Below are 138512 nucleotides of genomic sequence, written 5' to 3' on the forward strand. Positions count from 1 at the left end.
TACACAATACATTTATTTTGTTTATTTATATTTAAGTGGTGTGAGGATGGAACCCAGTGCCTCACACATGCTAGGCAAATACTCTTCCACTGAGCCCCAGCCCCAGCCCCAGCCCCTCATTCATCTATTGATGGGCATCCGGGTTGATTCCACAATTTGGCTATTGTAAATTGTGCTGCTATAAACATTGAAGCGGCTATATCGCTACAGTCATGCTGACTTTAGTTCTTCTGGATAATACCAAGGAGTGGAATAGCTGGGCCACATGGTGGTTCCATTCTTAGTTTTTGGAGGAATCTCCACACTGCTTTCCAGAGTGGCTATACTAATCTGCAGTCCTCCAATGTTCAGTGTACTTTTTCCCCCACACCCTCGCCAGCATTTACTATTATTCCACGTACTCTTGATAACTGCCGTTCTGACTGGAGTGAGATGACATCTTAGTGTAGTTTTGATTTGCATTTCCCTGATTGTGAGAGACGCTGAACATTTTTTTCATATATTTGTTGGCCACCTGCGTCTGAGAAGAGGGAATTCTACCTCAAGAGGGCAACATAGGCCAGTGGCAGTGGTGTGTACCTGTGATTCCAGTGACTCAGGAGGCTGAAGCAGGAGGATCACAAGTTTGAGGACAGACTAGCAAGACCCTGTGTCAAGATAAAAAATAGAAAGGACTGGGGATGTAGCTCAGTGGCAAAGCAAAGCATCCTTGGGTTCAATCCCCAACACCAGAAAAACAAAAAAAAAGAGGGCAACAGAAATCCTGACTGAGTGTCCAGCCAGCTGGCCTACCCTGTGGATTTCAGACTTCAAACTTCAAACTCTGGTCTGCTTTTTCTGTCTACCCTCTATATTTTTATATACACTTTATATCATCTTTATATAGAAGTCCCCCTTTGTCCTCCATTTCACTTTACCACCGTCAACCACAGTCTGCAAATATTAAATTGAAAATTCATATTCTGAGGAAAAAAGAGCATATTCATACTTTTTTTTTTTTTTTGGTGCCAAGATTGAGCCCAGGGGTGCTTAACTACCAAGCCACATCCCTAGCCTTTTTAAAATTTTATTAGAGATAGGGTCTTGCTGAGTTGCTCAGGGCCCCTTGTTAAATTGCTGATACTAGTTTTGAACTCAAGATCTTCCTGCTTCAGCCTCCCGAGTCGCTGGGATTACAGGCGTGCACTACCACACCCAGCATGTTGACAGAATTTTAACACATTATTATAGTTATCCTATTTTATTATTGTTGTTAATCTGTTTGTATTTGTGTGTGTGTGTGTGCGTATGTATAAACCAAGGGCCTTATGCATGCTATACAAGCACTCTATCTCTGAGAAACAGCCCCAGCCCCACTTTTTGTTAAATATATATTTTTTTAGTTGTACATGGATACAATGCCTTTATTTATTTATTTATTTATTTTTAATTTTTTTTAGTTGTAGATATACACAATATCTTTCATTTTATTTATTTATTTTTATATAGTGCTGAGGATCAAACCCAGGGTTTCGTATGTGCTAGGCAAGTGCTCTACTACTGAGCTATGACTCAACCCCTGTTTATTTATCTTTATGTGGTGCTGAGGATTGAACCCAGGTCCTCATATATGCTAGGCGAGCGCTATACCACTGAGCCATAACCCAATCCCCCCCAGCCCTTTTTTGAAATTTCATTTTGAGACCAAGTGTTACTAAATTGCCCAAACTGGCTTCAAACTCTCCATCCTCCTGCCTCAGCCTCTTTAGCAACTGGCATTACAGGTGTGCGCCACCATGCCTGGCTTGTTGTTAATCTCTTATTGCTCCTAATTTATAAATTAAACTTTTTGTCATAGGTATATATGTGTAGGAAAAAATAGTGAGTAAAGCATTCCAAAAAGATGGTTTGGGGCATCTACTGGGGTTCTCTGGAGAATCCTCACGAATACAGGGAGTTCCAGGAAGGATAACACTAGAGAGAAAAATGGAGCTAACAGATTGTGAGTTTGACAATAATCTTAGAAATATAAGTTTTGGCAGAGAGCTTGCAGATAAATCAGTGATAGACATTTAGAAACAAAACTAGGGCCAGGCATAGTGGCATTCTTCTATAATACCAGAGATTTGGGAGGCTGAGGCAGGAGGATTACAAATTTAAGGCCAGCCTCAGCAATTTAGTGAGCCCTAAACAACTTAGTTTGACCCTGTCTCAAAATAAAAAAATTTTAAAAAAGGACTAGGTATGTAGCTTAGTGGTAAAGCACCCCTGGATTCAATCCCCAGTACCTACCACAAAAACACCCCCCCCAAAAAAAAAAAACTAGGAAAGGAAAAAAATGAGGCAATTATTAATTCCAGGGAAAACAAAAAATGGTACAAGAAAGTAAGTTGGCTCCATTGTAAAAACTGAATATTGATTTAAAAGGGGTGGCAACAAGGAAATTTAAAAAGATCTAAAATAAAAATTTAAGAAATAGGTCTCTAGTGTTAATTAGAAACAAGGAGGTGAACAGTAGCAGAAACAACCATAAGTACTGAAAGCTTCTGCTAAGTAAATCTAGTGGGAGCCAGCAGGGCAGGAAATTGCTGTTTACCATACGTCTTGAAGATCACCCGAACTCTTCAAGTCTGTACAAGTATTACTCTGATAATTATAAAAATGGAATCAAAAGGTCATGTGGAATCCATGTGGAAAATCTGAAAAGTATAAGAAAGAAAATAACTTCATAATCTCTATACTCAGAGAAAGTGTGCATTTTTTTTTTGAAGAACAGAATTATTATTTTGTGGGCTGGGGATGTGGCTCAAGTGGTAGTGCGCTCCCCTGGCGTGCGTGCGGCCCAGGTTCGATCCTCAGCACCACATACCAACAAAGATGTTGTGTCCGCCGAAAAATAAATAAATAAATGTAAAAAAAAAAAAAAAAAAAGAATTATTATTTTGTGACATTAAATGGTCAAACTTTTGGGGCTGGGGATGTGGCTCAAGCGGTAGCGCGCTCGCCTGGCATGCGTACGGCCTGGGTTCAATCCTCCAGCACCACATACAAACAAAGATGTTGTGTCCGCCAATAACTAATAAATAAATAAATATTTTTAAAAAATGGTCAAACTTTGAGGATTTAAAACAGCACAATTAGATGTATGTGAATAAGTGAGAACAGTATGATTCCGTAACCACATACAGAATAATCCCATATGTGATATTTGTATTAGAAAGTGGTCTGGACCCATGCACGGTGCCACACACCTCTAATCCTAGTTACTTTGGAGGCTGAAGCAGGAAGCCTACAAACTCAAGATCAGCATCAGCAATTTAGTAAGTCCCTGTCTCAAAATAAAAAATAAAAAGGGCTGGGAGGGGTTGTGGGTTGGATCCCCAGCACAATTAAAAAGAAAAACAGGGCTGGGGATGTAGCTCAGTGGTAAAGTGCCCCTGGGTTCAGTACCCAGTACCCAAACAAAACAAACATAAAAATGAAAACAAAGAAAGTCCTCTGGAGGTGCAGACTAGTAATGTAGTTCAGTGGTTGAGCATGTGCTTGGCAAGCATGAGGCTGTGGGTTCAATCCCCAGGATGAGCACAGGTGAAAAGAGATACCCACCAAAATGTTACTCCTTGATGGGTATGTTACCAATGGGTAGGCGAACAAGGGTCCTTGGATGTCCAACATAAATATCAGATCAGGCGAGGTGGGCAGTGACCAGAGGAGGCAGATTTAAAAAGGCCACCCAATGAGGCTTTATTGAGATATCACTCCCGGGTGGACAGACAAGAGTGGACAGAAGAAGGGTCTGAGAAGAAACCGCGCGGGAGCTTGACTGGACTGGACTTTTATGGGGCTTACAGCAGGAAGGGAAGAGCTTGGGACAGGAAAAGGTGTTTTTAGAGTCCCTTGTCTGATCGGAGTTGGTCAGGGGATCTGGCTGAACTCCAGGATTGGCCAGGGGGTCCTGCTGATTGACAGGCTTTAGTCAGGAGATCCCGCTGATTGACAGGCATTTTCGCAGGCACCCGATTCATGTTTCTTTCCCCTGCAGGCTGCTTTGTTCTAAGTCACCACCACTGACCTAACAATAAGGATGCCCTCATTCTCAGGGTTGTATATGAGTGCAGGGGTGGCCTCGAAGAGAGTTTCCTTAAATGTGCCCTAAAATCTCACAGCATCACCCTACAGGATCATGGGCACATTCCCCTTATTTTTCACCAAAATACATGTTCAAGTTCCTTGCTACGCCAAGCATGGAACTTGCACCAGCGGCATTAGCGTCACTCAAGGGCTTGTTCGGAATGCAGAATCTTGGCTCTGCCCCAGACCATTTGAACTGGAATCTGCATTTGGTGTTGTGGTGGTGGTGGTATTGGGGATCAAATCCAAGACCTCATGCCTTCTGGGCTAAGCTACATCCCTAGTTTTAGAATCTGCATTTTCACCAAATTTCAAGGGATTTGTGTGCACTTCTAGTGTGTACCCAGACCAATTCCTGTCCTCCTATGGAAGGAACATGCATATTCAACTGCTGCCATTTCCCCCAGTGGGTGGTGCACACACTGCAATGGGCTAAAACAACCTGTCAGTCTGAGAGCTGTGGTTCTTCCCAAGAGGCTGAGATACCGCTGGTCACATAAGTGAATCCCTTAGGACAAAGAACGATTTGGGACAAAGTTTAAAGAGAAAGGAAAGGCTACTGGGTCAGCAACTGAGGAAAACAGCAAGATAAAAATTTCTCACCAAATAACTGAAGTCCCATGTGGAAGAATGATTTAGTACGCTAGAACATTGTATTTTTTCCCCCAGTAGTTTTTGAGAAACCTGTTATAAAACTGAGAAAAGCCTGGGGCTGGGGATATAGTTCAATTGGTAGAGTGCTTGTCTTGTATGCACAAGGCCCTGGGTTCAATCCCCAGCAGTGCCAAAAACAAAGAAAACCTGAGAAGCCTTGCTCAAGTGAATGATATTGAAGGCAGAGACAATGTAGAATAGGAATATATAGGTACTATCTCTGGTCAGCGGTCTCATTAACCAGAAGACCATAAGGGTGGTTCTGTTGTATGTCAATTCTTCAAATAGATTAGTTATATGAAAAGAGAAGAGCAAAATAATATATACTATTATAGTAGAAATTATTAGCTGGATAACTGAACAGAGGTTGGTTTATTCCCAACCTCTGTCTTCCTGCCTAACTCCATTGCAGAATAAAAAAGCACTTTTTATGAAAGTTATTATTCTCTTGATTAAAGTGAAAGGTCCAGTTGTAAATACACAAGTTGTGTATCTTTATATATACATATATTTAGTTGTAATTGGACACAATACTTTATTTTTATTTATTTTATTTTTTATGTGGTGCTGGTATTATTTATTCAAATAATACCAAGGTTTTCTCTGATATTTTGTGGCAATCTTTTTTTTTTTTTTTTTTTTTGATACTAGGGATTGAACCCAGGGGGCGGTCTACCACTGAGCTACATACCTAATCTTTTTATTTATTTATTTATTTTGAGACAGGGTCTCACCAAGTTATCCAAGTTGGCCTTAAACTTGTGATCCTCCTCCCGCAGCCTCCTGAGTCACTGGGGCCCCAGGCATGTGTGATTGCATCAGACTTTTGTGTTGTCATACTGGGGATTCTACTCAGGGCCTTGTACATGCTATCCAGTGCCCTACCACTGAGCTACATCTTCAGCTCTTTTGTGACAATTATATTGATTAGTTAATTGTGCTACTAGGGATTGAACCCAGGGGTTACCAATGAGCTACATCCTCATCCTTTTTATTTTCTTATTTTGAGACAGGGTTTCATTATGTCACCCAGACTGGCCTCAAACTTGCTATCCTCCTGCTTCAGCCTCTTGAGTTATAGGCTTGGCTACAGTACCTGGCTTTTGCAGCAAATTTAAAATGGTGAGAGTCTATCTGTAGTCTTTTGGGTCTATGGCTTTAACCCCTGGTACTTTAAATGATGTTACGAAGTACAGGTGACTTTGCCACACAATCTGTACAATGAATAAAATTACAGCAATGTTACACATTTTTATTTTCAGAAGCCCTTGGACAAGGATAACTGGAGGCTATTGCATTGGTTAGAGTTATTAAGTGCAAATTAAACAAACTAACTCTGGCCAATTGATACAAAAAAGGACTTTTTTTTTTTTTTTTAAAGAGAGAGTGAAAGAGAGAGAGAATTTTTAATATTTATTTTTTAGTTCTCGGCGGACACAACATCTTTGTTGGTATGTGGTGCTAAGGATCGAACCCGGGCCGCACGCATGCCAGGTGAGCGCGCTACCGCTTGAGCCACATCCCCAGCCCCCAAAAAAGGACTTTTAAACAAAGATATTGAAGCCACGCATGGTGGCCCTTCCCTGTAATTCCAGCTACTCAGGAGGCTGAGGCAGGACAACAAGTTAGTGGGCAGGCTAGGCAACTTACAGAGACCATCTCAAAATTAAAAAGGGGAGGGATATAGCTCAATGGTGGAGTACCCTTTGGTTCAATCTCTAGTACTGATTATATATATATATATATATATATATAAAGGAAGACATTGAAAAAGGAAAAATAAAGGGTACTAAGTTGTGTGCAGAATTCCAGGGACAACAAGAGAGTCAGGCCTACTGCTAAAGCATGCAAGAACAGGCCTAAAGGCGCTGGGGTTGATGTGTTGGTTGCCAGGTATCCTCAGCACCACATAAAAATAAATAAATAAAATAAACTTATTGAAAAAAAAAAAAGAATAGGCCTAAAATCACACTGACGATTTAGTCCAATGAAGAAACTGCTGTCTCCTCTCCTTGGCCCAGATCTTGAAGGTGATATGGCTGATACTGATGGTTGACATGTTGGTTGCCAGGTACACATCAACTTCAAAATCTATATGAAGTATCCACCACCCTCACCAGAATGAACTGAGTGATCTTTCCAGAACCTGGGCAGGGATGAGATGAACAGGTAAGCAAAACATTGTTCTTTGGGTACAAGATTTAAGAATGGGGGGTTGGAAAGCTCGGTGTAATCAAGATAAGTAATATTTCAATGCAATATTAAAAAAATAAAAATGAAAAACATTTTATGATGAACAAAATATCAAAATTAAAAATAAAGGCAAGGGCTGGGGTTATGGCTCAGGGTAAAGTACTGGGTTCAATCCTCAGCACCATATAAAAAATAATTAAAGGTTTTATGTCCATCTACAACTAAAAAAGGTATTAAATAAAGGCAAGATCTCACAATATTAGGATGAGAGAGAGGCAAGCGCAGGTTAGATCATCTTAGTTTCCAATTCATTGTCTGGGGCGGATGTAAGCAATTAGTAGCATCTAGGTTCCATGTCCTCTCTCTATCTGCCAGGGAGACTAGAAGACAGGATATATCGAATTTTCAGTTTTGATGATGAGAAGAGGGGTACTCTACCATTGGGCTACATCCTAACTCCTTGATAATAAGAAAGGAGTTCAGTTGCTTGGGTGGCAAAAAGAACAAAAATGATTCCCACCAACTCGAGAGGCTGAGGCTGGAGGATTGCAAGTTCAGGTTTAGCCTCTGCAGTTTAGCTGAGACTCTGTTTCAAAAAAGGGCTGGGGATGTAGTTCAGTGGCTGAGTAACCCTGGATTCAATTCCCAGTACCGAAAACAACAATGACACCACCTACTATAATTTTTGGAGCCTTGATAAAATTTCATCTCTTGGGTTCATGAAAGGAGATCAGCAAGAATATTCCTGCTATTTTAGGGAAAACTTTAATGTTTATTAGAGTTGGGGTACAGACAAATTGATATAAGATAACTGAGAACAGAGAATGAAATTCTCTGAAACTGGGAAGTTTCAAGGAGAAGGTAAGGTTTGAGCTGGATTTCAGAAGAATGAAAAACAGGGGAAGAAGAGCATTGGATCTGCAGTCAGGAAATAGGGTTTTAGTAGCTATGAGAATTCAAGCAGATCACTTAGCTTCTCTATAGTTTATCTGTAAAAACTCACCCTATGCGACCTGCTTAAGAATTGTGATGATCAACTGAGACTGAATGAGTACAAGCTATTCCTAAACTGTAAAGTATTAAGTAAACGTTTGACTGTTATTCAGTAGCTAATTAAGGATGGATAAGATTTTGAAAGGTGGCTTTGAGGAAGAGATACCTCTGGGCAGAGAATGAAAGGTAGAGTGATTTTCTCTGAGGCTAGAGAAAAGGAAACAGGGCTTTGACAAAGACAGCAGTCAACTCAAGGCCTGTCTTTTTCACATCATTAAGAGGAACCCTGGGACCAACACATCCACGAAGGAGAAAACCAAGTCCCAGGGTCTCATCACAGTTGTAGGAGAATGGGGAACCATAATACCACAAAATGTGGGAGAATGACTGAGAGCACATACTTTGTCACTTCCTAGATTGCAGGGACAAGGTCTAACTCATCTTTGTTTTCAGAAGTCTGACACTGTGCTCAATTCACAGGGACTGAATCAGTGTTTAAATGCTAGTGAACTTTGGACCTACCTTGGTAGTCGGGTAGCATTGAAAAGTAGTTTGTGTGTGTGTGTGTGTGTGTGTGTGTGTGTGTGCACAGTGGGCCACTCTCCCAGCAGCCATAGCCTAAACCTATGAAGCTCACCTGATCCCAGGTAGAGCACGTTAACTTTTACTTTAAGGAAGAGTAGGTGGGGTGAAGAGTTCCAGCCAACTTACTGCTTGCTACAATGATAGGAAATCAAGGAGGGTGGAGAAAACTATACGATGATTATATTTCATAGAATTACGCGCGCGCACACACACACACACACACACACACCCGCACAGAAATACATACCAAACTGGCTAAATCCGAGTAATGTTTGTCATACAGTTAATGGTATTTTGCCAATGTCAATTTCCTGGATTTGATAATGCTGCACCTTATGTAAGATGTTGAGAGAGGCTGGGTGGGTGTTGGGTATACGGAACTTCTCTGTATTAATTTTGTAACTTCTTGTGCGCCTACAATTATTTCAAAACAAAAAGTAAAAATCCAAAACAAAACAAGGGGAACTTCCCCAGTCCAGCCCAACGCAGCCCAGCCCAGCCCACCCCGAGACCGCCCCAAACCGCACACCAGAACCTCGCAAGCGGGAGAAACCTGGCGAGGGCTGAGGGGCGAAGGTGGGTGGGGCGGAACCGCACACGCGCAGTTCGGCAACCCCGCCTCGGGGCCAGCGACTCGCGCACGCGCAGTTTCGGTCCCGGGCCGCCGCGGCAGCCCCTATCAGCGGCCGGGGACCGGTTGCCTTGGCCCCTCTGTGCCGCCGTCTTTTCCGGCAGTTGGGGCGCTTCCTGTTGTCCTTCTCCCGCAACCGCTGCACCGCGCCTACCTCAGAGCCGCTCGAGAGTCCCATCCCTTCTTCTGGCCGGCCGGCTGCTGCCACTGAGGCTTCTCCGGTTCGCGCGTCTAGACCGCTGGCCGGCCGGGTGCCTGCGGCTGTCCGCCGCCAGCCCTGCCTCCCCGGGGCTCTGGTGAGTGTCTGGCTGTCGCCGTCTCCGCGCCATCCCGGGCTTTCCCTTCATCTCGCCCTCTTCTCTATTCCTTCTGGGCTCTCCCTTCCCTCTGACGCCCTCTTTCTAGCCCTGTCCTTTGAGCCCCTCGGCCCCCTCCTCAGCCTCCTGGTGGTCCTCTCCACAGTTCCCAGTCTCAGGCTCCCCACCCTGGCCTTTCTCTTTCTCTGTGTGCAGTCGGGGCGGGGAGCCAGGCTCTCCTTTCCATGTTGCCAGCTTTGTCTGCTCGCTGCCAACTATCAGTTCCCCCTGGGATCTCGGTCATCACCATTTTTCACCTCCTTTTCCTTTATCTGGGGTTTAAGAACCCGGGAACCGTTGTTCCAGATAGAGAAGTCGAAACCTACTTTGGAGTGGTTTGGTTAGTTTTAGGATACTGGGTTTCTGATAGTTTTAAAATCACCGAAAATGTAGGGAAGGCATTTAAGGAAGAGGTGGAAAAGGAACGGAGCCGAAAGAAAGGAAAAAAGTCAATAAGAAGTTAGAGGAAATTCTGTGTTGGAAAATGTGCATAATGGCTAATAGACCAGATTTCCCTTTGCACTCTGAGATACCTAAAAGACATGACAGGGAACTTATCTTTCTGTAAAACATATAAAGGAAGGTCGGAGTGAAGTAGACCTAATGCTGCCTCTTCCTTTCAGCTCACTTGGCTGTGAATTAGCTGACTGGTACATATGGTTCCCCAAACACAAAACCACCACCACCACAAGAACAGATTGCCCTCTGCACCCCAAACATAGGTAGCAGCTCTCTCCTATGAGGACAATTCCATCCTCCAACTCTGCATACAAAGTCAGCTCTATCCCAACCCTCCCCCATCATACATACATACCCTCATCTCCTAGGAATGGACATCAAAAATGAATATTTTTCCTAGTCAATGGTTTTTAAAGGTGCTTATTAAGTGCACAGCACTATGTATGAGATGGGGCAAGAATATTAAAACAAGTATAGGCGGGCTGGGGCTGTAACTGAGAGGCGAAGCACTTGCCTAGTGTGTGTGAGGCACTGGGTTTGATCCTTAACACCATATAAAATTAAAAAAAAAATAAAGGCATGCTGTCCATTTACAACAACAACAAAAAAAATGTAAGAAAAAAAAAAACGAGTATAGGATACAGTGTTTGCTTTCGTTCAGGATAGATCAGACATAGATGTGACTCTTAAGGAAGTCTTAGCCCCAAGGTTGAATTATCCAAATGAGAGATAATGAATTGTTAGTCACAAAGAAGTAAAGTATTGGTGAAAGAAAGGTTATTTATGGAAGTATCAGTAGCATTATAAAATCAGCCAGCCAAACTACTGTCTAGTTTGAATAAAACTGTGGTTTTTATTTGACCACCTTTTAAGTGCTTCTGACTTTTATGAGGATCACATGCTTTCACAGATTTTTAAAAACTCTGAAGGATTTCTCACCTTCCTATTACTCCCTAATTCTTCAGGGTTGAAGGAAAATGGAATACATAGGACAAGGAGTCCAGTGGCTTGTGGGTTAGGGCAGGAAAATGCGACTTATGGAAAGCACGAGGTAAAGCCCCTTCATATAAAAAGTGCTTGGTTAGCCTAGTCAACCTATAAATCACTATTGGGCAATATTAATTGAATTTTTGATTACAAGTTATTGGAATTAGGCTAAATCTTATATGTGTGGAAGAAGAGAAGGAAGAGGAAGATTTGTAGGCAAATCAAAAGAAACAACTTTCACCTTTACATTAGAGACTGTATGTGAAGATTGAAATGTGACTGTATATGAGGATGTATGCTAAAGAATTTGTTGGCCTGATGTATGAGTATATTTGAGTACACTTAATATCCTGTTGACCTTTTTTTTTTTTTTTTTTTAACGTGTGTGGTCCTAGGAAGTGAACCCAGAGATGCTTTACTACTGAGTTATATCTCCAGCTGTTTTTGTTTTTTGAGACAGGGCCTTGCTAAATTGCTGAGGCTGGCCTCAAATTTGCAATCATCCTACTTCAGCCTCCAGAGTTGCTGGGATTGCAAGCTTGTGTCACCAAGCCTGACTCCTATTGATCTTTTTAAGTTTAGCATACTAACAGTGACTTAAATGAGTCAAAACTTTTTGGGGCTGGAGTAGTGGCTCAGGGGTAGAGCACTTGCCTGGCATGTGTGAGGTCCTGGGTTCGATCCTAAGCACCACATATAAATAAAATAATAAATAAAGTAAAAAAAATCTATTAAAACAAAACAAAAACTTTTTTTTATGTACTTATTAGTGTAAATATACTTTGTTCTTTTAGCTTTGTTGACAATGGAAAATCATTTACATGCTCATTTCACATTTATTAATTGCATTGTTTGTCTTAGACTTAAATACTCTCAGGTTGTCATATTTTCTTGTTGGAAATAATTTCAGTTGTTAAAATGTAACTACATTTATGTAAAGTGTCTCCAGAAATTTTTGAACAAGGAATAGTCCTCAGCTCTCTCTTGCTTTTGACTTCGTTTTTAGATCTGGTTTTAACTTTCTTTCCAAATGCACTGTAGAGTGCATGTGGTTTTCATTGTGGGTGGAGGGTTCACAGACTGACAAATAAGGAACCACACCCAAGCTTCATAAACCAGAGGTTTTATAAAATTCCTCTACTGATACTCAAAAAGCATTTGAATTTGCTCTGGTATTAGTAGAAACTTTCCCATTTTAAAAATACAGTAAAGTAGCTCTGAACATAATATCTTTTTAAAATATTAGTGCATTTTAATTATTCAGAATAATGAGTTTCATTGTGGCATATTCTTACATGCAAATAACTTCCTTTGATCATATCCAATCTCTATTCTCTTCTTTATTCTCCCTCTCCCTGCAATGCCTTGAATTTATTATTACTGGTTTTTTTTTTGTTTTTTTTTTTTTAAGTATTGGGAATTGAACCCAGGGCACTCTACACTGTACTCCTAGTCCTTTTTATTTTTTATTTTGAGACAAGGTCTTGCTAAGTTGCTGAGGGTTTCAAAAAGTTGCTGAGACTATCTTCCTGATGCAGCTTCCCAAGTTGCTGGAATTACAGGGTCATGTCACCATGCCTGGCTTACTGATCATTTTTGCACCTCATGAATCAAAATGTTTGACACTGCCAGGTGTGGTGGTGCACACCCATAATCCCATTGACTCCTGAGGATCACAAGTGCAAGGCCAGCCTCAGTAATTTAGCAAGACCCTATCTCAAGATAAAAATAAAACAGCTGGAGATATAGTTCAGTGGTAAAGCACCCCTGGGTTCAATCCCAGTAAAAAGGAGCTACATTCCCAGCCCACCCCCACTTTTATTTATTTATTTATTTAAAAAATATTTATTCTTAAGTTTTAGGTGGACACAGTATCTTTACATTTATATTGTGCTGAGGATCGAACCCAGGGCCTTGTGCATGCTAGGTGAGCACTCTACCATGAGCCACAACCCCCAGCCCCTTTTATTTATTTTTTTACTTTTTTGAGAGAGGGTCTTGTTAAGTTACTCAGGCTGACCTTGAACTTGTGATCATCTTGTATCAGTCTTCCAAGCTGCTTGGCAGGCATGTGTCACTGTGACTGGTGGGATTTTTTATTTATTTATTTATTTATTTTTTAAAGAGAGAGTGAGAGAGAGAGAGAGAGAGAGAGAGAGAATTTTTAATATTTATTTTTTAGTTCTTGGCGGACACAACATCTTTGTTGGTATGTGGTGCTTAGGATCGAACCCGGGCCGCACGCATGCCAGGCGAGCGCGCTACCGCTTGAGCCACATCCCCAGCCCATGGTGGGATTTTTTAAAACATGATTTTCACCTTAGTATCTTGTTTAAATACTGCTAATGTTAAGCCTTTTTTTTTTTTTTTTTAGTAATAGCAAGTGTTTGCATAATCCTTATATGCTTTAATTTAATCCATGAAACAATTTAAAAATCCGCTAAGTATTAAGAGGCAAAACCTTGAGTTCTCAGTGGCTCATGCTTCTAATCCCAGCTACAGGAGAGACTGAGGCAGGAGGATGGACATTCAAGGCCAACCTTCGAAACTTAGAGAAACCCTGTCTCAAATAAGATTTAAGGGGAAAAAAAAAAGGCTGGGGATTTAACTTAGAATTTAATCCCTTGTACCACAAATTAGAATATATATATATATATATATTTAAACTCTTTTTTTTAATATTTATTTTTTATGTATAGACACAACACAATGCCTTTATTTTTATGTGTTGCTGAGAATCGAACCTGGGTCCTGCTCATGCTAGGCAAGCACTCTACCGCTGAGCCACAATCTCAGCCCAAGAATATATTTTAATTGTCTTATTATTTCATTTTAGGCTTTTTCATACTTCCAGTTATGTTATATATTCACATTATTTCTGGTTTTTCTTTGTCATTGTAATGCTGCATTGAACCCCATTACTTGTGAATCTTTATGGATCTATTTTAATTTCTTCAAGATTTCCAATTTCTACAGTAAAACAAATCTGTGATTAAAATGATTATTTGTACATATATATGTGCTCTGACATAGCCTTAAGGTATTTAATAAATATTTGTTGATTATTTGAATTTATAAGTTAAAGATCTATAAATGAAGCAATATTACAAAGAGTATTACAAATATATTTTACGTCTTTTTTCTTTTGTGGTCCTTGGGATTAAACTCAGGCCTGTTACCACTTAGCAACACCCCCCAGCCGTTTTTATTTTATTTTGGGACAGAGTCTCACTAGGTTTCCCAGGTTAGCCTTGACCTTTCCACCCTCCTGCCTCAGCCTCCTGAGAGAATCACTGGCATTACAGGAGTGCACCACCACACCTGGTTTACTGTATATAATTAATTTATATATGTCGTATTGTATCTTCTTTTTCTTTCTGAAAATGTAATACTGTGTTGTAAAGATATGTTCATGTGGCTTGTAAGTACAAGTAGAGTTGCTTCTGTGTTGCATGGTATTTCTTAGTATGCATTCACTGCATTTTATTTAATTATTTCCTTACTGAATTGCTTCCAACCTCTCTTAATACAAATGATGGCATAATGAACATCCTTTCTGTAAAGCACATCCTGTGTATGTCCCCTCAAGAGCCTGTGTGGTCGTTTCTCTAGTCCTTATACCCTAAAGATGGAGTTTTTCAGTCACAGAACTTTAATATATATTTATTTTCATCAAATATTCTGTTTGGGGCTGGGATTGTAGCTCAGTGGTACAGCGCGCTTACCTGGCATTGCGTGAGGCCCTGGGTTCTATTCTCAGCATCACATTAAAAAAATAAATAAATAAAAACAAAGATATTGTGTCCATCTACAACTAAAAAAAATATTTTAAAAAATTCTGTTTGACTTGTTACATGTTATCTTCTTGTCCTCTGGAAAACTTATGCCAATTTACATTTTTACCAGTGAGGTAGGAGAGAGGATTCTAACTCTAAAAGTAAAACCTCTTTTTTGTTTCTAGAAGCCATGGCAATGACAGGCTCAACACCTTGCTCTTCCATGAGTAATCATACAAAGGAAAGGGTGACAATGACCAAAGTGACATTGGAGAATTTTTATAGCAACCTTATCGCTCAACATGAAGAACGAGAAATGAGGTAAAGAATTCTGTTTGAAAAAATTGTATCATGGTTGTTGCATTCATGTCTAATATCATAAAACACACTTGATATTGTTGAAAGGAGACCAGATTAGCACAGCCGTTTTATAGCCTCTCTCACTATAATGGAATGACAGTGTAAAGGATTTCCAAATTTGCCATTAACCCACTTATTTCTACATTTCAATTACATAATATTCTATTGCATTATAAAGAAAAAATAATTAGGCCAGATCATTGGAGTTCATTGTTATGGTAGTGTGATGTGATGGATAGAACAGCCTCTTGGAGTCAAACCCCAGTTAAGAGTCCTGAATCTATATCATTTAGTTGCTATCTGCTGTTGAAACTAGTTCCTTAGTCTTTCTATATGTCAGTTTCCCCATCAAGAAATGGGAATAATTCTGCCTGTCTTATAGAATTGCTGTGGGGTTGTTTTGAATACCCATCATAGTAATCACCTAGTTAGTGGTAATAGTTTCAGTTATTGTTGACTAATCTGGTATACACTATCCATGTGGTAATTCATAATTAAAAATATTTTCTGGGGGCTGGGGTTGTGGCTCAGCAGTAGAGCACTCGCCTAGCATGTGCAAGGCCCTGGGTTCAATCTTCAGCAACATAATAAAGGTTTTGTGTCCAACTACAACTAAAAAATAAATAAAAAATTTTTTTTCTGCAATGTTTTATTATAAAGTATTCAGAAGTACAGAAAGGTTGAAAGAATTGTATGATGAATACATGTATTTGTATCAATCATCTAGAGTCCATGATTATCATTTATTATATTTGCTTTATCACATATCTGTCTTTCCATCTCTCTCTCTATTCATTATCCATACTTCAAAGTATGTTGCAAACATCAATATTTTTTAGTTCTGAATATTTGTGCTTGGATAACATTAACTAGAGTTTAATATTTATATGTATATATTTGGGGGTGAATGCAGTGAAAGGCATAAGTCGAAGGGTACCATGTGATAAGGTTTTACAAATGTATACACCTGTGAAACTTAAAATCCTTACCAAGATACAGAACATTACCATCCTCCTAGAAAGTTATTTCATGCCTTTTGCTCCTTGGGCAGCCACTGTTGTGATTATACAAATGGAATATGTAAATGAACTCACATACAAAGTACTCATCTAAGTGAGACATCTTTCATTCAGCATAATTTTTTTTTTTGTGTGTGTGTGTAACTGGGGATGGAACCCAAGGGCGCTGTACTACTGAGCTGCATCCCATCTCTTTTTTTTTTTTTTTTAAATAATTTTTTTAAGTTGTTGATGGACCTTTATTTTATTTATTTGTTTATATGCAGTGCTGAGAATTGAATCCAGTGCCTCACACATACCAGGCAAGTGCTGTACCACTGAGCCACAACCCCAGCCTTATCTCCATCTCTTTTTATTTTTCACTTTGAGACCAGATCTCACTAAGTTGCTGAGACTGGCCTTGAATTTGTGATCCTTCTGCCTCAACCTCCATAGTTGCTGGGATTTACAGGCATGAGCCACCACTCTGGCTTTCACTGTGATTTTAATTTGCATTTCTCTGTTAATTAATGATGTTAAAACATTTTATTTATTTTTTTTATCATTTGGATATCTTCCTATGTGAAGTGAAGTGTTTGTTGATTTTTATTTTTATTTTTTTTAATCACTTAAAAAAAATTGCCAGGTGTGGTGGCACATGCCTGTAATCCTGTCAAAACTCAGGTGGCTGAGGCAGAAGATTGAAGTTCAATGCCAGCCTTAGCAATTTAGTGAGGCTAACCTTCCGCCTCAGCCTTCTGAGTTGCTGGGATTATAGGCATGTACCATCATGCCTGACTGTCATTTAAAACATTTTAAAAAATTAATTAATTTATTTTTTAATTGTAGTTGGACACAATATTTTTAATTAATTTATTTATTTTTATGTGGTGCTGAGGATCCAACCCAGGGCCTCACACGTGTTAGGCGAACGCTCTTCCGCTGAGCCATAACCCCAGCCCTGTCATTTAAAATTTTGATGAAATAAAATATGGCATTTTTTTCTTTTATGGTAATTGTTTCCTGTGATCCCTTAAGAAACCTTTGCCTATGCCCAAGTAATAAAAATATTCTGTTTTCTTCTGAACATTTTTAGATTTAGCTTTTTCATTTAGTTCTATGATCCATCTTACATAATTGTGTGTAGAGTTGAGATTTAACTTTTTTTCTTAATGGGTATCCCGTTATTTTAGCATGTTTGTTGAAAAAATTTTTTCCTCTTAAACTGCTTTGGCACTTTTCTTGAAAATCAAATGACTGTATATAAAGGTGAATCTCTTTCTTGGGCTCTCTATACCAGTATCACACCATTTTGATTACTGTAGCTTTGTAATAAGTTTTGAAGTAAGGTAGTCCTCCTAGTTTTTATGTTTTTCTTTTTTTCTGAGATTTCTTTGGACATTGTAGGCTCTTCACATTTTCATGTTAATTTTAGAATCAGTTTGTCAGTTTCTACAGAAAAGCCTAATGGAATTGTGATTGGAGTAATATAGAATCTATAGATTAATTTGGGGAGGATTGACATGTTAACAATATTGAACATGGTCATGGTATATATTTCCATTTTTTAGGTCTCCCTTAATTTTTCTCAACAGTGTGTTATAATTTTCATGTGTAAATTATATTCACCTATTGCTAGCATTTTTAAAAAAATTTTTATTTTATTTATTTATTTTTTGGGGTGCTGAGGATTGAACCTCACACATGCTAGGCAAGTGCTCTACCGCTGATTCACAATCCCAGCCCCTAGCATTTCTTTTTTTAAAAAATATTTTTAGTCATGGATGGACACAATATCTTTATTTATTTATTTATTTACTTATGTGAATATTTATTTTTTAGTTTTTGGTGGACACAACATCTTTGTGTTTGTATGTGGTGCTGAGGATCGAACTCAGGCCGCACGCATGCCAGGCAAGCGCGATACCGCTTGAGCCACATCCCCAGCACCATCTTTATTTATTTTTATGTGGTGTTGAGAATAGAACCCAGTGCCTCATGTGTGCCAAGCAAGCACTCTACCACTGAGCTACAACCCCAGCCCTTCTAGTACTTTTTATTCTATTGTACATAAATATTTGAAATTTTCTTTGTCCAGAAAATTTGCTAGTACATAGAAATATAATGTTTTTTATATTGACCTTGTATCCTGCAAGTTTCTAACTTACTTATTCTAGTTTTATTTTTGTTTTTTAAAGATTCCTTAGGATTTTCTGTGTAAACAATCATGTCATATTCAAATGTAGAAGTTTTATTGTTTTTCCCCCACTGTATTTACTTTTTCTTGCTTTATGGTACTGACTGGCACTTCTAGTGCAACCATTTTTTAATAGAAATGGTGAGAGTGAACACCTTTGTTCTACTACTAGTTTAAGCGGTAACACACTATTTTACTGTTAGTTATGTTAATTGTAGGTTTTTCAGAGATGTTCTTTATAAGTTGAGGAAGTTTCCTTGTTTTTATTTGGCTGTGAGTTTTTATTATGAGTGTTATATTTTGTCAAATGTCGTTTCTGTATCTTTGAAATGATCATACTGTTTTACTCCTTTTTTAATTTAATTTTGTATTATTATTAGTATTATTATGGTACTGGGAATTGAACTCAGGAGTTCAGGGGTACTTTATCACTGATCTGCATCTCTAGATCTTTAAAAAAAAATTCCTCCCCATTTTTTTTTTGGTACCAGAGATTGAACCCAGGGGCTTTTTACCACTGGTCACATCCCAGTGGTAAAAATAATATAGAATCTGTAGATCAATTTGGGGAGGATTGACATGTTAACAATATTGAACATGGACATGGTATATATTTCCATTTTTTTAGGTCTATAACAATGTTATATTGTAACTTATCCTAAGAATATACCCCTTTTTTACTTTTGAGATAGGGTCTTGCTAAATTGCTTGAGGCCTCAGTAAGTTGCTGAGGCTGCCTTTGAACTTGTGATCCTCCTGCCTCAGCCTCCCAAGTTGCTGGTGCACAGGTGTGCACCACTATGCCTGGCCTTTCTTTCTTTTTTTTTTTCCCCTTAAACATTTTAAATAAGATATTTAAAATTTTTTATTTTTTTTAACCTTTATTTCATTTATTTGTTTTTATGTGGTGCTGAGGGTCGAGCTCAGTGCCTCACACATGTCAGGCAAGCACTTACCACTGTGCCCCAAACCCAGCCTTTATTTGTTCTTTTTAGTTATATATTATTAGGATTCTTTTGAACATAACTATAAAAGATTTAAATTTTTTTCTTTTGCCACAGAGTCTCACTAAATTGTAAGGCTGGCCTCAAATGGCCTCTTGAGTTGTTGGGATTACAGGCATGCACCACTGTACCCAGAACCTTTATTCTATTAATATGGAGAATTACATAGACATTTATTGAAAGATAAATTTTTTCATTTAGTATATCTTCAGGTGTGTGAAAATTGTTGGAGATAGTTACTGTCAAATATAACACTCTTGAAACCAGAGTTTCAGGGATCATAATTATAATGCAAATGCTTATGAAATCTGATTTAGTTACTGTTTTATTATATTTTAATCAGCTGTTTTTTAATCCTATTGGCTCTACTTTAACTATGGTTTATCTTGATATACATCTCATTCCCCAGGAACAAGGTGATATTTTGTTTTTTTACATTATTAATAAATGTTATATTGTAATTTATCCTAAGAATATACCCCCAAATGGGCAGTCGTCAGTGATTTTTTTTCTTTTTGGGAGTCCTAAGATGAAAAGACTGGTCAAAAGCTTTGGTGGTTTTGCTTTTTTTTTTTTTAAAGACAAAATTAATCAAAAGGATGGTGCTGAACTTGGCGTACTCCCAGCTGTTTGGGAGGCTGTGGCATAAGGATTCCAAGTTTGAGGCCAGCTTGGGCAAATTAGCAAGACCTTGTCTCAAAATTCAAAATAACAAAAGTTGGGGATGTAGCTCAGTGGTAGAGCACCCTTGAGTTTAATTCCTAGTACTAGGAAATTTAATTCCTAGTTAAAAAAAAAAAAAAAGGAGAGAGAGAGAGAGAGAGAGAGAGAAAGAGGGAGATGATAAGAAAAGAATGTTAGACATTTAAAAGAATTAGAAAATGTGATAATTTGTAATTATTAAATCACATTTTTTCATTTAGAAAAAGCATTTTTTTATTTTAAAAAAAGCAGTAGATGCTTGCTTGCTTCCTTCCTTCCTGCCTTCCTTTCTTTCTTGACGATGCTGGGGATTGAACTCGGGGACTGGTACGTGCTAGGTAAGGTTTTCCACTGAGATATATCCCCAGTCACCAATATTTTGAGTCTTTAAAAAATTAATGCTCCTTGTAGATCTTTTCATTTTGTACCCTCCTTTTTGAATATGAGTTGGATTTGTGTTAATTTATACAGTTTAATAAATTTTGGGTTTATTGATAGAATATTAAAAAATAGCAACAATAGCTATTAGCAAAAGTTATCTCAGTAGTAAGTAAACCAAAGTTATACTGTCAGAAATGAGTTTTCAAGCTTTTTGATGTTATAGGGAAATACAGAACCTTGTTAGACATAATATATAATGAGGCTAATATATAATGAGGGTTTGAAATTAGGTTTAGGCACTTCTAAAAAATATTTAAATAAATTTTGGCAGAATTTTATTTCCAATAAATGGGACTCAAATTATATGTTCATTTTTTAAAAATTGAATGCAAAATTAACTGGGTTACAGTATTCAATGATAAATTATAATAGAATAAGATTTATATTATAAGAAGTTGACATACTACAAACAGAAGACACACTGTGTGATTTCATTCCTAGTGAAAAGGAAGTCTTGAATATGGTAAGCATTCACTATTTGTTCACCTGGACATAAAATTTACATGATTCTATGAATATTTAAATAAAATGGAACTCATAATCTGTATTAAAAAAGGTTTGCAAATACGTTTATATATACTCAAAGTGCCATCTTTATAATCTGAGAACACTAAGGCAAACCCACTTACCCATCTCCTTTTTTAAGAATACATTGAATATTTTAATGTTTTCCATCAAAGAGTATGCATGTCTAAGTCAGACTAGTTCATCTTTTTTTTTTTTTTTGGTGGTGCTGGGTATTGAACCCAGGGCCTTGTGCATATGAGGCAAGCACTCATATTAACTGTAGTTCACCTTTTTAATATACATGGGTGTAAGCAAAGTCAAAACTTACTGAAGAAAGTCCCTTTAGCAACAATGGGTATTATCCATCATCCAAACTCTTGTTTCATTTTTGGCTGTGCTGGGGAACACAGGGCCTCAGAAGCACCTTAGCACTGAGCTACACCACCAGCCATTATCCACAGTTTTATAAAGAATTCTGCTTAGATTTTTAAATATGTGCACAAAATGTTACATGGGCAGATTAATAATTATATTTTTGATAATTTAAGTTCTCAGATTTAACTTAAAAATAATAATGTCCATAACTTTTTTTAAGAGACCTCTGATACTAACAATTAGAATTGATGTCCTAAAAAGGCACTGTTTAAACATTTCATCATGTAGTAATCTGGACACATTTTTGAGAGTTAGAATTTCCTCTGTCAAATAAATTATCCCCCAAAAGAAAGCGTATTTTATTGAAATATTTCAATTAACCTGACCTTTACACATTTAACAATCCTATTTTCAGAAATTCATACTTTTGAACATAACTTACACAATTGGGGTGGTATATTTTAAGATGAGGCTGTAATACAAATTTTCTTGTGCCTTATCTGGGTACTTTTTAGAACTCTGTAATATTTGACATATATGTAACTTTTGCACTGTTCCATATTAGGAGAGCACTAGGTTATATTTTAAATAAAGAACTTTTGCATGGGGGAGATGTGCAAAGTCTAAAGATAGAAGAAAGAATAAAATTCATTTGGGAATCATTTCCTGTATACAAGTAAAATATGAGAACTTAGAGCAGTTTTACAGAAACACTATGGCAAATTTAACTCCCTGAATGTAGTGTCCTTCATGCAGTGCTGAGGAAGGCTGCTCGATGGCCTGGTAGTGCCACTGGTACACTGTAAGCATTCAGTAGTGCAAGATCAGCTCTGCTTCCTCAGCTTGTGTTCTGCCTTTTACAGCAGCCTCTGTTGTCATCTTCTCGGGGAACAGCAACTCTTCTATTCTTGTTGGTATGTGATCCTGTGTGCCAAATAGATATTGATAATTGCCAAGTTTTTCATGAAAAATGACAGATATAATACATAGCAGTCTGTGATTGAAACTGAGGAAACAGGCATTTCTTCTGACAAAATATCCTGGATTGTTTCTTTTTTTCATGAAGACTATTTTGGTGGATTAATTTAAAAATCACAGAAATATAAACCTAACTTAACAGAGAATAATGGTATGCCTCCCCTACCCCTCAATCAAATAAAGACTTTTATGCAGTTTACTCTCTGAGAACCTGCATAGTCTATAACTTCTCTTAGATATTCTTGCTCAGGGGTTGGGGATGTAGCTCAGTGACAGAGTGCCTCCCTAGCATACACCAGGCTCTGTGTTTAGTCCTTAGCTCTGATAAAGTAAAGAAAAAAAGTATTTTCATTCAAATTTTCTTAACTATGCCTGTGTTTGGGATGATCTGATACTGAATAGAAATGTGATTAATATTAGTGGCCCAGTGTCAGTTTTATTTAAGCCCCAAAGATGGGTAAATCCAGATGATGATGATGATGATGATGATGATGATGATGATTTGTGATGCTGGGGATTGTAACAGGGCCTCATATATGTTAGGCAAGTACCCTTTCACTGAGCTGCATCCCCGATCTCAAATCCAGACCTTCAGGTGGTTTTCATTAATCAAATATCATTCAGGTGAGATATCAGTAGTACCAGAGTATGGAGCTGAAGTTCTGTAACTTGTTGAGATTTTAAAAATCTATATAGATTGGGGACTGGGGTTGTGGCTTAGGTAGAGTGCTTGCCTGGCATGGGAGAGGCACTGAGTTCAATCCTCAGCACCACATTAAAAAAAGATATTGTGTCCACCTATAACTAAAAAATAAATATTAAAAAAAATTTATGATTGGTCTGGGCTTGTGGCTCAGTGTCAGAGCGCATGCCTAGCATGTGTGAGGCACTGGGTTTGATCCTTAACACCACATAAAGTTAAACATATAAAATAAAGGCAAGCTGTCCATCTACAACTAAAAAATTAAAAATCTATATGATTAGTTTTGAGTGTTTATAAATAGAAATTAGAATAAATTAGTTTTAGAAAAGGGAGCTCATTATAAGTAGTAGTCAGGAATGTGTCCACACATTTTGACACATTCTGATCTTTATTTCAAGACAAAACCTTGGTTGCAGTGGTGCATTTCTGTAATTCCAGCAACTTGAGAAGATGAGGCAGGAAGGATGGCAAATTTGAGGCCAGCCTGGGCAATTTAGTGAGACCTCATCTTAAAATAAAAAGAGCTGGAACTGTCAGTGGTAGAGTCCTTCTGTGTTCAACTCCCAGTAAATCAGTGACAAAATAAAAATTAGAAATATATGGTTAAAAAAGTAGATTGAACAAAGCTCTATTCATGTGGAAATCAGGGATTCAAATGTGGTCCTGCCCTTCAAATAACCTAACTATCTCATATGGGAAATGAGCACACATGCAAATAAATGGGGCACATAAAAGGCATTGCTAGGGTGAGGTTGGATGTGACTCTCCCTGTGAAAGTGACCTGGGGTCTCTTCCAAGATTCTGATTTGGAATGTTTTAGATGAGTAGCAGAGTGTCTCCACCAAAGGCCGGAGTGGTAGCTAGCCAGTGCTGCCACCGTGAGCAATCCCGTAGAAGGACCTACTTTTATTTTTCTTTATGAACAATTTAAAACAAACACAGAATAATACAGTTAGCATCTTGGCAATATATTCATCCCTCAGGTTCAATAATTATTAATACGTTGCTATATTTATGTCCATTATCTCAGTTTTTCTTTTTTCTTTTTTTTTTTTTTTTAATATTTATTATTTTTTAGTTCTCGGCGGACACAACATCTTTGTTGGTATGTTGTGCTGAGGATCGAACCCGGGCCGCACGCATGCCAGGCGAGCACGCTACCACTTGAGCCACATCCCCAGCCCATCTCAGTTTTTCTTGCTAATTGTGCTTTTTCGCTTGTTTTGGTACCAGGGATTGAACCCAGGGGTACTTAACCACAGAGCCTCATCCCCAGCCCCCCACCTCACCCCCCTTTTTAATATTTATTTTTTTATTGTAGTTGGACACAATATCTTTATTTATTTATTTATTTATTTTTATGTGGTGCTGTGGATCTAACCCAGGACCTCACCTGTGCTAGGCAGGCACTCTACCACTGAGCCACAACCCCAGCCCCTCATCCCCAGCCCTTTTTATTTTTTATTTTGAGATGGGGTCTTTCTAAGTTACTTAAGGCTTTGTAAATTGCTGAGGCTAGCTTTGAATTTACGATTTTCCTGCCTCAGTCTCCCAAGTCACTGGGAGGCATGTGCCACTGCACCTGGCTCTTTCTAATTGTTTTGTTTGTTGGTTTTTTTTTTTTGGGGGGGGTACTGGGGATTGAACTCAGCGGTACCTAATCGCTGAGCCCCATCCCCAGCTCTATTTTATATATTATTTAGAGACAGGATCTCACTGAATTGCTTATCACCTTGCTTTTGCTGAGGCTGGCTTTGAACTTGAGATCCTCCTGCTTCAGCCTCCAGAGCCACTGAGATTACAGGTGTGTGCCACCATGCCCAGCTTTCTAATTGTTTTAAAGTAAATTCTAAATATCATTCAAATATCATTTCTTTCCAATGTATATCTTCAGAAAATATGGTCATTGTTTTGCGTAATCATGAATCTAACCAAGTTAACAATAGTTCCTTAGTATCATCCCACAGAAAATGCTTTTTTTTTTTTTTTTTTTTGTGGTGCTGGGGATTATACTGGGGGCCTTATACATGCGAGGCAAGTACTCTACCAACTGAGCTGTATCCCAGCCAGAAGATGCCATTTTTAAGCCTTCTTTTAGATTATGCTTGCTGTTTTTTATGTTGTCAGGGTCTTTGTGGCGCAGGAACCAATAAATCATTGCCATGGTACTTTTTTTTTTTTTTTCCTGGATACTTTCTCTAATGGAATAATCTCATTGTGTTCAAGGAGGGAATTCTGTTATTTTATTCCCAGGCAGGCGTTCTACTGAAATCAACTTAATTACACTTGAGGGAGGTAAGATTGTGGAAAACTTCCAAGTTTGTATTTAGATTTTAAATATAGTCAGAAGGAATCTGTTCTGTGACATAGTGGATAATGCACTAGACTTATGGATCAGTCTGGTATGGTTGGTCTTTCAACAAAAATATAGTCATGAGGTATGATGGTGTTTGGTACTCCAGGCACAAAAAGAACTGACCATATTGAGTTACTATTTAAGCTTTGTGTCTTTTTTTTTTTTAACTTTATTTTATTGTTTTTTATGTGGTGCTGAGGATCGAACTCAGTGCATCGCATGTGCTAGGTGAGCACTCTACTACTGAGCCCCAAGCCCAGCCTCAGAGCTTTTTTTTTTTTTTTTTAATATTTATTTTTTAGTTCTCAGCGGACACAACATCTTTGTTGGTATGTGGTGCTGAGGATCGAACCCGGGCCGCACGCATGCCAGGCGAGCGTGCTACCGCTTGAGCCTCAAAGCTTTGTGTCTTACTTTTCCTTATTTTAACTATCTAACCACAGAAATGGAATTAACTTATACTCCTGAAATTATTAGAAGTATAGCCTTTTCCCTCAAATACACATGCACACAGAGATTCATATCCCAAAATATTCTGGGAACTGTGTGAAGAGAGTGGTGAGACTGAGGGGGGAGCCATGTACTGGGATCTTTTTTTTCCATCAGAATTAGAGTAGATCTCTCTTGAGAGTTTGGTGAAAAATTCTTACTCATTGTTTGATCTTGTAGATTTGTAAAATGATTTTTAACAAAATATTCATATTAAATAAATAGAATTATTATAATAAGTTGTCTTTGGCCAAAATTAGAATCATTTTCTTTCTATATTCTTTTTTTTAAAAGAGAGAGTGATAGAGGGGGAGAGAGAGAGAATTTTTTTAATATTTATTTTTCAGTTATTGGCGGACACAACATCGTTGTTTGTATGTGGTGCTGAGGATCAAACCCGGGCTGCATGCATGCTGGGCGAGCGCGCTACCGCCTGAGCCACATCCCCAGCCCCCTCTATATTCTTCTGTTTCCTATTTTGGTCAGGGGCATCATTATCTCCCAGACAAGAAATTTTTAAGACTTTTTCTGTGATTCCTACTGCAGTTGATCTTTATAATAAATTCTTTCACTTCATTCTAGTTTTCCAGCCCTAGTACCAGAACTTCAATGTGTATTTGAATTAGTTAGCCTTAGGTCTTTCTCAGTCACTTGCAGTTCCTGCCTGCCAGTCCATCAGATCTTCATTACTGCCAGTTAGTATTCTAAGATAGAAATCTTATCACATTTTACATACAACCTGTTAGCTCTTAGTTGTCTTCAGAGTAAGAGCCAACATTGATGTGGCATTGGAAGTGCTGTGTGTGTCAGCCACACTTGGCTACATGCTTTGCTTCACCTACTCTAGACTTTTATTCGTCCCCACCTCATATTGCCTTTTTATCTGGATTGCTGATAAGTGGTGAGGAGAGATTCCAGCCCTTGAACTTTTTAAAAAAAATTATGTTGAATAAATGAAGATTGGATCTATAGAATTGGTTGTAAGGAAGTTTTGCATGTGTTTCCTACGTTTTATCAAATCACTGTGAAACTATAGATCAAAAATATTCTCGAGGGCTCAGAATGTAGTTTAGTGGTAAACTGCTTATGTAGTGTACACAAAGCCCTGGGTTCAATCCTTAGTACCACAAAGAAAAACAAAATTCTCCCATGAGGCTAGGGGTGTGAAGGAGGCCCTGAGTTCAATCTCTTGCACTACTTCCCCACCCCCATTATTTAGTACTCCAAAAATTTGGAATCTAAAGTTTTGATAGTGGTGTCAGTCACCTTTTTGGATTAGCCCTCCCTCCTCATCTTTAAATTCTGCCTTTAACTTTGTTATTTATTTATTTATTTTTTTGTGGTGCTGAGGATTGAACCCAGGGCCTTATGCACGCAAGGCAAGCACTCTATCAACTGAGCTATATCCCCAGCCCTATTATTATTTTTTTTAAATATTTTTTTCTAGTTGTTGATGGACCTTTATTTTATTTATTTATATGTGGGGCCAAGAATCAAACCCAGTGCCTCACACATGCTAGGCAAGTGCTCTACCACTGAGCTACAACTCCAGCCCTACCTTTGTTATTTATTACTCTTCACTCATGGCAGGAAGGGGGAAGAAGGTGTGAAATAAAGGAAGTAGATTTCAGTTACAGAGAGAGAAAGAAGCACTCTGATACAAGAAGTTATCAAATACCAGCTGTTTTGTGGTTTGGTAAGGAGGAAATAACTGAGAAAGAAAAAAAGAACATTTGGTTTCAAAACAAGATTCTCTATTGCATTAACACATTATACAGGTTTTTTTTTTTAAATCAACCCAGGGGCATTTTACTATTGAACTATATTTCCTTTATTTATTTGTTTATTGGTACTAGGGATTGAACCCAGGAGTGCTTTACTCACAAGCTATATATTTATTATTTTTTTATTATTATTTCTTTGCATTACAATTTTTAATACATCTTTATACCACAATTTATCATGTCTCTGATTGTATATAAGGTAGTTGACACCAAATTCACATGTTCATACATGTATTTTGTATAACGATGAGGGTCTCCTTTCACCATCCATGCTATTCCCCTTCTCCCTTTTCCTCCCACCCTTATTCCCTATCTAGAGGTGATCTTCCAACCTTGTTCTCCCTCCCAACCCCATTTTGACTCACCCCCCTTATATCAGAGAAGACATTTGGCATTTGTTTTTTTGGGATTGGCTAACTTCACTTAGCATAATATTCTTTAATGCTATCCATTTCCCTGCAAATGCCATGATCTTATTTTTTATTGCTGAGTAATATTCCATTGTGTATAAATGCCACATTTTTTATCCATTCATCCATTGAAGGACATTTAGGTTGGCTCCACTTTAGCTATTGTGAATTGTGCTGCTATAAACATCGATGTGCATACTTATCCCTTTTTATTTTTATTTTTGAGATGGGGTGTTGTTAAGTTGTTGAGGCTGTCCTTGAATTTTGAATCTTTATGCCTTAGTCTCCCAAGTCACTGGAATTAAAGGCATGCGCTTCTGAGTGTGACCCTTTTTATTTCTTATTTTGTATAGAATTTCCAGAAAATCATTCAAATATTGTTTCATATATTTTTTGTTGTTATTATTGTTTGTTTTAGACAAAAGAAGTTAGAAAAAGTGATGGAAGAGGAAGGCCTAAAAGATGAAGAGGTAATTAATACTGGAAAAAACTTCCTTGAAATCCAGCATGGAAAGTTGTCTCATGTCGCTCAAGTTAGCCTTGGTGCCTGGGGAGGAAGGGTTTGGGCTGAGTTACAAAGGAACTTGAGGATTGGCATGCTTCTGGATTTGGGTATTCTTGAAGAGGGAGAAGTTAATTATTAGATACCCTGGAAAGGAAGACTTCTTTAGGTACCCTTGTGCCTAGATTAGAATTCCAAGAAAAAGGATGAAGTCAATGAGATCAAATTAAAATTTAGCAAGATACAGCATTCTTATGAGTTTAGTGAAAAGACTCCATGGAAATGAGGCAAATTACCTATCTCAAATTAGCCCTCTGCCCACTGCCTACAAATTCGGTAGGAGAAAATACAGTTATTAAAGGACTATGCAGAGTAACTCAATGGCAGTGGGAATGCCTTCAAAAATAGAAACAAATCATAGAACCCAAGATGGTTGTGAAAAATATGCAATATTTGTAAGAATAATAGAAAATTCAAGCACACAATGAACCATATGTAGCATTTATGCAAACCTAGAGGAGCTGGGCACAGTGGCTCATGCTTATAATCTAAGCAACTCAGGAGGCTGAGGCGGGATTGAAAGTTGAAGGCCAGCCTCAGTGTGACTTAGTTGTGAGACCCTGTCTTAAAACTAAAAAGGGCAGGGAAGGTACTTGGGTAAAGTGCTCCCCAGGTTCCATCCTCAGAACTGCAAAACAACAACTATCACAAAACAAACAATAGCAACAAAAATCCAGAGAAAAATAGAAAAACATAACTTTTATTATATATATAAAAAAGGTTAAAAGAAAGCATTGTTTATTCTCCTCCATTAGAAATGTTAGAATAGTCATTGCTGGAGTAGATTAGTCAGAGCTTTCAGAGGAGGCAGCCATCTAGTCAATGTGGCTTACTTCTTGTGTCTGAAGGCCAGGGAAAGGACAGATGATCTCTTAAGGATCCTTTTATTGTACTGTCATGTGAGATTGTCCAGTCTGGTGTGGCTCTGTTCTCAAGCGGAGCAAGACACACATATGACTTAATAGTAAAGTTTCATAATTTCAACTCCTTATTTTTCCTCTTCTTTCTTAAACACTAGAAAAGACTCAGGAGATCAGCACATGCTCGGAAGGAGACAGAGTTTCTTCGTTTGAAGAGAACAAGACTTGGATTGGAAGATTTTGAGTCCTTAAAAGTCATAGGCAGAGGAGCATTTGGTGAGGTAAAAACTATAGCTGCTTGAAAAGTACCAAAAACCCCAAAGTAATCCCAAAATTTCTAACATATCATTATTGAAATGAAATATGTGGGGATTGGTGGGTCAGGCATGCACGCCCATGTCCTACCTGATCTGTCTAGACTCTTTCTCTCATTCATCCCTTCTTCACTGACCCCGATCTCTATTCTTTTTTTTTGCCAGAGATAATGTTGCTATTTTAAATATTGATCAAGAGGGAGATTTGAAAGGTAGAAGGAAATCAATTTGTTATTTACTCAGTTTTTCCTCCTATAATCATGACAAAAACTCATTTTATAGATTAAAGTTAATACCCTGAGGAGGTATGTAAAGACTCAATGTCACAGCAGTTGAACACCAGGACCAGAAATTGGGCCTAAGTCTGATCTTACGGCTTTTGTTTTTCCCGGTACCACTCTACTTCTCCAGGAGCAGACTAATAATATATCTCCGCCCTTTATTCATATATCTCTTAAAAGATAGCCTTAAGATAGAGAATTTACAGAAAGGAGTTATATAGGTAGTGGTAGAGAACTAGAAGCATTTGCAACTTTGGACCACCTCCTTTTTTTTTTTTTTTTTTTTTTAAATAATTTTACATAATAGTCCTGGGGATTGAACCCAGGGCTTCATGCAAGGTAGGTACTCAAGCATTGAGTTCTGTCCCCAGACCCTGGCCCAGATACTCCTTTTTTCTTTCTTTTTTTTTTTTTTTTTTTTTGTGGTGGTGCTGGAGATTAGACTCAGGGCCTCACACATGTTAGGCAAGTGCTTTACCATTGAGCTACATTCCTAGCCCCTTTGCCCAGCTAAGCTTATAAATGAATTCTGCTTGATCACCAGATCAAGCTGTTGCAGGAGTTTGACTGGGCCCATGAAAGAACATTCTTATTAATGGGAAACACCCTAAGTGGGTGACTTGCTCATATAATAGTTAAATTAGCTTTGTATAGAAGAAGTAGCATATTATTAAAAACCAGTACTCAGGGGACATGTAATATTTCAAAGGCATGAGTGAAACATAAAATTGATCCCTTAGTATTCAGAATCACTTTTGAGACCCCTTGAGAGAAGGAAAAAAAAAATCTTAGAATGGTTTTCTGCTCAGGGAGAAAGGGACATGGGACTCAGGAAAAACTTGAAGCAAGGGAGAGAGAACTTTGTTTTGGGAGAGAAGGGGAGGATATGCAGTAACGGGCCAATAAGTTTTTCTTTTGGTTTGTAGACTATTAATTTTCTTTTCATCATAAAATTATCTGTTCTCTTTTAAAACCTTGGAAAATATAAAAGAGAAAAAAAAACTGCATGAAACTTTAACATTTTACTTCCAGACATTTTTCCTGTGTGAGTTTTTACTTTTATTTGTAAATGTTGTTATAATCATTTGCTTAGGTTTTCAGTTGTGATGAGATAACATGCCAGGGATTTAACTCATCCTTAAGTTTGGAATTGAGAAGGTTTTAAACTAGGTTGGTTTGCTCAACTGGGAAGCCAAAGCTGTTCAAGTATAGAGATGTTTGAGAATGTTACCAACAGTGACATTACTACTAAGTTGAGATGCTGAAAGCATTTTCTTCTGCTTCTTTAACTACTACTTGCTTATTTCAAATTATGATACTGTTTCAATTTAACTTTTTGGGCCCTACTAAAACCCCAAACAAACAAACAAACAAAACATCCTTGTCTTTGTCATAACACATGAAAGCATGAACTTGGTAGCATGGACTTTTGACTTGGCATTTCTTTTGACTTTTTAAGGTGCGGCTTGTTCAGAAGAAAGATACAGGGCATGTATATGCAATGAAAATCCTCCGTAAAGCAGATATGCTTGAAAAAGAGCAGGTAAAGCATAGTTGGAACAGTGCTTTTGGTTATCCTCTGAATTTTTTGTCTCTAAAACTATTTTCTTAGTTGCAATGTATATTTTATTATAGTTTTCTTTAGCTCTGTTACGTACAACTATACATAGGATAACTACTTTTTTACCCTTACAAAGAAGTGGTTACATATTTAAAATTGCAAATCATGCCTATGGGTAGTCATTTTAATGTTGAAAACCTGTTATAGAAGCAGCTGTTATATGAGTCTCCCACTTGATTAGGAGATAGTCTTGTCATGAGAACCTCATTTTGAGGTCATACTTGGTGCGGTATGCTTATCAAATGCTGAGAAATAGGAAGTGTTTTTACACCTTGGAACAGAGGACTAGGAGAGTTTAGAATTGACATTGTAAAGTGTATCTCAATGTGCTTCATTTTGTAAGTTCATTCATTCCCACTTAAACCAAAGTTAGGTCTTTTAGGTAGCTCATCATTACCTGAGAGAGACTGATCTTCCAATATCTGAATAAATTTTTAAAAATATAATGCAAATGGAAGAGCAGTGCAATTTTTCCTTTAATGATTAAGAACATTTCCTAAGGACTGGGGATGTAGCTCAGTGGTAGAGTGTTTACTTAACATGACTGACGCCCTAGCACGTCAGCCCCCAAAAAACCTCAGTGCTTTCTAAAACCTGAATCCACTTTGCAAATAGGTCTATGAGATACATAAATTCTGTATGCAACATAAGTGAGGTACAAATATTGAAAGGTATATTTTAAAAAAGTGAAACAGACTTTTTATAAATCTAGTTTAGTTAGCTGCTTTCTTAAGAATGGATTGTTGTGAGTGATTCCTCAACTGTCCTGTAAAAGGTCCAGTGTTATAGGATCCAATGGCAGGGAGAGTTTCTCTATAGAGCCCAAGGTTCAGGATGGAGGTGGGCCCTACATCCAGTCCTGTCTACCACTTGAGAGGTAGTATAATGATGGAGTCTTCTCTGCCTTCATTCAAGTGCCACCTCCAAAATTTGGAAGTTTTAGTTTCTCTTTAATTTTCATGTGTTACCCAGAAGCTTTAGATTCCAAGGAATTTTGGAGTTTCAGATTCTCAGGCAATAAATCTTCAGATGCTATATTTTAAGCTAACATGAATCTTATGCAAAAGGCAGTGTAAGCCAGGCACAGTAGCACATGCCTGTAATCCCAGGTTGAGATGGGAGGATCACAAGTTTCAGACTGACCTTGCCAACTTAGCCAGACTCTATGTCAAAAAAAATAAAAAGGGTTAGAGTAGAGCTTAATAGTAGAATAAAGAATGCTCCTGGGATCAACCCCTAATACTGAAAATAAATAAATAAATAAATAATGCAGTATAACCCTGTTTATGTATTATCTAGAAATTAGTGTATTTTATGAGTGCATAGGTATTGAAAGTATGCCAGTTAATCTTGAGAAGGAAAATATAACATTTCTATTATTGACTAGTCATTATTATTTACATTTCATAAATAAGGTTTATTTTTATAAGACATGCTTTCTATAGTTTTAATGAAAGCTTAAAACTTATCAAATAATTAACAGAAGAAAATTGTAAAGTATAGTAATAATTTTATGACTTTCAGAGTTATTAATTCCACATAGCATGTGCCATGTGCTCAACATGGTATCTAATGATCCAAACCTTTTGTCAAATGTCCTACCTTTTTAGAAATGAATTCCTTAGATTTTTCTCAATGAAAATAAAAGACATATCTAAATAGAATTAGGATTTTAAACATTGCATTAATTTATGCATTAAATGGAACATTAACTTAATTGTTTAGCTCACCTTAAGTGATGGACCAGTTACCTTGATTTGATCTTGGTATAGTACAGTTAAAGTCTATGACCACAGACTCTATGTAGGTCTATCATCTCGAAGGAGCACAGGTGAAAATTAGTTGCCCAGTGCAAATCCGTTATCATTTTTGAGTAGAACTGACAAAGTTTAGATTCAAAGCCTAACTTTTTATATTTGCAGGTGCCTGTCCAGAGGAAAATTTATTTATTTTTTTGGTGACTTTATTGAACTGAGATGAATTAAGAGAGTTCAGCTTGTTATTTTGCTCTATAAGATGGAAATTTATTCTACTTGGAAAAATTTTAAAGGATAAGACATTAGTATTTAGTTGGTGTCAGATGTTTCTAGAGCAAAGAAAAACCTTTACTTGTGATTCCAATGTACTGTTAACGACAGGACAAAGCCTAGTTTTATCTCTGCTTTCTTAGTGCCCCAGGTAGCAGTTTGCACCCCACCCTATTAAATATTTACAGAATGGAGGAAAGAGAACTTTTTGGCGCTTCCCTTCTTCTCCGCTATTCAACTGATTCTACTTCTAGATCTCGAGACTCCTGGCTATCATTTCAGCCTCAGGAGAGAATGGCAAGGTGTGCTTGCAATGACTAGCTCTCCCCTTAACAAACAGGAAATGCCGAAGTCACCATTTTGACTTCCGAGGTGAGTGTAGTAATGGTAGTGCCCCCCTTTTCTCTGCTCCCTGCAGTAGATAGGGGCCTTAAAGGAAACAGGCACATGAAGGCCACTTTGTATAGTTTTTAATGTCTGAATGGGGCCATAGCTGTGGTTGCAGAGCTACAGGTCAGCAAGCAGCATTAATTTCCCAAAAGCTTTATTTTTATAGTAAGGTTGAATAAATGCAGATGCTTTATTTGATTATTCCTTATCACCCTTATTGTACCTTTTTTCACCCCATACCATAAATACAGAAGTAAAAATGTAAAAATTGAAGCTGTTGTTCCCCAAAGACCAATTTTAGTAGAGTCTGAAAACTCAAATATGTAAATAAAATGCCTCCAGGGCCCTGAGAATTAGCTTGGAAAAATAAAGCAGGTTAAATGTAAATGTAATATAGGACAGAGACTGGGCTGTGTTCAAATGGAAGAGTACCAGGTCTTGTTGAAGACACCTCAGTAAAACAAGTGTGTAAAGCACTATATTAATCAAAACAAAATCATTGGGCTGATTTGCCAACGAAAGTGTCAGTTTATGAATCTTGGTGCATCTTTTACTTTGGAACATAAAAACTCAAGACTAGTAACAAGCTAGGTGCAGAAGCTCAGGAAGCCGAGATAGGAGGATGGCAAGTTCAGAACCAGCTTCAGCAACTTAGCAAGACCCTGTCTCAAAAAATAGAAAATAGAAAGGGCTGAGGATGTGGCTCAGTGGTTAAGCATCCCTGAGTTCAATTCCTATTACCAAAAAAAAGAGAGAGAGAGAGAGAGACTTATAGCATAGATTAAGACACAAATCTCTATAAAGATCTGGATTGTATACAAATAAAACTTTTAGACTCGATAAAACCCAACTTTGGATCTTGTGACATTTTAAAGGAGAGGAGGCTAAGGCAGAAAAATTTCACACTTGAGGCCCGCAGCCTCCACAACATAGCAAGATCTTGCACAACCAAAAAAAAAAAAAAAAAGGAAGGATGGGATTTCATAATAGGTAGCAATGTTTTGCTATTATATATTTAAAGTCAATATGACAAGTTTCATATTATAAAACATTATTTTAGCAAAATAATTCTAGCAATTCTCTCTAACTTTTTGCACCCTGCTCTCAGCTAGATATTTTAGTAAAAGAAAACTAGAAATGTCATTAATTTTAATTCATAACTTTTCTTAGTTGGTCCCTCTCTCTTTTTTTTCTTTCAGTACTGGGAATTAAATGCAGGGGCACCCTACCACTGAGCTTTTATTTTTTACCCAGCCCTTTTAATTTTTTTATTTTGAGACAGGGTCTCACTAAGTGTCCAAGGCTAACCTCAAACTTGCCTTCTTCCTGTCTTAACCTCCAGAGAAACTGGGATTACAGGTGTGTGCCACCATGCCCAGCAGATGTTCTCATGTTTTAATGTAGTAAGAATTAACTGAGCACATATTCTTTGCACCACGGTAAACTAAATGCTGTGGTATCATGTGTAAGGTATTCAAGACAATTCTTGAATTGTCACTGTCATTTTAGATATCATTTCAGACCTGAGGGAGGACTTGTTTGGAGAGTCTCACTTTAGGGACTTATTTTTATCATAAGGGATTATTAGAACAAAAATATGGGGACTGGGGCTGTAGCTCAGTGGTAAAGCACTTGAATTACATGTGGGAGGCACTGGGTTGGATCCTCAGCACCACATAAAATTAAATAAAGACATTGTGTGTCCATCTACAACTAAAAAAAAAAATTAAAAAAGAAAACAAAAATATGTGCGAAAGAGTGGTAATTTTAACTAATCAGAGGTTTAATTTATAGCATGTTAAAGTCGCCATTTGTATTGTAGCCATTCATTTTGCCTTTTTTTTTTAAAGACTTTCATCACTCAAGTTTTCATCACCAAATATTTTCAAATCAAATGTCAATTTTGAGTTAGTAGGTTTGCGTAAATAGATCTTTTACATCATCACAATTAAATACTCAAAACAGTATTTAAATTGTTTTAAGCAAATATGCAGTCTAATAAAGCAGAGCAAGGCTTGTCATTAATCAAATGCGTATACCTCCAGGTTGGCCACATTCGTGCGGAGCGTGACATTCTAGTGGAGGCAGACAGTTTGTGGGTTGTGAAAATGTTCTATAGTTTTCAGGATAAGCTAAACCTCTACCTAATCATGGAGTTCCTGCCTGGAGGTAATTACTTAACGATGAAAGGTCATTTTTCCTTTTTGTTCTGTGGTTTCTCTTTCTCACATCAACAATTAACCCTCCTTTCTACTTTTAATTGTGCTCACAAAGTTCTTTCTGTATCTTCTTTTAGGTCTATAAAGGAGGTCAATAGCCTGTCTTGTGCTGGGGTGCCTTTCTATAATCTTAGTAACCTTTTTATTCATTCTCATGATTTCAGATGGACAGTTCTTTCTTTTCCCTTTTCTTTTGAATATGTGTAGGAATAAATTAGGCAGCTCTGCTTTCTTTCCTCCTATCAATGGGAATCATGTGTAAGGTATTCAAGTGACAAAATTGAAGCTATAATATTCTTTGCTTCAACTTTTTAAATTTCATTTTCTATTACTTATTAATAAGGAGTAACTTTCTCATTGTCTATATTAGTAGCTAGAATTAATTTCTCACTTTGGAGATTTCCAGTTTTGCATATCTCTGCATGTGCCCCTCCTAAGGCTGCACAAAGTAAACTCAGAGCAGAACATACCATCTATTTTTGGGAACACAGTCTGTTTCTCAGTGAGCAGATGAATTCTAAGCAAACTCTGGTGGAGGAAAAACAAAAGATAACTGTTTCCTTTTTGGTTCTTGGCAAGGCAAACACAATTGTGGCATGATAATGATCTTGTGACAACCCTTAGTTTAGATACAGGGTTACTGATACTTTTTATTAACAACTGATCAAGATTAGAAAAGAGTCTGTCTGGCAGAATGAGGAGAAACTTTTTAATATTTACATGGTAGTATTTAAATAGAACTACAATCCAGCTTGGTCACCAGCTCCTTGATGTGTGTCTCCTCAGACCTTATCTGCACCATCTTCTGTAGCTTCTCATGCCTCCTGGTCCCTGTCCTTTGCACTTGGTGGAGCTGGCCTACAAAGCCTTAGATCATCTAGATTGAGCTCTCTGGTCACCTGGGCAGGCTCACACAGGTGCTGTGTGAAGCTGTTGGCTGCTGTCCTGTGCCACAAGTGGAGGCCACTTAATGTTGGTCTGCATGCACTTCCCTGGTCTTTGGTGTGCCTCCTGATTGAATGTTGCCAGGAGTAATTAGGAATGCATTTTTCAAGTCTTGGACCAAAAAGAAGATGTAATTTTTGCCTGAGTGAAAAATGTCTACTTTTCTCCCAAGAATACAAAGAATAAAATTATGAATGAAATGAAATTTAAAAAGCAGCATGATGCTGTATTGAAACAAAGGCTCTTTCTCTTTTCCTTGTTTTCTAACATTACATGGCTTTATATGAGGTTTAAACTGAATCTTTCTTATTCTTTTATCTTTAAACTACTTATGCATATTTTCTTTGCTTTTGTCTAACTGTTGAGTTTTAGGATCTGAATCTTTTTTCTGCTATTTTATGTTGCTTGTATTAAGCAGAAATAACTAAATATTGACTTTGCAGAAAACTAAAGAGGTTGCTAAAATTGATATTGTTTTAAAAGTGATGGAAAGGATATAGGTATACATTTGTTGTACCTGTATAACAAGACACTAGGAAAAAAAAAAAAACACTGATCTCAAGAAGTGTGCAGTGTGCACTTCTGTGAGGCAGTTATTATGCATTCCAGTCTACAACATTTTCAGCTTTTGTTGACTGATGCTTGGCTGTAGAAGTCCTGCCTTTTTATTGGTTTATCTTCCAGTGTTTTGTGAATAGAAGATGGAAAGCTTGTTTTTAGCCTTCCCAGATATTTACATTTTTGTTTGACATTTCAGTTTCTCTACCAATAGCAGCACAACCTATGTGAAGTGCCATTTGCTTCTAGAGGCAGAGAGGTTTTCAGGTATTTGTGCAAAATAAAAGCAAAGTAGTTTTCCCTTTAGTCCAAATAATTATCCTAAGCAAATATGCTTTTTTTAAAAAAATGTTAAGTTTAGGAGAAATTTTCTTTCCTCTCAAAAGCAAAATGCAAATCACAGCAAAGTGGTCAGTATCCCATAGCTTAATTATGAAAATGTTTTGCTTTCTGTGGCTGTGATTTATTTATTTATTTCCCTTTAAGTATTATCAGCTATTACTTGTCTTCCCTGCACAGCCATATTGGCAGTGTGGGTCATTCTCTGGTGCACAGCAGGGTTCTGTTTATGTGCCTTATGTTGGCAGATAGAGAATACATATTTGAAAACCAATACTTACTTATGTGTTGCTTGTGTGTGTGTGTCTGTGTGTCTGTGTCTGTGTGTGGATGTGTGGTGGTGGCTTTGTATTTTTCCACCTCCAGGGGACATGATGACTTTGTTGATGAAAAAAGACACTCTGACTGAAGAGGAAACTCAGTTTTATATAGCAGAAACAGTATTAGCCATAGACTCTATTCACCAACTTGGATTCATCCATAGAGACATCAAACCAGACAACCTTCTCTTGGACAGCAAGGTATGTGTTGGGGTATCAGCAGGCAGTGTGTGCTGCTCTGAGCAGCCTTTGCCATAACACCTGAACCACCTGTGACATAGGGGCCATGTGATTGACCTTGTATGTTTTTCTTCTTCTTTTTTTTTTTTTTTTTTGATAGCTGTTTGCTGTTACTTCTACTCTCTGAAAGGCTCATGATTCTGCAGTTTGATTGAACATTCCTCTTAAAAGACATCCTTGAAAATGCTCAAGAATAAAATTAATTTAGAGGGTTAGTTTGCAATAAAGTCAAAGATAGTAATTTTCTCTTAGCATATAATTAACTATACTGATAATACACTACCTATCCAAACCTCTGTGTTGGGCAACTTCATCAGTTAATGAGGAACCAGGCCAAGAACCAGGAAGTAAGGCAACAACAAAAAACCTGGCACAAGTACAGGTTTTTAATTATATCCCCTGCTCAGCTTCTGTTGTACTGGCCTGTTTATATTTATTTTGAGATAAATATAAATATGCAAATAAGCATAGTTGCTTAGTTTCTAAACTCACAGTAAATTAGAAGAGACTCTCTATACTGCTAACTGAATTTTGGATAAGTTTTGCAAATCTCTCTTTTTAAAAATGTATTCTCTCTCTCTGTCTCTCTGTTTTTCTGCATATATATATATATATATATATATATATATATAATTTTTTTGTTGTTGTGGATGGACATAATACCTTTATTCTATTTTTATGTGATGTTGAGGATCAAACCCAGTGCTTCACACATAGTAGGCAAGTTCTCTACCACTGAGCTACAACCCCAACCTTAGCAAATCTCTTATTATCTAGACCTCACTGTTTTCATCTAGATAGTGAAAATACTGATCTAGAGAAGCTCTAAAGTCTCTTTAGCTCTAAAATTTTAGAATGTTGTTTTATGTTATGCAGAATTTTTATCTTAACTGAATTTTTCTTCTAAGTATGAAAGTAAATTTTATGCCTAGTGTATTTTTCTTCCTTGCTGTCTTTTTATATTTTTTTTTGCCTTTGAAAGTCCTGAAGATTTCTATCTTTCTTTGAAACCCTTTGTTTTTCTGTTTTAAGAGATCAAGAGACTTGTCAAATAATTTCTTCTGGTTAGTAGTTTTTTTCTCATTATGAAAATAATCATATAAATGAAAATTTGAATAATATAAAGAAGAAAAATAATGTATAATCTCGCCACTGAAAGGTTACCACTGTTTTAATAGCTTTGATATCTTTCTCTTTGTGTTAGTAACTTATATAAAGTTAGCATCCATGTAAATAGCTTAGAATTCTGCTTTTAAAATATTAATGCTATGGAGATATTTTCCTATGTCATTAAGTTGAGATATCCATATACAAATATGTATATAATTTAAAATATTTTTTTAGTTGTCAATGGACCTTTATTTTATTTATTTATATGTGGTGCTGAGAATTGAACCCACATGCTAGGCAAGTGTACTACCACTGAGCTATAACCCCAACCCCAGATACATACATGCATATATGTATATGTGAATAAATGAATAAAATAAAAGTCCGTTAACATCTACATATATGTTGATGGACCTTTATTTTATTCATTTATTTATATGTGGTACTGAGAATTGAACCCAGTGCCTCACAGATGGTAGGCAAGCACTCTACACTGAGCCATAGCCCCAGCCCCCCAAGATATATATATATATATTTTTTTCTTCCTAAGATAAATTTTTAATAAAGTACTGGCATACCTCTTGTGGTTTTGAGTTCACATGTCCTGGTCCTATACTGCAGGCACATTAATGCTTAGTCCATAGTCATGTCCAGCAAACATGTTGAAGGCCAAGAACTTGGGGACTTCATTTAGCTGAAGAGAAGTGGGGGATTCTGGAAGGTATTGATTTGCCCCCTATTATGCTAGCTCAGACTTGTCATAAAATGTTCTCATAAGCAAGTTCATTTATGTGTTCAGCTACATTGATTATAGGAGTGAAAATGCAGAAGTCCTGAGTTTCTGCTGTGTGCCCACAATAGCTATAGCATTTTCTAAAAGTCTGGGCTTGAATAGCATTTGCTCCATGTACTGATCTTTTTGTTAGACATCTTCTTTCTTAGAGGTGTCCAGGCAAAACATGTAATTTAGAGAACTGCATATTAAACTGTGTTCTTGGCTTGTAGAACAAGTTATTTGCAGATCTGTAAAAAGAAATACCAAGTTAGCAAGCTCAAAGCTGTCCTTGTTTGGCAGTTCATTTTTTTATACACACACACACACACACACACACACACACATACACGCACGTGCGCACATACACATACACACGGAATTCCTTTTAAAATAAAACAATAAAACCTGATCTATCTGAGCAGGGCTCCTGTGGCTTTGTCCTCTGAGAAATTTTTATGTTAAAGCCTGAGAATGTCCTTAAAGAAGGTGGTATCATGGAAAAACCACAGACAATAAAGTCATTGGGGCTCAAACCTTGGCCATACCATTTCTGATTTTGTGACCTTGAGTAGGGACCTGAGCATTTTTTTTTCCTGTGTTTGGTTTCACTTCCCCATTTATTTATTTAAAATTTTAAAAGGTTGCCTGATGGTGCATGTCTGTAATCCCAGCTACAAAGGAGGCTAAGGCAAGAAGATTGCAAGTTCAAGGCCAGCCTGGGCGATTTAATGAGACCCTGTTTGAAAATAAAAAATAAAAAGGACTGGGGATATACATCAGTGGTGGAGTGCTTGAGTAGAACGTATAAGGCTCTGAGTTCACTCCCCAGTAAAGGGGGAAGAGAAATTCACCACCTCAGGAATACCTGCTTTTTCCTTAGGGCTGATGGTGTGCCAGGTGTTGTGTTTTGAGCCTTATGTACATCACTTCTCATTTCTGCCAGAAAGATATCATTATCCCATTTTTCAGATGAGATAAGGGATGTTGGGAGAGGTAATCCTGGTCTGGCAGGAAAGAGCACCAGCTAATTTTTGGTTTTGGTTTTGCTGTTGTACAAGCAAGCTATGTAATAATGACTGAGTCAGTGAGAATTATAAATGAGACAACACAATTAAAGCACTGATCATGGTGTTTCACTCATAGGAGTGTGAGTTTCCTTGATAAGCATTATCAGAAGTCAGAGGCTTCTGATTAGAATATGGTATGGCTGGGCTAGGGTTGTGGCTCAGTGGTAGAGTGCTTGCCCAGCATGTGTGAGGCACTGGGTTCGAACCTCAGCACCACATAAAAATAAATAAATAAAATAAAGGTATTGTGTCCATCTACAATTAAAAAAAATTATTTAAAAAAAAATATTGGCTGGGGATATGGCTCAAGCAGTAGCATGCTCACCTGGCATGCGCGGGGTGCTGGGTTCTATCCTCAGCACCACATAAAAATAAAGATGTTGTGTCCACTGAAAACTAAAAAAAAAATTAAATAAATGAATACTAAAAAATTATCTCTCTCTCTCTCTTTAAAAAAAATATGGTATGGCAACATTTATTAAGAACTGTGCAATAATATTTATTCCCTTTATCTTTTAAGTAATTTACTTCTTAAAATTTGTCCCAGTGAAATAATTCAAGAGGAGAAAAAGCTATATGAACAAATATTTGTTTATTTACTCATTTAACAACTGTTTTGTTAAGGTTGTGCTCTGTGTTGTGTATGGTTAGGGCTGGGGATACAGAACTCTCCATCATAGGGTACTTAAAATCCATATTACCTGAGAGCTAAGAATTGGGATGGTTAAGTATTAGGATGGTTAGGTAATAATTAGGCACTGTGCCAATTGACGTTAGACATTAGTAATAGCCACTGTGTTCATTAAAGAAGTAGTAAAAATGTTTCCAGATGCTATGGAGGGTTCAACTGTTTAAAAAACCTATATTTATTTGGACAAAACCAAAGATAATATGAAAAAATAAAGACTTTTTTATTTATATAGTAGAATTCAAGGTGCTCTTTTTAGTGTTATTACAGAATTTTCTTTGTAATAGAAAAGGGGAAAAAAAGCAGTATACTTTAGCCATAGAGATGTAATAAATACTAGAAGGTGCAGAAGATAATGTTCTATTCTATAATTAAGAATTGTTCATCCCCATCACTTTTTTTCTTCTCTCCATAGGGCCATGTGAAACTTTCGGACTTTGGCCTTTGCACAGGACTGAAAAAAGCTCATAGGACAGAATTTTATAGGAATCTGAACCATAGCCTCCCCAGCGATTTCAGTAAGTGTTAACAATGATATTGGTGTTTTTGTTCCTTATGGAATTGCTGTTTTCCCTGGCAACCAGATTCATCAGGAAAGATAGGAGAGCATTTTCTAGTGAGGCAAGATGATGCTAACAGGTACGTTAAGACAGATGTTGAAAAGAGTTTTCTTTGAGCTCTACTGGGCAAGTTCTGGGGATGAATTTGGAGCAGGCAAGCAAAGGTAGTAAAGGAAAAGGTCCTGGGAATAGCTCCAGACTGGATTTATTCTAAGGTCTTCTTTCTGTCATGGCAGGGGAAAAAAAGTTACCTTAATGAGAACTACTTCTTGAACATTTGATTGCTATCAAGTCACTGAAGATTACATAGTTAAATTATAATTCATCCTAGAAAAGCTTATGTCAAATAATGTATCCTAAACATAGAAATTCTTGCATATATAACAATTGCTCCTCTTGGGAATTTGATGATAATTTTGAGAAACAGTGAATGTTTTAAGTCTACTTCAGGACCTTTGTTTCTGAGGCTAAGTTCCCTGTAATTCGGAGTAAGACCTAGTGTGTTCTCTCTGACTAGATGATCCACCTATAAGTGCTGTTTAGAGCTTTTGTTATGTGATTCTTTGAGTTAGTAATGCTTGAGAACCTCTGATTTGGGCTTACAGACCTAGTGGGAAATGTGTCATCTGAAGTTGTTATATAAAGGTAGAAAAAAACAAAACTTAGGGTCTCATATGACTTGAACCAGAGTATATACTCCAATAGTAACCATTTTTTTATAAACTTTGATTAGAACTGGTTTTCTATTTGTAGCTTTCCAGAACATGAATTCCAAAAGGAAAGCAGAAACCTGGAAAAGAAACAGACGTCAGCTAGTAAGTAATAGCTATGGCTTTTGAAATGCTACAGACCAAGTGTGAATAAGTTTAAAAAATATACACATGGATTTTCACATGATAAATATTTGTAGAATATCCCTTGCTTTTATGATTACCTTATAGAGTGCTATGATTATATTGGTAGCACCAAAAGGAATCTTGAAGGAGAGCAGATAATATTGGGTTGTTTTGATTGTGATATTTTCTTTTTTTTTTTAAAGACAGAGTGAGAGAAGGAGAGAGAGAGAATTTTAATATTTATTTTTTAGTTATTGGCGGACATAACATTTTGTTTTGTATGTGGTGTTGAGGATTGAACTCGGGCCGCATGCATGCCAGGTGAGCATGCTACCGCTTGAGCCACATCCCCAGCCCGATTGTGACATTTTCAGTGGGTCACCTCATTCTGACTTTTTAGGTGGTTGACAATACTTTTCCTTCCTATCCCACTTTTCCCTGGGAAGGGGGTTATATTTAAGCTGGAGATTTCGCAATGAAAGTTAAGTGCATATATCTACCTTGAATTTTTAGGCATTGGTTCTCAACTTGTTAAAATTTTAATTCACTTAGGCAAGTTAAGACTCCTCAATTTATAGGCCTCATGTTTTCTTACTTTGTGTTGGAAAAAAAGTACTTGGTAATCAAAATTGGAGAGAACTAGAAGAGAAATTTTTATTATTTTATGTTTGAGTATATACACATGTAAAATTATGCCCCACAAGCTTAAAAATAGGTAACCTTATTGCATTTACCTTGATAGTATAACCTTATTCCATTTACATTAATAGTTGGAAATTATTTACATAGTTTAATTTCACTAGTGAAATGTTATCTAGGCAAAATTTATTATTATTATTTTATTTCATTTATTTTTAGTTGTAGATGGACACAGTACCTTTATTTTGTTTATTTAGTTTTGTTTTTATGTGGTCCTGGGATTGAACCCAGTGCCTTACGCATGCTAGGCAAGTGCTCTACCACTGAGCCACAACCCCAGCCCCAAATTTATTATTAACAATAGCTAATTAATTGGTTCATGTTTGAAGTACAACATATGTGTTGTACTTTGGGATAATGATCATATGTGTATTTTATCTAATAAATGGTAGAACTTCTGCTTGTCCGCATATATAATAGTAATTTAGCAGGTTTGCCAAATACTTTGTGTTTCAGCCAGACTTAGTAAAATGCTGACTTAGATTTCTCTGTAATACCTTTATTAACTCACTTAGTAGGTCACCTAGTAAGTAGATGTCAGTCACTTGTGAAAATGGAAGCCTGGGGGATTAAGAAAGAATCAGAGGAAGGGCTTGCATTTATTTTGATTTTTTGAAGCTTATCAGTGGGCTTTAGACTATGATGATTTTGTTACTCTTTTGAAGATGGAGTAACTTAAATTAATCCTTTCTTTTCTTCTTCTTCTTTTTTTTTTTTTTGCTGGGAATCAAATCTTGAGGCACTTTACCACTAAGGTACATCCTTAGCCCTTTTTTATGATTTTGTTTGAAATAGAGTCTTGCTGAGGCTGGCCTGGAATTTGCAATCCTTCTGCCTTAGTCTCGTTGAGTTGCTGAAATTATAGGCATTTGCCACCATCCCCTGCTAGCCCTTTAAATTTTAAATTTTGAGACAGGGTCTCTCACTAAGTTACAGAGGATCTTGAACAAAGATCCTCCTGCCTCAGCTTCCTGAGGAGCTGGAATTACAGGCATATTTTACCACCCAACTTGAAATGAATCTTTGATGTCTTTTATCTAACATTAACCTGGGAATACTTTAGTACAATTAGTTGCAACACTGTCTCCTTTCCTTAGAAACTGTGATACTCTAAACTTCTAAATTCTATCTGTAGTAGAAACCTGTTTCCATAGTTTGTTCAGGTTTAGGGAGTATCAGGAATAGATTGGTCAAATGCTTCCATTATGTCTATATAAAGCAGTGACCATCTCTCACCCACACCACTGGTACTGGGAATTGAACCAAGGGCTCTTTACTACTGAGCTATATCCCCAGCATTTTTTTGGGAAGGGAACAGGGGGGTGCTGTGCTGGAGATTGAACCCAGGGCCTGTGTATGCGAGGCAAGCACTCTACCTACTGAACTATATCCCCAGCTCCCCCAGCTCTTTTTTTTTTTTTTTTTTTTTGAGACAGGGTCTCTGAGTTGCTGAGGGTCTTGCTAAGATACTGAGACTGGCTGGCCTTGGACTTTTGATCCTTCTGTCTCAACTTCCTAAATTGCTAGGATTATATATAGTGTGCGCCACTCAGACCTTCAAAACAGTGATTCTTAACATTGGCTGTTCATAGGAGTCACTTGGGAAGCTTCAAAACCTATTGATGTCTTTGTTGTCCTACCCACAGAAATGCTGACTCATTTGGTCTGTGATATATAACCCTGGGTGAATCTGCTAGGTAGTTAATGTTGCGATCTTCCACTGAAAAGATGATCTGAAATGATAGCTTTGCCTTTTTGGAGGACTGATATTTATATTTTAGAAACTAACAAAAAGTAAGGAATCCTTTGTGATTTTTTTTTTTCTTTCTAGTTACTGCTGAATATCTAACATGGGGCTTCAAGCCTGTTAGGCAACTACTTTACCACTGAGCTTTACCCCCAGTCCTTTCAGGTTAGGATTTAACCTTTGTTTACTCTGCTTACATTTATATTGGGAGTGATTAAGTTGAAGTGCCTTAAACTGTACTTATATTCCAGACAAGCTTTATGCTCCTTGACAGATACCAAATGGTCATATCAGATTCACTAGTGACCACTTAAAATTCTATAAGAAAGAGATTTCATAGTTTCCATATTTGGAGTTAAATTTCACTTTAAAAAGAGTTTTGAGGGGCTGGGACTGCAGCTCAGTGGGAGAGTGCTTGCCTAGCCTGTGTGAGGCACTGGGTTCGATTCTCAGCACCACATAAAAGTAAACAAATAAAATAAAGGCATTCTGTTCATCTACAACTACAAAAAAAATTTAAAAAAAAAGATTTTCGAAAGTCTGAATAAACTTTAAATTTGTACTCTATTCACAATAGAAATGAGAAAGTATAAGTTAAGGTAATCCTCATATTACCCCTTTGCATAATTTAAAATAAAGCCTTCTCCCAGTCTCCCAGTCTTCCAGATGTTAATTAATGACATTTCTAAACGATCCTATTCAGCTATTACCAAGCTGAAGGTTGATATTAACTAATGCTTAATATAAATTTGCCTGGTGTGGTGGTGCACGCCTGTAATCCCTGCAGCTTAGGAGGGTAAAACAGGAGGATCACAAGTTCAAAGCCAGCTTCAGCTACTTAGCAAGATTTTATCTCAAAAAATAACTGATTAGTAAACATTAGGTAACATTAAAAAGGCTAAGGATATAGCTCAATTGTTAAGGGCCCCAGGGTTCAATCCCTGCTCCCTAAATAAACAAACTGCCTCCAGGTTGAGCCTAATGTGTGTAATTGTTTCCCCAAGACTATTGCTTTTTACTCCATTGGGAATCACAAAGTAGAGGCTTGTGCTGGGCATGGTGGGCACATGCTTGTAATCCCAGCAACTCAGGAGCCTGAGGCAGGAGGATCACAAATTGGAGGCCAGCCTTAGCAATTTAGAGAGGCCCTGAGTAAATTGGTGAGCTCCTGTCTCAAAATAAAAAGTTAAAAGGGGGGCTGGGGATGTGGGTCAAGCGGTAGCGCGCTCGCCTGGCATGCGTGCGGCCTGGGTTCAATCCTCAGCACCACATACCAACAAAGATGTTGTGTCCACCGAGAACTAAAAAATAAATATTAAAAATTCTCTCTCTCTCCCCTCTCTCACTCTCTCTCTTAAAAAAAAAAAAAAAGTTAAAAGGACATGGGGATGTAGCTTAGTGTTAAACCATTCCGGGATTCAACCCCCAATACCAAATAGATAGAGAGATAGAGAGATAGATAGTAGAGGTTTCAGCTTCCTTCCTTGGCTGCTTACTGTAATGTTTTAAATTGTGACATGGTCCTGAGTAACCTTAGGCCTCAGTAACTGATTAGGTAACAGGTATGAATCAGTTTGAAGTTATTAAACCACCAAGGTAAGAGATGATGCATATGTAGATATTTAATCCTGGTCAGTTTTTTTTAGTGTGAAGTTTATAGGAGTGATTAGGAAATGAAGTTGCCTTGTTACTTCTAAAACTCTGAAATGAAAGTCATAAGGTTTAGGACACATGGTGTGATTGAAATGACTGTTAAGCAGCAATAGTGCTGTTCTAGATGACCACTCTCATTGACATTATAAATACTCAGACAACAAATGAAAAAGGGTACAGATTGAAGAGGTTGGAGTTGGAGGGTACCCCCACATGGAAAACAGACAAAGATTTGGGATGGGTGTAGTCCTCAGATTGGAAAGGCTCCATCTGATGCATACAGTGCAGGAAGTAAGTATAGGAAAATGAGAGAGTCCCCATGGCAGGGCTCTGCTCCCAGAGGGACAGAATCACTCTTCCTGTCACAGGTTTGAGCTATCAGTCGGCTATATTTTATAATTCTAAGAGTTGTTTTTAACACCTTCGTATCTTAAAGGAATTCTTTTCTTGTGGCAATAGACCTCTGGTTTTATGATCTTTGATCAAATAAGATTTACTTACATTCATCTTTGCTAGAATAAATCTAGTATTTAAAGAGTATCTATAGTTTCTTACTTTTATAATTGGAATGAAAATACTTTGATTTTGGGGGAGGACACAATCCATGTTTCAGACTTTAAAGCTAAAACCAGGTGGGAGCGAAACCAACGCCTGGCTCGGAGCAGCCGTTGCTGAGGTCTCTGGCCAGTGTCGCTTCCAACCACCCACAAGGATGGGGAATATCTTTGCAAACCTCTTCAAGGGCCTTTTTGGCAAAAAAAGAAATGCGCATCCTCATGGTGGGCCTGGATGCTGCAGGGAAGACGACGATTCTCTACAAACTGAAGCTGGGTGAAATTGTGACCACTATTCCCACCATAGGTTTTAATGTGGAAACCGTTGAGTACAAGAATATCAGCTTCACTGTGTGGGACGTGGGTGGCCAAGACAAGATCCGGCCACTATGGCGCCACTACTTCCAGAACAGCCAAGGCTTGATCTTTGTGGTGGACAGCAATGACAGAGAGCGTGTGAATGAGGCCTGCGAGGAGCTCATGAGGATGCTGGCTGAGGACGAGCTGTGGGACGCTGTCCTCCTGGTGTTTGCCAACAAGCAGGACCTCCCAAATGCCATGAATGCAGCCAAAATCACAGACAAGCTGGGGCTGCACTCGCTACGTCACAGGAATTGGTACATTCAGGCCACCTGTGCCACCAGCGGGGACGGGCTCTATGAAGGACTGGACTGGCTGTCCAATCAGCTCCGGAACCAGAAGTGAACCCGAACCCCCCCACCCCCTCACTTTCTCCTCTCTGCCCTCGCTTTCCTCTCATGTGGCAAACGTGCGACTCTGTGGTCCTGAGTGCCAGAAGCTGTCTCCATGGGTTGGTCAGTGTGCATCGCACCGTGCTGTACATGTGCAGACGCAGCCTGCAGCCAGGTTTTTATTTAATGTAAATAGTTTCTGTTTCCACTGAGGCAGTTTCTGATACTCCTATGCAATATTACTCAGCTTTTTTATTGTAAAAAGAGAATCAACTCACTGTCAGAACTGAGGAGGGATTCGTTTTATTATTTTTAAAGGAAAACAAATCTCTGTATATCAAAAGACACAAATGAAAAGATAAGCCAGATGTACAGAAGTCCTGCACTTCTACCACTGTCACATGCCCTGGAGATAATGCATGTGTACACCAGGAGACATACAGAAGAATGTTTATTGCTTTTTCTCTAACAGCAAAACACTGAAAATAATCCAGGGAAATGGTTACATCTGGAACAGAATATTTTATAGCAGTGAAAATAACTGAACTACTGTTACCTGTGATAGCATGGATCAATTTTAAAAACAACATTGAGTTAGGCAGGCGGTGCATACCTGTAATCTCAGCTGCTTAGGAGACTGAGGTAGGAAGATGGCAAGTTCAAGACCAGCTTGGGCAATTTTTCAAGACCCTGTCTTAAAATAAAATGTAAAAATGGCTGAGGTTGTGTGCCCCAGAGTTCAATCCCTAGCATCAAAACAGAGAGAGAAAGAAAGAAACAAACAACATCAGGAGGAGAAATCAAATAGCAGAAGCCTTCATATACAATGATACCATTTTTATAAAGCTCAAAACCAAAACTAAAGAAGATCTCATTTATAGACGTAACAAAATTCAGTTTCTTTTGAAAAGCAGAGGAAGGATAAACATTAATAGAGGTAGGTAGGAGGTGATACAGGATGGTATGGGGTGCCGTGTAGGTTTGGCTTTAATGATACTGGCATTGGTTTATTAGTTGAACTCATGGGTGTTCATTACATTGTTATGCCTCATAATTCAATAATTACACATGTATGTACCATATGTATGGATATGACATAATGTTTATTTTTTGTATGTAGCAAATATTACTTCATTTATAAAACCATTATAAAAGCAATAAGATTCATAGTAGGAGATTATATTAAGGATTAGTGTCCTGAATTCATAAAAATTCCTGTGAATCAATAAGAAAAAGAACTACTAATGGGCTGGGGATGTGGCTCAAGTGGTAGCGCACTCGCCTGGCATGCGTGCGGCCCAGGTTCGATCCTCAGCACCACATACAAACAAAGATGTTGTGTCCGCCGAAAACTAAAAAATAAATATTAAAAACATTTCTCTCTCTCTCTAAAATAAAATAAAAAGAACTACTAAAAAAACTAATGGGCAAAATATATGAAAGGAAATTCACAAAATGACCATAAGATAGTTAATTATCATATAAATCTGTGCTCAGCCTTACTAGAAATAAGGGAAATACAAATTAAAACGTCTTATTTCATATTCATTAAATTGGTAACATTTTAACAATTTGACCAAGCCAAGTGTTGGTAAGGTGCATAGCACCAACTTATCCCCTTGCCTAAGTTTCAATAGGAATAACCACTTTCGAGGACAGTTGGCAGTTAGCTCTTTAAGTTGAAATGTTTGTAACCCAAGACCCAGCAAAACTACTATAATATACAATCTCTAGTATATGATAGAGAGAAATTCTTGCACAGTGCTCAAGGAGATATTGAGAGAATGTTTACTCAGGTGTTGTCAAAGTGAAACATTAGAAACAATGTAGGTGTCCATGTATAGAAGAATGGATAAAAACAATTTTGATTTATTTCTGTAACAGAAAATAATACCCAGAGAAAAGAATGAACTAGAACTACATGAATAGGTCTCAAAACCATAATGTTGAGTAAAAAAGGCAAGTTGTAATACTGAAGAATAACTCAGTACTTAGTATGAAACCACTTATTGAATGTTTATACAAGAAATCATGTGTAATTTATGAGCACATTCACACAAGTACAGCACAGAAACTTCTGGGTAGTTTCTGCCTCATTGAGGAGAGAGAGTTGGGTTTTTAAGGCAGAGCTTTAATTGTTTCTGTAGTTCCATTTATTTAAAAAAGACAAATGACTGCAACAAATAGAGTAGATTATTAACCTCTACTATGGGATGTGTATTGCATTGTCTGCTTTTTTTCTGTATGTTTGTAATATTTCATAATAAAATTTTAAAAAATATTTAGTTTTTGTAGTTGTAGTTGGACACAATAACTTTATTTTATTTATTTATAAGTGGTGCTGAGAATCGAACCCAGAGCCTCGCACGTGCTAGGTGAGCGCTCTACCACTGAGCCATAACCCCAGCCCCATCATAATAAATATTTTAAAAAGACAACACAGCTGTTATTTTTTTTATTTTAAAGCTTATATAGTATTTAAAGCACTTGGACTAGAGCCTTACTCACAGTAGACTCTCACATGCTAAGCACTTCAGAAGACTTTGACTGTACTTCCTCCTAGTATTTTGCATTCCTGGTATATTATACCAGAATACTGGACTCTAGAAAATATTCCTCTAGCCAGGTGTGGTGGTGCATGCCTATAATCCCAGAGACTCAGGAGGCTGAGGCAGGAGAATCACAAATTTGAGGCCAGCCACAAATTATGTCTCACAATTTAGTGAGACCATCAACAACTTGGTGAGACCCTGTCTTAAGATTAAAAAGGGGATATAATTTGGTGGTAAAGTGCTCCTAGGTTTAATCCCAAGTACTCCCCCACCAAAAAAAAAAGTAAAGAAAATATTTCTCTAATAATTATTTCTAGAAATGATTAAGTTTGGTAAGGAGACATTTATAAACTTTTGATCTGTAGTGTATAATGTTAGCTTTTAATAATAAAGCTTTCCTTTATGGTTTTCTCAAATCAAACAATATGTATGATAGAAAGAGGGATAATTGGAATTGGAGCAAGATATGTAATTTCTGGACAGCACTCTACCATATAACCTATTTTAAGTTTGAGGCCTTAGGCGAATCTATCTTGAATTTCAATGTTCATATCTGCAACACTGCACTAATAAGGTCCTTCTTTGTAGAGGTTTTGTCAGGATTTAAATAGCTGAATACACATATTAAGTACAGAGCTTTGTATTTAATCATAGTAAATTATGGTACTAATTGTTATGAAAGAGATACGTGTGACCTAGTGAACTACAGGCTTTGGATATATTTAGGAAGGGTCTTTTGCCTCATTAACAAAGCTTTATTATTCATCATGGGAAGCACCCTAGCAACTCAGGCTTGCTTTAAGCTCCTAGACTCTCCTGCTTATTTAGTTTCAGGGCAGCTCCTATTGGTGCTTTTGTAGCCTTTGGTCTCTAGAGCAGAACTCTGCATACCCCCTTCCCTGGCTTGGCCTCCCTGATGTGTGGTATGTATTTCAGGCCTTCTCCACAGTAGGCACTCCTGACTACATTGCTCCTGAGGTGTTCATGCAGACTGGGTACAACAAGCTATGTGATTGGTGGTCACTTGGGGTGATCATGTATGAGATGCTCATTGGTAAGTTGCATGCTTCCAGAGAATATTTTCTGTGCATCCAGAAAACACTTCTAGTTTGATATTAGATTCTGTTTTATTTGGGGGTGATCTAGGTGCCCCCCTCTACCCGTTTTTCTTTCAAAGTGAAGTTTCTTAGATTGAGAACTCTCAGTCAAATGTGTTTCACTATGTTCTTAGACTTCCTGTCATCCTGTGGTTGCTTTGCTGATCATTTATTTTTTTCTTCTGTGCTTTCATCCTCTCCATCTAGCATCTCTAGCACTGTATTTATTAAACACTTAATGTGTGCAGAGTTCTAACTGGGCACTGCCTCACTCTTCACTTGGAATTTGCTATGTCCCCTTCCTCTCTCAAAGCCTTCGAAGCAGGAAGGTCTCTGACCTCTCTACTTCTTTGGATATATATCTGTATAGAGGGGACACATCTGTGGGGATGGCCATGTGCCATTGAACATAGGAGAGTGAGTGTGTGGATAGCTGGGTGTGGAGTCATCGGGCTGCATTGTCTGTGGGACATGGAGGGATGGCTGTGCAGGGGAAGGCACCCTACATCAAGGAGGGCCAGTGGGGCACAGGGTATGTGAGTGCTTATCTTCTTGCCCGCACTTCTCAAAAAAAGAGGCGTGGTGGTCACTTTCAAAGCCCATGCTTTTTTCTTATTCAGCTGTTTTGGCACTGTATCCATACAAGTGTATTCCTAGAATGGGTAATTTTTTAATGGTGATATTTCATCCTGTCAGCAGGGTGATTCCCACTTTTTTCTTTTCCCAGCAACTATTTACTGGCTTCCTAGTGGTACCAAAAGTATAACTTCACTTCAGACTTCGTGAAGCTTTTGTGGGGGGGAGGGGAGGATGAAAAATTGGTCTAGATGTCTCTGGGATAAGTGGAAACCCTGACTATTATAGAGGAATGGACATACAGAGGTGTCAGGTAGTCCTCAACGATATGTGCAACTGTGTCAAAGAGGATAATTTCAGTCAGATTCAAAGTTCTGGGATGTAAAAGCTCCAAAGTTCCTTTTTTATTACAGGCTACCCACCTTTCTGTTCTGAGACCCCTCAGGAGACATACAAGAAGGTGATGAACTGGAAAGAAACTCTGACTTTTCCTCCAGAAGTTCCCATCTCTGAGAAAGCCAAGGATCTAATTTTGAGGTATCAGAGAACATTCCCCCACCTCCTTCTGCTCAGGCTTTTTTTCATTATCTTTGGGTCTGATCCCTGCTTTCCCCCATTCTTCTCTTGAAAACAAACAAATAAAAAAAGAAGAAGAAGAGGAGAGTTTATGTTTTTCTTTGCCTGAAGAAACTCCTTAAGGTGTGCTGAAAGTCCTCTTTCTTTTCCAGGTTCTGCTGTGAATGGGAACATAGAATTGGAGCCCCCGGAGTTGAGGAAATCAAAAGTAATTCTTTTTTTGAAGGTGTTGACTGGGAACATATCAGGTATACTCATATTCAGGATTATTTTTGAAAGTTCATAATTAGTATTGATTAGGAAGAATCATCTTTGGCAAGCTATATAAAGGAAGAGAGCTGCTTAGAAACGTAGTCTTTTCTGGATTTTTATTCATGGTGAAGATGGGGAGTTGGGCCTCATCAGCCATGTGCTATGGAATATATTGAATCCAGAATTATTTATAAAGCCCAGTGAACTTTGGGTCCCTTGGTGAAGGGAGCCATTTTGAAATATGTTGTCTTTGCTCTTATGTAACCTCTCTGGTGTTAAGGGTCACCAGCAAGACTGTCCCTGCCCACAGGCTAGTGGCTAATCCTGGGAGATGGAGAAAGGAAATAGAGGCAAAAGCAGAGCGGGAGTGTGTGCCAGTGGGAAGGAGAGGGAGGCTGTGGAGGGCAGGGTGCTGCCAGTGGCCTTGAGAACACCGGCCTGCAATAGCCACAGACCTTCTCACTCAGCACTTGCAGCTTGCTAAACAGAAGGTGAAGAACTTGTCATTTTATTCAATACATGTGTTCTGGTTGCATTCTTGTGATTTTCATTTTGCCTTTCTTTTGCTATATCTTTTAACCACTCACTGGTTGGCACCATTATTAAAGTTATCTTGTTGCTGGCTATAGTGGCACATGTCTGTCATCCCAGCCGCTCGGGAGATGAGGCTGGGATGACAGGCATGGGGATCACAAGTACAAAGCCAGACTCTGCAATTTAGTGAGGCCCTAAGCAACTTAGAGAGAACCTGTCTCTAAGATATTTAAAAAGTGCTGCAGATGTGGCTCAGTGGTTAAGCACCCCTGGGTTCAATCCCCAGAACCCAAAAAATAAAAATAATGATTTTGTTTGAATGCAGTCATTTGGTCAGCATTCATGAGCTTTTCAGAGAAAATAAATGCTTTCTGACAGTGAATAGTCTTCCCTGTCAGACCATGAGTCTTTGGGGGAAAAGGTTTGATCAATATCCATGTAAACGCTAACCATAGTAACTTTTGGCTTGTCTGTTCCTGGCAGGGAGAGACCGGCTGCCATATCTATTGAAATCAAAAGCATTGATGATACCTCAAACTTTGATGAGTTTCCAGAATCTGATATTCTTAAGCCAACAGGTAATTCCACCAGCATTACCTCTGCTGCCTTAAAATCACATTATCCTCCCCATCCCCAATTTTGGGACAATGTTTATAAATCAGGGTAGAAAACGTGGACAGGAACTTCAGTGCTTCAGTTCCTTTGTAAGGATTTTTCCAATACTAATGCTGGGTAGTGGTGAGACCTTGTTAAAAGGAAATGAATACAAAATTCCCATGTTTAGACTGTTCAAGTCGGCGGGCAAGTCATAAACCATTCTTTTGTTATTAAAGATTAGGTAGATTAATATGACAGAAATGGGAAAATAAATCTTCAAAAATATTTTTGCAGAAATATGGGTTCAAAGAACAAATAAGCAAATGTAGAACATTTGCAGAGTGAAAAACAACATTTTCCAAGTAGAAATTGCAGTGTGTTCAGGATGACACACCTTCAGTACTGAATAGTCCGTTGGGGTAAGACTGATTCAACTCTCACCTCTGTTTCTTTCCCAGTGGCCACGAGTAATCACCCTGAGACTGACTACAAGAACAAAGACTGGGTCTTCATCAATTACACCTACAAGCGCTTCGAAGGCCTGACTGCAAGGGGGGCGATACCTTCCTATATGAAAGCAGCAAAATAGGACCCTACTCATAGAATCCTGAGTGGAGCAGGGTTCTTTGTACAACATCAGAGTTTTCTTCTTACACTTTTCTGAAAGAGCTTCCAAAGAGTTTATGGAAGCCTACAATATGTCATAGTCAAATTTCCTGAAATGTGATAGTAAGTGGATTTTCTTCCATAATGCATCTGAAATCTGAAAGAACAGTAACAGCCATTTCTACTGCATTGGCCATAAACAGTTGTCTTGCTTCTTGAGAAGCATCATGAGCCAATTTGATAGGTGTTTTAAAAAGAATTTTGTATTTTCCTGAATTCATCAGAATGAAGGGGAAAAACAGCCATCATCCAACATTATTGAGATTCTTATGGACACTCCCTAAATATCAGCCAATTGCTGTGATATGGTGATACACCATCTGCCAAGCCCACCAAGTATTTCTTTTTCTTTACAGTAAAAAGTTCTGTAGTACTAAGAAAATAAAGCAATAATGACAGTCTCAGCGGCCAACATTTTGGCTGAGGGAAATGACCCACCATCCCACTGGACAGCGATGGTAGTTTCTCCCCATACTTCAGCCTCGGACAAGTGGCTTTTCATAGCCTCCATTCATGGTGCACTTTATGGTACTAGGTTAAAGACCCTCAGACCACTGATTTATCTCCCTTTTCCCACCCATCTAAAAGATTCATGCTGCTCTTCTGAGTGTTGATGGGAGAACAACAGCTTGATCCGTTGTTGCTCATAGAAGGCCCCAAAAGCCATTGGGCATTGCCAAGGAGTTCTGGATCAAGTGGAAACCCTCACATTGTCTTCAGGCTGTATCAGAAAATCCCTAAGACGGATATTGTTATGAACCAGCAATATCTGTAAATGCTGCCAGCAGGGACTCAGTGTATTCTGGGATCACAGCAAGGAGGGCGCTTAGCTTTTGGCTAAGATTCTGCTCCTGTGAAGTCTGCAGAACCTCCTGGAAGTGCTGAAGATACCAGCTCAATACAAGTGCACAGCTGGCTGACAAGTCCTTGTAAGGTTCACTCCTCGATCCCTGGTGCAATCGTTTTGTCTTCTCTCTTGGTCTTTTCCTCTCCTAACTTTAAGTAGCCATTTTGCCTTGGAATCATGATTACAAATTTTTCCTTTGCAGATGCCTTTCTGGGGGATACTCCCCCCACACCCTAAAGGGTCACCTGCAGCTCAGGCTGACTGGGCCTCTGCTGTGGCATTCTCTCACAAGAGACCCTCTGAATTTTAGCACCAAGTGCCTTCTCTGTCACAGCACTGCCACCTTCAGAGGACTTTTGCTGCGTCAGAAAAATGTGGAGGTTCCGTATTAATGCATTACTCATTTCTGGTTTTAAGTTTTGATAACTATTAAAGCATCATTTGCACCTGTGTGGTAACTTTGCCTGTTGTGGAGCATCATGGCTAAGCTGCAGCTGGAAACTGCTTTCTTCCGTCTCGAGGTTGAGAAGGTCAGCTTTGAAAGGGAAGTGCCCAGCTTAGACATTCAGAAGAGAAGAGTAGAGGATCAGAGTTAGAGTTGTAAGTGAAACCGCCTGGGTTTTAACATCTTAGATGAAGAAAAAAAGAATGCTAGAAGTCTTTACTCGGGATGGAGGTAGTGTGTTCACCCTTAATCTTTCATTCATAGCCTGTTTGTGAAAGGAAGAAAATGAGATTCTTTTGTGTAACATTGTAGTTCTTTGTATTACCAAATAGTTGGGGTCCTGACCCACAGTGTGTTTTGCAAGAGTGTTTGGGAAGCAGGGTAAGGAGAAGTAGCAGGAGTGCCAGTAGCATATGTGTGCTGGGGAGTGGTAGGGGGTGATTTGTTTTAGGGGGAAATACCCACGTTTTAATATTTAAACTTCTGAATAAACTGTGTGAAAACAATAGTGGAAATCTGTGATGTGTTTTAAAGCAAAAGTGGCTTATAATTCAGAACAGTACTGGTGGCTTCTTTTAAGCCCTTAGTTGTTGAACATCACAACAGTATGCTGTGGTCCTCTATGCAAAGTGCGGTCCTGTCTCAGGGAAGCTAGGGTCAGATTTGGTTTCCAGGGAGCCAGCCTTCTGAATTGGTGTCCCTCTAAAGACTTCTGTCAGCCCCTACACATATTCTTTCCACCTCATTCAAGGTTACCGGGAGTGGGCCCTCCCCTTGCAACAAGGTCACAGACACCTGCTGGCAAAAGTGCTGCACCTGTGCAAAAGTGGGGCCTTGGGGCTGGGGATACAGCTCAGCTGTGCTCTCCTCCCATGCACAAGGGCCTGGGTTCAACCCCCAGCGCCACAAAAACAAAACAAGTGAGCCCTTTGCACAGCTATTTACAACCCAGCCCTTTGTTTTCCCCTCACAAGATTACAGGATGGGACTTAGCCTTCCATTTCCTTTAGAGCAGGGTCAGCCTCTGAGAGGCCGTCTGCTGTAGCAGTGCTGTTCTGTTTCACTCCTTAGACCCTTTCTGGGGAAAGGAACCTCAGAAATAGGTAAGAAGGGGCAAAGACTTAGTAGCCAGAATTAGTAGTTTTTCCAAGGCTTTTGGGTCCCAAGAAACACCTTAGGAAATGCTGGTTCAGTTGATCTTGTTCACAGTTAATTCTCTTTCTTACTTTCACTGGGGAAGTTGGAAAATAAAATTGTTACACTAGTAAAGCTTTAGTGCATACTAAAATGAAACAATATTGATGGTCCTGAGTCTGTCTTTGATTCAGGAATGCATCAGAAGTTTTAATACCTGTTTCTTTTTAGAATTACTTTCAAAAATAAAATTCAGATGAATTCACTCAGGATTAATCAGCACATTGCTGATTTCAAAACTCATAACAGGAGACCCATGCCATTGATCGTTGATGCTTTTTCTCATTTGCTTCGAAGGCACATTTCCTGGATCACTTCATTCGTTTTCTCTCTGGGACTAGGTGTGTAACCCAAATGGTATTTTATATATCTATTTATTTATTTGTTGGTTGATTATAGTTGGACACACCTTTATTTTTTTGTGGTGCTGAGGCTTGAACCCAGTGCCTCACATATGCTAGGTGAGCGCTCTACTGCTGAGCCACAACCCCAGTCCCTCAAATGGTACTTTTAATTGAACTCAAAGGATTCAGAGTGGTACTTTTCATATCCTACTTGGCATACATTTCCCTAGAATGATCTATCAAAACCACTGACTTGAAAAACAGGCTTCTTAGTGGGCAAGGTGGGGCACACTGTAATCCCAGTGACTTGAGACGCAGAAGCAGGAGGATCGTGTTTGACAACAACCTAACAAGACCCCTGACAACTTAGCAAGACTCTGCCCCCCCCCAAAAAAAAAACCAGACTCCTTGATACTTTTTAAAATTTCTATTTTTCTATTTCCGGAGAGAAATATCTTGCTCAAACAATGTTTAAGGTCCATGATATACTGGGCGCTATGGGGACATAATAGGGAGCTCATCATGTTTTTGAACTGCAGATGTGTGGGAGGCGAGGATTCCCACACTAAGGGGCTTCACCAGCTGTAGCATCAACAGTGAAGTTATTAAATTGGTGTCGAGGTGACAGTGCCGATAAGCCAATTCAGTTGAGTGGCATAGGGAAGCTTCCCAGAGATGTTTTATTCTAAGTAGTTATGATTTGACGGGAAAGAAGTGCACAGTCCAGGATTCTGGGGCTTGGCAGCGTGGCCCTGTGTGGTTGAGGCACTTTTGTTCACTTCCTCAATTCCCTCTCCCACTCAGCTCACTTCAGTCGGATTTCTTTTCTCCTGAGACAGGGTCTTGCTAAGTTGCCTAGGATGGTCTCAAACTTGCTATCTACCTGCCTCAGTTTCCCAGGTTGCTGGGATTATAGGCATGTGTTACCATGCCAGCTCACAGTCTGGTTTCTGTCCCATGTGTGAAACGTTAGTCATCCCTAGCATTAAGGTTTAGAAATCCCCTGGTCCTTGGTGTTCACTTACAATGCCCCCCCCCTTCTCCTCTGTCCTGCTGTACTTGCACTGTTGAATTTTTTTTTAAGTTTTCCTCCCCACCCTTCCTTCTCTAGTCCCTTTCCCCACCACTTAAATGCTGTGTGCTCTCTCCTTGCTGTGGCTTTAGCTACCACTTTTTAATTGAGGTCTTATCTTCTAACCCAACCTACCTAGGTCCCTTCTCAGAACTCTGCCAGAAACAGCCCCTGCAAGGCGTCATGTAGGCTCAGACACAAGAGCTCCTCTTGCTCCCATATACACTTCTAGTTTTGTCTACCCAGATGTCCAAGCAAGAAAGTTTAGAGCCTCCAAATAAGGCTGTCTTCAGTAAGTGCCTGAGTTCAGGGCATGGCCATCCATTCTGCCAGTGCCTCTCCTTGTTCCTTACGTGGTTCATCACAAGCATGTGTCTGGTCCTCCCCTCTCTAATGTGTTCTCCCTGCTGCCAAAGAAATTCCAAGTCTGGTTCATCATTCTGCCTAAAAACCCTTTAGGGCTCCTATTAATGGAGTCCAACTTTGAGCTAGAGTCTCTCCTTACTCTGCCCACATCTCTGTACCATTCCATCCTTTTCCCTGATGACAAGCTATTATTTTACCTCCAAGCATGTATCTGAGCTAGCCTAGAATACTTCCTCCCCTCATGCAGTTCTCCACAATTTGGTTCACAAGTGACTTCCGGAAGTCTTTTTTGTATTCCTCTGAGTAAAAACTGACACCTCCATTCTTTTGGACTTCCTAAGTGACCTGAACTATTTGCAGGTCTGCTCCACATGACAATAAAAGCCCCTTGAAGGGAGAAACTGTGTCCAGTCGGTGTATGGCTGCGGTCAGGCACAAAACACACTCAATTGGCCGTCTTCAAGGTGCATTCTTTTGTTATGTGACTATGGGGGTTGAACCCAGGGACACTCTACCACTGAGCTACACCCCCAACGCTTTTTAAAAATTTTTATTTTGGGATATGATCTCTATATTGCTCAGGCTGACCTTGCCCTTGCAACCCTCCTGCCTCAGCCTCCTGAGGAGCTGGCATTACAAGTGTGAACCACTGAGCCCAGGAGGACATGTTCTTAAACTCCTGGGCCATCTGGTAAAATAGTAGCCTGCTGCGGGGTGCACAGCTTGCTTTTCCTTTAGGTTATTAGCGCCAATAAGCTCCAGGCCAAGTAGGGCTGAATGAGCACTTTTGACTAGAGTGGGGCCAAATCACAGAAAGAAAAAGAGGGTCAGGATTTGAGTGCCCAGAGGTCTTGAGTGCAAATTAACCAGCAAAGAGAGGCAGACCGAGAGGGCTCACGGAGATCCAAGGGAGGCCAGGGTCGGAGGAAAGCAGGCTCTGCTCGCTCATCCCAGTGCCATCCTTTCCTATTCTGCTGGTGTCTTGCTCTGTGATTTTATTTTTTCCAAAAAAAAACAAAACAGGCACACAAATGATAATATTTTATTATAGAAAAAGCATCCCAAATATAGGATTTCGTAAACACTGGTAGGTGAACAAGTGCAACTTGAGAAGTAAATACAAAGTAAAGAGGCAAAACCTACAAGCATTTTGCCATTAGGAGAAAGTGTGATTCTCCCCAGAGGTGATCCCTTCCAGAAGACAAACGTGGCTCCATCTCCCATGAAAGCATCAGATTTGCTTCAAGCTCACTCTGCCCATTTTAAGTTTCAAAGTGATGGCAAGAAGTGGCATTGAATGCGTTACTTACAAATACTTGATTTTCAAGGACTCCACATCACACTTTATGACAGTTTGAGTTAAAGCCGGTGCTCTGAATATTTGTTTTGATGACAGACACTTTGTTACACTATTTGAAAATAGATCTCTCTGCCCCTGGGCCTACTCCACAGTATTTTCAGACCTGAATTCATTAGATATCATGCTGTCCTCTTGAGATTTAATTTTAAATAATTCTAGCCACTGGATACTGCGCAATAAATCCAGCTACTTGTCTTCCTTACCCTTTTTGCTGTCACTCCTTCAACACTTTTCTTCTACTCTGGAGAAACCACGAACTCCTCTAACACATTTTAACATCAGCTCTTGGCTCCCTCTCCAGATCCTCAGTGGCTCTGCTTTCTCACCAGCTACACAAGGTATGATGCAGACAGGAACCCAGGAGTCTAAACTCAGACCCAGGTTCACCTTGGCTTGCTGAGATGCTCTGAAACTGTGGGTCAAACCATTTTGCTTATGAAAATCTTTCTGTGTAAACAGCCTGGCTTACTTATTTAGGCACTTAGAAAAGACACCAAACCCAACTTCCACCTTTTCTATTAGGGAGAAACACCTCTGGCCTGATGGCCAGTAACTGACTCAAGGGGATGATGGCAACCCAGCCTTTGTTCTCAAGAGGACTGAGAAGTCCTGCTGTCGCAGAATGTCCCAACCCTGAGACAGGCACAACTAAGGGGAGCCACCAAATGACAATGATGCTGCCATCTAAGTTGGGGTTGAGAAAGATGCAGGAAAAAAACTCCCCCTTCACCAGCAGGGATCTGTGGTTCCAGTTTTTCCCTTAGTGACCACCACCTGGTGACACTAACAGATTAATCCTCACAGATTTCCACTTCCTCAAACCCCACTGGTTGGGGCCAAATGCACGTTAACCTGCAATTCTGGGAGTGGAGCGATCTGCCTCTCAAAAGCTTGAGGGAATGAACAACACAGAACAAAGTACCAAGTACATGTTGTACTCTGATCACCTTTTTCACCTAAGCATGAACTAATTAGGTGTTAGCTGGGGTGTGTTTACACTCAGATAACAATACATGAGCTGTAACAGGAGAAGTTACATCACAAATACACAAATGTCAGAAAATTGATATCTGCTTTGAAATGGCATGTAAGTCTGCTGGGAAGCACCCTTCAACACTTCCCTGAGCTGCTCAGCTGCTAGTGGATGTGAATGTGGTGCCAGTAAGGTGACTTCAAATATGAGCCAATTAGTTTCACAGAAACACTAATTTCTGGCTACAAAGAACCCTAACCTTTCCCTTATCCCTGACCATTCGTCTTACAAAAATAGACACCAATGGTTATCAGAGCTCCAGGTGAGGGACAGCTCAGTTTAACCCCTCACTACTGCTTTTTCCAAGTGAGAAACAGCACTCATTCCCCCATGAAGCTGGTTGCCTCAGAACATTCTTGTTCTTCAATCCTGGAGACAGGGGAGCTCAACACCCGACTTGGTGTGTGGAGGACTGTGACTTGGGTAGTCAAATGGAATCGAGGAGCCTGCTCTATAGAGCTGCATGGGAATGGAATTTAAGAAAACGAGTCATGTTCTTACCTTAAACAACTTGAAGGTACCTGCCTGTGCAAAATAAGTGATGGGAAAACGCCCAGGGCGGAAAATGGAAAGTCAACTTCTAACAGAAAATGGAAGATAATTCCCAAACACTTCCAGCTGGTGCTGGACTCTTGAATTCAGGCCTGCTTTTACTAGCCACAGAGGTGCCAGAGGCAGGTGGGGGCTGGGGAGAGCAATCTGCATTGTCAACCACCATAGAGCTGAGAAATCCAACAAAGCAGCCAGGCCTGACTTGCCTTCCACTGGGAACATTAGTATCGTTTTCTTACCCAGTGTGTGAGCAACTAATGGGCTATTTCAGAAACTGAACTTTACTGATACACCAAAATTCCATGGTACAAGAACAAATTTGGAAAATCCCGCACGTGAGTTTTCCCACCCCGCTTTATCACAAATGCCTTCTCTATGGAGCTCTTATAAATCTTTCTATTATGACACTAAGCACTGCCAGGAGAAGAGGCACACGCCTATAATCCCAGTGACCTGGGAGGCTGAGGCAGGAGGACTCCAAATTCATGGCCAGCTTCGGCAATTCAGCGAGACCTTGTCTCAAAGTAAAACTTAAAAAGAAAGGACTAGAGATACAGCTTAGTGGTGGAGGGCCTCTGGGTTCAGTCCCCAGTATCTCTCTCTCTCTCTCTCACACACACACACAAGATACCAAGCACTTAAGAGAAATTTCTGGCCTCATCTTGAAGGCCTTTAAACCATAGCTCAGGTTCCCCTGGCACACCCACAGCAAAGGGCTGCCCTAGGGCACCAAGACCTGTGACTTCACACAGAATCCGCTCCAGGATAATCTGACTGGTCTGATTTGGAGAGGAGCTTCTACTTGTTTTTGAGTTTCATTCCAAATGAATTATCCATTTATCTAGGTTCATAAATGCTGAAGCTAAAAAGGTTTCTTATACCTTTGTCATTATTATTCTTTCTGCCAAAGAACCTGTCTTGTGTGGCTTTGGATTGTTCATTGCATTAGTACGACACAAAAATTAACTTTAGCTCTTAAGAATTTCTTTTAGACATTCTGAGTGAGCCTAGCTTTCCTAGTTGCAATCTGGGTATAGAGGGCCCCAGGAATGGCATTTCATTAACCTCTAGTGAGCATCTCACGAGTGCCCATGTTTACAAGATAAGAGATTGTCTCATTTTAGGTTTGGTCCCTTTGCTGCTAAGCAATTTACCTAATATAAAAACAAAACAAAAACCACAGAGCACAAAGGACGAGGACTTCTTTGCTTAATATGAGGCAACAGGTCTTGTCTTCCTTTCCTGCTTTTGCAGTTGTGCAAAAACTCAGTGAACAGCACCAGACCAAAATTTTTCAAGTTACCAGGGCTGCTGCAAAACTGGTAGCCTAATTACCAAAGCGTGCTTCTTCATTCCTTGCCAGAAGCACAGACTTACTGCAGAGGACATGTTAATTATGGGGGAAAGGAAATAATGGGGGAGAAGCATGTCTCCTACTCAGAATGAGACAGATGACGGGGAGGACAGGGAGGCCTAGCTGAGGACATTCCAGGCAGAGAAGAGCTCTGGTGAGGGGTGGGCTCACAGCAGACCCTAATCTTGAAAGTCATTAGAAGCCATCTGAGAAAGTGGGGCATTTAGCCGGTCAAGTTCATCCACTTGGGGTGGGTGGTGCATTAATATCTCCTGGTCCTCCAAGACATCCTCCCCAGCAGCTACCAGATTAGTGAGAGATTTGCTTCGAACACACTGGAAATCCACATGACGACTCTTTCCTTCTTCCTTTTCCCAGGACATCTGTATAAAGGGGCGCTGCACATAATTATAGATAACTTCAGACCGACCACCAGGTCTTCTCTTAATTTTTTCTTTACAGGTAGGGTACCCTGAAACAGAGAAAAAAGTCCTTATCATTGATTCTGGCAAATTATGTGTAGCTTGTGTCCATATTTCCTCCTTCCTCCCAAATCCAGACAGCAAGAAAAACTACATGGGAAGTGACCAGTCCCTGTGCCTCATGCCCTTCTTGCTCTTTGGTTAGTAGGACTTGTCCCTAGAAAGGGACTAATTTAAGAGAAGTAACTAGAATTCTACCTCTTCTAATGAAAGGGGAAGAGAACCTCTTATTAATTCCAGGAGACTTTAATTGCTGGCAACAATACCACAGAAGAAAAACCCTGCTAGGGCCTGGGTACTTATGTCCTCTTATTCTGTTGCTTAGAGTGCAGAATACATGAGGACCGGCAAAGGAGACGCAGACTGTTTAGCCTAATGGACAAACAGGAATGCTGCTTAAAATACCCAAAAGGCTTTCACATGGAAATGGAAAAAGTCCAAGCAACTTCAGAGGCCACAACTGCAGGCAGGCAGGAAAGGGAGGCAGCCATCTCTTAAGATGCCTGGAAGAATGTTCTCATGCTTTGATGGGCTGCTCTGGGAAACAGGGTGTTCTTATCCTTTTCCTAGGGTCTCCCAAGAGACATGGAAAACGCAATGGAAAAGAGTTTAATAGATAAATCTCAAAATTTCTTCCAATTTTAAATTCCAAAATCAGATACAACGAAGGCTTGATGGGTTCTGAGGGCAAAATTGAGGCAGGAAAAGCAGCCAAGCATGTAAGTCAAAGATCCATGACAGGGAGACCAGGATGGCTTCAGCATACTACAAGAAGCAGTGTCTGAGACCTTTCCAAGAGGGACAAGGATAGAGCCACTGCTCCAGATCATTTAAAGTAGTTCTGTCAATATATCCAGACATTCTTCAGAGGTATGGAATAGTCATAAATTCTGAATGCCCAAACTGTATTTTTCAGAAGGACCCTTCCAGTTCCCACAAACATCTTCACCAAGACTACTAATGAGCAGGGCGCGGTGGCACACACCTGTAATCCCAGAAGCTCAAGAGGCTGAGGCAGGAGGATTGAGAGTTCAAAGCCAGCCTCAGCAAAATCCAGGCACTAAGCAACTCAGTGAGACCCTGTCTCTAAATAAAATGCAAAATAGGGCTGGGATGTGGCTCAGTAGTCAAGTGCCCCCCCCCAGTTCAATCCCTGGTACCCAACCCCCGCAAAAAAATACTGCTGAACAATCCTCTCCCTGGGGAGCCCACAGTCCTGCTGTAGTCCCCACCATTGTCCTTTGCCCCTACTGATCTTCAGACCTATTCCTATAGCTGTTTTAAAGCATCTTCAATGGAGAAAAAGTAGAAAGGAAACATAAGGACAAACAAAATCCCAAACAGGAGACCTTCATACTGAAGTACAAATGCCGCTTTCATGTGTGCCTCCCCCAGATCCAATCTACTCCCTAAGTAACAACCCCAATGCTAACTGAGATTTTTCTTACCTTCAATCCCAATGCGAATGTTTTTCAGGCCCCGTTCCTTCAACACTGTCTTAGCAACATCTCGATTCTCAATATATTTGAAGAATCTGTAGAGCTTGGAGCTATAAAGAACTGAAACAAAACAACAAAACCCCTGGGGTTAGTCATGGAAATGAAGCCCTCTATAAGAAGAAGTAGATGAGTTAACAAACTATGAACTGTGCACTTGACCACTGATACCAAAAGAAACCAGATAGGTCAAAGGTTAAACAACACATGAATCATAAGAAAAACTTTTTTATATTCTCAGGGTAGGGAAGGTCTTTCTGAGTGACTCCTAGAAGCCATAAAAGGAAACAATATAGCATGTCGGCATAAGCAAAATCACCATTAACAAAGCTCAAATGATATCCAAATGGGGAAAATATTTGTAATTCATATCACAACCAACTTCCTTAATACACAGCTGCCATATATAGAGTATTCACAAACCACTAAGTGAAAGAATAAATCCAATCATGTAACAAGTGAAGGACTGGAAGTTGTTAAACAGAAAAGGAAATTAGAATTGACTTAAAAATTAAAAAGCCTCACTCATGAAATAAGAAATGCAAATTAAAACTCATGCTGATTACGAGATGCCTTTTTTAAAAAAACCTATTAAGAAAGTGGCAAAGATAAAAGTTTTAAAAGTAGTATTTTGGTGAGGGTGTGGGAAACCAATCTATCATGTTTTGTAAGTGTAAATTGGCATCCCCTATTTTATGAGGGATAATTTGGCAATATCAGGATTATAAAAGCACAAGCTTTTGAATTTCCATTTCTGGAAATATTCTATGGTGAAATGAATATATGAAAAGACTATTTAGAAGGATAATCACTGCACATAATTCATCATTTATAGCCTAGACAATCACGGTACATTCACGTAATGGCATATAATGCAACCATAAAGAATGTGAAGCTTTTTATGTTAGACATGGTAGAAAACAGTGTGTAAGAAAGGGGGTTAAGAAATAAAGGAGGAAAACAAGTATATAATTGTTTATGTGTACTAAATATACTTGGACAGATATAAAAGAAATAAGAAGAAAACTAGGTAGATGAGGCAGAATGGAATATGACTTTTAAAGGTAGATCTTTTTATACCTAAGTTTTAAATTATTACCAATTCAAAAGGACTTAAAAATGTCATGATCAGCAGTGGTGAGGAGCCAAGCAACTCAGTGAGACCCTGTCTCTAAATAAAATAGTGCTGGGGATGTGGCTCAGTGGTCAAGTGCCCCTGAGTTCAATCCCTGGTACCCCTCACCCAAAAAGATAAAAAATAAGTGAAAGAACAATGACACTACTATGCAATCTGTGGCCTCAGATCTGACACAGTACCAGACAGCAAGAACAGGAGTGAGAAGAATGACATTCACTGTATTCCCAACACCGAGCTCAGACCTGCAGCACTAGAGGTTCACTGTGCAGGTGAGCGTGCGCACCACTGGCTCGACCATGACAGCTACCCTGGCTCTGGGATCGAGCTGCTCTGAACAGTATTTTTCTTGCTGAAATCATTTACACCCTGCAGGGGCTCCTACTTTGGGAATATTCTTCCCCCATTGGTGGGGGGTGGTCCTCATCCCAGTCCACAGAATCTTCATCAGTCAGAACAACAATGTGGCACTCCCGCTCCCCTTTCTTGGCACAGCCCACCATGATGGGCAGAATCAATTCTTCGAGGTAGTGATCAAACTGCTTGTGAGCACCATCATTAGACAGTTCATGCAGCAAAGCACCTGGGGAGAGAAAACACAGCTGAACATGCTTTCTGTCTAAATGCACTTATACCTGGAATGAAAAAGACTACTCGGTTGCAGCTGTTATCACTGATCAGGTTCAGAGAAGTCTTATATTTTAAAGCAAAGAGACTGTTTCCTACTCCAAGATGATAATTAAGCTGACTTTGTTAGATGTGCTTCATAGTCTGCCATGCTTTGATTTGCTCATGTTTAATAATCCCTGAGCATCCTGAACAACTAAGATTTTGCTGGACTCACAGTGTCACCAGGAACATTAATTTTACAAGAAATGGAACCCATTCTGTTGGGATGATTCTTTGTAGTACCCCTTTTGAAGATGCTCTGGACCCTGATTTCATGGAGTTGGAGTACCAGAGTAGAGTGATAATCTGATATTTGGTGACACTGAAAGACTTACTCTATGTGTGTATTAGACTCAGTAGAAAAACCACAAGTTTAAAGCCCTTCATGCAAACGGCAGAGAAATATATTATGTATTATTATTAAGTTCAAAGAATAATTCTTTAAATAATTCAGGAAGCCTAGGTAATAAGAGCAATATGAATTCTAATCATAGATTTAATGATTAGAACTTTGAACAAGCAGATTTTTCAGTTTCATCATTTGTTAAAATTTAGTTAGCACCCATCTTTTAGAGTTGTTTTAAGATTTTTTTTTAAAGTTTTTTGTAGTTAAATGTCTTCATTTTATATACTTATGTGATGCTAAGGATCGAACCCAGTGCCTCACACATGCTAGGCAAGTGCTGTACCACTGAGCTACAGCCCCAGCCCTGTTTTAAGATTCTGCAAGTCTATATCTACAAAGCATTAAGCCAACGGTAGGTTAAGAATGACTAAAATAATGTTAAGAAGAATGCAGCCAATTTTTGCTGTTTGACCTTATTAGTGAGCCTTTCCTCATAGACAGTCATTTTCTTTGTTACTGGAGATGATCATGCTATGTAAAATAAGCTAGTCCTCCAAAACCCAAAGGCCAAATGTTCTCTCAGATATGTGAATGCTAACTCACATTGGGGGGGTGGTGCGCACAGAAGTTCATTGGATTAGCAAAGGGGAATGAAGGGAGGCAGGGGATAGGGATAGGAAAGATAGTAGAATGACTTGGATGTAACTTTCCTGTGTGCCTGTATGATTACATGACCAATGAAATTGTACATTGTGGGGCTGGGATTGTGGCTCAGCAGTAGAGCGCTCACCTAGCACATGTGAGGTCCTGGATTCGATCCTCAGCACCACATAAAAATAAATAAAGATATTAAAAAATATATTAAAAAAAGAAATTGTACAGTATGTACAACTGGAAGAATAAGAAGTTTCATGTATAACTAATCAGAATAGATAAATAAGCAAACAAAGAAAAGAGTTGACACCAAAGTCCTTCCCAAGAGGGAAGCAATTAGCTTTGTGACTCGCAGTCAAGCTAGACTTAAACCCACTGTGTGAGTGGTTTGATTTTCTTTGTTTACTCTACTTCCTCAAAATACTTCAAAGCAGAAGGGAACAAGTTAGTAGGACACTGTGCCTCTACAGATGATCTCAACCTACAATGGAAACTCCTTTGCCCTAGAGTTCAGCTGCTCAATACAACTGGCAGGTGTTCCTGTACTTACTCAGATCTTGACATCGAATAGTGTTGAAGTCAAAGTTAATACAGAGATAATCGCATGTATCTCTAAGGTCTGGAATAGAGATGCCATCAGGACAATTGATGATACCAGTTTTATAATAATCCTGTAAATACATTAGAAAGAAGAAATATGGCAAAGAACAACATGAAGATGACTTCTGCAATTCTATTCATTCATTCATTCATGCATTACATTTGCTAAAGTAACGGGTTCTTGGAATTATCATCAAGCTGGTTGATTCATTAAATGATAGAGTGGCTCCTGGCTATCCTGATTATGTTTAACTGAGCTCAGATAATTAAGATGGACAAGAATAGAAAATAAGAAAAGGCAACAACTGGGAAACAAACCATAAAGTCAAGAACATGGTTGATGGAACTCTCTTTTCTTTTCCTGTAGCAGTGAGGATTTAACCCAGGGCCTTTTAGATGCTGGACTAGTACTCTTATCACTGAGCTACATCCTTGGCCCTTTTTACAATTTTTTTTTTATTTAAGACAGGGTCTCCCTAGGTTGCCCAGGCTGGCCTCACACTCCTGCCCTCTTGTTTCAGCCTCCTGAATAATTAATGGAATTCTTAGGGGCACATGTATTTCCCGGGGGAGAAGATATTTATAAAAAAAAAACCAAAGTTACCACATACCAGCACTGTGCGAAATACAGTTGCACTGATTCCTTCAGCAATCTCATATTCTCCCTTCTCATTGGGCCGAGTGAAGTTGTATTCTCTTCCTGGTCCAAACATCCTGCAAGACACCCAGGCAATGTTACCTTCTCCAGCAGGACTCTTTCTCTTCAGATGAGACTTCTTCCTTATTTACCTCATTTTGTAAGACTACTGCTTTTCCCACAGTGTAAGTTAAAAACACAGCCCTGGGTCCCAAGACTCATGTCTTAGGAAACTCCCTTCAGACAGGAAGAGAGCAATTGCTTCAAAAATGGGTATGTAAGATAGAATGAAGCACCAAATCCTGAAGGTTCATCTATAGTGAGCTTCTTTAGCAACAAGTGCAATAAAATATCAACCACAAACATGGCCCTTAGAAAATCTCTGAAGCGTGTGATGGTTGCCTTTCATATCCTCCCCAGTGCCTAAGAACCTGTCTATATGTTTTGAAAGCTCAGAAAGACAGCTTCTCCACTCCCCACCTTCCCTCTTCCTTTGCCCTCCTCTATCAGCATTAACCTATCCAGCATGCACTCCTCAATATTTCTAGGTTTTGCTTTCGACATGGAGTCTGCTGTTAGCAGGCATGTTAGCAGGTGCAGCTATGTTAAATTAGTGCTTTCCCTTTCCTGGTACATCTTAAGAGTGGAGCTCTGGAAAAAGCGCCCTTACAACCCAAGGAGCTGCTCTCTGATGGAACTCCGAGGTGAAGTATAAAAGGAGGCCAGGTATGAGGTTCAGCAGCAGTTTGGCATATTTCAGAGGCAGGCCTGCTCCCGGCATCTCAGAAATTATGGGGGTATGGGGGGAAGGCTAGCTTTTTTTACCCATCTTCCCCAGCCTGCCTGCCTTCTCTCAGGTCCCTCCAGCCATGGACCCCTGGCTTCTCCTGCTGTATGCCTGTTTCTAAGGGGGAATGGAAGGCAGCACAAAGGGCTGGACAGGCAGGCTCCAGCTTCAGCCAGCCTGATTTGATTTCCCAGTGGGGATTTGCTGCCATTTCCTTCCTTAGCCTGTGGCAAGAGCTACAGTGAACTAACTGTTCACAACTGTTCTAATCTGAATTGGCTGCTTTTTCAAAGATCTGAAAATGATTCCATGTTACACCCTTTCCAAATCACAGCACCATGAATAAGAAATCTATCTTGATAAATGTCATTTCCAAAGAACGCTGATATTTGCCTGGCACATTCTGGCTGAAGTCTAGCTGAGAGAACTTTGAATCAAAATAGTGAACAACATGCTGCGACTATGATCCCTGCCTCTGTCCTCGGCGGGACTGAAGTGCAGTGTTGTTCACCTCATGCTGCGGGCATGGATCTGCTTTAGTTCATTCTTATTCTCGCAGTTCATTCCCTATGACAAGGGACTTGCATCTGTAGGCTGGCTGGAGAGGTACAAGTATGTGCGCAGCCAAGGACAGAGAGCCCTAAGACAGAACAAAACTGGGTAACTCACAGAATTCCTGACCCTAGCTACTCAGCTGAATGGACCACCTAAGTACAGAGCCAAACTCTCCTGTCCATGGGGAAACCAAGCCATCCCCAGATTCAAAGAACCAAGAATCTGTTACCCAGAAAATGCTTGCCTTCTTTCTCTTGATAACTACTTTCAGAGGCAATATATCTAAAACAGTCAGCCTGCACTGAGGAATACTTTTGTGAGGGAGAGGACAATAGTGGTGATACTAAACTGAGAACAGGAAGTCAAATCTGATTAACATGTGGCCAAGTTGGAGAAGTTTTAATTTCATCTTAATTCAAAATACAGAGATAGATTTGGTTTTGTTTAAAATAGTAGTTCACTGTGAATTTTTATGTTCAAATATACACATCTGAATAACTGGATTCCATTTGGCATAAGAATTCAGCATATGAGTAAAATCCATTCTGATTCCTAATGAGCTCAAATTAGTTCCAAGTATTGAGTGAGGCTTTATCTTTAAACAAAATAAAATCTACTTCTGAGTAGATAAAAATCACCCAAAGTCAAATCTACATATACTACCACAGTCTTTCATTCTTATGCAAATTTGTTCTTCCTTAATATGACTATGGCTAGCCAAAAAGATGATCTCCCACCTCCATGGCCAGGTTCCAAGAGTACTTCCTTCATTCCCTACAGCTCTGAAGAGCCAAGGCAGGAGATGGTGCAAGGAGGACTTGACAAAGTCTGAATGCAGCAGCACAGGGAGCGGAACATGGAGACTAAAGACAGCGATCACGGAAGAACAAAATGACTAGGTATAAAGACTCCATTTCAAAAAACTGTGAATAGTAATGAAGGCCTAGAACATGACAGCACAGCATATGTAACAACAACAAAACTGTCCATAAATAGGAAGTCAAATTTTTTCAATAAAATAGCTTTGTTCTTTTGTCAATGTATTTTTTCTTAGGGGGAAAAAGACAGCTTAGGTTTCAATTTAACAAACGTCTTTGACCTATGTAAACTCAGAGAACTTAACTTTATGTTGAGTTTACATGGAATGGGTTTACAGGAAATGAGGTAAATCAGGTTATTTTCTGTGGTTCCTATTAGATTTTACTCCCTTTTGTGAAGCTTCCCTGCTGCTAGATATGTGTGTGTGTGTGTGTGTGTGTGTGTGTGTGTGTGTGTTTTGGCAGTATTGGGAACGGAACTCAGGGGGCCTTGTTCGCGCTCAGACTGAGCATGAGCTCCATCCTCAGTCTTCCTGAACTGGTTTTGTAAATGAACTATATCACCTCTTTCATATCACCAACACACAAACTTTGTACCAGCTTGCCCTCCTTTTTCACAAAGGTAAGAATGTACAAAATTAAGAATGCAATGCTTTTTAGTTTCACATTGGATGCAAGATAAATAGCATGTATTTCTATTTGTAGAGAAGAGTGAATCTGGAAGGAAATGATCATCAGTTACCTTCCCAACATGGTATCCGGATGAGCAGTGAAAATTTGTGGATTCACAACAAAACGTGTGCCATCTACAAGAAGGGTCACTTTCTCTGGTGCCTGGGAATGAGGGTTACTGCCAAAGCCCATACTGCTGTTTCCAAATCTTTCTGGAGCAATAAAGGGTTCATGGTTCCGTTTATTCCCACTTTGGAAGCAAGAGCCTTTAATGTCTTCGGGAAGCGGCATTATGTGAGGAAAAGGAAGATTTGCTGGCTGAGAGGCATAATCAAGTGAAAGGTCTAAAAGATCATACAAACAAACCAAATAATTTGAGAACAAAAGCCTTGGGAGAAAAATAAAGCCTGTCTTCTTTAAAATAACAACAGTTAAATAAACAAAACCCCAAATTCTTAGGTGATCACAGGCAAAAGCTCGACTAGAGTGTTAAAAACAAAACTAGAGACCAAATTGAATATCTCCTTGAACTTATTTTTCCATATACTGGTGGGGTGGGGATTGGCAGGGAATGAAAGCAGAAATACTCACATTGAAAAGTAGAATGATTTAAAAAATGTGAACCATGTCTATGTTAAAAAAGCAAACAGTAGAGAAGAATTTATGAGGAGACACAGCTGTCCCCTGCCAGCCCCTTCTCAGGGCAATCACTCTTCTGTTTTCACTTCTATCGCAAAATAATACTCTTACATTTCCCATGTTTTATTTAGGAAACCCTTACTGCTGTGTGTTAAAACAATTAATTTTCACACTCTTCATTTTTTTTATTTTTAATTTTATTTTCTAGTTGGGAATGGTGGTGCACACCTGTAATCCCAACTACTCAGGAGGCTGAAGCAGGAGGATCACAAGCTCAAAGGCCAGGGATGGCAACTTGGCAAGACCATGTCTCAAAATAAAATTTAAAAAGGGCAGGGGGTATTGCTCAGTGGTAGAGTGCTTTTTAGCACGCAGGAAGCCCTGGGTTCAATCCTTAGTATGCCCCGCCCCGCTCCCCCTCCCCCCCGCCAAAAAAAATCATTTTCCAGAAAGGATGATTTTCTAATATATCACTTTTCCTAGAAATTCATAGAAAAATATATTTCACTATATACAGGAGATTCCTAACATCATCTATACCATTTATTAAATAAGTAGGTCTTACTCTCAATGGAACAGTTCCAGGGCAAATAGCACTAGAATTCATTCATGGAACTTTGTTTTCATCCTAATATCATAAAAAGCCATTTAAAAAGTTATTTAATTTTTCTAAACCTGGTCTATCTGTAAAATGAGGACAATAATATTCATTCTATTTGATTATGAACTGGAAGTATGAGAATACTTAAAAACGTACAATACCACATGATACACAACAGGCTTAAAAATAAATATATGAAATATGGATTATATAGAAGAGAATCAGAAGTATATACAGACACATTATCAAGACAATTTTTTTAAATAGGCACTCTCCTTGTGTATTTTTTTCTAACATAAAAGAAATATTTTTAAAAGAAAAATTTCAAATACACAGAAGCACAGACTTAAAAAAACACATATATCCAATCACCTACATTTGACAAGCTTAGTTTTTAATATTTTCCTACCTTTTTACAAACTTTTTTTTGAAAACAAGAAATAAAATGTTTCAGATACAAGTGAATTGTCTCACTTCCACCCTCTCATATATTGTAAACATATATTCAATTATTCATGAACCTGATTACTGCCCATGACCTCTCTGATTTCTTGCACTTATAACCAAATATATTTTTAACTACTTGTTTGAAGACAAAGAGAAATCAATATATAGACCAAAAACCTATTTAAAGTTCCATCCTACAGCTTCAACAATCTTCAATATGGCCCCATGTTTGCACACCAAGAGCTAAGGAGCCACATGATGAATAGGCTACCTCATAGGAAGAACACTTGGGTCACCAAGACAGATTTTCACACTTGAAGTGCTGTTCTTAAAAATGAAATACGGAGTGGGGCTGGGATTGTGGCTCAGCAGTAGAGCGCTCACCTAGCACAGGCAGGACCCGGGTTCGATCCTCAGCACCACATAAAAAAAAAATAAAGGCATTGTGTTGTGTTCATTTACACCTAAAAAATAAATATTAAAAAAAAAAATGAAATACGGAGGGGATGGGGTTGTGGCTCAGTGGTAGGATTTGTGTATGTGTGTGTGTGTGTGTGTGTGTGTGCGTGTATGTTGGCAGTACTGGGAACGTGTGTGAAGCACTGGGTTTGATTCTCAGCGCCGCATATACCTAAATAAAATAAAGGTCCACTAACAACTAAAAAATATTAAAAATTGAAAAAAAAAAAAAAGAAATAGATACCTGAATTGCTAATTCAGTTCTTTAGAATGCATGATTTCACAACAATGAAGCAATTAAATTGTGTTGATTCCTGAACCCAAGGAAGAAGCCTCAACTTCTGCCCTACTTAAATGGGAGGGTAGGAAAAGACTCCTTACACAAATTCCCCTAATGGCCTTCTGCAGGGTGCAGTCACACACTGTTCTGTCAGCTGACACATGTAGCAGAATCTGGTCAGAAAGAGAATCAAATCCCAGTTCCCTGCCTCCTAGCAGTGTGAACCTGGGAAAGTTAGCTAAGCTTTCTAAGGCTGTTTTCTCATTTGCAAAACAAGGATAATAATTGTAAAGATTAATCTAGAAAAAGTGTGGGCAAACTTTCTATAAAGTACAGAAGTATTCTGGGTTGTGCAGAGCAAAGTCTCTGCCACTGAAGCAGGATGTGATGTAAACAAATGGACTTGAGGCTGTGTATCAAAATTTTATTTACAAAAACAAGCAGCAGCCAGATTTAACCAGTTTGCGACCCCTGATCTAAAGAATGTACTGTATGTACAATTCCTAGTACAGTGTGTGCTCCATAAATGGCAGTTGCTATTATTGTTAATTTTATTGCAATTTTAAAAAGTATGCTTAAGTGGCTGGGGTTTTGGTTCAGTAGTAGAGCACTCGCCTATCATGTGTAAGGCACTGGGTTTGATCCTCAGCACCACATAAAGATAAATAAAGATATTGTGTCCATCTACAACTGAAAATGTATTTTTGAAAAAGTTTGCTTAAAAAGTACAGCTAGTAAATGTGTGAATATCTTTTTGTTATAAGTGATAAAAAAAAGATGCATCTTGGGCATGGAATTGTTAAACCACCTTTGAATAATATATATCAGAACTTGATCATTAGGATGGCAACAGAGGGAAGGAAGAAAGCTTAAAGGAAGAGACACCTGCAGATGTGTTCCCACTACTATCTGACGATAGTCACTGACACACGAGCGTCCTTTTGCTGTACTACAGGAACACATTAAGTAGTTCAATGAAAACAAACCTTCTTGCTAATATTTTAACAGTAGAGAATTGATAATAAATTATCTTAGAAATATTATACCTAAGGTGCTCTGTTGCCTTGTCTCATTTTATACTGAGCATTAAGGGAATGCAGCATTTTAATCATAATTCTACTAATACTTTTACACAGAAACCTGTTGCCATTTTTGTCTTTTATAAAATTTTTGTTGCCAAGAAAGTCAAGATTAGATTTTTTTTTCTAAATCAAATTTGTGTAGTATATCCTTGGTTATCAAAATGCTCATATACTTTTGAAATTTTGAATTGGTAAATATTTACAATGTGTGAAAAAGCACAATATACACCATGATCTCAATCATATAAAATGAGATGTTTCATACACACACACACACACACACACACACACATACACACACAAGCAGGACCTAGGAGGACACCTCTAACTGGACTCTTGTGATTGTGAATGATTTTGCTTGGATTCTTGTGCTATTCTACTTCCTATAATGCACATATTACTTTTTAAAAAATTAAGATTATTTTAAAAATGTGTTAAAAAAATAAAAGTAAAGAACCTAACAGGTTATCAAGAGCTTTCACATCATTAACATTAATCCACCAGACTTATGAGGAAGGAGGCATATTAATATCCTTGTGTTCTAGATTAAGAAAGCAGGAACCATAGAGATTAATTCTCTCATCCATGGTCATAGCTAATGCACTGCTGAGCTAGAATTTCAATCTGTCTTCTGACTCCAAATTTGCGGCTGTTTGACTTACACCATTATCTTCAAGTTAGATGTGCTAGACTAATTAAATAAGTGGACATTTTCTGTGACAGCATGATAGAATTATAATAGGCAAGCTAAGTCGATTAAGTGGAGAACATTTATATAAGGATATTCAGGCCTTCTTGGCAGAATAAGATGCTCAAGGGTCAGAAAACTCCCCCATCCCACAAATTAAGCCAAGAACTAATCACTGTACCTTCATTCCTGGGACCTAGGGGATAAGTAAGATTGTGAAGACCAGGTGAAGCCAGGCTATTTGTTTCTTTTTCCTGAGCTGCATCTGAGGTTTCATCCACTAGGCAGCTGGCCTCTGGCCGCAACAACCTGTCGCCGTCACTACCACGATGAACATTCATTCTCAGACCCTGTATCCTCAACTGTCTGCTTAATCAGAGAGGAATCCTAGAAGACAAGAATAAGCATGATTTAGAACTCACAAAACAGGCTTCCAAGGTGTGAAAGCCAAACTAAAGGATAGACAGCTCCAATTCTTGTTCTTAGGAGACAGGGGCATCTAAACAATGTTTGTGATTTTATGTTACAAGGAATCAAACTGATTTAAATGATTTGCTGTTTTTTACCAAATCACTAAAAGCAATGATAAACTTGTTAACAGGGGATAATTTTAAGCTTTATCCATAAATGCACATCGAATCAACTAATTTTGGTATACACATGATCAATTCTGCATATTAAATAGTACAATAGTAATTTGGTATTGCTTATACCACAAACACAAAGGGTGGAGGGATTGTTTAAAGAAAAATTGTTTAAAGAAAACCTGTTTTAAAAAAATGACACATATACTCTTGTGACAAGGAAAATTACAATTACAAACCATAACAAGGAAATTAACAATCACAACCATAATGAGGTAGAAAAGCTGGAATGAAAACTCACCGGAGCTAAACAAGCAAGCAAACAAACAAAAAGTGAATTTTGATTTGCAGTACTCAAATTCTCCTTTTCATTATGCTCAACCCAAATGCCATCTCAAAATCACTGGCTATAAAGCTAACCATGCCACTTCTCCCCCTGCAGCCTACAATTCCAATGAACAACACATACTGAGTGACGGTCATGTGCAAGACCCTCACTAATCAGGTGGAGAAAGGAGCACAGGAGCCACACCTGGGCGTCAGGCCTCTGCTGGTTAACTGCACCCTGCAACACTTCCATGTGCCGTGGCTGCCCAACTACTGAACATATCCCTGCAGTTCACTCTACTCAGCACTTTCACACCTGATACGACACTATTTCCACTTGATTTTCTGGTGGGAGAATCATTTAAAAATATCGAGCAATTCGTATGCTCATGGATCACATACTTAATATTTCAGGAAGGAGGAAGCCCACCAAGGACAGTATCATGTTTTAATACTCTGAATTTCCAGACAGACCAAGCATGTAGAAGGTGCCAATAAACACCTGTAATTTAAATTAAATTTTGAATCCCTTCATAATCTGTATTAAAATAATTTGAGCATAAAGTTGATCAGTTAAGTTCCTGTTTTAACTTGGATGAAATATAAATGACCACCTTGAATAGATGAATCAATGTATGTGCCTGAAAAATAAGTCATTTTAAAGAAGAGTTATTTTCATTTGAGGTATTCTTCATTCTCAGACAATGGCTCTTTTATAGCAAATTGAAGGAATAAAGTAAATGCACTGATAAAAAAAAAACATCAATATGCGGCTACAGCTTTTTCAGAATTATTCTTTAAAAAAAAAAAAGCACACATTTACATTACAAAAATGGTGGCCACTTAAAATTGATTGCTAAAGTCAAATAGAATCATCAATGCCCTCAAGTTTGACTTGGAAGATGTCAAAATCAGGTCTAGAGAACACTGTAAAAAAGCAGGGCTGGGGAGATAGCTCAGTGGTGAAGCGCTTCTCTAGCATAAGTGAGGCCCTGGGTTCCATCGCCAGCACTGCAAAAGAAAAAGGGAGGAAGAGGAAGCCCATGAACTTTTAAAGAACAGTGCCAACACAAAGTGGGTCTGCTGCTTGACACTTAAGCAGCTTTGAACCTATGGCTGCTGCCCCTCCAATCTTCATTAGCTCTTCAAGAACCAAGTTCAACTTTCTCTTTGTTGCTCTCCAAAAGATCTCTTGAACCACTCCAATAAGCTTTAGCTAAGCCTATTTATTGAGGACTTGCATGAACCAGACTATATAAATTACTTCACGAGGGGTTGGGCTGCGGCTCAGTGGTAGTGCACTTGCCTGGCATGTGTAAGGCACTGGGTTCAATTCTCAGCACCACGTATAAATAAATAAAGGCCTTTCAACAACTAAATAAAATATTTAAAAAATGAACCAAACAATTTGAAAATAAGATCATCTCAAAGATTAAATTACTTCATATAATCTTACAATGTAAGGAAAATAATAGGTTTTGTGTTGTGTTTTTTGGATTGAATCCAGGAGCACTTTACCACTAAGCTACATCCCTAGCCCTTTTTATTCTTTATTTTGAGATAGGGCCTCACGAAGTTGCTGAGGCTGGCCTCAAACCTGCAATCCTCCTGCCTCAGCTTCCCAGGTCACTGGAATTATAGGCATGTGCCACTGCATCTGGCTGTAGAAAAAATAATTTTGTCATAATGGAATACAGTGAAAACATTTCTTTACTAATTTATAGTATCAGGGCTCAGAACTCAGTTTAATCTGTATATAGCCAGTCAATAAACAGCTGTAATTTAGCAGAGAAAGTATATCCAATAAAGGAAAAGAAAGTAAACTTCTAGGCATGTAAAAGCCATTTGCATTGAATTTTCATTATAAATAATACTTAAATATATTCCCTTCTAAGAAAATTCAGCCCTAATAAGATAAAATAACTCTTTGATCATCATTCCCAAATCCAGTTAATTCTCTAAATAAATGTCACTACTTACTTGGTAGGAATCCTTTCAGGCTTCATAAGAATGCATTTTACTACACAGATATAGTTATTAAAAAAAAACCAACCACAAACCATATAGTACTATTCTGCATCATTCTCATTCTGAGAAACACATTAGAAAATGGAGATCTAGCTCCTACCTTTTTAACTGCTATGTAATATTCTATGATTCTACTTTACTATGAACATTTAAATTGTTTCTAACTACTACAAACAATGCTTCAATGAACAAGATCAGATCATACCATAAACTCCAAGAGAAGGTCTAGTTTGCAAAGTTTTCCCAAATGGATATGGTCTCAGCACTCCTTTTTTCAAGAAACCCATCAGGATTAATGTTTAATTGCACATCTTTTAAGAAATCACCTGGCTGGTGTGGTGGTGCACACCTGTAATTCCAGCGGCTGAAGAGGCTGAGGCAAGAGGATCACAAATTCAAAAATCAGCCTCACAATTTAGTGAGGCTTTAAGCAACTTAGTGAGACCCTGTCTCAAAATAAAAATAGAAAAGGCTGGGGATGTAGCCTGGTTAAGTACCACTGCATTCAATCCCTGGTACAAAAAAAAAAAAAAAAAAATCACCTATTCCAGCATTTCCAAAAATTCCTTATAATCTCTAACTCCTCTATAATCCCAGAATAACAGAACAAAAAAATCCCTTGACGTATGAGACCTAAGACGTAAATTGATTGACAAATGAATTCTTCAATACACACCTGAGTGGCCAGTTTAAACATAACAGCAAGGATGTATACCCCCTGCAGGTGGATGTTTTAGTCAGACTTTTTTTTTTTTTATAGTGTAAAAATAGTTTCCAGATCCACATTGTGTACAAGAACTGCCTTAGCAATTTGTTTTAGCCAAGCAGAGTGGCACACACTTGTAATCCCACTACTTTGAAGGCTGAGGCAGGAAGATGGCAAAATCAAAGCCAGCTTGGATAACTTAGTGAGACCCTGTTTCAAAGTAAAAAAAAAAATAAAAAGGGCTAGAAATATAGCTCAGTGGTAGAACATCTGGGTTCAATCCCAAGTACTGCAAAAATAACAAAAACCCCCAAACCCCCTTTTTTACTGGCAGTGCCAGTAATCGAACCCAGGATTTCATGCAAGCACTATGCCACTGAGCTACATACCAGCATCTGCCCCAAAAATAGAAAAAAAATAAAATTATATTCTTAAAATTATTTTATTTTAAGAGGCTGTAGATCAATGGCAGAGCGCTTGCCTAGCATGTGTGGGGTACTGGGTTTGATTCTCAGGACTGCATATAAATAAATAGATAAGTAAATAAATATAAAGATCCTCAACAACAAAAAAGAAAAAAAAATTCTTATTAGAAAATCACTTATAGCTAGTGTAGTTGATAAAGGAAGTCTTCGTAAAAGAGATAAAAATCTGATCTAGGGTTCTGAAATATGAGTAATATTTTCTCCCCAACTTTTAATCTTGAAACTTTTCAAATCTATTGGAAAATTATACCCTTACTCATATTAACCAGTGATCACCCTGACTCATTAATGCCCTGCTCACACTATTTATATATGTACTTTCCAAATAACTTGAAAATTACAAACACAAATGCACTTCATCCTCCATAGTTCAGCATGCTCTGCAAAACTCAGAAGTACTATTTTCACACTTAAGAAAATGAACAATTCCATGTTATCAATATATAACCCATAATCAGGTCTAGCCAACTGGCTTCATACTTCATTTAAAGGCTTTTGGGGGAGGTATTTGAGCACTAGGTATCCTACTACTGGGGTGGTATTACCTCTAGGCCATGTAAGTAATAAAGTAGGGATTTTCTTATTAAAAACACACAACTTACACTAATATTTGTAACTTAAACCCATTATTATAGCTCTTCTTTATACTAGTGCACCTTTTCTTTCACAATTAAAGATCTTGGTCCAGGAGCTGTGCTGGGGCTCAGCAGTAGAGCATTCACCTAGCACATTCGAGGCCCTGGGTTCGATCCTCAGCACCATATAAAAATAAATAAATAAAATAAAGGTATTGTGTCCAGCTAAAAAAATAAATATTAAAAAAACTTGGTCTATAAACTAGTTTCAGAATAATAATGTCAACATTAACCCTATCAACAAACTAAGTAGGTTTAACGGTTTTGTAGGATACCGTCTTTTTGTCCTTAAAGAATATCCCGCTAAGGATGTACAGGCAATGTGCTGTGTACCAAAGTTATTTTATTTTTTTCTATGTATGTTCTATAACTTAGGTTCATTGTTTCTCTTTATAGCATATTTTTATTAGTTTTCAAATTTATTTTTTAATATATAAAACATTTACATGCTTTTGAAAACTAATGAAATAAAAAAAGTTATCAAAAAGAACAAGCTGGGCATAGTGGTACATGCCTGTAATTCCCCAGCAGCTTGGGAGGCTGAGGCAGGAGGATCACAAATTCAAAGCCAGCCTCAGCAACTTAGCAAGGCCCTAAGCAACTCACCAAGACTCTGTCTCTTAAATAAAATATTAAAAAGGGCTGGGGATGTGGCTGGGTGATTGAGTACCCCTGGGTTCTACCCCACCTCCTCCAAAACAGAACAACCAAAATTTAGTCACATTAGAAAAGGAATGCTCAGGAGACTCTCTCCTTCCCATTTCCCTCCAGTCTGTTCCCACTTATTCCCTAAGATAACCAGCTATCTTAGTATACTTGTATTGCTATAACAAATACCTAATGCTGGGTAATTTATAGAGAACAGAAATTTATTTTCTCAGTTTTGGAGTCTGAGAAGTTCAAGATCAAGGCATGATTGGGTATCTGTGAGGGCCTGTCCCTCAAAGATGGTGCCATCTATGTGTTCTCATATGATGGAAAAAACAGAAAAGCTACCTAGTTTCCTTTGATTTTATTTTATAAGGTTCAAGAGTACAGCCCTTATTGCTTAATCGCCTCCCAAAGGCCCACCTCCTAACACCACCACCCTAAGATTGAAATTCCAATGCATGAATTTTGGAGAGACACATAATCAAATCACAGCATTGGATTATTCCTTTCTCCTTATCCTTCATGGTTCTATTTGCTGTAATAAGCAAATATGTGTATATGTTTTTGTTTTATTTGGTAGTACTGGGGACTGAACATGGGTGCTCTACCACTGAGCTACATCCCCAGTACTTTATTATTTTTCTTAAAATGTTCCTATTAGTGCATATAGCCACGCACAGCAGTGAGGTTCATTTTGACATATTCACATATACATGGAATATAATTTGTTCCATTCCAGTTTCCAGACCTCCTCCTTCCTTCCCCTCCCCCATCTCCCCTACTCCACCTCACTGGCCTCCCCACCCCCATCTGTTCTTTTTCTAAACTGGTACCATATTATAGGTACACAGGTGGCCCCCAGTTCTTTTTATTTTTTATATTTGAGATAGAGTCTCACTAAGTTACTGAGTGTCTTGTTAAGTTACCAGGCTGGCCTAAAACTTGTAATCCTCCTGCCTCAGCCTCTTGAGATGTTGAGATTATACATGTGTATCAACGTACTACCACATCCAGAAACAATACAATAACTCTTGAAAAAATCAAACTACATTAATAATTTTAATGTTCTCTTTTCTTGTTTTAGTATTTCAATTGTCTACCAATTTTATTTATTTATTTAATTTTTTTTTTGCAGTGCGGGGGTTGCTGGGGATTGAACCTAAGGCCTTGTGTACACTAGGCAAGAGTTCTACTACTAACATACGCTACCAGCTGAGAAATTTATTTAGATCACAATTCTGAAGGTTCAAGAATGATGCTGGTATCCGCTCAGCTGTGGTGAAGACTTATGGCAGACGGAAGGAGCAAGTACAAGAGGGAGAGATCACACTGGAAGTCAATGTCCCTTCTGAGGGCATGCCCCCAACAACCTAAGGACCTCCCACAGTCCCCACTTCTTAAAGATGCCACTTTCATCTCCACACCGAGAACCAAGTTTCCAACATGCAAACCTCTGGGAGCCACATTTCAACCATATTTGAACCACAGCACATCTATATAATGCAACTTCCATAAAAGTACAAAAAAAAAAAAACAGTATAGATGAGCTCTAGGGAGCAGAACTCCTGGAGGTTTTTAGAGGGTAGCACACCCAGGGAAGCAAGGCCCCTCCTCAACTCTGCCCCATACCTCTGTATCCTTTGAAATATCCTTGCCTGAGTTCTGTGAACCACTCTAGGAAATTAATCAAACCCAAGGAGGGGGTTGCTGGAACCCTGACAGGTAGCTAGTTGGTCAGAAGCACAGGTAGAACCACAGGTGGGCTGTAATTAGCCTCTTCCAAGGGAAAGTGCTAGAGACTGAGCCCTCCACCTAAAGGCCAGATACTATGTCCAGACAGACTACATTAGAACTGAACTGAATGAGAGGGTACCTAGTGGGGTCCTCCACTGAAGAAGTGCTTGTTGGTGTGTGGGGACAACACACACATATTTTGGTCACAGAAGTGTAGACTGTGTCTTGGTGTGTAGAGAACAGGAAGAACACTTAGGGATTTTTCTGTCTGTAGTTCTACATGGGGAAATGGAAAAAAACTAAATTATGTAAAGCTCAATTGTTGAATTTCTATGCAACTATTAAAAATGTTTTAGAACATTCTTATAAAACACTGGGACTTGTGTTTCTTGTTATGACTTACAAGTTTCTATCAGACTATCTGCTAAGAACAATCACAAAATCTAGGCAAACGGGCTGGGGTTGTGGCTCAGCAGTAGTGTTCGCCTAGTGTTAGACCAACGACACAAAGAAAAGACCACCAACTCCAACTGAAATCAAATTAAAGCAAGCTTATAATTCCGACTGGCCAGGCTGCCTCTCCCTGCGGGAACAGCACAGCTTTATAGCCCAGAAAGTTACACAAAGCGGGGTTTGAGAACTTACAGATAACAAAACTCTGACAAGCACAATACAAAGGCAGGTTCATATTTGTGCTGGTCCCGACATCAGAATTTATGAAGGTCATTAGAGTCTCAGAGAGGGTCGTTATCTGGCCAGGGAAGGCCAAGATTTATGAGGCACCACTAAAGTTTCAGAGAAGGATGCTATCTGGTCAGGGAAAGCCGGGCATGGGTGAGTTCAAGGCACGGGCAGGCATTCCAACCAAGTTTAGAAATTGCAGTAATTTATAGTAAAGCTGAAATTAGCTTGTCATGCCTTTGTTGCGATATGGCCCCCAATCTTTTTTTTTTTTTAATATTTATTTATTTTTAGTTTTTCAGCGGACACAACATCTTTGTATGTGGTGCTGAGGATCGAACCCGGGCCACATGCATGCCAGGCAAGCGTGCTACCACTTGAGCCACATCTCCAGCCCCATGGCCCCCAATCTTAAGAGGGAATTAGGCTGGGTTTATCACTAGTACATTCGAGGCGCTGGGTTCAATCCTCAGCACCACATAAAAATAAATAAAACAAAATATTGTGTCCAACTTAAAAAAAATTTAGGCAAAATGGAAAAAAAAACATGTTTGAAGGCATCAGAAATTAGTAAGGTGGTCAGTTCCTAGAGAGGAAGTGTATTGGGCAGTTTTACATGTCACCTTGGCTAGGCTACAGTTCCCAGTTACTCAAACTAGGTACTAGATTAGTATCTAGGTGTTACGGTACTTGGTAGATGTGATTGAGTCTGTAATCACTTTAAGTAAGGATTATTCTAGATAATCTAAGTGGGCCTGAAGCAATCAATGGAAAGGTTTGAAGGACAGAGATGAAACTTCTCTGCTGAATGAGAAATTCCACCTGTGGACCGTGGCTTCTGTTCCTGCCCAAGAGTTCTAGCCTGCCCCTTGTGATGGTAACCTGCCCGATAGATTTCAGACTAGCCAGTAGATTTCAGACTAGCCAGTTTCTGAGACTGAGTAAGCCGACTGCCCGCAATGAACATCTCAATGTGCAAGGATGGATGTGACACACACACACATCCACAGTTCTGCGTCTCCAGACAGAAACCTGACTGGTAGAGAAGGGAAGTAAACTGAGGTAAGCCTGAAACTTTCCCCCTTCCACAGATTTGTCAATTTGGAAGCAGCTGCCAAGAGGCTGTAAAGCCGAGCAGCTTAAACAGAAGTTAAAAGTTGAGGTAAGCAGGGCTTCTGTTGAGGAGGCAAAAACCAGAAAAAGCTTACGACCAAGCAGGAGGAGCCAACAAAATATCTTCGGTTGGGAGCCTGGCAGTAAAAATTTAGAACAAAACTGGTGAACTTTTCTGGCAAAAAGTTGACAGTAAATATTTCAGGTATTGTGGGTAACACTATTATAGTGTAAAAACAGTCAGTGTTAGTCGTAACTGAGTAAGTGTGGTTGGGTTCTAATAAAACTTTATAAAAACAGGCAGTCAGTAGTATTTGGAAACTCCTGATATAGAGTTGAATAACACCATTCATAAATTTGACCTAATTGGCACCCAACAATTGTAGCATAGCATTCTTTTCTAAGTATACCTGGAAAATGAGACAGAAATGACCATATTCTGGCAATGAAGTTTCAATACCTTTAAAAAGACTGAAATTATACAGTTCTGTTCTCTGAATACAATGGAATAAACTTAGAGATCAAGAACAAATTAAGAATATTCCTGAGAGGTGGAAAATTGAGGAACACACTTTTGAAAAGAAGAAATCACACCGGGTGTGGTAGAGCACACCTGTAATCCCAGCAACTCGGGGGCTGAGTCAGAAATATTTCAAGTTTGGGGGGACTGGGGTTGTGGCTCAGTGGTAGCATGCTCACCTAACATTCATGAGGCATTGGGTTCAATCCTCAGCACCATATAAATGTAAAATAAAGATATTGTGTCCACCTATAACTAAAAAATAAATAGTTTTTTAAAAATAAATATTCCAAATTCAAGGCCATCCTTCTAAACTTAGTGAGACCCTGTCTCAAAACAAAACATAGAAAGGGCTGGGGATGTGGCTATATGGTAAAGCACCGCTGGAAGTTTAAATTCCCAGTACTGGAGGGACATGGGGGAAAGACAATGGGATATGGAAAGTTGTTTGTTTTTTTTTTTTTGTACCGGGGATTGAACTCAGGGCACTCGACCACTGAGCCACATCCCCAGTCCCATTTTGAATTTTATTTACAGACAGCGTCTCACTGAGTTATTTAGTGCCTCACTTTTGCTGAGGCTGGCTTTGAGCTTGTGATCTTCCTGCCTCAGCCTCTCCAGCCACTGAGATTACAGGAGTGTGTCAGTGTGTCTGGCTTATAGAAAGTAATTTTAACTGAATAACAATTAAAATACAATATATAAGAACTTGCTAAGTCAAGCAAAGGGAAATCTATAGCTTTAAAGACTATATTAGAAAAGAATGAAAAACAATGACCTTCTCAGCAATATACTGCGGCATTATGGACCAAGCCTTCAACACATGAGCATTTGGGGACATTCCTGATCCAATCCATAGCAAGGACATTCCAAGGCAGGCCACTCTTATAAACATAAACACAAAAATCCTAAAGGGTGGGCTGGGGATATAGCCCAGCGATAGAGCTCACTCTATCATTGAGTTTTGATTCCCAGTACCACCTTAAAAAATAAATAAATGATTAGAAAATCAAATCTGATACATAAAAAAGGATAATACATAATGACAAAGGTTGGTTTAACATTCAAAAATCAATATAAGTCACCAATTAAAAAAATAAAAAGGGGCTGGGGTTGTGGCTCAGTGGTAGAGCGCTTGCTTTGCACACGTGAGGCACTGGGTTTGATTCTCAGCACTACATAAAAATAAATAAATAAAGATACTGTGTCCATCTACAACTAAAAAATATTAAAAAATAAAAAAATACAACACATGTTTTAGAATAATAACCAAAACATGCAAATGGTATTGATACGTTAGGGTTTTCAAGCAGGATGAAATTATAAATATCTTTACAGAAAAAAGAATGAAAATATTAATTATTCTCCCTTAATTTAGGGCCATATAATTTTTTTATATTTAATTTTTAGTTGTCGCTAGACACAATACCTTTATTTTATTTATTTTTATGTGGTGCTGAAGATCAAACCCAGGGCCTCCCATGTGCTAAGTGAGCCACAAACCCAGCCCCATATAATTAAAAAAAATTTTTTTTGAATTGTTGATGGAATTTTATTTAAAATGAATATTATTGGGCTGGGGATGTGGCTTAAGCGGTAGCGCGCTCGCCTGTGCTCGCCTGGCATGCATGCGACCCGGGTTCAATCCTCAGCACCACATACAAACAAAAATGTTGTGTCTGTCGAAAGCTAAAAAAAATAAATAAATATTTTTTAAAAATGAATGTTATTATTTTTAAATAAGAAAACTGTATCTCTAAAATGGGAACTCCCCAAGAAAATGGTGGAATCACCATAATGAATTTTTTTAAGAGACAATTTTATGAGCTGAAATAGAAAACAATACATTATCACATAAGGAAGTCTGACATTTTTTCAATCTAAAGAAGAAATATGATTAAGAGATGAATTAGGAATTTAGGTTATATATATGAAATTGATTCTAAAGCAGATTATTCAGTAGGATAAAAGGATAATTTTGATATCTTTAAATATAACACAGTGATTTATGTAGAGGTATGATGTGCTTCTTAGGATACTCAATAGCAAGGAGGTTCTAAATAACAGGTACAGATAGGATAGTTGGCAGGCACATGAAAAAGGATGCTGGCTGCCCGGGGCCCAGTGCAGAGGGTGCTCCCTCATAAGGGAATGGAGCATTCAGATTACCCAGCATGTAGACAGTTAAGGAGGGCTGTGAGACTGAGCCCTCAACCTGTGGGGCCAGATACTATGTCCAGGTGGTTAGTATCAGAATTGAAGGTTATGTCCCCTGCAGAATTTATTTGTTGAAGTCCTCACCCCCAATACCTCAGAATGTGACTATATTTGGAGAGGTAATTAAAGTAAAATGAAGTATTAAGGCAAGCCCTAATTCACTATGATTAGTGTCCTTTTAAGAAGAGATAAGGAGGCCGGTTCTTGGTGCACACCTGTAATCCCAGGGGTTTGGGAGGTGGAGGCAGAGGGATGAGACTTCAAAGCCAGCCTCAGCAATTTAGGGAGGCACTAAGCAACTCAGTGAGACCCTGTCTCTAATAAAATACAAAATAGGGCTAGAGATGTGGCTCAATGGTCAAGTGCCCCTGAGTTCAATCCCTAGTTACCACCCTGTGCGCCCCCCTCAAAAAAAATGAAGAGATAAGGATAAAGAGAAGCAACCATGTGAAACCAGGGAGGAGATGATCTTCTACACTCTAAGAATAGGCCTCAGAAGAAAAAGACCCTGCTGACACCTTGATCTTGGACTTGTATTCCCCAGGACTTCGAGGAAATAAATTTCCAATGTTTGAGTCACAATCTGTGGTCCTTTATTTTGGCAGCCCAAGCAAACTAATACAAAGATATAACTGCAAAAATTAAATTTTTCTTCCACCAAAAAAAAAAAAAACCCTATTTGAGATAAACATATTTGTGTGATCTTCATATATAGGTATAAATCACTAGCAGTTTTTATTCTAAGAAAGTTGAACTTTCACCTAACAATTATTCATTGTAACATCCCTCCATGATTTTTTTTTTTTTTTCCATACTGGGGATTGAACTCAGGGGTGCTTTACCACTGAGCCACATCCCCAGTCCACATCCCCCATCCTCTCACTAAGTTGCTTAGGGCTTCACTAAGTTACTGAGGCTGGCTTTGAACTTGCAATCTTCCTTCCTCAGTCTCCCAAATCAGTGGGATTACAGGCGTGCGCCACACCATGCCCTGCCCTCACAATTTTAATAACTGAATTTTACATTTGTATAGTACATCAAATTCAAATTTCATTCATATTTGCTAGTTCATCTGATACCCTCATCTTTTCTATGAAAGGCAGAGACAACAAGAAGCAAATCCCATGGCCTGGGTCATGGAGCTTTCCATTAAATCCCAATGCTTTCCAAAATTTTAGTAAGGTGCCCCATTTCAGTAAAAACAGAATTAAAATTTACTTTGTATCTATACTTACAAAAAACCTAGTATTTCAAATAATGGAAAAGACATGCTTAATCTAAATAAAATAGTACATTGAAATAAATTAATTTTTAAAAAATAAACAGCCATTATTTTCTGAGAATTTACAATTTGTCAGGCACAGTTTTAAGGCAAGTTACATGAATTAATTCAATCCCTCAAAACTTGAGGTAGGTACTAACTGTATTTCTAAGACACAGAAACTGATGAGTACTTTATCCAAGCTAGTAAATGGAGAAGTCAGGATTTGAACCCAGGAAAGATTGACTCCAGAGCCCATGATCTTAACCACACAACAAAGTGAACCAGGACACTATCCAGCATAAGTTATCATAGTTTTGAAGTCAGATGGGCTTAAATTTTTTTTAAAATATTTATTTTTTTAGTTTTCGTTGGACACAAATCTTTATTTTATTTGTATGTGGTGCTGAGGATCGAACCCAGCCCCGTGATGGGCTTAAATTTAACACAGGCTCAGCTACTTCCTAAGTGTTATCTAGACAAGCCTAATCTCTCTCAGATTTCTCATTTAAAAATAGAAATAATTAAATGGAACAATGATGTAAAACCATTAATTAATACAGTGTCTGGTACTTAAGGTATACTAATTGTTAAGCCCTCACTGTTACTATTGCTATTACTTTGAAAGATGTACAAAAACAATACATTGTTTAATTTGGGAATTCCAAGCAAAAAATGTCAAAATGTCCTCTTCTTTCATTGAATTTCTTTACTTCTTATTATTCTAGAAGTGCACATATGATTCCAATAATCTCATTTCCCATAAGGAGTTAGGAAACAATAAATCAGATTCAAAGTTCTATAAGTCTTAATTAATTAACAGAAATGCCTAATAACTTTGGAATGGACATAGCATAATTAAGACTTCAAGAGATTCTGGACAAGGGCTGGGGTTGTAGCTCAGCAGTAGAGTGCTCACTTAGCACATGTGAGGCCCTGAGTTCGATCCTCAGCACCACATAAAAATAAATAAAGATATTGTGTCCAACTACAACCAAAAAATAAATATTTAGGGGAAAAAAAGATTCTGGACATAGCTTAAGCATCCAACATCTAAAAAAATCACCAAAATATTTAACTTTTATTGAATCTTTAAAAAAAAACTAAGTTCATAACTTCTCTGGGATTTTACAAGATGGTCATCTTCTTGCTTATTTATCATTTTACCCCTTATTTCAATCTTTAAAGATTTTTTTTATTATTCTCACTCTTCCTGATTTCTGATTTGATCATATTTTCCTTCAATCTCCATTTTCCAGATAATACTTCTTTTGTAATCATAAGGAAGTCAGTTCTCTTTTCATCTACTTCTAATTTCTCTGGATCTTTCTAATTTTTTGGTACTGGAGATTGAATATGGGGCACTCGACCACTGAGCCACATCCCTAGCCCTATTTTGTTTAGATACAGGGTCTCACTGAGTTGCTTAGAACCTCACTTTTGCTGAGGCTGGCTTGAACCTGCCTGAGCCTCCTGAATTGCTGGGATTAAGGCATACACCACCACGCCAGGCTCTTTTTCACTTTTGAAGCTTTGTTTTTTTTGAGATGAGCCAAGAGTCCTCACTAACATCTCATCTCTTAGATCCTTCATCTGAAAGATGAGAAGACTGCACTAGATAAGTTTGTAATAGGGTCCCTTTTATCCATAAGCCTCATATTTCCCTGGTCTTCCAAATAACTAGAAATCATTCAGTAATCTTACCATGCATGGTGGTACATGCATACAATCCCAGCAACTCAGGAGTTTTAGGCAGGAAGATCCCAAGTTCAAGACCCTGTCTCAAAAATTTTAAAAAATGTATAAAGGGCTGGGACATTTATTAGCTCAGTGGTAAAGTGTCTCTGGATCCAATTCCAGTACTAAGGAAAGAATAGAATAGAATGAATCATTCAATAACCCAATAATTCCCCTAAACTTTTACTGTCAGTTAGCCAAAGGAGTCATAATGTTTAAGGCTAACAAAGGAAAAGCATGACATTTTGTGAATCACCAGAAAAAAGATGGATTAATAAGAGAAATCAAACACCCAAAAAGATGCCAAAGACAGGGAAAAAGTCAGAAGCACATAGCCTAACTTTAACCTCTTCTCCTTACAAAGATTCAAAAGGGCAGTAAGAAACAGAAAAAGCTTTTAGCAGAGTACAGGTCATCCAGGCCTCAATTCTGACTTAACAGAGGGATGCAACTCTGTGCCACATATGCAACATTGTTGATGAAATGACCTACTACAGTGTGGTGCACAAAATTGGCATTACCTGGATTAATGTCCAGCTGTACTGAAAGACTTTATGAATGCTACTAGTACTCCTATATACCAGAGAAAGTGAGCACTCAAGACTATGGAAAGTACATGGGATTGGCTGCCCTGGTTCTGAGGGGAGGAAGACTGAGCAAGCTGGGAGAAGGGAGATTTGGCCTTCAAGTATAGCTTAAACTCTGAGGATATGCAGTCCCCAGAAGGAAAAGGACATATTAACTAGGCACAGAGAATCTTTATACCACCAAAACAACGAGAATGTAAAAGTCATTTCCTGCCCTAACAACAGGATTAAAAAAAGCCCTATCTTTTCTCATACTGCCTTCCAGAGAGTCAGGAGAGGAGTAAGTCAATAAAAGGATAAAGTTTGCTAGACCTGGTGGCACATGCCTGGAATCCATGCGGCTTGGGAGGCTGAGGCAGGAGGATCACTTTCGTGTTCAAAGCCAGCCTCAGCAAAAGCAAGACACTGAGCAACTTAGTGAGACCCTGTCTCTAAAATAAAATACAAAATAGGGCTGGGGATGTGGCTCAGTGGTCAAGTGCCCCCAAGTTCAATCCTAAGTATAATAATAATAATAATAATAATAATAATAATAATAATAATAATAATAATAATAATGTTTTTAATATGCCCAGCCCAATTCAATGGTGGTTTTTCAAGGTGTGGTCCCTAGATCACCAACAACAGACCAAGAGAAAGTGTCTGCTTAAAATGCAGACTCAGAGACCTACAACAGAACTCTAAAATCAAACTTCTGAGAGTGGTGCTAGGGTACTGTAACCTTAACAGAGAGCAACCTTGTTTTCAGAACGACTGCCTGGATTTTAAGAGTGGAGTAATGGGGGGTGGGGTGGGTCCTGAAGGTGAAGCTCTGCTTCAGAATTCATCATATCTGATTGATATTCCAACACTGCTTGCGGGACCGTTAAAAACTCCATTTCCCAGGCACCAGATGCAGCTAATGGTTTAACACGAACAAGGACAAAATTAAAGGACTTGGAAATGTATTTCCCTAAGCTTTACATTTCCTTCAAAGGATGATCTTGTTAGTTTGTTTACTGGATCCTTCTTTTAAAATCGATCTAATCCAAGAATTTTCACAAAGAATCACAAATTCCAAAACAGGAGAGGTTTTCTGATAACGCCTAACTGGGCTCGTAAATCCGAAAACAGTGTGTGCTATGAAAAGTGGGGTTTCGTTTAAAAGAAAATTACAGGTTAAAGCGCTCTCCAGTTCTTCAACCCGAAGAGCCTCGGAAGACGGCGAGTCATTTGTGTGGCAGGAAAAGAGACTTCGGAGCAGGGGTGAAAGGACCGAGCAAAATGCACTCCACTCCAGGCAGAGTTCAGAGGGAAGTCCGACCAACTACATTATTTTTAATGGCTCAATTAATTGCCAAGGCAAATTAATCGCGCCTGCAAACGCGCTGTCCGTGAACACTCCGGGGTCCCCGTCTTTCCTCGGGCGGGATAACCCACCGAGGCCTGCGGCAGGCAAGTTGTACTTCGGCCGTCCCCGGACGGTGTGGACCTCCTGGCCCCAATGCGAACCCCCGACGACGCCCGACCCTCAGACTTTACCCTGCGGACCGCGACAGCGCCCGTCACCCATCTGCCGCCGCTTCTCGGCGCCGACCGAGTCCGCGGCCTTGCCGTCCAGGGTCAGGGCCGCCGCTGGAGTCGGCCTGCGCGGCGTCCAGAGGAGAGGGCCCCCGACACAAAGGCAACCCTGGGCCACGCCCGACCCGTCCGGCCCGCCAGCCACTCACTCGTAGCTCCCCACCGCGCTCCCGCGCTCGGGGCCGGAATCCGCCCGGGAGGCGCGCGCAGGCCGCGCCTCCACCAGCCGCCGCCGGGACCGGCAGTGCCGCAGCGGCGCGCCCCCCGCCCTGGCCCGCGCGGCCACGCGGCTGAGTCACCGGGCGCTTCAAGTTAAGAGTCCCCTCTGCGCGGGGCACTCTGGGAAGGCCGCGCCGGAGCCTCCCGGTCCCCGCCGCCCCGCGGTTCCCTAGTGTTCGACTCCAGTCTACCCCGAGCCGGAGGAGGACGCGCCCACCCTACTCCGCAGGGTTGGATTCGGTGTCTGCGCTGCGGAGACCCTCCTTCAATTATGGCAGGTCTAAGATGGGAAAGTTAGTCGTTTTCTGAACTGTAACACCGGCTCCCTCAGCCCTCGGACTGCTGACGCTGACCGGAAGATGCGGAGCTGCCACCTCCCTGTGCATTCGCGGGGCGGGGGTGGAGAGGTAGTAAAATTGAGCTCCTTAAACACATTTGGCTTGAAAGCACCTTCTGGATATGCATTCTGGTCAAAAGAAAGACAATATATATTATTTTCTCAAAATAAGAGTTTCATGAAACTACCAGCGATAGACAAGTTGATATTCAAATCAACTGAAGCGCTTACCTTGAAATGTTGTTGAGGGCAGGACATCCCTTCCTCTCCCACCCATATGCCAAGACAATCTCAAAACTGTCTTTTTAAAGTACACAGAATGCTCAGTTTGAGATTCCAGAATCAAATTAAATTCTGAAAATAGAAGACCGTAAGACGCTGGAATGGGGTAACCAGGAAATGTAGAAGTGTGTTCCCCTGGGCTCCTGCGGAGGCTGAGCGTAAGCTGATAACATGTTTATCTCACTATCCCCTTACTGGTTTGCAAACAGACTCTGATGGCCCTATCCCACACGCCAGCCCTGATGGCTCACGTTGCCACTTGTTTGTGAACACACAGGTCTCATTCTTGAACCCAATTCTGAGAATGCCGGGAAGGTTTTTGTAACTTTATATGAGTTTTAAATAAACGTCATTTGAAAGGAAAATACATACACAAGCTCCAAAGCACATTTGTCATATTAGGATTTGAACAGTGAACTTTAGGCTTACAAAGACTTGGGATGCCCACAGGCCACCACAAAAAAACACAAAACTAGCTAACCAACCTTCCTAGCTTCCTTCTTTTTCTTCTTCCCTCCCTCCCTCCCCCTCTCTCTTTTCCCTCCCTCCCTCCCCCTCTCTCTTTTCCCTCCCTCCCTCCCCCTCTCTCTTTTCCCTCTTTCCTTCCTGTTTTCTTTTTTTGAGTGCTGGGAATGGAACCTAGGGCCCCATCCTAGGCAAGTTCTCTACACTGAGCTTCATATCCCCAGACCCATTAAGTTCTTTTACTTTGATCCATAACTGAAAACTTGCAAAGTCTGTTTACAAAGCCTGTGTCCTGGTTTCCAACCTTCACTAATAAACTTCAGAATGAAAAACAAAAGATAACTAGGTGGGTTCAAAAAGCTTCCTTTGCTTCTTAACCAGGAGCCTAAATAAAACTTACTCCTAGTTTATGCAGAATTGTGATGCCCACCTGGAAATAAATTAGTGTTTCTGAAAGTACAGATGAAACAAACAAAAAAGCATGAAGTGATATTCATATTCATAAAGAATTTTTTTGTACTGGGAATTGAACCCGGGCACTAGACCCCTGAGCCACAACCCCAGCCCTGTTTTGTATTTTATTTAGAGATAAGGTCTCATTGAGTTGCTTAGCTCCTCTCTTTTGCTGAGACTGGCTTTGAATTTGTAATCTTTCTGTTTCAGCCTACCTAGCCACTGGGATTACAGGAGTGCGCTACCACGCCCCCCTCATAAGGAATTATTGATAGAGTAAATAAAATATTGGCAAAAAGAGCCAGATGACCTCGAACTGAGGCCATTCCATCTCTGACTAAACAGATCACATGGAAGCTTAGGTTTCCTAATCTGTAAGATGGTAACTAACCTACATTTGCCATCAGGTTGTTAAGAAGAAGAAAAAGTGATCAAAATGTATGCAGAAGTATTTTATACCCTGAAAACATTAGAGAAACTTAAGATACTATTAGTGTCAATACTATACACACATCCCATTCAAACTAACATTATCTCTGAAAGGAACACCCAAGAACTCTTTTGTTGGGTAAAATCATCTTCCCTTATGCCAACCTTAAATTTTTTTATGTCAAAATATACTGGTTTCCGGGTTGGGGATATAGCTCAGTTGGTAGAGTGCTTGCCTCACATGCACAAGGCCTTGGGTTCAATCCCCAGCACCACCAAAAAAATACACACACACACACACACACACACACACACACACACACTGGTTTCATGAAACCTGGCTCAATGGTGCACACCTATATTCCCAGCGACTCAGGAGGCCGAAGCAGGAGGATCATGAATTCAAAGCCAGCCTTCAAAATTTAGCAAGGCCCTAAACAACAATCCTGTCTCTCAAAATAGAAATAAAGAGAGCTGGGGATGTGGCTCAGTGGTTGAGCACCCCTGGGTTCAGTTCCTGGTACCAAAATAATAATAATATTTAAAAACATATATGTATTTATACTGCCTTCCTTAACAAATGTCATGATGCAGATTGGTAGAGTGCTTGCCTCACATGCACAAGGCCTTGGGTTCAATCCCAAGATTGAATGAAAATAAAAATATGTTATAATTGTAAACGAAAGCTCAGTCCTTGTCCCTAATACCAATCCAATAATGAGGACTTGATTTTAAGAAAAAAGGAAAAAGAAGGTCTATTGCTTTTTTAGCAAAGGAGAATCAGGGGATTCCTGTCCCAAAGGATGTGATTTTCCTCATCAGGAGGGACAAGGGGTTTTTAGAGGAACTCTTGAAGGGTTACATTCCAGGTGTGCTCTGAAAAGGGGTCCCAGTTCATGTTAATTTGGGAGATAATTCACTTCCCAGATCCTCGGCAGGCATCTCATTCCTGTAGTAGGTATGTTCAAAGGCAATTAACTAGGGGAAGGAAAAGTAAACACTATCTCCTTAATCTTGTTAGGGAGGAGGAGAGTGGAGAAGAGAGAACAAAAACAACAACAACAAAAAAAACCATGTTCTTTTAAAAAATAAGCCTTAGAGCAATGAGGGCTACCATCAGAGAAGATGAAGAGACCACTGTTAAATTTCCTCACTGTTAATTTCTATCCTCCAGTTCTATGGAAAAGTGGGTAAGGACATCTTCAAGGTACTTCCTGCTGAGAATGAGCAACCAGAGGGGTCTTTATAATGGAAGGTTTTTACTTGTTGTTGTCACTCTTTCTTCTGTCTTTGGTTGCATAGTTGCAAAGGGAGGAGCCACAACAAAAAAATAAACAGAAAACTAGTACATAGAGGCACTGAGGTGGAGGAGGCCTAGTAAAATAGACTTAATCCCTCTTGGTATCCAGGAAGAGGCCAGAGAACCAATCAGATACGCCTAATTTCATCCCAGCCAAAAGGGATGTGTGGTGGTCAAGGGTTTTTTTGCAGCCAGGTTGCTTGTTGCCTGATCTGTTCAATACTAGTCTCTTGTGAAGTGGTGTTAATATAAACAAAGCAGGATCTATTAGCCTTAGCACAAACTCCCCTTTGCTCTGCTAACAGATGGTCTAAAGCCATTCTGTTATCCAAAACTACTTTGACCAAAGCATTCAGAGAGGCTTGTGAATTTGAAAGGGACAAGGCTGTTCATTGGCCAGAATGATCAAAGTTTTGGACACATTTCAGAGGACCCAATCATGGGCCCCATCTCCCCACCAGGGTAATAAAGTGTAGCCAAATGAAAATACTCATTGCCATCAGGGATTCCCCCCATGGGAGGTCCCTAGCCCATCAAATAAGTAGCTTTATCAAGCTTGTTCAATGAGCAGATTCACTTAAAGAGTGAATTGAGAATGGTGTCACTAAATTTCCTAGAAAACATTGGGTGGGAGTTGTGAAGTTTCTGAGGCATTCAGTAGCCCACAGATAATTATTCATCTTTCAGCTAAACACATGTCCTGCAGGGGCACAGAAGACCATTGTTTCTTTAAAGGAATCCAGTTGGGCTCCAATGAGGAAGGAATCCCTGACTTAAATCCTACGCATTTGATCCAGGAATAATGTGGGAAGGAAAAATCAGATACTGCTATAATTTTCTTTGTATAAAATTGGGTAACCTTGTGTACACACAGAGGTAGTTGCTCTTGCTCAGGAGAGGGTCTCATTTCAAGATACTCTGGATTTTGTATTCCCCTATGGACCAGGTAAGTGATATTAGAGGCAACAAGAGGAAGAGGGAGATGGGAATTTTAGAAACAGCTTCAGCTGGTAATGCATTACTTGAACACAATACATAATGGTGTGGGCTCTGAGGTCCCATGTTGGTGTCCAGTCTCCATCTGGGATCTGAATGAAGTTTGTAACTGGATGTGCAAAGGGGTCACCATGGTCCACAGAGGATCTGGCCCTGGGAAGACAGAGCCAGCAATAGCTGCATGAGTCGAGGTAGTCAAGGTCTCTGCTATTCTGACCAAACTGTTGTCCTCCAAGCCTAGATAGGGGAAAACAACTGAGTTAATGAAAACATAAAATCTCTCATTGTGTTTTTTCCTGAACAGGTATTTTAAGTCCCCTAAGGGTCATAATGTCCATGTGGGAGAAGGAGCTTCTGCCAAGTCTCTTGGGCTGTTCTTCTCTCTAGTGTGGTGTGGACCCAGGGTTTCATTCCAGAGAGCTTCAGAGATGTGTGAGTTGTCTGAAGCATGTCATAGGCCCTGGCCATTTTGCTCCCAGTTGGTGCTATGGCCCCTGTTCTTTCCAAATCTTGAGTAGCACCTGGTCCCCAGACTGCAAGGGATGCAGAGGTAATTCTGAATTTGGAGGGGACCTGGTTGAAGTATACTCATGCACAGTGGTTCATATTTGACTGATCTGTTGCACATGCTGCTTTAGTCTAGTTTCTCCTGTTATCACCATATCCTCCCCTTTCCTTTGGGCCAGGAAGGGTCTCCCATACACTATTTCATCTAGGCTTAATTTGAGCCCACTTCTGGGGACCATTTGTTTGCAGAGGAGAGCAATTGGCAACATCTTACTCCCATGCAGTTTCCATTGGATATCCAATGCTTTGCTCACCTGTTGGATCACCTTTACAATAAAAGATGGTCCATTGTCACTTTGAATAGAGGAGGGGAGCCCATATCTTGAGATCAGCTCCTTCAAGAGAATTCTAGTTATTTATGAGGCTTTTTCTGTTTTGGTAGGGTAGGCCTCTACCCATTCAGACAGGGTGTCCACCAATACAAGCAAATATCTTAAGTTTCCCATGGCATGTGGCGTTTGAGTAAGATCTATTTGCCAGTCATCAAAAGACTGTATTCTGGGCTGGGGATATAGCTCAGTTGATAGAGTGCTTGCCTCACAGGCATAAGGCCCTGGGTTCAATTCCCAGAACCACGCCCCCAACACACACACACACACACACACACACACATACACACACACACACAAACACACAGACTGTATTCCTACTGTTGTGTTCTTCTTTGCACTGGAGATCAAGCCCAGAGGTGTTTTGCCACTGAGCCACATCCTCAGCCCTTTTTATTTTTATTTTGAGACAGGGTCTTACTAAGTTGCTGAAGCTGGCTTTAAACGCAGAATCCTCCTGCCTCAGCCTCCCAAGTCACTGGGATTACAGGTGTGTGCCACTGCGCCCAGTGCACCTCTTCTTTTTGAGAGAATATCTTTCCTTTTCTGAATCCTGTTAAGGTCTGTAAACAAGTCTGGATGGCGCCTGGCATTTTGCCAGAGGGAGTGGTTAATGTTAAAGTCTGTAAACAAGTCAGGATGGTGCCTGGCATATTGCCAGAGGGAGTGGTTTGTGAAGTAACGCCAGGGAGCCATTATGTGTGGAGATTCCTTATTGGTTGACTGATGTATCTAGTTTATGCTAATTAAGATAAGCTGTGTGGAATGTATAAATACCACTCCTGTCCTACAATAAACGGCTCCCACTCCTGCTGTATCAATTTACACAAGTTGTTCATCACCCCCCCACCCCCCCCACCCCCCACCCCCGTTATTTTGCTGCAGCCAGACTGTGGCAGAATCCCCCAGTTCTACCTCAGTAGTACTTACATCATGTGAGGTAGCTTCACTGTGAAGAATAAATGACAGTGGGGCATTGGTGGCCATGTCTATAATCCCAGTGGCTCTGAAGGATGAGACAGGAGGATCACGAGTTCAAAACCAGCCTCAGCAAAAGCAAGGCACTGAGCAACTCAGTGAGACCCTGTCTCTAAATAAAATGCTGCAGATGTGGCTCAGTGGTCAAATGCCCGGAATTCAATCTCAAGTACCAAAAAAAGAAAAGAATAAATGACAGTACTTATATTGCCAAAAGGAGAAAAAAAAAATCTACCCAATTTTACAGAATCCTTTTAGCATGTTGGAAGAAAAAAAATTAAAGTGTGTAGTCCATAATTACAAGCTCTTTGTTCACTTATTAGATGTTTATTTCACCAGGTTTTGTACTGTTTAGATTGTGTTCTGTAAATTTGTGGTGCCAACTGATAGACCCAACCTGATCTTTTCTTAAAATTGGGAGCCATTTCGCCACAAAGCCATGAAAAGATAATTTCGGCTTTATTATAAATTACTGAAAATTCTGAACCTGCTTGGAATGCCTGCCCGTGCCTTGAACTCACCCATGCCTTGCTCTCTGACCAGATAGCAGCCCTCTCTGAAACTTTAGTGACGCCTCACAAATCTTGGCCTTCCCTGGCCAGATAACGACCTTCTCTGAGGCTCTAATGACCCTCATAAATTCTGATGTTGGGGCCAGCAAAAAATGTAAACTACCATCAGTGTTATGCTCATCAGAGTTCTGTTATCTGTAACCCCCCCTTTGTGTAACTTTCTGGGCTATAAAGCTGGGCTGCAGGAAAGCTGGGGTTGCTGTCTTGTTCCCGCCGTTTTGGGAGGGAGAGGCAGTCTGGCCGGTCGAAATAATAAGCTTGCTTTAATTTGATTTTAATTGAAGTCAGTGGTCTTTTCTTTCATCCTGGTCTAACACCAACTAACAGGGAAGCTACACAGAGAAACCTGGCTGGGGTGGGGGAAATCTTTGCTGTGATTTACCTAAGAATTGAAAGTGCTAATTCTATTTCTGTGCACACTCAGGAGAATTTGGGCTTTCTGGCCTTTTTATAGCTATAAACCTAACACTAAGAAAAAGGTGACTTATTTTTAAATTTAATTTAATTTTTTTATGATTTATTATTGTAATACGGCATGGCATGGCCTAGATACCTGCAAGTACAGACTGATTTTGTGCAATTGTTTTATAGTTTTGGGTTTTTTGTTTGGGTGAGGGGACTAAGCCAGGATCACTTTACCACTAAGCTACATCCCAGTCCTTTTTATTTTTTGGTTGGAGTCAGGGACTCACTCAGTTGCCAAGGCTGTCCTTGAATTTTGGATCCTCCTGCCTCAACAGCTGGAGTCTCTGGGGTTACAAGGTGCACCATCTCAAATGTTCCTCTGTCAGTTAGTCCTGCTGTTAGTTTGTGCTTGTGATGATTGACTTGATAAATGCTAAAGAGATCAGATGGCCGGCAGCAACAGTCTTATTGGAAAATTATTTTGTTTGGTTGACAGTTATTGGTTCATCCTGAACTGTTCAATTTAGATATCCTTGTTTCCAAAACCCTTGTCAGAACATTTCCTTGCTAGAATTTAGTCTTTTTTTCTCCTGCCTCCCCTTCCTTATATAAAGTGAGAAACTGATGTGATTCCATTTTTGAGAAACCAGCTTCTACCTCAAGGCCTGTCCAGAGGGAGGAGGCGTGACCCTTGTCCTTAGAAAAACCCAGAGTGTTCCTAGGCACATAGCCACCCTGCTGAGTTGTTTGTCTGTAAATAACTGGAGGGACAGCAGCGCCAGGTGTCCCTGACTCAGGTGAGGACCCATAGCAACCCTCTAACAACTACCAATCAGCATGAGACAGGGAAAATACCAGGGATGCCAGATGACCCCCCCCAGTAGTCTCGGTGATTGATAATGTGTTAAGAAATCATGTAGTTTACCATGTACACCCCTTACGGATTAAATCAATCAGTTCAAACGAATCCCCCTCTTGTACTAACCAATCACCCCTACCCAACTTGTTTCCGCCAGTAAATGTGCTAATCAATGTTAAGAGTTGCTGAAAAAAATACAATAAAAAAAGAATTGCTGTTTGTTTTCCCACGGTATGGAATGATTTGCTGTGTGATACTGTGACACATAGAGTTGAGAAAGGAATGTGACCCCATTTTTGAGAAACCAGCCTCTACCTCAGAGCAAAGCCTGTCCAAGGAAGGGGGCATGATCCTTGTCCTTGGAAGAACCCACGGAGCACGCCTAAGCACATACCCACCCTACTGAGTTGTTTGTCTACAAATAACAGGAGAGATCTGTGGCGCCAGGTGTCCCTGACTCAGTGAGGCTAGGTAAGGACCCATAGCAACCTCCCTAGCAACCACCAATCAGCATAAGATAGGGAAAATACCTGGGATGCCAGATGACCCCCCAGTAGTTTATGGTGGTTGATAACATGTTGGGAAACCCATGTAGTTCAACACGTACACCCCTCGTGGCCTAAACCAATCAGTTCAAAGGAATCTCCCTCTTGTACTAACCAATTACCCCTACCCAACTTGTTCCTGCCATTGAATGTGCTAATCAATGTTAAGAGTTATTGTTTGATTTTTCCCTCGGTATGGAATGATTTGCTGTGTGATGTTGTGACGCACAGAGTACCCCCAAAACCTATAAAATCTCACTGAACAAAGGACTAGGACTCACTCCCTGGGACCGCTGCATTGGAAAGGTTGTGAGCCCAGGTTCCACCTTGCAATAAAGACTCTCCTGTGATTGCATCAGATTGGGCTCCTGGAGGTCTATTGAGGTCCCACAAATCTGGCATTACAAAAGCTGTCCTTTTGCTTTTTTGTCTCTTTCTCCTGATCATTGCTACCTTGCTTGCTTCCCCCCCCCACATACTTTTTAAAAAAATTGTTGATAGACCTTTATTTTATTTATTTATTTATATACGGTGCTGAGAATCGAACCCAGTGCCTCACACATGCCAGGCAAGTGTGCTACCACTGAGCCCCAGCACCAGCCCCCTTGCTCCCTTTTATTTTTATTTTTTTTTTAAAGAGAAAGTGAGAGAGGGGGACAGAGAGAGAGAATTTTAACATTTATTTATTTTTTTCTTAGTTCTTGGCGGACACAACATCTTTGTTGGTATGTGGTGCTGCTGAGGATCGAACCCGGGCCGCACGCATGCTAGGCGAGCGTGCTACCGCTTGAGCCACATCCCAGCCCCCTTGCTCCCTTTTAATATAGAAATTTTATGAGTTTACTTTATAAACATATCAAAGATAGGAGGCACTGTTCCCTTCAACCCAACTGGGTGCAGGTGGCACAGGGAATAGCTCAGGAAATTCAGCAGACTCACAGGGAAGCCCCTAAATAATATGGTCAAAAGGAACCTTACTGTCTCATTGGGAAGACATAAGGGGTGACTGCCCTCTGTACTGAGCCCCAACAGTTTTGTCTTGCAAATGAGCAGATAAATAAGAGATGCAAGGAGAGAGCTGGCCTTGGGGCAAAAGCCTTGGACACAAGACTCATAAACAGTAACTAACCTGGTCTAAACCACAAGTGCCATCAGTTAGCTCAGAGGCCCCAGGCAGTTTCAGGAGAAGGGGTTCTTCCACCTAAATGAGAAATTCAAGGAAGGAGGAAGCACTGGGAGAAAAGCCCTGTCTGGCACTCCAGCTGGTTTGATGTGTGATAATTATGGTTCCTCAATTTGCCTGTACTTAAAAAGTGGGGAATATCCCCTCCCCTACCTCTCCTTCCCTGTTACCATGAGCTGAGCAGCCTTCTTCCACCAAGCCCTTTTGCCATGATGTTTCTGCCTTGGAGCAGACAACCCTGGGATGGGGCCTCTGAAACCATGAGCCACAATTAACTTTTCCTCCTTTAGGTTGTTTATGTCAAGAGTTTTGATTACCAGAATGAAAAGCTCACTAATACACAGGAGAAAATGATGTATTTTCTGAATGGGAAAAGCAAGCCACACAATAAAACAATATAGAAAAGACAGCTTTTTACTTTAAAAAAAGAGATATACATGTACATATTAACAGAAAAAAACTTCGTTTTTAGAAAATGAGATTATAGGTCACTTAGATTGGGGAGCAATACTCTAATAAAATAAATTTACTCTTTTGTGTATACTGGGGATTGAATTCTGTGGTGCTCTACCACTGAACCACATCCCAAGACCTTTTTATTTTGAGACAGTTTCACTAAGTTGCTGAGGCTGACCTTGAACTTGTGATTCTCCTTCCTCAGCCTCCTGAATGGCTAGGATTGTAGGCTTGACCACTGCACTCGGTTGTAATGTATTTATATTTTATATTGATTAAATTTATAACAGATTGCAATGTATCCATTATAATATGAATAAATAAAATTCATAAGAAATTTAAAAAAATAACAAGAAAATATTGCCTGATCCTACCAACTGGTTCTTGACTATTGCTATGTTCTTTAAGGTTCTGTCAGTTCCGCACCCTCACACGACAGCTACCAGAACCCTGTTTCCCAGACAACCTGACAGCCTTAAAAATGTTGCTTTACAGTCGGTCGGGAGTCCTCGCTGGAAGGGTGAATCGTAGTCCCCGGCCGGAATGAGTCCGGAGGAGTGGTGTCCCGGGCCCGGAAAGTGTCCGGGTCGTCGGGGAATCGTAGTTCCCGGAACTGGAAGGGAACGGACAGCCGGAAACTGGATCCGCCAAGCCCGGGCTTCCGGGTGCCGTGTTCTCCGCGACAAGAGAGCTGGGTCGGCGACCTGGCGGGGCTGGGCCTCCTGTCTGACCAGGGTTACCGGGTGGACGGTCGTCGCGCTGCAGAGCTGCGCAAGATCCAGGCGCGCAGGGGCGTGTTCGCGCAGACCGACGGCTCTGCCTACGTAGAGCAACCTTCACACCCAGGCGCCGGCAGTGGCCTACTGGCGGCTCGAGGCGAGCGGGCCGCGCGGGATTGGCGGGGTCGCGGGCGCGCCTCCCGTTTACGCAGCGAATGCTCGATGCCAACTATCGGATGAGTAAATGCCCAAGTTATTAAGGTGCATCCTTGGGTATGCCCTGTCTCTCTCCTGCGCCCTGCACTCCGCAGTCGGGCTCCTCATCGTGTCAGGCTGTCGCCCACTCGGCCACTTCCCGGCAATTCTATTCACGTCACGTTTGGGAACGTCATTTCTACTTAATCTTACTCGTTTGTCTTTCCTATAAACTCTCTGAGAGCCTCGACTTTAAATAAAATTGTCTGATTTTATTGCTATGTTCTATGCTGCAAAAGTGCCTCCCCAATGCAGAAATAATTTTTAATTGCTTAGCACATAATGTGGGAGCCCAACTTCTTAGGTGAAAGAAGCCAGGATGAAGGCAATGGATAGAAACAAACGTGACATTTCTGCAAAGCCAAAAGAATGCTGGTGGATGGAGAGGGGATAATTCCAAATAACCGTTTCCAGGGAGATCCGGGTTCCAGTTCTGCCTGACCGGGCTCTGGTGAACTGTCAGTATAGTTCAGCAACCTTCAGCACAGGTGAGCGCAAGCGGAGGCCACATGGAGGCTGTAAGACCTGTGAAATGGGCCTACAGCTGTGCCAGACCTTTTCTTACTGAGCTGCACCCACGATCCCAGATTGACATCTGTGTGCAGGTACTGCAGGCTGATGGTGGAACCTACGCAGCTTGTGTGATGGCCGTGTTGGATGCTGGGATACCCATGCCGGACTTTGTGCATGTTCAGCTGGTTTTGTGGAAGACACAGCCCTGGGAGACCTCAGCCACATGGAGGAAGCAGCTGGTGGTCCCCAACTAGCCCTGGCTCTGCTGCCAGCCTCAGGCAGGATTGCGCTGTTTGAAATGGATGCCCGGCTGCATGAGGACCACTTGTAGTGGGTGCTGGAGGCCGATGCCCAAGCTGCTAGAGATGTGCACACCTTGTTGGACCATGTGGTATGGCAACATGTGCATGAGGCATCTATCTTGATGGGGGACTGAGCACCCAGCCACCTATGTCCAGAATAAAGTCCCGCTCTGTTAGAGTCTGTAAACAAGTCAGGATGGCACCTGGCATTTTGCCAGAGAAATGTTAGAGTTCATAAACAAGTCTGGATGGTGCCTGGCAAAATGCCAGAGGGAGTGGTTTGAGAAATAACAATAAGTGTGGAGATTCCTTATTGGTTGACTGATGTATCTAGTTTATGCTAATTAAGATAAGCTGTGTGAAATGTATAAATACCTCTGTTGTCCTACAATAAAGGGCTCCCACTCCTGCTGTATGAATCTACACAAGTTGTTCGTCACAGCCCCCCCTTATTTTGCCTCAGCTGGACTGCAGCACCGCTCCTCTGCTTAACAACAACAAAAAATGTTGCTTTAAGCAACTAGTTTCAAGCAGCCCATACCTCTAGTCCCAGTCACTCAGGAGACTAAGGCAGGAGGACCCCTTGAGCCCAGGAGTTGGAGGCCAGCGTGGGCAACATAGTGAGACAAAAGAAGAAAGGAGAGGAAAGGAAGACAAAAGTTTGTGTTTTTAATTTTTAAATATTTTTTTGGTACCAGGGATTGAACTCGGGGGCGCTCAACCATCGAACCACATTTTGTATTATTTATTTATTTATTTTAAAGAGAGAATTTTAATATTTTTTAGTTTTCGGCAGACACAACATCTTTGTTTGTATGTGGTGCTGAGGATTGAACCCGGGCTGTACACATGCCAGGAGAGCGTGCTACCACTTGAGCCACATCCCCAGCCCCTTGTATTGTATTTACAGACAGGTTCTCACTGCATTGCTTAGTGTTTCACTTTTGCTGAGGCTGGCTTCGAACTCATGATCCTCCTGTTTCAGCCTTCAGAGTCTCTGGGATTACAGGTGTGTGCCACTACTCCCTGCCCAGGTTTGTGTTTGTAAATGAGGAGATATAAACTGGGCACAGTCGCTAACACCTGTTATCCCAGCAGCTTGGGAGGTTGAGGCAGAAGGATCAAAAGTGCAAGGCCAGCCTCAGCAACTTAGCGAGACTGTGTCTCAAAATAAACAATAAAAAGGGTTGGAGATGTGCTCAGTGGTACAGTGCCCCTGGTTCAACCCCCAGCACCAAAAGAAAAGAAAAAAGCATATGCAGCCTGGAACACAGGCCTGGGGAAGGCGTGGCAGGCCTGGTTCTTCATAATTAGGGCTTCATTTCAGCATCACCTTCATATCTTCCTCAGCTGGAATCCTGTTCTTCAGCACCTGGGAAGTCAGCACCCTTGGCTCTGGGCTGGGGCTCACACACCGTGGTGTTTTCCAGACTCCCTGCAGTGAGAAACTGTGGCTTCTAACTTGGTTACTGCTGCAGCCCTAGTGGCCACACCCAGCATTCTTGAAGGGAAAGGCCAAGGTACAGTCCTTGGGCTAGTGATTGACACTTGGGGCAGGGGCCCTAGACATACCTGCCTGAGCAGGTCAGTCAGCCACAACCCGGGTCCTACGGGACAGTCACGGAGACTAAAGTACAATCTGTAATGATCTGAGCATAGAACCTGCTTTTTGCAAATAAGCGCAATGAATTTGTGCACAGTTTTAACACTAAAATTTCTAAATTTTTTTTTTCCTTAGGGATCATTTTCAAGGTGCTTCTATGCACAGGTTCATCTGTGACCTCTGTATTGTTGTGGCGCAAGCATTCAGGTTGGTTCACTGTTTTCCCTGCGTTTCTCCTTTACTTTAGAGTTCGGGCATTTCCAAATTCACCATGTAGACATGTTATGTGAGCTTACAATTTCCCTCAGATAGTAGACAGGATACTAAATGTGACCTGTTTGAGGACACTTTGTGTCTGAAGGGGCTGAGACCTCTGGCACTGAGACCTTAAGGCACATAAAGCAGGGGCCACCTCTGCAGTCCCTGCACCTGAAATAGTGGAAGGTACCCAAATATTTGTTGACTGAATGACTTCACTAGGACAATCTTTTGAAGAAGTTAATACCAGCACTTTGCTGGTATTAATATGTCCTTTGCATATAGTAAGTGACCAATATAAGTGACCAAGAAATAATATATATATTTCTTGAATGAATGCATGAAAATGGTTGAGCTTTTAGCAGGAGAGGAAGGCTGTAGGAATTATGTTTAAGATGATTTTGTCACTTACCCAGCCCTTTGGGAATTGGGGGAACATTTTGAGGGGCCCATGCAGTGAATTTAATTCAAGAAATAGTCTTTGAAGGGAAATAAAGGTAAGAAAGAAAGGCTTCCGTACTTTCATTTTGTTTGTTCATTGAACCAATGTCTATCTATTACCCGCTGTGTGTCAGGTCCTAGGAGGCGAACTATCCATGGTAGCAATAGGCTTTGGGAAAGAGATGATTAAAAAAATACAGCAATGTACAAAATAGAAATGTTTTTAAAATTAGCTTTAATCTTCCTTCCCAGATGATCTCAGTGACATTTAAAAAAATAATGTATGTATAGTCATTTCCCCTTACACTTGGGGGACACATTCCAAGACCCCCATTGGATATCTGAAAACTTAGATGATACTGAACTATAAATACTCTTTTGCCTCATATCCGTGATGATGTTTAATTTATAAATTAGAAAGTACAAACAATCTTGAGATCACCAGATTGATTTCATTTTATGTTCCTTTCCATAGCTATCCCTCACCAGAAGTGTGTGTGTGTGTGTGTGTGTGTGTGTGTGTGTGTGTGTGTCTGGGGATTGAACCCAGGGCCTCGTGCATGTGAGGCAAACACTCTACCAACTGAGATATATTCCCAGCCCCGACTGGGTTTTCTTTAAAAGGAGTGACAGGAAGCCCAAGACACACTTCTCACTCTGGAGGTGGTACACATTCCCTTGAATGTGATCTACTTTCCTAAATCAACCTCTGTCTAGGTCTCTGGATAACGCATACTTACACTAGTTTTCCACATGTGGACCTAGCACCCTGCTAGTCCTGAATCAGGTTCCCACTTCTCTCTGGGAGCTCTTCAGTCATTTCCCTGAAAATACCTCTCCTCCCATGACAACACTCTGAAATACTATCTGAAAAATCCTGCCATCTGGGCAGCCCTGCTGCTGAAAACCCAATCTGCCTCTGTTTGCTTTGACTGAGTAAACATTTTGTTATTGTTTACATGAGATGCAATTATACACCAGGTCACAAGTCTATTTGTGATCATTTGCATGGTTTCCTAAATTTACAAGATGTTTAATGTTGTTTTTTAATTTTGGTCGGTCAGTGATGTTAAACTGTACAGACCTGTTAAAGGCAGAGTCACATAATGATAGTTACCCTACACACCAGGGATTCTACATTTTACTTCAAAAGTAAAAGCTAGGTTAATGTGCAAAGGACTTTTATGTAACTGCGATGCTAATTATTATCAGCTTCTTTGAAACTTCAATGTATTTATGTTCACCAAGTATACAAACCTTCTAAGTTGCAAAGTTTAGGAGAACACTGTGTGTGTGTGTGTGTGTGTGTGTGTGTGTGTTGTTACTGGGGATTGAACCCAGGGCACTCTACCACTGAGCCACATCCCCAGCCCTTTTTATTTTGTATTTGGAGGTAGGGGCTTGCTAAGTTGCTTAGGACCTCACTAAATGCTGAGGGCAACCTGTAACTTACGATCCTCCTACCTCAGTCCCCTCAGTTTCTACTCAGTTGCTGGGATTTCAGGCATGTGCCACCAGCTTGGCTTTAGAAGAACACTTTACCAAGTTGGGGTTTTCCAAGTTAAAATTGTTAGCAGTGGGGCTGGGGCTGGGGCTCAGTGGTATAGCACAGCCCCCACCTAGCACGTGTGAGGCACTGGGTTTGATCCTCAGCACCACATAAAAATAAATAAATAAAATAAAGGTATTGTGTCCAACTACAACTAAAAAAATATTTTTAAAAAATTGTTAGCAGTGATGACCTTTTTCAGGCTTATGTTTGTGAGTTCCTAATTGTTGGGTTGAACACTAGGCAGCTTATGGGAAAGCTTGCAATGAGATTAGGTCTCTAAGAGGTAATGAGGGAAATGAGGATGGGGGCTGACCACTGCCCTTATCTCCAGGCCTCAGGAGAAGATCTAAACAGGTCCTGGTTGTCAGTAAAGGAATGGACTCATGAAATACCTGAAGGCCTTCCTGTGCCGTGAGCAGGCATCTATTCTATGTATTCCCGCAGCTTAAGCCCAGTGCTGCTGGGATAAATGAGGTAAGCAACAAAGAAGTAAATTAGGAATAAAATGGCCAAAACCTTACAGGCATGGTGGCGCGCTCCTATAATTCCAGCAGAGAATTCAAAGCCAGCCTCGGCAAAAGCAAGGCACTAAGCAACTCAGTGAGACCCTGTCTCTATTATAAAATACAAAATAGGGCTGAGGATGGGGCTCAGTGGTTGAATGCCCCTGAGTTCAATCCCTGGTAGCCCTCCCCCACAAAAAAAAGGCCAAAACCTCTTGAAAAACAGCACTCTGGGGCCTTTGCAGCCCTGGGGTTGAATAATAGGTGCAGTCAGCTGGGGGTGGAGTGTGGGGGTGGGGGGAGGAACTGGGCTTGCCAGGAGCCTCCATGTGGTTAGAGGTAGCTCCCCCATTGGAGGGGTTTGGAGGGGTGCGGACCACCACATGAATACAGGGATGCCCCCCCCCACCAAAACACAAAGAGGGGTGCTGCAGGGCTGGCAAGGTCCCTGCTGTGTGCATTAAACTTAGCCACAGACCTGAGCTAGCCACTTGTTCTCCCCAATCCCCAGGAACAGTTGAAACTAGAGAGAGATGCCCCATTTAGCACAGGTTGACAGCAAAGATATGTTGTCACGGCCCTTAGAACCTACAGATGAGTGAATGCAGGTCACAGAATGACAACAGGCTAACCTGATAAGACGTGGCCTGCTCAGAGCCTGTTGGCAACAAGTGGAAACTGGGGCCCTTGGACATGGGCCCTGCTCAGGGTGTCCACCAGTTCCAGCGACTCAGAAGTTGAGGTGGCAGATGAAGACACAGAGGAAGATGGATCAGCAGTGGTCCAAAAAAGAGAGAGAGAGAGCCCCAGCAGGAACAGCCTGAGGGACTTCCTGATATGTTTCCTGCCAGGATGTCCACAGCCCCCCAGGAAGCCACATGCTCCAGAACTGGTGGGACTGGGGGCCAAGTTCAGGCAGGGAGTGAAAGACCCTTGGAACCCTCTATCTTGGATTCTGGCCCCCGGGGGAGTGGGAGAGCCTAAGTTTCCCTTGTGTTAATCCCCCAAGTTAGTGTTGCTTCAGCACACAGAAAACTGATATGATGGTTCATAGCAATGTGGAGCTGGAAAGTTCAAGTTAATAGCCAGGTTGTTCCACTGGCACGGATTGGATTTCTTGTAAGTTCTTTGGCCTCTGTGACTCAGCTTCCTCATTTCTTTCTTTTTTTCCCTTGGATACTGGGGATGGAACTCAGGGGTACTTGACCACTGAGCCACATCCCCAGCCCTATTTTGTATTTTATTTAGAGACAGGGTCTCATTGAGTTGCTGAGGCTGGCTTTGAACTCGCAATCCTCCTGCCTTAGACTCCTGAGCCGCTGGGATTACAGGCCTGCACGGTGGTGCCAGGCCCAGCTTCCTCGTTTCTAAGTAGTGTTGATCATTTTTCCCCCAGAGGCAAATTTTACCCAGATGTAAAGACACTGGTGCCCTAGCTGCCAAGTGGAGCAGCAAGCCTATGGGTCCCTGCCTAGAAGCAGCAGAGGAGCAGTGGAGCAGTGGCCTGGGTGGGTTGGAGCTCAGGTGGCAAGCATGGCCCCTGACAGTGTGGAGCCTGCCAGGCAGTCTGGTGGGTCTGACATTCTGAGAGCCAAGATGAGAGGACCTGTCACCCTTTGTCCACCAGGCCTGGGTATGGTACAGATAGATGCTTGCGGCAGAAACCAGGTGCATGCAGCGCTGCAGCAACCTGCTAGCATCAACCATGACCATTGGAAGACCTCAACTCTCAACAACTCCCAACCCCACTTCCTGACCTGTGGTGAGAAAATGGAAATGGGGCAGACCTGAATGGAAGTCCAGATTCTAGAACTGATCTATACTGTTAGTAGGTTTACAAACCCTAATTTGCATAAATTTGGATCATTGTCATTAGTAGTTTTCAACCCTAGTTGGCAAAAGTTTGGACCAATAGCAATGACCCAAGTGCTAGACCCAAGTCTAGCACACTCCTGCAAGGAAACATGCTATGGAGTCCCCTCTTGGATGGCAAAGTTTCTTTTCCTGTTCTTCAATAAATTCTGCTGTTATACTCACACATCCTGCCTGGTCTGTGGGTTTCATTCTTTGAATTTCTGAGACAAGAACCCAGAAAGAAAAAGATTGATGGTGAGCTGCGGGGAGGGCAGGGCCGGTCATTAAGAACTGCAACACTTGGGGCCGCAGAGGCTGCCACTTGTGCAAATCCCACCCACCAGCAGAAGTGGAGAAACCCCGAGTAACTGTAACTTCATCAGTACCCAGTTCATGTTATCTGCTCTCACTAATTTTGTCAATATGAACTATATTTCTTTGTTCCACTTGATGGCTGTGGTTTTCAATTCTGTATTATCACACATCAGTAATCTTGGTATTTTACTTTTGTGGTGTTTATTGGTACTGTCTGAAGTTTATCCATTTTTATATTTTAGGCATTCCTCTTTTAAACAACATATACCAGGATATTATTACTGATGCTTTCTTAGCAGAGGACCTAATTTTATTGAAATTTACTGTTAACAATTGATGGGACTGGCTTGAATCAGGCCATCTCAATTTAATTGTTCCACTGTTTTTTTAAAAAATAATTAAACTGTTTGGTTACATATTTCTACTAATGTGGTCTAGCTTTTAGTTCTTTGTTCCCCCAAATTTGGGTGGTTTGAAAACTGTCAGTTTCTATGTCACCATTAAAAAAATTGAAAGGTTAATATCTCTTTAGTTCTCTACCTAAATGAACAATATTCATCCCTCACTCTGGTCCCCTCCCCATTCCACATTTATGAAGCTTTACTATTCATTTACTTTTCAGGTCCCAGTCTCAATGTTTTTATTTAATGGGAAATATTTCACATTAATTTTAAGTTTTTTTGTGCTTTTTGGCAGTGCTGGGGACGGAACCCAGGGCCTCATTGTGCATGGTAAGCAAGCACTCCATCACTGAGCCACACTCCAACCCTTGTATTTCAAGTTTTTGTTAATTTCACCTTTATATTATGCCACTTCTATGTCCAATATTTTACTTGGATAGTTAGTGGAAGATACTGATGGTTGGGGTCAATTTGGAATCGTCAGGGTGTAAGAACAGGGAGTGTCAGCCTTTCCCAGGCAGGTGGCAGAGCAAGGGAGCCACTTTGCAAGGCAGCCTCACAACACCTAGGATTCTCTCCCTACCCTATGATAAGCGACTGGGGTTGTCGTAAAAAAAAAAAAAAAGCCCACCCTTTTGTTGGACATTACTTATTCATTCCTATATCTGTTTTCCTTCTGTTGTCGAACCTGCTTTCCAAGGCCCTGCAACCCACCTACTCCGGGCACTCATGTTCTACCCTGCCTCATGGTGGGATGCAAACACAAGTCAGATTCACAAGGGCCAGGGGCAGCCCAGCTGTCTCAACACCTCAGGCTGAGTCATCAGGGTCAGCCCCACTAGTGGCTTTCAGATTGACTGTGTACCTGGGTCTACACAGCCACCTCTCAGAAGACATGGATATAGCTCCTGGTCTTGACCCAGAACTGCTATATCTCTAGACATTTCCAGTTATTTACCACATTTCCTTTATCCTTTCTATTTATTTGACTGATTTATTTTGTTGTTTTTATGTGTCTTTTCTGACATTGGGGGTTTTACCCAAGTTTTTTTTTTTTTTTTAGTCTTTTTTTTCTCTGTAAGATTAAAGTCTGGAATTATAACTCACAAACTAAGCAGCAAGGTGACAGGGTTCAGGAATTCTGAGTGAGGACTGAGTATCAGAATGTCATGAGGTTTAGTTTGCTCCTGTGTTGCATAAGGATCTTTGAAACATGTAAGCAGGTATAGTTAGGTCTTCTTTTCACAGCACAGAAGCATGATACAAAATAAGAGAAAGAATTGTCAAATAGTCTAGGATACTGATCCTCCATTTTAGCATCAGAACTTCCAGGGTCATAGGTGAGAATGCAGATTCCTGAGCCCCAACCCAGAAATGCGGATTCTGTAGATCTGTGGAGAGCCCAGCCAAGGTTTCATTATAAGAATGTTAAGAGGTCGGGGGACATTTAAGGGTGTTTAGTGGTGGGTCTTAGGGAGAAGTCTCTAGATTATTGGGGTGTGCCTTTGGAAGGGGTCGATGTAGTTCTCATGGGACCCCAGCTGTGCTTCAGTTTCCTGAATTAAGATGTGATCTCTCCTGTCACATGTCCTCCCATCATTGTGATGCACCATGAGTCCTTCACCAGAGGCCAAGCAGATGCTGGTGCCATGACCTTAAACCTCTAGAATTGTGAGCTACATGAGTCTCTTTTCTTTCTACCTTATCAGCCTAGGGAATCTTGCTATAGTAACAGAAAACTGATGAAGACAAGGGGGATTTGGAGTGACTTCACGGGCAGGTGAGTATTAAAGGTTCTCTACTGGCCTTTGCTGATATTTGGCTGGAGTAAAGCCATCATTGTCCAAAAACTGTTAAACTTTCCTCCTTCCGGTCCTTTGGCTAGAGAGAAATTTGGGGGTGGCTTTGTTGGTTTTCTTCGATTACTATTTCTAGATTGTTGACTTCTTCAGTTTCCAGTCTTGGACACATGATGTGAAAAGAAAGTCCAGGGAAGTCATCAACACATCGTTCTTTGATTCTGAAGATTCCAGTCTGCCTTTTTCTCTCCACCATTCACAGTCTTATGTATTTACCTAGTGAGAAGAAGAGAAAAAATAGTCTACTCCATTGCAGCATATCCCTACATGGTTTATAACAAATAAAATGATTAAAAGGAAAAAACTCAATATTTTAGTATCTTTAAATTTTTTATTCAATACATAAAATTATGCATATTTATAGATTACTGTGTGATGTTTAAATACATGAACAATTGTGTAATATTCAAACTAGGTAACCTGGTTTGAATCACAGCTGTTTTTCCTGAGTTTTTGATCTGAGGCCCCTATTTTGCACTGGGCCCTTTAGCTTTGTCATGTCCTGCTGTCGGCAGGTTGACTGACATCTAGGAAGGCCACACCCATTTCACGAGCTGTGTGGGGATCATGGCAGAGCAAGGGAAAAGACCAGAGCGAGGCCCACCTAAACAGAGGGGCAACGTCAGTTCAGTCCACTTTGTGTGCTCAATACACATAGTTCACACACACAGCCCATGGCTGGCTTGCCACATCTCCATATTCTCATCACTCAAGGCCAAGGGGTGCTCAATTCCTATGTGGCAGCTCCCAACATCCATGGAACTGCAGATCAGGACTCTACACTCACTCTGGGCTTAGCCCACCTCATCCAATCACCATTGACTTGCATCCAACAGTCTCCAGTTCTTTGCCTAGCACCTTAGAGTTGCACCTTTGTCTTGCACCATTGAGACTACTTGGGCTACTCTGATGTTTGAGGAATGTCTGCCTCTTGAATTGGGGCTCCTAACTGTCTGATGGGTAAGTTCCCTGAGCTGGTTCCTGTGGCCCCACCAGGTTCCCTTGTGCTCTCAGGGGTCCTTGTGCTGTCATGTTAGGAGGGCTAGATCCCCCATAGATCACTGGCACCAGGTGAGGTCACCTCCCATGGCATGCTGAGGCCTGCACCTTAGTGACAAAGGATCTGCTAGACTCAACTCCCTGAAACCTGACCCTCATTTGAATGGCTTCTCCCCAATAAAAGGGTTCAGCATGTGCTTGCTCTCTCTTTCCACAGACCCCTAAGGTCAAAGGAGCTGCCATGAACCCAAAGTAAAAGGTATTTCTCTGTGATTATTTCGTGCAGCCCGGTTCACCTGGAGTGACTCTTGAGTGTTTAGTCATGGAACAGGACACACGATGATCTTCATACAGCTTGTGCCAACACCAGGCTCTCCATAATGTCGGCGAGCCTGGTCCAGGTCAGGGGTTTATACCAACCTGCCAATGTTAAGAGGCACCTGACGAGACAGGATGGCCAGAGACTGATGGAGTGATCATTCACTCCTTTCCCTCTTTCCCTTCTTGTGTGTATGACTGTCATCTTTTAGAAGGAGGAAATGGGTGGCAAACAGAGTAAGTGTATACCCCTAGGGTGTACGATAAATAATTTCAAAAAGGGATATTCTGGAGACTATGGGGTTAAGGTAACCACTGGAAAGCTCCAGACTTTCTGTGAAATACATGGGCCCTCATTCCGAGTAGGCTGGCTCACCTAGGGGTCCCTAGACACAGAACTAGTTAGCAAGGTGTTTAGAGTTGTTAAAGGTGACCCTGGGCACTCTGACCAGTTTCCTTATATTGATTGCTGGCAAGACATCATCCTCTCTCAGCCATGTTTGCTAAAGGCTTGCCTGGAAGAGGACTGTAAAATTATGATGCCTCAAAATGCTATGGAACCTGAGAAGCCCATTCTATCTGAGGAGACAGAGGATATTCCACTTTATTCCTCCTGAGTGCCAGGAGGACCTGCTGGCAGCTCCTCTTAAATAGATGCCAAGGGGCTGGGGATGTGGCTCAAGCGGTTGCGCGCTCGCCTGGCATGCGTGCGACCCAGGTTCGATCCTCAGCACCACATACCAACAAAGATGTTGTGTCCGCCGAGAATTGAAAAATAAATATTAAAAAAAAATTCTCTCTCTCTCTCTCTCTCCTCTCTCACTCTCTCTTTAAAAAAAAAAAAAATAGATGCCAAGGTGCCCTGAAAATGCCACTAAGACAAACCCAGGGGCCCATTTACTATGATCAAGATAGGTGCAAGGAGGACAACGGACTTTCATATTATCAGCCTTTTGCCACCACTGATCTCCTGCATTGGAGAAACCGCAACCCTTCCTTCACTGACAAGCCTCAGGCTATGATTGATTTAATGCAATCCATCATTCAGACCCACAAGTCCACTTGCACTGAGCGCCACCAGCTACTTCGGACTCAATTTAACACTGAAGAACACTGCTGAGTTACCCAGGCCATGTTAAAGTGGTTGGAAGAACCCTTAAAGTGGTGGCAGAACTGAGAATGCCCAAGCTGATGCCCTGAGCCAATTCCTGAAGAAAGATTCACCAATGGGACCCTAACGATGACCAGGGATTTCAGATGCTTGAGCATTATTAAGAAGCACTATTAGGCAGCATGAAAGAGGGAGGAAAGAAGGCCATGAAGATGAACAAGACCTCAGAGGTGTTCTAGGGACCAGAAGTGAGCCCAAGTCAATTCTATGAGAGGCAACATGAAGCCGTCTGTCTTTGTACACCTTTCAACCCAGAAGCAGCTGAAAGTCAGCAGCTGGTTAATGCAACTTTTGTTGGTCATACCCAGGGAGACTTCTGACGTAAACTGCTGAAGTTAGACGGCTTTGCTGGAATGAATGCAAACTAACTATTGGAGGTGATGATGAAAGCATTCGTCAATTGAAACCAATAGGCCCATGTGAGGCAGACCAGAGAATGAAGAAGGTAAATCTACTTGTCACTGCCCTCGTGGGACCTTCGGGACATGCCCTGAGAGGTATCCTGGAGGGCTAGAGTAAAGGCCAGAGAAGCAGCCATCAAGAAGAACCACCTTGCCCAGAGATTGATTAAGACAGAGCCAATGTGCTTGTTGCCATCAAGGTCACTGAAGAACAAGTGTCACTGAGAGAGGATTACCATCCAGTCCCTGGACCAAGGGGGAGGGGCTGAGTGATTCAAGGATGGTACCAACCACCATGGCAACCATATGAAGTCCTTGAGGATAATTTTGTTGGATTAGTCACTATGGGAAACTATAATGAGGACCAGGAGACTGGGCTCCATTTTGTTAGGCTCCCAGGAGCCTATGGTCCAAGTGACTGTGGGGGCTGGCCCATGAACTTCATGGTCGATGCTGGTGTAGAACATTCTATGGTGACCCAACCTGTGGGCCCTCTCTCACAGAAACAAGCCACTACTGTGGGAGCCACAGGTAGCCTAGCTCATTGATCCTTTGTGCTCCCTCAGTGATGCAGTTTAGATGGCCATGAAGTCATTCATGAATTCCTATACCTCCCTGACTGGCCTGTGGCCTTAATGAGTCGGAACTTATTAGGAAAACTGCAGGCCCAGATAACTTTCAACTCTTGTGGCCAGGCTTTCTTGACCCTAGGAAAGCCAAAAGCAAAAATCCTCACTCTCCCGGTTCCCCAAGGAGAAGAGTGGTGCTTCTGTAGTCTTGTACAAAGGCCACAACAGGGATCTGAGCTTCTTTTCAAGGTTCCTGGGGTATGGGCTGAGGACAAGTCTACTGAACAGGCCCAAAATATACCCCCAATAGTAGTAGAACTAAAACCAGAAACTGGGCCCACCTTCTAAAAACAATATTTCATTCCTTGAAAGGCACAGATTGGAATCCTCTGATCTTGCCAGTCATCCCGGAACACTCCTCTCCTGGCAGTCCAGAAGCCAGGAACAGTTGCCAGCTGGCTGGTTCAGGACTCCAGAACAGTAAACCAGGCCACCAATACCCTGCACCCAGTCGTCCTTCACCCTATACTCTCCTGGGCCTTATCCCCACTGAAGCTGCCTTCTTCCCATGTCAGGATCTCAAGGATGCCTTCTTCTGTATCCACCTGCCCCCCCCCCCACTGCTGGTAAACCAATCTTTGCCTTCCGATGGGAAAATCCTGAGAATAGGGACAAAGTCCAGCTAACGTGGACTAGACTGCCTCAAGGATGTAAAAATTCTCTGACTTTTTTCTGCACAACATTAGCCTCTGATTTAAAAGACTTCCCAGTGGATAAACATAGCCATATGCTGCTCCGGTATGTAGACAACCTACCGCTTGCCAGACAGACCCAGGAGGATGGCTTGGAAGGGACACAACAACACCTCTCCCTCCTATGGGAAGCTGGCTACAAGGTTTCAAGGAAAAGGGCCCAAATCTGTCAAAAAAAAAAAAAAAAAAAAAAAAAAAAAAAAGGTCAAATACCTCATCTACCCGAGGGACAATGTCAACTTGGCCTGGAGAGAAAGCAGGCCATCTGCTCAATCTCGGTTCCCTCAACTGACTCGAGGTTCAGGAACTCCTCAGGGCAGCAGCTTTCTGTGGAATCTGGATACCTAACTTCTCTATCGTAACAAAGCCCCTTTATGAGGCCACAAAGTCGGGAGAGGAAGAGCCTTTGTTATGGGAATGAGCCCCCAAAAAGGCAAACTATGTCAGGAAACCCACCTCCACTGGGACCAGGTATTGCCCATCACTTACCTTGTTGAGCATTAGGTCTAGCCCTTCTAGACAGACAGGGTTCTCCCCTTACAAGATTCTTTACAAATGCCCTTCTCCCATTATAAGGGGTATATGAGGAGATCTAAAGAAACTGGGCCGCGTTACTGAGGCAGCAGATGCAGGCTCTAGGCTCAGCCCTGGTCACTAGGTACCATTGGGTGAGGGAACAGCTACTTGTAAACCTGACCACTGATGCCCACCCCTTGAAGCCAGAGATGCAGGGTAAGAGAATGGAATGTCCAATCCCTAAAACCTCTATGGGGGGAGGGGTCTGTTCACTGTCATTTTATGCACCCCTACTGCAGTGAAGGTGGCTGAGGTGGTCCCTGGACTCACCACAGCAGAGTGAACCTGGCTTCTCATGACGGGGGGTGCATTCCAGATCCAACTTCACTGTGCAAGTTGACCATCCAAAATAAGCAAGCTGAACCTCAAGAAGACCCTGAGGACAATGGCCCTGCTTTCGACACTCTGGAAGCTGACTAATCTACACATGGCAGAAGACTGAGGAATAGACCAGCTGCCATGACTAATGGACTGTTCTTACCTCCTACATTAGTCATACTGTCAACCCCTTACCCCTGTCTGTTGTCATGGTCCTAGCTTTAATTTTTGCTGTAGGATTAGCGGAGACTATTCCAATTTACTGGCACTGGGTTGAAAAGTATCTATAAACAGTTTTTTTTTTTTTTGGTGCTGCTGAGGATTGAACTCAGGGCCTTGTGAATGCGAGGCAAGCACTCTACCAACTGGGCTATGTCCCCATCCTTTTACCTCCTTTTGATAGGACATTTTGTTGCTATTAGAAGTATCTGATCTGGCTCCCATTTGTAGATTTAAGTCCCTCATCCCGTAACCCAGGCCTTCACATGACTCGATTAGCTCAAGGTATCACTACAATCTACTTTATTATATCCATTTCTCCTGCCAGGGAACAGTCTTAGGGACCGCAGGTATAATAAGACCACCTATTCTATCTGCCAACAGGGGGATCAATATGCTTCTTTCAACCCACAGTATTTCTCCACTGAAGAATGGCTGGAATGGGGCTGGGGTTGTGGCTCAGTAGTAGAGTGCTCGCCTAGCAAGCACAGGGCACCGGGTTCCATCCTCAGCACCACATAAATGTAAAATAAAGATATTGTGGGCTGGGGATGTGGCTCAAGCGGTAGCGCACTAGCCTGGCATGCGTGCGGCCCGGGTTCGATCGTCAGCACCACATACCAACAAAGATGTTGTGTCTGCCGAGAACTAAAAAATATTAAAAATTCTCTCTCTCTCTCATTTCATCTCTCTCTCTCTTTAAAAAAAAAAGAATTTAAAAAAAAAGATATTGTATCCACCTAACGTTTGAGAATAAATATTTTAAAAAAAAGAATGGCTGGAAGTCCAAAGCTGACCAGAAGGAGATGCAAAACAGGGCCTATTAATTTACAAAATTCACTTTACTAATCTAAAGCAACCAATGTCAGTACCCTTTGATGCATATTGGGGCATGAGTAAGACTTGGGCATTTGTTATGCCCTACCGTATGTCTGCCACATCACAGGGAGACATATCTGGGGAAATGGGGGACAGGCTCAAGGACAAGCATATGTGTACACAGCCTGAAGATGGTATGTGGTCCACAGGTACTGATCATGCCATTTTTTGGTTCCTCTTGGAGTGATGTTACGTGGGCCATTTGACAGAGTAGGAGAAAAACTGCTCTACTTCAAAAGGGTGTTGCTACACCTGACTATGACCTGGGAGCCCCTAACACTGTTAATTTCACTTTTGTTGACCCCAAAGACTCAGGATGGGGAACCATCCACTGAACTGGCCTATGTATAGTTGGACGAGGCGCTGACCCAGGAACCAGATGGTACTTCAAAGGGGTCACAACTTCACTTACATCTTCCTCCCTCCAGGTCTCATTCCTTTTATGAGAAAATGGAGAAAAGCCCACCTCCTATCTCCACTACAAACAGAAATCTATTCCTAACCTTGGCAGAGGCTATAGTTCAATCTCTGAATGTCTTTTCTTGCTCTGTGTGTGGAGGAACTAATATGGGGGATCAGTGGCCATGGGAGGCTAAAGAGCTAGACCGCATGAGCCCTGTAGTGGAACCATGTCTCCCTGTTTAACCACTGGAGTCTGGGTCCTCAAAACCTCTATTATTGGAAAATATTGTCTTCCCTGAGAGGGAAAATCATTTAACATCTCAGTTGGGACTCTAATATGTTTGGACCCAAAATTCTATAATGTAAATTACCCAGAAAACCAGTGGGATCCTTAAATCACACAGAAGCAAATCTCTATCCCTTGTCAAATTTCTCTAGCCTCAAACAGGCCTGGGAAAATGCTGCCACAGAAATTGAATGGCAAGCACGGGGTGGACTATACAGGCCCAGATCTTGTGTACGGGGGACAACTCACCCCTCCTTTTTCCTTCTTCCATTATCAAGAGGGAGTCCCAGTATATGAAGACCCAGGAGCTCAAAGAGAGCAGTGACCCCTGGCAATTGGTGACTGGAAAGATGATGGCCCCTGAGAGGATAATTCACTATCATGGTCCAGCCACCTGGGCAGAGGATGGGGCCTAGGGATACTGGACACATGTTAAATTGAATCATTGGGCTCTAGGCAGTTGTTGAAATTATAGCTAATGAGACTATGCAAGCCCTCAATTTATGGGCCAAACAAAGTACTCAAATGCATGATGCTATCTATCAAAACCACTTGTCTTTAGACTACTTGCTTGCTTATGCAGGTGGGATAAGTGGAAAATTAACCTGAGTACCAGTTGCTTACATATTGCTAAGGAAAGCAAGGTCATAGAAGAAATTACAGATCATATGAGAAAGATTACTCATATCGCAGTCCAGGAGACCTATTTAGAGGTTTACAATTTTGGGGGGGATTTATAACTCTTGTAAGTGTTGTGGATTTCATGCTGGGGACCTGCCTGCTCTCACCTTGCTTGTTACCTCTGGTCATCAAATCTGTCTCCAGCCATTGGAGGCTATGGTTGAAAGAGAGACAGCTGCACACGTCATGCTGTGGAAATGTAAGCCGTTAAGTCAAGATGATGCTTTTTGACCTTGGAGGGATTGCAGCATTGTCGAAAGCCATCCATGGGCTGTATGTGGACTATCAGCAAGGCAGCCAGTGAGGGGATAGGTCTGGCATTGGGAACTTCCCATGGCACCCCACAGGGATAGACCGCCTGATGCAGGTGAACTTCCCCCTCAGTTCTGCCACAGGTCCCACACAGCCCTGGAGATGGGGTGACCTCCGGTAGCTGCACAGCCCCTCTTACATGGGTGTGACCTAACAACCTGCTGACTGCAAGACATCACAAAGCCAGACTCCACCCCTTAACCTTATCCCTGCCTTTGATGTACCCCCTTAAATAAACCACGGGAGCCATTTTCAAATTGTCTAGTTCCAGCTCCTGTATGGAGTGGATCTATCAGGGGCTCTACCTTTTTGAAACTGTCTTTTTTGACTTTGTCTTTTGTTCTTTACTAATTATTCTAGACTTTAAATTCTTAGGTGGCTTACACATTCCGTGGCAGTTACCTCTAATGAGAACCCCTAATGAGGAGCTGCCCACCTCCCCATAGAGCATCAAAGCAGGGAATGTGGCAGGAGCCCTCTTCAAAAAAGATGAGGTGGCATGGCTAGCACCTGTGTGCGCATGTGTGACTGATTCAACAGGGTGTGGCCACGGTGGAGAACACCACTGTGCTTGCATTCCCTAGACACAGAGAAGGTGGCATGGCATTCTCTGGCACATGCACAACACTGCCAATACCCAGGGGGCATGAACAACCCTGCTGCCCCCCACCCAGTGCACTGTGCAGCTCTGCCACAACTTCCTTATGAATTCATAAAAAAAACCAAAAACCCATGAAGATGTATTTTTCCATGTAGGGGAAACAAAGGGTCTAGTATGTAGTGGGGAGGGGGAGAGGGGGACCAGCAGGGGCTACATCCTCACTGCATTCAGGAATTTGGCCTTTGGTGTGAAATCAACACTGCTTCCTGCTGAACGCCTGGTGCCCTGTTTCTCAGTATACAAATCTTACAACATCTGTATCCTCACATGGCAGAAAGAGATGAGAGATCTCTGGAATTTCTTTTTTATTTATTTATTTATTTATTTATTTATTTTTAATATTTATTTTTTAGTTCTCGGCGGACACAACTTCCTTGTTGGTATGTGGTGCTTAGGATCGAACCCGGGCCGCACGCATGCCAGGCGAGCCCGCTACCGCTTGAGCCACATCCCTTGGAATTTCTTTTTTATGAACACTGATTCTTCTCATGAGGGCTTCACCCTCAGGACCTAACCACCTCCAAATGCCCCACCCCATAACATCAGATTGGGGATTAAAATGTCAGCATATGAATGTGGGAGACACAGTAATCTAGGCCATTTGAAGAGAGCCAGACTTTTTGTTAGGTCTTTTTGTTTAGGGAGACCCATCTAGAATAGGGATAGCTTTATTCAGTCTTACAATTTAAATGCTAATCTCACCCCAAAACATTTGCAGCTCCATGTATCTGTAATTACAGCTACTCAGGAAGCTAAAACAAAAGGATCAGAAGTTTAAACCAGCATCAGCAGTTTAGTGACATCCTGTCTCCAAATAAAAAAAAAAAAAGAGTACTGCTGTATTCATTCCCGTACTGAAAAATAAAACAAAAACAAAACACCACATCCTCACAAAATCACTCAGAGTAATGTTTTACCAAATATCTGGGCACCTCATGCCCCAGTCAAGTTGGGACATAAAAGCAACCATCACACAATGGTTTTGACATCTAGCATTTCCTTTTTTTTTTTTTTTAAATTTGTAGGTGGACACAATATCTTTATTCATTTACTATTATGTGGTGCTGAGGATTGAACCCAGGGCCCCATGCATGTGAGGCAAGTGCTCTACCACTGAGCTATATCCCTAGCCCTAGCATTTCCTTTTTATTATTAGAATTTCCGTCATTCCTGCTTACGTTGCCCAAATGATCTAACATGTTGTCTACTTTTTCCAATAAAGTCCTCTGTTACTCTGTGCTCTGTTATTACACAAAAAAATACCTGAGGCTGGGAAATGTGAAAAGAGAGAGAGATTTATTTGGCTCTCAGACCTGGAGGTCCAAGAGCAATTTGCTGGCATCTGCTCAGCTCTGCTGATGGCTTCATGGCAGATGGCCTCACAGTGGTGGAAGTGTGTGCAGAAGAGCACATGAGAGGGGTCACATGGAGAGAGAGAAAGCCAGAGAGATTGGAGGGGACAGCTCATTCTCTGATAGTAACCCAATGGCATGGGAACTAACTTACTGTATGAGACCAGACAGTGTCCCAATGAACTGACCGCTTCACTACTCCCCACTTCTTAAAGGGTCCACCACCTCTTAACATCACCACCCTAGGGACTGTGCTTCCAATACAGAAAACTTTGGGGGAATCACTCAAATTATACCTAAACTATAGAATTCCATTCTGGGCTCCCAAGACTTCTGTCTATCTCACCACGCAAAATTCATTCATTCATCATAATAGTCCCCAGTTATTAACTTATTCAGCATCAATAGTCCAAGTCTAAAGTCTCACCTTAAACTCAAATGAAAACTCCAGCTGTGCACCCCTGTAATACTTTTTAAAAAATCTGGCAGGGCTTGGAATGTAACTCAGTGGTAGAGCACTTGCCTCGCCTGAGTGAGGACTTGGGTTAAATTCCCAGCTTGAAAAACAAAAAATTCCAAAAATAGTAACATACTTCCAGAATATAAAGATTGGATAGGCAACAAGTTAATAGTCCCCTGTTTACTTAGCAAGTTATACCAGTGCTTTATGTTAAACTTGACAAACCTATGATTTCAATACCCTTTCAATTTTAAATAACATACCATGGGATGGTGGGGAAGGAAAAACAAACACAACAAAACAAACAAACAAAAAAAAAGAAAAAGTCAAAGAAATTCTTTTTCATTTAAGGCACAGGACACAATTAACCATTTACATATTCAAGGTGAAAATGAGTTTTTTTTCTTTTGCTACCACATGTCTATGATTATAGGGATTCAAGCACATTATCCACGACAAAAAATGCCACTGTTGTACAAAAATAAAATTGTTAATTCCAACTCTTATTCTTATGCAATTTGTAGAATAGAGTTGAAAAGATTGCCATAGGTGAGACTCAAAATGGAATGATGTGGTTTGGTTGTAAAGTTAAAGGAGTCTTCTCATAAAACATTGGAAGAACTTCACCTACGCGGTGGTGGGTCGCCACCCATCGTATATATTCCCCCAGCTTATAGGTGCAGCTGATAAACCCAGCCGAAATCCCTTTTAAGATTGAGAGCCATCTCGCCACAAAGGCATGAAAAGTTAATTTCGGTTTTACTATAAATTACTGCGATTTCTAAACTTGCTTGGAATGCCTGCCCGTGCCTTGAACTCACCCATGCCCGGCTTTCCCTGACCAGATAGCAGCCCTCTCTGAAACTTTAGTGGCACCTCTTAAATTCTGGCTTTCCCTGGCCAGATAACGACCCTCTCTGAAGCTCTAATGGTGCCTCATAAATTCTGATGTTGGGATCTAAATTTACTCCGTAAGTGCTGAACCATTTAGACCATTAACCAGCTTTTGTGTTATGCTTGTCAAAATCCTGTTATCTGTAAGTTCTCAAGACACCCCTCCCCACCCTTTTTGCAACTTTCTGTGCTATAAAGCTGCGCTCCTAGAGAGCTGCGGGGCTGTCTTCTGTTCCCTCGGTTTCTGGAGAGACAGCCCCAGCAGGTGGGAATTACAAGTTTGCTTTAATTTGATTTAAATTGGAGTCGGTGGTCTTTTCTTTGGATCGTGGTTTAACACTTTCAGTGACAGCAATGAAAAAGCTGCCTAAAAACACCGAGGAGCCCATCTCACAGGCTGTGAACACTATAGCAGGCTGGAGACCAGGCCTACTGTGGATTTCCCACCAGCCCTTCCCAACAGGAGCTGGATTAGCTGAAGGAATGAACAGACTGGGACAAGTCCAGGGACTGAAGGCGACTCTTCAGGGGTGGGTGCTCCCCTGCCTGCAGCACTGGGGAGATGCAGCAGTGAGAAGCCCAGAGGGCCACCAGCATGAAGGCTGAAGATAGAGGACACTTCCTCTGAGCATTTTCTTAAACCAGCCTGGGGCACAGGTGACAACTTCCTATTGCTGGCTCTTCAAGAGATTGCATGGGAGACAAGGAGCACTGGCTGGCCATGGACTGGACAAATAAGCCCTGGGCAGGGGGTGGCCTCCTGACCCTCCAGGGAGGGAAGTGGGTAAATTTACAAGTCAAAGCTACTGTGCTGGGAACCTGGTGCTCACAGATCCAGATGGCATCGCCCCCGCCCCCCCCCCCCCCCCCCCCCCCCCCCGCGTGTCAGCACCCTGCATCAGTTTATGGCAGGGATTTTTCCTGGTTCTCTCCACCTGAGGGGCAGCAGTTAGGCCAGGCCTGGCACACCTGGCCAGGAGCTGATTTGCCATTATTTATGCCTATTAAATATTTGGCATATTCCCAGTTTAGTCAACTTTTTCAACACTGTGACCTAAAGACCTGACAAGAATAATTTCAGAGGAGGAAAAGTTCATTTGGGGGCTCATGGTTTCAGAGGTCTCAGTCCATAGAGAGCTGGCTCCTTTTCTCTAGGCCCAAGGTGAGGCAGGACATCACGGCAGAAGAGGATGGGGGAGGAAAGCAGGTCAGCACATGGCCACCAGGAAGGGGGAGGGGGGAGAGAGAGAGGGAGGGAGGGAGAGAAAGAGAGAGAGAGAGAGAAGAGTTTCCCAGGAACAAAATATAAATCCCAAAGACATGACCCCAGGGACCCACCTCCAGCATCCCCTACAGGCCTAAAGTTCCCACTAGTTAATTCATTCAAGTGGATTAATGCACTCATCAGGTTTAGGCTCTCATAATCCAATACATACCTCTCAACTTTCTTGCATTGTCTCACACATGAGCTTTTTTGGTCTGAACTGATAAATACAATCAATAAGAGTATAAGTTATAGGTTATAGATTAGTAACAAATATAGAATATAGATGGAAGATTTTGATAAGTGAGATAAGACAATTATAAAGCAAGAACTGTCATAGGCCTAAAACTCCATTTTCTTGCCTTCTATAAAACACTGTTACAAGAACTGTTTCTGAGAAACTGAAATGAAAGCTGTTTTCTTAAAATATATTGTTTTCTGTACTTTGTACCCCACAAAATGTACTCAACCCAGGATATGGTGGTCTTGGTGACCCAAGACTTTGAAGTAGATTCTCATCCCCCACCCCCCCCCCAATCACCTGCTCAAACTTAGGATACGGTTGTCTAACACCTGCTCAAACCCAGATGCGATTATCTGAGTTGCTGTGCTAATTGCTGTCTTAGCTTCTATGATCGGCTTGCCTGCACCCAGTTAATCCATATCTTGCATGACGCTAAGGAAAGTCCCTGAGTTATGGATTTCTTCCTTAAATTCCCAAGCCACAGGCCAAGAAATTGCTGTTCTCACATATGGGTGGGTGACAGTCCCTGGCCAGGTAAATAAAGCTCTCTTCATCTGAATTCAGACTGTTTTCTGAAGTGGCTCCCCATAACACCTGTAGCTCCACCCTAACATCCTCATAGGTCATCAACAAGGAATCTAGACTGGGCAACAGAAGTTGAACACCATGAGACCAACTGTTGGTCTGCTCAGAACTCCCTGGGACTGCAGCACTGTGGGCAGGCTTCCTTCATCAGAGAAGGCACCGTTGGAAGGAGCACGGAGAGAGCAGCAGGGAGGGTTTCAGTGCCTGTTCCTCCTGGGAGAGGACGCACTGTGTTCTCCGCCCCTCCACCTCTTCTCCTAGGTTCTCTTCCACCTGCTCTGCTTCTGTGTCTCTCTGAACCCCAATCTCAGAAAATCCCTCTTGTCTGAGAATCCAGAGCGGGTGTGTCCTGGCAGGGGGTCTGGGACATGGGGATGGGAATTTACATTCCAGCCCTAGGATCCACAAGCTCTGTCATTTCTCATCATGTTGGAATTCAATATACGTGGGAGGTCAAACTAGCACGTGACTGAGTTTGTCTCCTCTTCTGATTGGTGTGGCATTGTTGGTCACTCTGTGATCTGGTTGCCTAGGTAACCCATCTTTAGGGTCAAGTGACTGTGTTTTTTTCACATAGGCATGCCTTCCTACATCCCCATTTTCCTTTATGCCTTCCTACATCCCCATGTTCCTTGCCCTGTTTAGGATAGAATGTTCCATGGAAACACCCTTTGTGTGTCCCCTTCTCTTACTCTGTCCTTGGGTGTGGCCTACCTAGGTGTCAGTCAACCTGCTGACAGTGGACATCATGAAGCTAGACTCAGCCCCCTGAAACCTGACCCCTTGCCTCATTTGAATGTCTTCTCCTCAATAAAAGGGGTCAACACGTGCGCGCGCTCTCTCTCTTTCTGCAGACCCTTAAGGTCAGAGGAGCTGTCACAGCGACCCCAAAGAAAAAGATATTTCTGTCTTTTGTGTGGTTATATGCCAATTTTGTTATTATTGCTCTGTAGTAGATTTAAGGTCTGGTATTGTGATGCTTCCTGCTTCACTCTTCTTGCTAAGGATGGCTTTGAATATTCTAACTATTCTTATTTTTATTTTTCAAAATAAAATTTATGATTGCTTTTTCTATTTCTACGAGGAATGTCATTGGGATTTTAATTGGAATTGCATTAAGTCTGTATAAGGCTTTTTTGTATATGGCCATTTTGACTACACTAATTCTGTCTATCCAAGAGCATGGTAGATCTTTCCGTCTTCTGAGGTCTTCAGTTTCTTTCTTTAGTGTTTTATAGTTTTCATTCTAGAGGTCTTTCACCTATTTTGTTAGATTGATTCCCAAGCATTTTAATTTTTTTGAGGCTGTTGTGAACAGGGTTGTTTTCCTAATTTCTCTTGCTTATGTATAGAAATGAATTTGATTTATGGGTATTGATTTTGTATCCTGCTACTTTGCTGAATTTATCTATTAGTTCTAGAAGTTTTCTGCTGGAATTTTTTTTTCTTGGATCTTCTAAATATAGAATCATGTCATTGGCAAATAATGATAGTTTGAGTTTTTCTTTTCCTATTTATTTTCCTTTTAATTTCTTTCTTCTGTCTAGCTCTGGCTAGAGTTTCAAGAACTGTTGAATAAAATGGTGAAAGAGGGCATCTCTGTCTTGTTCTTGAAATTGAGAAGGGTTTGTTTGATATATGTAGATGCTCCATTGTTTGGGGATAAATATTTACAATTATTATGTTTTGCTGATGTAGGATTCCCTTAAGCAGAATGAACTGTCCTTCTTCATCCCTTCTGACTAATTTTGGTTTGAGGCCCACTTTGTCTGATATGAGTATGGAAATCCCTGGTTATTTATACAGTCCATGCAAGTGATATGTTTTCTTCCTACCTTTCACGTTCAGTCTGCGGGTGTCTTTTCCTAGGCAGTGAGTCTCTTGAAGACAGCATATTGTTGTTGTTGTTATTTTTAAATCCAACCTGCCAGTCTATGCCTTTTGATTGATGAGTTTAGGCCAGTAACATTCATGATTATTATTGAGATATGATTTATATTCTTGGTCATTTTTGGTTTATTTATTTATTTTTAGTTGTTGATGGACATAATACCATTATTTTATTTATTCATTTTTATATGTTGCTGAGAATTGAGCCTAGTGCCTCACACATGCTAGGCAAGTGCTCACCATTGAGCCAAAACCGCAGCCCTATTTTTGTTTTTTAACTTGACTTAGTTTCTCCTTTGATTGACCTTTCCCTTAGTGTAGCTCCTCCCTTTTCTGGTTTTCATTGTGTGTGTGTGTGTGTGTGTGTGTGTGTTTTTTCATTTTTCTCCCATGGAATATTTTGCTGAGAATGTTCTGTGGTGCAGGCTTTCTAGTTGTGAATTCTTTTAACTTTTGTTTGTCATGGAAGGTTTTTATTTCATCTTCAAATCTGAAGCTTAATTTTGCTGGATATAAAATTCTTGTTGCCATCCATTTTCTTTTAGAGCTTGATGTATTTTTTCCAGGGCCTCCTGGCATTGAGAGTCTGGATTGAGAAATCAGCTGAAATCTGAATTGGTTTCCCGCTATGTGTAATTTGATTTTTTTTTCCTCTCAAAGCCTTTAAAATTCTATCCTTATTCTGTATGTCAGTTATTCTCATTATAATTTGCCTTGGTGTGGGGCTGGGTTGTGGTTCAGCAGTAGAGTGCTCGCCTAGCCTAGCATGTGCGAGGCCCTGGGTTCAATCCTCAGCACCACATAAAAAAAAATAAATAAAATAAAGATGATATTATGTCCAACTAAAAAATAAAAATATTAAAAAAAATAATACTTTGCCTTGGTGTGGATTTGCTGTAATTTTGTACATTTGGGGTCCTGTAAACCTCTTGTAGTTGATTTTCCATTTCATTCTTTAGATTTGGGAAATTTTCTGATATTATGTCTTTTTTTAAAAATTGTTTTTTAGTTGTAATTGGACACAATGCCTTTTTTTATTATATTTATTTTATTTTATTTATTTTTGTATGATGCTGAGGATCACACCCAGCACCTCACACGCACTACATGAGCGCTCTACCACTGAGCCACAACCCCAGCCCCTATTAGGTCTTTGAAAAGATTGTGCATTCCTTTGGTTTGTGTCTCCATGCCTTTGTCTATTCTAATAAATCTTATATTTGATCTTTTCATGGTATCCTATATTTCTTGGAAGTTCTGTTCATGGTTCTTACCATCTTCTCTGTGCAGTTGACTTTATTTTCAAAAGGATGTATTTTGTCTTCATTGCCTGAGGTTCTGTCTTCTAAGTGGTCTAGTCTGTTGGTGATACTTTCCATTGAAATTTTAATTTGGTTTATTGTTTCCTTCATTTCAAAGATTTCTGCTTGATTCCTTTTTTAAATTTCTGCCTCTTTACTGAAGTGATCTTTCACTTCTGTATTTTCTCTTTGGTACCATCCTTTATTTTGAAGACCAGCCTAACTATGTAACTTCTAAACTCCTTGTCTGATGTTTCTTCTACGGGGTTGTCTATGGATTCTATTGTTGGAACATCTTGGTTTGTTTGAGGTGCTTTGTTCCCTTGTTTTTTCATGTTGTTTGTGTGTCTTCTCTCCATCGGTATGGATCTGAGGCAGTATACTTTCTACCCTATAGTCTTATAGTGTCCCTGAAGGCTTCCAGTACCTCACCTTTAAGGGGGAGACCAATATTAACAGCACCAATGCAAACAATATACACCTTTAAACCAAATAGTTCTTATTAAGGTGTCTACAATTTTGTCACAATAAACAGAAATGGTGTGTTTAATTATTATCTACAATGTAAACATTAAGTTTGCTAAAAGGGTTTACCATTTCTATTGAGGGAACAGAAGTGATGTTTATGAAGGAGAAGGAGAGAGAGGTAAAAATTCATAGAAAGAGCAAAGGAGTAATTAATAGAGTTTGGCTGTTAGAATGAGAGAAGCAAGAAAGAAAAAGGAGACAGGTGAGAGAAAAATATATACAGATTTTAAAAAAGTAAAACTATAAGGGTATGTAACATTATTGTAATATACTATTCAGACATCCCATTCCTCAATAAATTGATACATGAAAAATATTTGGATTCAAAGATGGTAGAGATGTGAGAGAGAGGGGAAAAGAAAAATGAAGGAAAATGTTAACAGAAAATTGAATGATAGCTTCCATTGGCTTTCAAAGAATTTCTCAGCGTCCCTTCTCTGCCGATAGATCTGATTGTCTGAAGTTTGATGGTAGCTCTAGCCTGGGGGGTGCTGGACCCATTGGATAGGTGAGCCGGTGGCAAGATGCCCTCATACCCTCTTCCAGTCTTCCCACCTGATGTTGCTGGCCTCTTCCGTCCCCCTGCACTTCAGGACTTCCTGAGCTGGAGAGAGCCCATTTTCTCTGGTTTCTCCAACTTGTGTTTCCCTCCCCCTCACTCCAAACTGCCCCTAGTCTCTGGTGTTCCACAGGCTTGCTAGACCCAGACTGGCCCACACAAACCCAGCTGCAACCTGATGGACCTGGATTCAGATTCCCCAGGCTCTGCCTTGCTGATCTCACTGCCATTTCAACTTGCAAGGAGACCACCAGGGATGCATTCACACAGGGAGCCACCCTGCAAGGAGGCAGCCAGATGGTGGCCACTAGCACACCCAGCACGAAGACCTCAGGAGCAACCAGACCTGCAGATTCCCTGACAATATAACTCCCGATCCTGGCTTGTGTCCCCAGACTGAGGCGGCTGTGCCCCAAGATGGCAGTGGCAAACCTGCATGCCCTGGTGGTCCCAAGATGGCAGCAGCCACATGTAACCAAGCCTGTGGGTACCGTGACAATGGACTTCCAGGCAGTGGGGAGCAGTGGGCATTGGGCAATCTGCTGGCGGTCTGTAGGCTAATGGTGGGCAATCTGTGGGTGGATGTTGGGTGGTAGGTGATGGGCGGGCAAGAGGCAGGCAGATGGGCAAATGGCAGATAATAGGCAGCAGTCAGTGAGCCATCTATGCTCACAAGACTGGCAGCATGCTGGTAGATGACGGGCAATCACAGCAGACAAATGGGGGGTAAAAAGCAGGGGATCAGTGGGCAGCGACCGCTGCCTTGCAGAGAAACAACATTTCCTCAGCTTGAATCTTCGAGTCGCAGAGTAACAAGGAATGCAGCCTCCCTCTCGTTCATTCGCCATCTTGGATCCTCTCCACTGGATGGGTTATTTTTTAACTACTCCATGGTACATGACTACTCAGTTAAGAAGGGTTTTCCAGCAGGCTGCTGCACCTTGCAGAAGGGCAGCCGGACAGATATTCTCTGTCCATAAGCCTTTGCTTGAACTCAGAGATGTGTCTCTCATGGATATTTGCACCAGCTACCCTAACATTTTGGTGCTGAAACTCAGGACAGGGTCCATGGTTATTGCTTGCTGGCTGTCCCTTCACGGGGATCTGAGCCACCTTGACTGTACCTCATTGTCCCTGGCCACTTGTCTGGCCATTTGTCTCCAGATCTCAAATCTCCCAAACTCGTCTTCTATAGTAACACAGCCTGGCCCCGATGTAAATTAGATAATGACTCCTCTGGCACCTCTTGGCCAGAGAATGGGACTTTCAATCCAACGTTATACAGGATTTATACGATTTCTGTCTCTGCAGCGGCAGGTTGACGGAAATCCGCTGTCTTCAAGCCTTCTCTTCTCTTCACTTTCGTCCCTCTTTGTGTCACTCCTGCTCCCCTGTGCGGGACCTCCTTGCTCGCTCTCCCTTATCCCCCTCACCTCCCAATCCTAGCCGCAAGATCACTCTTCACTTTCTCAACCTCCACCCTATGCTCCTCTGTCACCTCGCCCAGCCATACCTTCATCAACTCACTTGGAGGCCCCTTCACTAAACAGGGACCCATCTTCCCTGTCCGGCCCTGTCCTTCATCCCCCTGCCCCTTGTCTTGACCTCCACACCACATCTCCTACTCCCACCTCTCCTTCTCCTTCTTTCTCCCCTCTTTCTCGTGGACCTCACCCAGTGGCTTCAGCAGTCCCCTTTCTACCTTTGCCAGAGGTAGCTGCAGCCGAATACATCCTGTGTGTTCATGTTTACTTCTCACTCACTGTCCCTCTCCTGGACCTCCACTCTAACCTCTCTCTTCACCACTTTCTCAAATAATTCCTTGAGACCACTTTATTCCAATGTCTCCTACTTTGCTGCACCCTCGTCTATTCCACCATGCCACCTAACAGTTCCCTATGCAACACAACTTACAATGTCACTCAGTCACCCCAGAGCCACCTGGCATCTTCTTCCTCTGCAGAAGCTCCATTCTTCACTGCTGGACACTCCCTATTCCCAACTTCTTCCCTGTCCTCCTCACACCTGATATAACCAGACACTCACCCTGAGGGGGAGGCTTAATTGGCCCTTTTCTTCCCCTCCTGGACTCCACTTTAATGTCCCAGACACAAAAGAGCGGGGCTGGGGATGTGGCTCAAGCGGTAGCACGCTCGCTCGCCTGGCATGCATGTGGCCCAGGTTCCATCCTAAGTACCACATACATACAAAGATGTTGTGTTCGCCAAGAACTAATAAGTAAATAAATATATATATATATTTTTTAAAAAGAGCAATTCTCGACCTGGTCCTCATTGGATCAGACATATTGGCAGCAGCTGGCAGGGTAGCAGAAAGAGGTAGCCACCCATCTTTACTACAGACGTACCTGTATCTGCATCTTGACTGTCAATTAGCCCATCTAGGAATTTTAATACTTATGTTAAGTATTAAATATATTAAATCTTTTTCCCAGTAGAAGTTTTATTGAGAAGTCTGATTAAGGACAGAAGTTTCCTGACAAAGTACAGATGAAATGAAGTATACCCAAGGCACCCAAAATACCCAGAAACCCACAACTTGTTATTCTTAGCTCCTTTTCTCTCAGTTTGGCCTGAATTATAAACTTGATCAATATATTGAAGAAACATTTTACCCTGGAAAATGCTGAGTGGTAATTCTACTTGACCTTCTTCCCCTTGGTTCTGTGCAGCTGAGAAAGCCGTCTATTGTCTTTCTCTCAAAGTGGATTTCCTCTCAATCCTTGCTCATTCTTCTGAAGCTGTGCTGTTGAGCACCTGAACTGCTTGCTGCTCACCTGAGATGTGCTGAAGGGTGTGTTACACTCTAGGGGTGCTGGGTTCAATGTCTCTGTTCAACAAAGAATTGAAGAACAGGACACAGAGCTAGCAAGCAGGAAGTAGGTTTATTGCAAAAGTGACAGAGAAACAGATAGATTCTCCAAACAGAAGGGGCCCTGGAGCTGGGAATCTGGTGGGGGGAGTTTGGGTCTGTTCTTTATATGGTCTCTGGAATTTCCTGGTTTCTTAACTCCTCCCCTGTCCAAGTGCTCCTCACTATTATTGACTGGTGCCCCCTCTGTCCATGCGTCTGTTTTAGTCTTTCTATTGGATCCTCCACTTAGAGGATGAGTGTCTGATTGGGTCCCCCCTTGTGTCCAGGAACACTTTCATCAAGCGGGAAGTTGACCTCATCAAAGACCCTCTCCAAGCTCCTTTGTTCTGGCCCTGCCCCCACCTCCTCACTGCCCTCTTGCCTTGGCTGCCTAAGCCCTCCTACATCTCCCTCAAGTGCCAAATACATACCAGATTTCAAAGACTTAGCTTATTGAGAATGTAAGATATTTCATTTAAAAACACTGATTACAGGGGCTGGGGTTATGGCTCCGCGGTAGAGTGCTCGCCTCGCACGTGCAAGGCCCTGGGTTTGATCCTCAGCACCACATAAAAATAAATAAATAAAATAAAAAGTTATTAAAAACGCATATTTTAAAAAGTTTAAAAAATATTGATTACATGTTGAAATGCTAGCATTTAGACTTATTTTGGGATGTACTTAGTGAAATAATAGAGGTCATTAACATTAATTTCACTTGTTTCTTTGTACTTTTTTATCTATTATAAATCTTAAAATTACGTATTTGGTACACTTACTTTTATTAGACAGCACTGCTTTAAGGCACCTGAAGGCCTCCTCTATTACCTTTAAAAAATTTTTTTTTCAGTACTGGGGATTGAAGCCAGGGGTGCTCTACTACTGAGTGACATCCCCAGCCATTTTTATTTCTTATCCTGAGATGAGTCTTGCTAAGCTGCCCAGGATGGCTTCAAACTTGTGATTCTCCTGCCTCAACCTCCTGTGTAGCTGGGGTCACGGGCATGTGCCACTGTGCCCAGCTATGACCTTCTTTAGGTACTCATTTATAGTGACTAATTCCTTCCTTTTTCAGTAACTGTTTAGATTTGGAAGGTACAATAGAAAGTTGTACTTTCACTTTACAATCTTTAAATCAAGAAAAGAAAGAAAGATAATGAGAGTCTTAATTCAATTTTTTTAACTCGTTGGATTGGTGCTATAAAATTAGGTAAAGTGAGTGGCATAGGAGGGAGCCTTTATGGTACCTGTAAAGAGGATAAAGGAGAGAAGAATATAAGAATTGTTCTGGAGAGGAACTCATACACATGAAGAATCAGGACGAATAACTGGATTGTCACCAGACGAAGGTCCAAGGAAGTCACCCAGAAGGGAGAAGGGGACCTCAAGTCATCCCTGGCAGGTTCCTGCCACAGAAGGGAATTTCAGGATGCATCAAAAGAAGCTCAAATAAAGCTTTATTTAGTGGAGCAACAGGGTTTATTTGGGAAAGCAAACAATAGAGCGGGGTACATACTCAAAGGGAGAAGGAATGCTGATTGGGTGGGGTGCTGGAGGGTGAGATGTGGTTTTGGGGTCTTGGGCTTTTCCTTTTTAAAATTTTTTTAAGCTGTTGATAGACCTTTATTTTATTTATTTATTTATATGGGGTGATGAGAATCAAACCCAGTGCCTCACACATGCCAGGAAAGTGGGCTACCGCTGAGCCCCAGCCCCAGCCTGAGGGGGGGGGGCTTTTCCTTTTTAAGCAAATATTGTAAATATCGAAGATGAGAAGCTCGTGAGGTTGACCTCAGCTTGGTGAGTTCAATTCTTTTACTTCTGGAGCCCAGGGTGGGTCGGGGTGGTGGTTCTCTTTAGAATCTCTAGGTTGATGTCATCCACTCAATAAATAATGTTTGAAATATATCTATATCTTCAGTCTCTAACAATATTTCCCCTTTGCTTTATTGAGTCTAAAGAAAATATGTTATGGGGCTGGGGATGTGGCTCAAGCAGTAGCGCGCTCGCCTGGCATGCGTGCGGCCCGGGTTCGATCCTCAGCACCACATACCAACAAAGATGTTGTGTCCGCCGAGAACTAAAAAATAAATATTAAAAATTCTCTCTCTCTCTCTCTCTCTCCTCTCTCACTCTCTCTTAAAAAAAAAGAAAATATGTTGTATAAGCTAGCAATGAATGTAGTAGACATTAATCATGTAGATTCACAATACTCTAAGATTCAAGAGATTTTTAAGAATTTGTGTCTGGAGGAAAACGGGTTTGAAGAATAAAAGTGAGATGTTCATGGGACTCTCCACATTTAAAATTAGTTTCTTTTCCATTCCCTGTTCATCTCCTTTGTACCTATCCTTATTCCTTCTATCCCACCTCAGGATGAGGTGGTGCATGCCTGTAATCTCAGTGACTCTAGAGACTGAGGTAGGAACATTGCAAATTGTAGGTCAGCCTGGGCAGTTTAGCAAGCCTTGGTCTCAAATAAAAATAAAAAAGGTTTGGGGATGTCTCAGTGATAGAGAGCCTCTGGGTTCAATCACCAGTACCAACAACAAAAGAAATAGAACAATGTATTACCATCTCCCCTCCTCCCTATCTCTCTAGGTTTTGATTATTTTTTTTGGCTACCCTAACCTAATTTTCTTTTTCTATTCCAATTTAAAACTCCTCCCCTA

The 138512-nt window shown here is 40.7% G+C and overlaps 2 protein-coding genes, 1 long non-coding RNA gene and 2 pseudogenes across 12 annotated transcripts; 3 read left to right on the forward strand and 2 right to left on the reverse strand.

The window, feature by feature from the left end:
• Positions 1 to 5990: 5990 nt before the first annotated feature.
• On the reverse strand, positions 5991 to 9148 carry LOC144366237 (uncharacterized). The gene is made up of 3 exons (XR_013425219.1): positions 9071 to 9148; positions 8783 to 8949; positions 5991 to 6910 (listed from the first exon to the last, which is right to left on the reverse strand). It is a non-coding gene; the product is annotated as an uncharacterized LOC144366237 (long non-coding RNA).
• Positions 9149 to 9169: 21 nt separating this feature from the next.
• On the forward strand, positions 9170 to 57753 carry Stk38 (serine/threonine kinase 38). 2 transcript variants are annotated; one of them, XM_005318757.4, is made up of 14 exons: positions 9170 to 9462; positions 14930 to 15065; positions 28467 to 28518; positions 29629 to 29751; positions 31525 to 31608; positions 36149 to 36272; positions 38531 to 38685; positions 42780 to 42882; positions 43678 to 43739; positions 52594 to 52711; positions 53744 to 53867; positions 54059 to 54154; positions 55176 to 55270; positions 55748 to 57753. In XM_005318757.4, the coding sequence occupies exons 2-14, from the start codon at positions 14935 to 14937 to the stop codon at positions 55876 to 55878; spliced, it is 1398 nt and encodes a 465-aa protein (XP_005318814.1). In that variant the 5' UTR covers positions 9170 to 9462; positions 14930 to 14934; the 3' UTR covers positions 55879 to 57753. The 2 variants fall into 2 exon arrangements, with proteins under 2 accessions (XP_005318814.1, XP_005318815.1); XM_005318758.4 differs by having other exon boundaries at positions 14933 to 15065.
• Positions 45243 to 50552, forward strand: LOC120889021 (ADP-ribosylation factor 1 pseudogene; annotated as a pseudogene).
• A 3492-nt stretch (positions 57754 to 61245) lies between the features above and the next one.
• Kctd20 (potassium channel tetramerization domain containing 20) lies at positions 61246 to 95358 on the reverse strand. Of its 9 annotated transcripts, none has more exons than XM_021721953.3 (8): positions 95183 to 95358; positions 77751 to 77956; positions 73444 to 73717; positions 70516 to 70618; positions 69855 to 69975; positions 68021 to 68218; positions 66453 to 66563; positions 61246 to 64994 (listed from the first exon to the last, which is right to left on the reverse strand). In XM_021721953.3, exons 2-8 carry the CDS (start codon positions 77908 to 77910, stop codon positions 64702 to 64704), a joined length of 1260 nt encoding a protein of 419 aa, XP_021577628.1. In that variant the 5' UTR covers positions 77911 to 77956; positions 95183 to 95358; the 3' UTR covers positions 61246 to 64701. The 9 variants fall into 9 exon arrangements, with proteins under 9 accessions (XP_021577628.1, XP_021577627.1, XP_077876236.1 ...); XM_021721952.3 differs by lacking the exon at positions 95183 to 95358 and adding an exon at positions 94832 to 95050; XM_078020110.1 differs by lacking the exon at positions 95183 to 95358 and adding an exon at positions 94545 to 94677 and having other exon boundaries at positions 73444 to 73585.
• LOC101958633 (exosome complex component RRP41-like) lies at positions 94319 to 112954 on the forward strand (annotated as a pseudogene).
• Positions 112955 to 138512: the final 25558 nt, after the last annotated feature.

Source organism: Ictidomys tridecemlineatus, chromosome 8 (genome assembly GCF_052094955.1).
Source record: "Ictidomys tridecemlineatus isolate mIctTri1 chromosome 8, mIctTri1.hap1, whole genome shotgun sequence".
NCBI lineage: Eukaryota > Metazoa > Chordata > Mammalia > Rodentia > Sciuridae > Ictidomys > Ictidomys tridecemlineatus.

Coding starts and splice junctions, on each gene's coding strand:
- Kctd20 (XM_021721953.3), bottom strand. CDS start 77,910: ATGAATGTTCATCGTGGTAGTGACGGCGACAGGTTGTTGCGGCCAGAG. Junction 69,976..70,515: donor CTGTATTTCGCACAGTGCTG/GTATGTGGTAAC, acceptor ATGTATTTACAG/GATTATTATAAAACTGGTAT. Junction 68,219..69,854: donor TATTCGATGTCAAGATCTGA/GTAAGTACAGGA, acceptor TTCTCTCCCCAG/GTGCTTTGCTGCATGAACTG.
- Stk38 (XM_005318757.4), top strand. CDS start 14,935: ATGGCAATGACAGGCTCAACACCTTGCTCTTCCATGAGTAATCATACA. Junction 43,740..52,593: donor AAAGAAACAGACGTCAGCTA/GTAAGTAATAGC, acceptor TATGTATTTCAG/GCCTTCTCCACAGTAGGCAC. Junction 54,155..55,175: donor GTTGACTGGGAACATATCAG/GTATACTCATAT, acceptor TGTTCCTGGCAG/GGAGAGACCGGCTGCCATAT.